The 141,894-nt window shown below is 35.0% G+C and overlaps 15 protein-coding genes across 22 annotated transcripts in view; 9 read left to right on the top strand and 6 right to left on the bottom strand.

Moving 5' to 3' along the window:
• LOC129872586 (receptor-like protein kinase) overlaps positions 1–3,627 on the top strand; it is a 4,450-nt gene extending 823 nt beyond the window's left edge. The window contains exons 1-3 of the mRNA XM_055947537.1: positions 1–90; positions 2,382–3,445; positions 3,550–3,627. The exon at positions 1–90 is cut by the window's left edge and continues 823 nt beyond it. Coding sequence (XP_055803512.1) covers positions 1–90; positions 2,382–3,445; positions 3,550–3,627 — 1,232 coding nt within the window. The remainder of the gene's footprint in view (positions 91–2,381; positions 3,446–3,549) is intronic.
• Positions 3,628–3,674: 47 nt separating this feature from the next.
• On the top strand, positions 3,675–4,927 carry LOC129874416 (probable LRR receptor-like serine/threonine-protein kinase At3g47570). The gene is made up of 2 exons (XM_055949704.1): positions 3,675–4,373; positions 4,511–4,927. Exons 1-2 carry the CDS (start codon positions 3,725–3,727, stop codon positions 4,858–4,860), a joined length of 999 nt encoding a protein of 332 aa, XP_055805679.1. The 5' UTR covers positions 3,675–3,724; the 3' UTR covers positions 4,861–4,927.
• Positions 4,928–28,301: 23,374 nt separating this feature from the next.
• Positions 28,302–29,244, top strand: LOC129872313 (probable receptor-like protein kinase At5g18500). The gene is made up of 2 exons (XM_055947253.1): positions 28,302–28,581; positions 28,724–29,244. The coding sequence occupies exons 1-2, from the start codon at positions 28,302–28,304 to the stop codon at positions 28,816–28,818; spliced, it is 375 nt and encodes a 124-aa protein (XP_055803228.1). The 3' UTR covers positions 28,819–29,244.
• A 96-nt stretch (positions 29,245–29,340) lies between these two features.
• On the bottom strand, positions 29,341–42,368 carry LOC129872312 (uncharacterized protein At4g19900). Of its 2 annotated transcripts, XM_055947251.1 has the most exons (5): positions 40,852–42,366; positions 40,231–40,380; positions 38,633–38,767; positions 37,916–38,110; positions 29,341–29,965 (listed from the first exon to the last, which is right to left on the bottom strand). In XM_055947251.1, exons 1-5 carry the CDS (start codon positions 42,228–42,230, stop codon positions 29,779–29,781), a joined length of 2,046 nt encoding a protein of 681 aa, XP_055803226.1. In that variant the 5' UTR covers positions 42,231–42,366; the 3' UTR covers positions 29,341–29,778. The 2 variants fall into 2 exon arrangements, with proteins under 2 accessions (XP_055803226.1, XP_055803227.1); XM_055947252.1 differs by lacking the exons at positions 29,341–29,965; positions 37,916–38,110; positions 38,633–38,767 and having other exon boundaries at positions 40,227–40,380; positions 40,852–42,368.
• A 562-nt stretch (positions 42,369–42,930) lies between these two features.
• LOC129871947 (uncharacterized) lies at positions 42,931–49,080 on the bottom strand. Of its 4 annotated transcripts, XM_055946771.1 has the most exons (5): positions 48,968–49,080; positions 48,786–48,880; positions 46,290–46,597; positions 46,058–46,174; positions 42,931–45,971 (listed from the first exon to the last, which is right to left on the bottom strand). In XM_055946771.1, exons 3-5 carry the CDS (start codon positions 46,575–46,577, stop codon positions 43,329–43,331), a joined length of 3,048 nt encoding a protein of 1,015 aa, XP_055802746.1. In that variant the 5' UTR covers positions 46,578–46,597; positions 48,786–48,880; positions 48,968–49,080; the 3' UTR covers positions 42,931–43,328. The 4 variants fall into 4 exon arrangements, with proteins under 4 accessions (XP_055802746.1, XP_055802744.1, XP_055802745.1 ...); XM_055946769.1 differs by having other exon boundaries at positions 48,786–49,080; XM_055946770.1 differs by having other exon boundaries at positions 46,290–46,591; positions 48,786–49,080.
• Positions 49,081–56,185: 7,105 nt separating this feature from the next.
• On the bottom strand, positions 56,186–59,335 carry LOC129874937 (uncharacterized). 2 transcript variants are annotated; one of them, XM_055950330.1, is made up of 3 exons: positions 59,251–59,335; positions 56,813–57,031; positions 56,186–56,679 (listed from the first exon to the last, which is right to left on the bottom strand). In XM_055950330.1, exons 2-3 carry the CDS (start codon positions 57,002–57,004, stop codon positions 56,545–56,547), a joined length of 327 nt encoding a protein of 108 aa, XP_055806305.1. In that variant the 5' UTR covers positions 57,005–57,031; positions 59,251–59,335; the 3' UTR covers positions 56,186–56,544. The 2 variants fall into 2 exon arrangements, with proteins under 2 accessions (XP_055806305.1, XP_055806306.1); XM_055950331.1 differs by lacking the exon at positions 59,251–59,335 and adding an exon at positions 59,019–59,162.
• A 7,464-nt stretch (positions 59,336–66,799) lies between these two features.
• On the top strand, positions 66,800–71,316 carry LOC129872809 (pentatricopeptide repeat-containing protein At2g35130). Its single transcript, XM_055947692.1, has 8 exons — positions 66,800–66,894; positions 67,821–68,005; positions 68,085–68,317; positions 68,495–68,744; positions 69,200–69,345; positions 69,481–69,686; positions 70,191–70,315; positions 70,635–71,316. Coding segments are annotated over exons 1-8 (1,731 nt in total). The 5' UTR covers positions 66,800–66,892; the 3' UTR covers positions 71,219–71,316.
• Positions 71,317–71,662: 346 nt separating this feature from the next.
• LOC129872810 (uncharacterized) lies at positions 71,663–73,070 on the bottom strand. The gene has a single exon (XM_055947693.1). It carries the CDS (start codon positions 72,963–72,965, stop codon positions 71,925–71,927), a length of 1,041 nt encoding a protein of 346 aa, XP_055803668.1. The 5' UTR covers positions 72,966–73,070; the 3' UTR covers positions 71,663–71,924.
• A 3,703-nt stretch (positions 73,071–76,773) lies between these two features.
• LOC129874742 (glycine cleavage system H protein 2, mitochondrial) lies at positions 76,774–81,038 on the top strand. The gene is made up of 3 exons (XM_055950088.1): positions 76,774–77,063; positions 79,023–79,282; positions 80,566–81,038. The coding sequence occupies exons 1-3, from the start codon at positions 76,988–76,990 to the stop codon at positions 80,692–80,694; spliced, it is 465 nt and encodes a 154-aa protein (XP_055806063.1). The 5' UTR covers positions 76,774–76,987; the 3' UTR covers positions 80,695–81,038.
• Positions 81,039–81,799: 761 nt separating this feature from the next.
• Positions 81,800–87,104, top strand: LOC129874391 (chaperonin 60 subunit alpha 2, chloroplastic-like). The gene is made up of 9 exons (XM_055949673.1): positions 81,800–81,922; positions 82,035–82,209; positions 83,269–83,390; positions 83,485–83,692; positions 83,798–83,943; positions 84,274–84,580; positions 85,125–85,375; positions 85,665–85,865; positions 86,186–87,104. Exons 1-9 carry the CDS (start codon positions 81,869–81,871, stop codon positions 86,471–86,473), a joined length of 1,752 nt encoding a protein of 583 aa, XP_055805648.1. The 5' UTR covers positions 81,800–81,868; the 3' UTR covers positions 86,474–87,104.
• A 10,253-nt stretch (positions 87,105–97,357) lies between these two features.
• Positions 97,358–116,263, top strand: LOC129872166 (protein NAP1). Of its 3 annotated transcripts, none has more exons than XM_055947050.1 (24): positions 97,358–97,372; positions 98,733–99,197; positions 99,300–99,374; positions 100,201–100,281; positions 100,506–100,586; positions 100,717–100,799; positions 103,757–103,841; positions 104,459–104,584; positions 104,731–104,838; positions 105,308–105,352; positions 105,448–105,590; positions 107,302–107,434; positions 107,889–107,999; positions 108,115–108,193; positions 108,846–109,039; positions 109,395–109,540; positions 110,156–110,237; positions 110,504–110,614; positions 111,663–111,788; positions 111,871–112,010; positions 112,098–112,194; positions 112,937–113,928; positions 114,753–114,965; positions 115,635–116,263. In XM_055947050.1, exons 2-24 carry the CDS (start codon positions 98,778–98,780, stop codon positions 116,119–116,121), a joined length of 4,158 nt encoding a protein of 1,385 aa, XP_055803025.1. In that variant the 5' UTR covers positions 97,358–97,372; positions 98,733–98,777; the 3' UTR covers positions 116,122–116,263. The 3 variants fall into 3 exon arrangements, with proteins under 3 accessions (XP_055803025.1, XP_055803023.1, XP_055803024.1); XM_055947048.1 differs by lacking the exon at positions 97,358–97,372 and adding an exon at positions 97,384–97,584; XM_055947049.1 differs by lacking the exon at positions 97,358–97,372 and adding an exon at positions 97,384–97,661.
• A 2,102-nt stretch (positions 116,264–118,365) lies between these two features.
• LOC129872952 (sulfiredoxin, chloroplastic/mitochondrial) lies at positions 118,366–122,108 on the bottom strand. The gene is made up of 5 exons (XM_055947910.1): positions 121,995–122,108; positions 120,642–120,796; positions 118,954–118,987; positions 118,741–118,834; positions 118,366–118,609 (listed from the first exon to the last, which is right to left on the bottom strand). Exons 1-5 carry the CDS (start codon positions 122,068–122,070, stop codon positions 118,594–118,596), a joined length of 375 nt encoding a protein of 124 aa, XP_055803885.1. The 5' UTR covers positions 122,071–122,108; the 3' UTR covers positions 118,366–118,593.
• Positions 122,109–122,198: 90 nt separating this feature from the next.
• Positions 122,199–125,779, top strand: LOC129872951 (14 kDa zinc-binding protein). The gene is made up of 6 exons (XM_055947909.1): positions 122,199–122,289; positions 122,386–122,481; positions 123,296–123,376; positions 124,388–124,535; positions 125,108–125,225; positions 125,431–125,779. The coding sequence occupies exons 1-6, from the start codon at positions 122,258–122,260 to the stop codon at positions 125,496–125,498; spliced, it is 543 nt and encodes a 180-aa protein (XP_055803884.1). The 5' UTR covers positions 122,199–122,257; the 3' UTR covers positions 125,499–125,779.
• A 2,207-nt stretch (positions 125,780–127,986) lies between these two features.
• Positions 127,987–133,614, top strand: LOC129873987 (probable arabinosyltransferase ARAD1). The gene is made up of 4 exons (XM_055949194.1): positions 127,987–128,669; positions 129,382–129,669; positions 130,968–131,333; positions 132,977–133,614. The coding sequence occupies exons 1-4, from the start codon at positions 128,085–128,087 to the stop codon at positions 133,163–133,165; spliced, it is 1,428 nt and encodes a 475-aa protein (XP_055805169.1). The 5' UTR covers positions 127,987–128,084; the 3' UTR covers positions 133,166–133,614.
• A 1,381-nt stretch (positions 133,615–134,995) lies between these two features.
• On the bottom strand, positions 134,996–136,633 carry LOC129873536 (uncharacterized). Its single transcript, XM_055948649.1, has one exon. It carries the CDS (start codon positions 136,591–136,593, stop codon positions 135,190–135,192), a length of 1,404 nt encoding a protein of 467 aa, XP_055804624.1. The 5' UTR covers positions 136,594–136,633; the 3' UTR covers positions 134,996–135,189.
• Between the last annotated feature and the right edge of the window lie 5,261 nt (positions 136,634–141,894).

The raw sequence follows: 141,894 nt of genomic DNA, 5'->3' as shown, positions 1-141,894 counted from the left end.
CTGAAAATGATTTCACCGGAACGGTACCAAGAGAGTTAGGCAACTTAACAGCTCTTACAGAATTATATCTTGGAGGACTGCACCTAGAAGGTAATGTGATAATTCCTTAGAAGAATTTTTTTATTTAACTTTATATCTACAATTTTGTCTAGTAAGGTCTTCGATCCGAATTCGGGTGTGATGACACTTACTTATTCTCATCGGATAAGTCAGCCTAAAATCCAATAATTATAGAAAACAATGCGGAAGCAATTCTTGAAAACGTGAGTTGCACGTTGGCCCATTAATTGTTAAATCGAAAAAGTTTTTAAGTAGGAAAAATTACTTAATTGAGTGTTTTTTAAAAATTAATTACTGATTTTAGCGATATTTTTTATTTATTACCATTTATAGCAATATTATGATAAATCTACACTTGTATTAAAAGTGAATTATTCATACAATATAAATGTATTATAAGTGTTTTAAAATATATATTATGTTTGTGTAGTAAGAAACTAACATAATATATTATAAGTCTATTAAAATATGTGATAAATGTATTATCCATCTATAAAACTTGTATTATATATGTTTTATAAATAGTTCTCTGCAATATGTATTAAAACTGTATTATAAATGTATTATAAGTGTTCAGTGAAATTATTTTTTTATTGCTATAAATGGTAAATATTTTCTTAATATTGTATATTTATGTAAGTTTTCCTTTTAAGTATTGGGACCTGGGATTGGAAAAAATGTAAAAATAAAGTGTAAAAGATTAATTTAGACAATACTATATATGCTACTATATATATTATACCGTCAGATATAATAACCTTATTTTTGTTTATAACTTGTGTTCTCTTAATCGTGCCTTTTATTTTTTCTTCTTTTTCTGTTTTTTGAACTGGATAAATGAAGTAATTCAGTACATCTCAAATGATGATAGTATGTAATATGATTTCTGCATTGCTCCAAACATGAATTTTATTAGAATAACACAATATTTAAAGATCTAAGAGCTAGATCAAATATTTTGAAGTCCTGTAACAAATAATAAAGGGAACAAAAAATGAGTTTGTCTAACAAGAATAAATTTACCCGTATGTTATAATTGGAGTTGAGCAAAATAATACCGATGAAAAAATAATAGTCTTGCATGGAAGAAGGGAGCTTATTACATGGAAGAGAAATAAAGGACAAAGTAACGAAGTAATTGATACTCTATCTGTCTACTTTATAAAGTGTAGTATAAATAAGAAGAAATTGTATAACTGATAGAGATTGAGAAGATCAAACAAAAAAAGCTAGAATGGGAAAAGATTGATGTTATGATATGATATATGAAGTCTTAGTCAACCACAATACCCAAAGACTGGTTGTCACATGTACAATCTTCTAATAGAACAAAAATGAAAATAAGTACAAGTCTCGATATCTTTGTCACTCCAATAGAACAAAGCATAATAAAAAGGGACAAGGGAGATCCCTGGCATCAAACAACTACTTCTCAAGTCTCCTCACAAGGCCTCGGATGAAAGAATGAAAACTGAGTCACTGTCCGAACTCGAAACCTACACAAGTGTAGATAGCAAAGAGCACCAACTTTACCCATCGCGAATGCAGTCACCATCTCCACGAATGCGAAGGGTTAGACAATAGGCATTAGATAACAACATCACACACATAGCACAAAATCATGGATTAGACCCTCGGGATTTGTTCAGAATCCCATGCACACAAACCATAAATGATACCATACTAATTTCGACGTTCCGGACTCATTGAAACCACAAGAATTCAGATTCGAGGTATTCTCAACCCGAAATTCAATAAGTCGCAACCAAACTAACTTTAGGCCCTCAAAATATGAAATCGAGCTCGGGACCTCTAAAAATTCAACCAAGACCACTCCTAGGCCTAAAATCATTCCACGAACATAAAGAAGTAGTCGGAATTCAATTTCGAGTATTCGAATGTTGACCAAAATCAACTCTATGATAAAAAATTCAAGAATTTCCAACTTAGGACCTCAAATCCTCCTTACAACTCCAAATATCATTCCGTCAACTCTCCTAGACCAAATTCCACATTTCGGAGATGATAAAATTGACAGAATTCCATTCTAAGACTCGAAATTCCAAATGATACCGAATACCACTATTTGACAAATGAAGCCCTTCAAAACTCAAATCTTTCCAAAAACCTTAACTTTTCAAAGAACTTCATAAAACCAACTTCGAATACTGATCAAACATGACTCGGGGCAACTATCAGGAGGAGTAAAATAGTCATTTTGCTAAATTGGCTAAAAATTACCTTCAGGATCATTACAGTCTTGTATATTAGTAATCATAATTAAGATCAAAGTACTAAATATACATATGATTTCTTGACAGGAGAGATACCAGCGGAGCTAGGTAATCTTAAGAAACTACAGTACCTGGGATTAGACATAAATGAGTTTACTGGTTCCGTCCCTGGGAGCATTTTCAACATGTCATTATTGCAGATCTTATCACTTCGAGAAAACAGGCTTTCAGGTACTCTACCTTCAGATTTGGGTCATGGACTACCCAGCCTAGAAGAACTTTATTGTGGATCCAATAATCTGAGTGGTTTTTTCTCTGCTTCTATCTCAAATTCCTCAAGACTCAGAATACTTGATCTCCCATTTAACAGTTTCACAGGCCTAATTCCTGAATCACTTGGTAACTTAGAATACCTTGAGTTTCTAGACTTGGGGGCGAATAATTTTGTTAGTGATTCAGCATTGAGCTTCTTGACATCTTTGACAAACTGTAGGAAACTAAAAGCAGTGAGTTTTGCATTGAATCCATTGGATGGTGTTCTCCCGGCATCTGTTGGAAATTTCTCTGACTCTCTACAAGCTTTTGAAGGACATAGTTGTAAATTGAAGGGTATCATTCCTGAAGAAATTGGTAATCTTACTAAAGTGACAAAGATGAATTTGTTTAACAATGAGTTGACTGGACATATTCCAAATACTGTCCAAGGCATGTTGAACCTTCAAGAACTTTACCTACCTCGCAACAAGTTAGTAGGAATCATACCAGATGCTATCTGCAATTTAAAGAATCTTGGAGCATTACACTTGTCAGAAAATCAGTTTTCTGGTTCAGTGCCACCATGCTTAGGGAACGTTACCAGTTTGAGGTATCTTTATCTAGATAACAACAGGCTTAATAGGAGCATACCTACAAGCTTGGGGAGCCTTCAAGATCTCATAGAATTCGATATTTCGTCCAATTTATTAAATGGGGAAATTCCTATGGAGATTGGAAATTTAAAGGTTGTAACTTTTGTTGATCTATCGGAAAATAACTTTAACGGTAAGATCCCTAACACACTAGGGGGTCTAGATAGATTGATTAATCTTTCTCTAGCTCATAATAGATTAGATGGGCCTATTCCAGTTTCATTTGGAAAAATGCTTGGGTTGGTACACTTGAATTTGTGCAATAACAATCTTAGTGGTGAAATTCCAAAGTCATTAGAAGCTCTTGTGTATCTCAAATACTTGAACTTCTCATTTAATGAACTTAGTGGAGAGATTCCCACTGGTGGTCCTTTTGCAAATGCCACCGAGCAATCTTTCTTGTCCAATTATGGACTCTGTGGTGATTCTAAGTATCATCTGTCACCATGCGTCATCAAATCTTCCAAGAGGTCAAAGACAAAAAAAGCAATCTTGGTTTTGTACATCCTTTTGGGAGTGGGTATGCTATTTTTTGCATTAGTCCTTGCATATGTATTTTTAAGATTGCAAAAGAAAAAGAAGAATGCAGGTCAAGCAGATGTGTATATAGTAAAAGGGCATGAAAGAATTTCCTATCATGAGCTTGAACAAGCAACGGAAGGATTCAGTGAAAGCAACTTGCTTGGTAACGGGAGTTTCAGCAAGGTCTACAAAGGGATACTTAAGGATGGTACTCTTTTGGCAGCGAAGGTATTCAATGTGAAATTGGAGGGTTCATTCAAAAGTTTTGATATGGAATGTGAGATGTTGAGAAGCCTCCGCCATCGTAATCTTACTAAAGTTATCACTAGTTGCTCCAATCTTGATTTCAAAGCCTTAGTATTGGAGTACATGCCGAATGGGACACTTGAAAAATGGCTATATAGTCATAACTTTTTCTTACACCTATTGCAGAGATTAGATATAATGATAGATGTTGCATCTGGAATAGTCTATCTCCACAATGGTTGTTCACATCCGGTTGTGCATTGTGACTTGAAGCCAAGCAACGTCTTGCTAGATCAAGAAATGGTTGGCCATGTCTGTGATTTTGGTATTGCAAAAATGTTAGGTGCAGGGGAGACTTTTGTTCAAACAAGGACAATAGCAACCATTGGATATATTGCTCCAGGTATTGTAACTTTTACATCTTCCTCATGTCCTTAGAATACCAAAACATTAATTAATTTCCCCGGATATATATGATCAGTTTTAGCATATTCCTCGATAAGTAGGAAACTTTTTTGATCATTTCAACCATGATTGCAGAGTATGGACAAGATGGAATAGTATCTACGAGCTGTGATGTTTATAGTTTTGGCATCCTGATGATGGAGACTTTTACAAGAATCAAACCAAGTGATGAAAGATTTACTGGAGACTTGAGCATACGATGTTGGGTTAGTGATTCTTTTCCAAATAAGATTCATAAGGTAGTGGATGCTAATTTGGTACAGCTAGGGGATGAACAAACTGATGCAAAGATGCAGTGTCTTTTATCTATCATGGATTTAGCTTTGAGCTGCACTGTAGTAACACCTGATGCAAGAATTGGACTGGAAGATGCTCTTTCAACACTTAAAAAGATTAGACTTCAGTTTGTCAGTAGTCGTCACTAGGTGGAATAAGACCGTCGGCTGCCCATTGCTGCTTGATTACCTATGTGGGTTGTATTATCCTTTCATTTCTGCTTACATACTTACGTTTGTTGTATTGCGGAAGCAAGTCATTTCTTATGTATGTAATTTTAATGATATAAAGAGGTCTAAAATGAGACTAGAAATATTTGGTGCTAAGTTTCCTTCTTTTTTTTTCTATTCAATATACTAGTTACTTATCTTCTCAAAAAAAAAAATGGATCTCTTAGTGGTTTCCCTGCATCATCAAATGATACCATCAACCCCGTTTTGTGCAAATGAACACTTGATTTCCTTACAAATACATGGTGTTCCCTCGGTATTAACTTAAGAACTGTTTCTATATGCTCCATATATATGTTGGTGTTGACTCACACAGTATATAAGCAATTAGAAACTAGAATGAATTTCCAAAGATTAGAAACAAAAATATGATTCATCTGAGTTTGAAAATGTTTTAGCGAGAAGAAATGGCATTACTCTGAATTGCTATGATCCTTGGTGAGCTAAGATATTTGTTTAATACTCATTTCAATCTTACAATTTTAAAAAGGTATTTCCTCCATTAATAATGCCCATAACGAATAGAGCAGAAAAGAGAAGTACTTCCTTTGTTGGGAGAAAGGAGAGAAGAGACTCTGGCAACTATCAAAATTGAAGGTTTTTTTACGGTGAAAATTGAAGGATGAAGACATGACTAGACGCGTTGTTTTGTAACTTTTTTTCTGAATAAAGCGTTGTTATATATATATATATATATATATATATATATATCATTATCAATAGTACTATTATTAATTTCAAGTTGCATACTTATTAAAGTCATATATACTTTAACTCTTTCCATAATTCTTAATTGATATATTACACGAGTTATAAAATTAGAAGTTCAAAAAAACTAATTTAATAAAAGAAAAAAAACTAATTAATTTGGCCAAATTAAACTACTAGATCAGCCCAAAATAACTTGGTCCAATTTTTTCCTAACTATCCATTTTCTTCAATTTATCTTAGAGAAAATATAAGGGTTGAAACCTCTTTATTCAATAACCGCATCCTACCATTTTCATCTCTTAAACAAATTTTCAATTTGTTTTTAACATGAGTCAAAATGGTGTAAAACAAAGTCTTCTTTCTCTCCTTTTTCTTTATGAAAAGTCAAAAAACTATTATGTTTTGTTGACAAAAATTGCTTCAAATATGAAACAAAAGGACGATTTAGTTGATCTCTCCTCCGTCACATTTTGAACTGACCCCAAACATGCATTTCAAATTTCAAACGGCTCTTTTGATAGTTTTCAAATTCGGCCCAAAGCCTCGGCTATAAATTTTCCTATATATCTTCAGTTGAAAAAAAAATTGGCTAGCGAAGAAAATCATCCAAAAGTTTTCACACTCACGAGAAGCACTACATTCTTACATTTAAATATTGCTTACAAAGAATTTTTGAATCTTCTCTCTGAAAGACAGTCAAAAATGGTGCTCAGAAAAGTCAAAAAAAAAGGGGAAGAAAAAGTAAAAGTTAGACAGCAACTACAATTGTTGCCAGCCTTACGCGTTTTGATTGAAACGCAATACGCGTAAAAAAAAATTACGCATTTTGTTTCTCCTATAAATAGATGGCCTCTTGCCCTCATTTAAATCACCCAGAAAGAGAGAGTAAGAATACAAAGAGGGTTATACACCAAGATAAATATTGTAGTCTTGAGTGTCCTCTTTAGTGAGTTGTTCCCTTTACAAGAGAGGAGTTTTAATTGTTGTTTTTTCCTTGTATTTGAGAGCATTGTACTACCATATTTGAATAGTAAAATCCTTCTACCCCGTGATTTTTACCTTCTATCTGTTAGAGGGGTTTCCACGTAAAATTTTCGTGTCCAATTTATTTTCATATTTATTATCATATCAAACTTTAGTTGTGGTGATTCCTCCGCCCAACAGTGGTATCAGAGCCCTCGGTTATTCTGTCTGTTTTATGCGAAGGTACTATTCATGAATAGTAAATTTTTGTGAATAGTAATATTCGGTGAATAGTACTATTCACGTGAATAGTAAATTTGGGTGACAGTACAGTTTGTCACGATTATTCGTAAAAATATTCAGAAACGATCTAGAAGGGTGTAAAGCAAATAACAATGTCGAGTACAATAAAGTTTGACGTTGAAAAATTCAATGGGACTAATTTCTCATTGTGGAAAATGAAAATAAAAGTGATATTGAGAAAGGACAATTGCTTAGCTGCAATTGAAAGCAGGCCCACAGATTTTACTGATGACATCAAATGGAATGACATAGACAGCAACGTAGTTGCTGATCTACACTTGACACTAGCTAATCAAGTGTTGTCTAGTGTGGCTGAAAAGCGGACGGCGAAGAAAATATAGGATACTCTTACAGGGTTGTACGAGGCCAAGTCTTTGCATAATAAAATCTGCTTAAAAAGAAGATTGTATACTCTTTGAATGGCAGAGTCTATGTCGGTTATGGAACATATCAATACTTTGAATACTTTTTTTCGCAACTTACAATAATGGGTTGCAAAATAGAGGGGACTGAACGTGCGGAACTTCTACTTCAAAGTCTGCCTGACTCGTATGATCAACTCATCATCAACCTGACGAACAATACAGACAATCTAATTTTCGATGAAATTGCAGCCGCTGTCTTAGAAGAAGAAAATCGATGCAAAAATAAAGAAGATAGACAAGCAAGTTTGCAGCAAGCTGAAGCTTTGATGATGGTGAGAGGAAGACCAACGGAACGTGACCCTAGTGGGAGTCATCATCATGGTAGATCTCAATCAAGAAGCAAGAAGAATATCAAGTGCTACAACTGTGGGAATGTTGCATGTACCTCGGATGAGGCGATATTTTATGTAGTGAAGCAATATCAAATAATGAAGGTTGAAAATGTTTCACTGATGTTTGGATCATGGACACAGGAGCAACATGACACATGACTTCCCGGAGAGAATGGTTCCATCAATATAATTCTATCTCAGGAGGGTCTATGTACATGGGAAATGAACATGCTTTGAATATTATTGGTATTGGGTCCATCAAAATAAAAATATATAATGGCATGATACGCACCATCCAGGAGGTACGACATGTAAAAGACTTGAGGAAGAATTTATTATCTTTGGGATAATTAGATGATAATGGATGTTCATATAAGACTCATGGTGGAGTCACGAAAATATCCAAAGGAGCGCTTGTAGTGATGAAAGCGGAAAAACTTGCTGCAAATCTATATGTGATTAAAGGTGAAACACACCAAGAAGGAGAAGCATCAACCGCGTCAGTAAGTTTATTTGAAGAATCAATGATGATGTGGCATCGTAAACTTGGCCATATATCGGAATGAGGTTTGAAGATTCTTGGTGAGCAAAAGCTTTTTCCAGGACTCAAAAAGGTTTCACTACCCTTTTGTGAGCATTGTGTTACCAGTAAGCAAAATAGACTGAAGTTTAGCAGTTTCTCTGCTAAAAGCAAGGAAATACTAGATCTTGTCCACTCTGATATCTGGCAAGAACCGGTAGAGTCCCTAGGAGGAGCAAAATATTTCGTGTCATTTATCGACAATTACTCTAGGAGAAGTTGGGTGTATCCAATCAAGAGGAAGGCAGATGTTTTTTCAGTTTTCAAATAGTTCAAAGCACAGATGGAACTTGAATCTGAGAAAAAGATCAAGTGTTTGAGGATAGATAATGAAAGTGAATTCACTGATGATGAATTTGATAACTTCTGTAAATAAGAAGGTATTAAATGACAGTTCACGGTGGCATATACTCCACAACAAATGGAGTAGCAGAGCAGATGAACAGAACCTTATTAGAACGAACAAGAGCTATGTTGGCAACTACAGGGTTGGAAAACCTATTTTGGGCAGAAGCAGTCAAAACCGCCTGTTATGTGATCAATCAGTCACCATCAACCGCAATTGATCTGAAAACGCCAATGGAGATGTGGACAGGAAAACCAACTGATGATTCTCGCTTACATATATTCGGAAGTCCTGCTTATGTTATGTACAACACCCAAGAAAAATTGAAGTTGGATCCAAAATCTAGGAAATGTATTTTCTTAGGGCAGCTGATGGAGTCAAGAGATATCGCTTGTAGGATCCCACAACCCGCAAGGTGGTAATCAGCAGGGATGTTGTATTTGTTGAAAACAAAATACAAGCAAAAGAAGGTAGCACTTCAAAAGAAAAATCAGAGACTACTACAGTTGAAGTTAAAGAAATAGAAGAAGTTCTAATTTTTTCTGAAGCAGCACCAGAGCACAAAGAACAAGAGCAAGCTGAGATCGAAACTCCAGAAGTTCGACGGTCAACTAGGGAGAGAATAGAACCAGTTTGGCACTCAGATTATTCTATGGAGAGTAATATTGCATACTGTCTACTAACAGAAGATGGAGAGCCTTCAACTTTTCACGAGACTATGAAAGGCCAAGAATTATTTCTGTGGGTGGCAGCAATGCAAGAAGAAATTGAAGCTCTTCATAAAAATAAAATATGGGACATTGTTCAATTACCACAGGGAAAGAAGTTTATTGGAAGCAAATGGGTCTACAAGATCAAATGCAATGGTAATGATCAAGTGGAGAAGTATCGTGCAAGATTAGTGGTGAAAGGATTCGCTCAGAAAGAAGGTATAGACTTTAATGAGATATTTTCTCTGGTGGTTTGACTCACAATAATTCGAGTGGTCCTGGCGATATGTGCTACATTTGACTTGTACTTGGAGCAGTTAGATGTCAAAACTGCATTTCTTCATGGAGAACTTGAAGAAGAAATTTACATGCTCCAACTAGAAGGTTTTGAAGAACAGGGAAAAGAGAACTTGGTTTGCAGGTTGAACAAATCTCTATATAGTCTCAAACAGGCGCCGAGGTATTGGTATACGAGATTTGATTCCATCATTATAGGCCTTAGATACAACAGACATAGTTCAGATCCTTGTGTTTATTACAAGAGATTTGGTGATGATGATTTTGTTATTTTGCTGTTATATGTTGATGACATGTTGGTAGCAGGCCTCAACAAAGACCGTCTCACAAATTTAAAGGCACAGTTAGCTAGGGAGTTTGAAATGAAGGACTTGGGACTAGCAAATAAGATTCTAGGGATGCAAATTCATCGAGATAGAAATAATAGGAAGATTTGGCTTTCTCAAAAGAACTACTTGAAGAAAATCTTGAGACACTTCAAGATGCAAGATTGTAAGTCAATTTCTACCCCACTTCCTATTAATTTCAAATTATCCTCAAGTATGAGTCCTAGCAATGAAGCAGAGAAGATGGAGATGTCTCGAGTACTGTATGCATCAGCAGTGTGAATTTTAATGTTCGCCATGGTATGTACAATACCTGACATTGCATAAGCAGTGGAAATGGTTAGTCGATACATGGCTAATCCTGGTAGAGAGCATTGGAATACTCTTAAGAGGATCCTGATGTCACGCCCCGGGAGGGTACCCTAGACGTAACCGGCACCCGAAGGCCATCTCTGACCTCCGAGCGAACCACTTGGGACAATCACTCATTCATTCAAGCACATTCTATTAGCAGAAAACTCAATTTAAGAAATACTTCTCATATCATAAAGGCCGAAGGCCAAACATTTACAATCAAGACGATAATCAAAATAGGAATCCTCAAGATGGCCGCTCGACCTCCTCACATCTTAGTCTATGAAGCCTCTATTCAAGTCTAAAAGGTGCCAATGACAAGCCCATGGCTACCGACAATCTAAATAAAGAAGAGACAATCCAAAAACTGTACAGGAAGGCCCAATATCCTCCAGGAACTAGGAGGACTCACCGACTGGCTGAAAGTGTAAGTTGATCTTCAACGGAGCGCCGGTTGATGATCTCTAGTACCTGTCTCTGCATCATGAAACGATGCAGGCCAAATGGCGTCAGTACATGGAATGTACGAGTATGTAAAATGGCCGAATACAACGAACATCAAGGAAGGATAAATCAACCAACTCGGGAGCTCGACTCAAAATCAATGACAACTCAATCAAATGTCCTAAGTCTAAACAAGAGTATGATTTAGACTGGACCAATCATATACGATTCAACTCAATCTGACTCAGAGTGCTATCAAAACTTACTTGGGAGTTTCTCTTAACCGACAACCAACACTTATGAGCCAGTGAAGGTACAACGAAACGACGTCGTTGCCACGCCCATTCATACATTGCCAGGGCATGAACGACGAACACTCATGGATCCAATCCAACCAGGTCCTATAATGTCAGGACAAAAGCTCTCGGGGAAGCATCCGACTTTAACGGTTCAATTCCCCCCTACGTTTGGCAACACAGGTATTGGGTTCGAGTATGGACTATACTCTTGCCCAATTCGGTGCTCGATACTCCTCCCAAGACTCTATGCTCATAAAACTCCATCAAATCAACTCAATTAACTCATATCAACAAGTCTCATTACAACCTTGTCAACTCATCAACTCTTTCACAATCAAGTCTAAATCTCAATGCTCAATCTCAATCATACCTTCAAGGAAGTTTTAAATGCACATAAATAACATCATCTAGATATAATCAATCATTACCTCTATCCATTTGAGAAAATCCTTGTGACTCATCACATCCTCAAGACTTCAAATCGACATTTTTATAATAAGCAACATGTTTAAGAAAATAGTATACTTGATCAAGTCTACATAATTAAGAAGACCAATGAAACATATTTAGCAACTCATTTCTTCATCATCTCATACTCACATAAGGGCTCATTTTAGGAACCTCTTAGCTCAACAACATCAATGCATATAGAATCAAATAAATAGGGGACAAAACTCATTAAACTTAGACCATATCAAGAAACTCCATTTTCATGGACATCTAATCCTCAAAACAAGAATAGGGCACATGGGTGGACTTAGCCCATGTTTTGGATAGCCTTACATACCTTAGTGAAGACTTGAAGAAAACCTTGTAGTTGGGTCTTCAATGGAGGACTCAAATCTTGAAGTTCTTGGACTCCTTTTTGGTTGAAAATGGAGAAGAAGAGAAGAGAGAAGGGAGAGGAGCTAGGGCTTTTCTTTAGAGAGAGAGTGGGGGCTGAATAAATGCCCCCAAAATACACAAGGCTTGTGTATATATAATTTGGGAAATTTCCCAAATTGCCCTTCCTCCAATTTCTGAAAATCAGGCAAAAACGCCCTTGGCGCGATAGTGGCGCGTCGCGCCCTTACAGCGCCAAGGCCAATTACGCCCAAAACCTGCACAACTTTTAGTGGCGCGTCGCGCCAGGGACCAAACTACTGAGGCATGTTTCTGGCGCGATAGTGGCGCGTCGCGCCCTTACAGCGCCAAGCCTATTATTCTAAATTCTGGGAATTTGGCCTGAAAAACCCTGCACAACTTTTAGTGGCGCGTCGCGCCAAGGACCAAACTACTGAGGCATGTTTTTGGCGCGATAGTGGCGCATCGCGCCCTTACAGCGCCAAAGCCATATCCCCAACAGTTGCAACCCAGGCCAAAAATGAAATTCCTGTCGTGCTAGTTCATCTTCGGATCGTCATATCTTTTGACTCCGAACTCCAAAATTTACGTTCTTGGTGGCGTTGGAAAGAAGACTCAACGACCTTTAATTTGATAGGTCGTGGGCCACCCAGATTGACGTCCTTCAAAAGATAGGGTCGTTAAAAGTCGACCCTTACATGAACTCGTCCTAAACTTAGCCACGACGGATCTTTTGGACTTAGCTCGGTCCTAGGGGTCCTCAATGACCCCACATCACCTCCAACGCTCTTAAATTCCTCAGGGACTCATCTTAACTCGAGCACATACTTCGAAATAAATACGATGGCCCCCACACGTGTACAAAGAAAGCCCGAATCTTAGGAAGAAATTTTGAGGGGTGTTACATTATCTCCCCCTTGGGATCATTCATCCTCGAATGACGAGCAACCAAGAATGGACTCGGGGTACAAATCACAATCAAAACTCAGTCATTCAATCAATCAAATTCTCAATCAAATATCAATCAAAACTCAAAAAGGTACAAATGAATTCGAGTCAAGGAAATGGTCATTACCTTCAATATCCTCCTCGGTAGGCTCGAATAGATGTGGATATTTAGATTTCATGGCTTCCTCCGCTTCCCATGTGGCTTCCTCAACAAATTGATTCCTCCACAGGACCTTGACTGAGGCAACTTCTTTGTTCCTCAACTTGCGAATTTGGCGATCAAGAATTTGGACTGGAACCTCTTCATAAGACAAGCTATCCTTAATTCCAACGCTGTCAATGGGGACTACCAAAGAGGGATCACCCAAGAACTTTTTCAACATCGAAACGTGGAACACCGGATGAATAGCAGCTAGATCTGAGGGTAAGTCCAACTTATAAGCAACACTCCCGATCTGCCTCAAAATTTGGTACGGACCAATATATCGAGGACTAAGTTTCCCCTTCTTTCCAAACCTCATGACACCCTTCATGGGTGACACTTTCAAATACACCCAATCATCCACCTCAAACTCTAAGTCCCTCCTCCTCACATCGGTGTAAGAGTTTTGGCGACTTTGGGCTGTCTTTAGTCTCTCTCGGATAATTCGTACCTTCTCCATGGCTTGATGAACAAGGTCAGGCCCAATCAACTCGGCTTCACCAACTTCAAACCACCCAATGGGCGATCTACACCTCCTCCCATACAAGGCTTCATAAGGAGCCATTTGAATGCTCGCATGATAGCTATTGTTATATGCAAACTCTATGAGAGGCAAGTGATCATCCCAATTCCCCTTGAAGTCAAGCACACACGCCCTCAACATATCTTCCAATGTCTGAATTGTGCGCTCTGCTTGGCCATCTGTCTGGGGATGGAAGGTTGTACTCAAGTTCACCCTCGAACCTAATCCCTTCTGAAAGGATTTCCAAAATTGGGAAGTGAATTGAGCTCCTCTGTCCGAGATGATAGACAGAGGGACCCCATGCAATCTGACGATCTCCTGTATATATAACTTTGCATAATCTTCTGCGGTGTCGGTAGTCTTAACCGCAAAGAAGTGAGCTGATTTCGTCATTCTATCCACAATCACCCAAATGGAATCATGTTGCTTTCGAGACTTCGGCAAGCCTGTAATAAAGTCCATGTTGATCATCTCCCACTTCCATTCTGGAATTTCTATGTTTTGGGCTAGACCACATGGTCTTTGATGCTCAACCTTCACTTGTTGACAATTCGGGCATTTGGAAACGAATTCCGCAATGTCTCTCTTCATCCCACTCCACCAATAGATCTCCCTCAAGTCATGGTACATTTTGGTGGAACCCGGATGAATGGAGTATCTAGAACTATGCGCTTCGGCCATAATCCTCTCTCGAACATCGTCAACATCCGGCACATACAATCTATTTTGGTACCGCAATACACCATCTCCACCTTGGGTAAAAACCATTACCTCTTGTTTGTGTACAACTCCCTTCAATTGGAGAAGGACGGGATCTTGGTCTTGCTTCTCCTTCACCTCTGCCACAAGTGAGGATGTAGACCCGTCCTGAACTGTAACTCCGCCTTCATTGTTCTCTTTCAGATGAACTCCCAGTCGGGCTAACCTGTGTACCTCCTTCGCCAATTCTCTCCCTTCTTCCTCCATGTGGGCAGTGCTACCCATAGACAACCTGCTAAGAGCATCAGCAACAACATTAGCTTTACCTGGATGGTAGAAGATGCTCATGTCATAGTCCTTGAGTAGCTCAAGCCATCTCCTTTGCCTCAGGTTGAGTTCCTTCTGGCTAAAGACGTATTGCAAGCTCTTGTGATCGGTGAATACATCGATATGCACTCCATACAGGTAGTGGCGCCAGATTTTAAGTGCATACACCACAGCTGCCAGCTCAAGGTCATGAGTTGGGTAATTCCTCTCATGAAGCTTAAGCTGTCTTAAAGCATAGGCTATCACCTTCCCCCTTTGCATCAACACACAACCCAAACCAATTCTGGAGGCATCACAATAAATCACAAAACCTTCTGTCCCATCGGGCAAGGTTAGAACAGGAGTAGTGGTTAGCTTGGTCTTCAATTTTTGGAAACTCTCCTCACAAGCATCAGACCATTGGAACTTAGCCTTCTTTTGGGTCAGCTTAGTCAATGGTGATGATATGGATGAGAATCCCTCTACAAACCTTCGATAGTACCCGGCCAAGCCCAGAAAGCTCCTTATCTCTGTTGGGGATGTGGGTCTAGGCCAATTTTTCACAGCTTCTATTTTTTGAGCATCCACCTGAATACCATCTCCAGATACAATGTGGCCTAAAAAGGCCACCGATGCAAGCCAAAATTCACATTTAGAGAACTTTGCATACAATACCTGGTCCCTCAAAGTTTGTAGAACGACCCTAAGATGATAGGCGTGCTCCTCTTCGTTCTTGGAGTAAACCAGAATATCATCTATGAATACAATCACAAACATATCAAGGTACGGTTTGAATACCCGGTTCATGAGATCCATAAAAGCGGCGGGAGCATTAGTCAGCCCAAAAGACATGACCAAGAATTCAAAGTGGCCATAACGAGTCCGGAAAGCAGTCTTCGGAACATCGCATTCTCTCACCTTCAACTGGTGGTAGCCGGATTTCAAGTCTATCTTTGAGAAACAAGTGGCACCTTGAAGTTGGTCGAATAAGTCATCTATTCTGGGGAGAGGGTATTTGTTCTTCACAGTGACTTTATTCAACTGCCTGTAGTCGATACACATTCTAAGAGACCCATCCTTCTTTCGCACAAATAGGACCGGAGCACCCCATGACGAGACACTCGGCCTAATGAATCCCTTATCTAACAAGTCCTTCAGCTGCTCCTTCAACTCCTTCAACTCAGCCGGAGCCATTATATATGGAGGAATTGAGATAGGCTGGGTATCAGGAAGAACATCAATCCTGAAGTCGATCTCTCTATCAGGAGGGACTCCAGGCAGATCTTCAGGAAAGACATCCGGAAACTCGTTGACAATCGGGACCGACTCAAGGGATGAAGACTCAATGTTGTCATCTTTCACTCGGACAAGGTGATAAATACACCCTTTTGAGATTAGCTTCCTGGCCCTAAGGTATGAAATAAACTTACCCTTAGGCACAACAGGACTACCCTTCCACTCTATGACAGCCTCATTCGGGAATTTGAACGTGATAATCTGAGTTCTACAATCAATAGAGGCATAACAGACATAAAGCCAGTCCATGCCAAGGATCACGTCGAAATCAACCATGTCTAACTCAACCAAGTCAGCCAAGGTGTCCCTGTGATGAATTGACACGGTACAATCTCTATAGACTCTCTCAGCTAGGACAGAATCACCGATAGGAGTGGCCACACTAAAAGGCTCAAGAAGACGTTCAGGAATTTTATTGAATTTGCTAGCCACATTAGGAGTCACAAAAGATAGGGTGGCACCTGGGTCCATCAATACATAACAATCAAAAGAAGAGACTCGAATCATACCCGTCACGACGTTTGGAGAGTTCTCCTGATCTTGGCGACTACCCATGGCATATAGGCAGTTTATACCTCCACTCGTCCCTGGAGTAGCGCCCCTCTGATTACCTCTAGCTGGTGGTGCGGTGGCAGAGGACTGGGCCCTGTTCCCCCATGTTGGGCATTCCCTCAGAAGATGGCCCATTTGGCCGCATTTATAGCAACCAACCCTTCCTGCTCTGCATTCTCCCAAGTGGAGCCTACCACACTTGCTGCATGGTGGCTTTCCCTTCGAACCTTGACTTACACTGGCCGGGGATTGAGAAACCTGAGGTCTGAAATTTTGGCGACTTTGTCCCTGCCGATCATACCTGTCCTGCGGCATCGGTGCGCTGGCGGTAGATGAGGCATAGGTGGAAGGTCTCTTCTGGAAGAAGGACCTGTTGCCCTTGCCTTGCCTCTGCTCATTCTCATGCCCAGATGACCTTGCCTTTTTGCTCAGGTGCTCTTCTCTGTCTTTTCTCTTTTCCTCCTCTACCTATTGAGCATACACCATTAATCTGGAAAGGTCCATATCCGAGATCAACAATGCTGCCTTGCATTCCTTCTTCACATGCCTCCCTAATCCGGAGACGAACTTTCTCATCTTCGACCTCACATCAGGAATCATTTCTGGAGCATACCTGGACAGCTGGATGAACCTTAGGCCATACTCCTTAGCCGACATACCTTCCTGTTTCAGATTAACAAATTCCTCCACCTTCGCTTCCCTCAATTCTCGGGGAAAGAAGTGGTCAAGAAAAGCTCCCTCAAATTCATCCCACCTAGCAGGTTCAGCATCTTCACCCCTACCTTGTTCCCATTGGTTATACCAAATGTTTGCCACATCTTTGAGTTGATAAGACACCAACTCGACCCCCTCAATTTCCGTAGCATGCATAGCTTTCAGAATCTTCCACATTTCATCAATAAAGTTTTGGGGATCTTCATCGACCTTAGAACCCGTGAATGCCGGCGGATTCATCCTCAGAAAGTCTCTAATTCTAGTGGCAGCAGATGGCTCCTGAGAACTAGAGCTGAGAGTCGGCGAACTCTGATTACCGCTTCGGGCAGCCATTAGTTGCGTGAGCATTGCAATTGCCCCCCGAAATTCAGCCTCTGATCTGGGTACAGGTGGGGTAGATGGCACTTGAGGTGCCTCCGCATATCTCGAGGGTCGGCCTCTAGCCCTTGCTGGGCGTGCCTCTGACTGTGGCATCCCCGCATTATCGATATTCCTCTGGCTAGCGGTACGTTTAGGAGGCATTATCTGTAACGTATGAACGCACAAATTAGAAAGGAAGTTTCATGGAGTTCAACTCCATTGCACGAATTTAGAGTATGAAAGAAGGGAAACAATTCCTAATGTCCTATAGCCTCCTGCTCATAAGTGTGGTGCACAACACACCCATAAGCAAGACTCTACTAGACACGGCTTCATAGACTCCCTAGGACACTTGAACTATGTGCTCTGATACCATGTTTGTCACACCCCGGGAGGGTACCCTAGACGTAACCGGCACCCGAAGGCCATCTCTGACCTCCGAGCGAACCACTTGGGACAATCACTCATTCATTCAAGCACATTCTATTAGCAGAAAACTCAATTTAAGAAATACTTCTCATATCATAAGGACCGAAGGCCAAACATTTACAATCAAGACGATAATCAAAATAGGAATCCTCAAGATGGCCGCTCGACCTCCTCACATCTTAGTCTATGAAGCCTCTATTCAAGTCTAAAAGGTGCCAATGACAAGCCCATGGCTACCGACAATCTAAATAAAGAAGAGACAATCCAAAAACTGTACAGGAAGGCCCAATATCCTCCAGGAACTAGGAGGACTCACCGACTGGCTGAAAGTGTAAGTTGATCTTCAACGGAGCGCCGGTTGATGATCTCTAGTACCTGTCTCTGCATCATGAAACGATGCAGGCCAAATGGCGTCAGTACATGGAATGTACGAGTATGTAAAATGGCCGAATACAACGAACATCAAGGAAGGATAAATCAACCAACTCGGGAGCTCGACTCAAAATCAATGACAACTCAATCAAATGTCCTAAGTCTAAACAAGAGTATGATTTAGACTGGACCAATCATATACGATTCAACTCAATCTGACTCAGAGTGCTATCAAAACTTACTTGGGAGTTTCTCTTAACCGATAACCAACACTTATGAGCTACGAAACGACGTCGTTGCCACGCCCGTTCAGACCTTGCCAGGGCATGAACGACGAACACTCATGGATCCAATCCAACCAGGTCCTATAATGTCAGGACAAAAGCTCTCGGGGAAGCATCCGACTTTAACGGTTCAATTCCCCCCTACGTTTGGCAACACAGGTATTGGGTTCGAGTATGGACTATACTCTTGCCCAATTCGGTGCTCGATACTCCTCCCAAGACTCTATGCTCATAAAACTCCATCAAATCAACTCAATTAACTCATATCAACAAGTCTCATTACAACCTTGTCAACTCATCAACTCTTTCACAATCAAGTCTAAATCTCAATGCTCAATCTCAATCATACCTTCAAGGAAGTTTTAAATGCACATAAATAACATCATCTAGATATAATCAATCATTACCTCTATCCATTTGAGAAAATCCTTGTGACTCATCACATCCTCAAGACTTCAAATCGATATTTTTATAATAAGCAACATGTTTAAGAAAATAGTATACTTGATCAAGTCTACATAATTAAGAAGACCAATGAAACATATTTAGCAACTCATTTCTTCATCATCTCATACTCACATAAGGGCTCATTTTAGGAACCTCTTAGCTCAACAACATCAATGCATATAGAATCAAATAAATAGGGGACAAAACTCATTAAACTTAGACCATATCAAGAAACTCCATTTTCATGGACATCTAATCCTCAAAACAAGAATAGGGCACATGGGTGGACTTAGCCCATGTTTTGGATAGCCTTACATACCTTAGTGAAGACTTGAAGAAAACCTTGTAGTTGGGTCTTCAATGGAGGACTCAAATCTTGAAGTTCTTGGACTCCTTTTTGGTTGGAAATGGAGAAGAAGAGAAGAGAGAAGGGAGAGGAGCTAGGGCTTTTCTTTAGAGAGAGAGTGGGGGCTGAATAAATGCCCCCAAAATACACAAGGCTTGTGTATATATAATTTGGGAAATTTCCCAAATTGCCCTTCCTCCAATTTCTGAAAATCAGGCAAAAACGCCCTTGGCGCGATAGTGGCGCGTCGCGCCCTTACAGCGCCAAGGCCAATTACGCCCAAAACCTGCACAACTTTTAGTGGCGCGTCGCGCCAGGGACCAAACTACTGAGGCATGTTTCTGGCGCGATAGTGGCGCGTCGCGCCCTTACAGCGCCAAGCCTATTATTCTAAATTCTGGGAATTTGGCCTAAAAAACCCTGCACAACTTTTAGTGGCGCGTCGCGCCAAGGACCAAACTACTGAGGCATGTTTCTGGCGCGATAGTGGCGCGTCGCGCCCTTACAGCGCCAAAGCCATATCCCCAACAGTTGCAACCCAGGCCAAAAATGAAATTCCTGTCGTGCTAGTTCGTCTTCGGATCGTCATATCTTTTGACTCCAAACTCCAAAATTTACGTTCTTGGTGGCGTTGGAAAGAAGACTCGACGACCTTTAATTTGATAGGTCGTGGGCCACCCAGATTGACGTCCTTCAAAAGATAGGGTCGTTAAAAGTCGACCCTTACATGAACTCGTCCTAAACTTAGCCACGACGGATCTTTTGGACTTAGCTCGGTCCTAGGGGTCCTCAATGACCCCACATCACCTCCAACGCTCTTAAATTCCTCAGGGACTCATCTTAACTCGAGCACATACTTCGAAATAAATACGATGGGCCCCACACGTGTACAAAGAAAGCCCGAATCTTAGGAAGAAATTTTGAGGGGTGTTACACCTGAGATATATCAAGGGTACCTCAGATGTTACAATGTGTTATGGAGGATCAGACTTTACTGTTAAAGGTTATGTTGATTCACATTATGCATGTGATCTTGATAAAAGCAAGTCCACCATAGGTTATGTGCTTACTCTTGCTGGAGGAGCTGTAAGCTGGGTTTCAAAACTACAATCTATCGTGCCTACATCTACAACGGAAGCATAATATGTAGCAGCTACACAAGCTAGCAAAAATGCAATATGGATGCAGATGTTACTGGAGGAGCTCGGGCACAAACACGAGAAGGTTGCTCTATTTTGTGACAGTCAGAGCGCTTTGCATCTTGCAAAGAATCCAGCATTTCATTCAAGGACAAAGCACATACGAGTTCAGTATCACTTTGTTCGTGAGAAAGTGGAAGAAGGCAATGTGGATATTCAGAAAATTCACACTAATGACAATCTAGCAGATATGTTTACAAAGCCGATCAACAGTAACAAGTTCATATGGTGTCGATCTTCTATTGGCCTAGCAGAAATGTAATATTGCAGTAATTGGGTAGAAAAAATGGTGTGAAGACTTAATTAATTCTCAATTAAATCTTCAAGTGGGAGAATGAAAGACAGTTAAAAATGTTGGCTCAGAAAAGTCAAAAAAAAAGGGGAAGAAAAAGTAAAAGTTAAGCAGCAACTTTTACAATTGTTGCCAGCCTTACGCGTTTTGATTGAAACGCAAAACGCATAAAAACCTTTTACGCATTTTGTTTCTCCTATAAATAGAAGGCCTCTTGACCTCATTTAAATCACCCAGAAAGAGAGAGTAAGAATACAAAGAGAGTTATACACCAAGATAAATATTGTAGTCTTGAGTGTCCTCTTTAGTGAGTTGTTCCCTTTACAAGAGAGGAGTATTAATTATTGTTTTCTCCTTGTATTTGAAAGCATTGTACTCCCATATTTGAATAGTAAAATTCTTCTACCCCGTGGTTTTTCCCTTCTATCTGTTAGAGGGGTTTCCACGTAAAATTCTCGTGTCCAATTTATTTTCATATTTATTGTCATATCAAACATTAGTTGTAGTGCTTCCTCCGCCCAACACTCTCTGTGGCGCATGACTCATTTTAAAGTACGAGGGCAGATTCAAAGCCGATAAGTTCACTATTCTACAAGAGGTAAAATCTGAACTTATTCATTTATTCTTAACGATTATGTTGTAGTTAGAAATCATGCTTAGGTATAGATAATGCTTATAAATGGTTGATTCATTTCAATTTGAACTGTTTATAGTATGTTCCCCTATACTTGCGTGTCATTGGCTAAGACTAGCTAAGTTAAGTACTAGAAAACACATATGTTAGGAATAGATTTGTACTTAGTTTAGTATTTAAAAATTGAAAACTTTCTCTATTAATATAAGACTTTTTCATGATTTAGATTTGACACAGAAGTCATGTCTTTAATTTCACCTAATATTCATTCATCTATATAAACTATATATGTTGTTAAAAATGCTTTACTTATATGCTATGTTTTGGAGTTGCTTTTCTCTTGAACCTATTCATGTGTTGTTCTCATTGTCTTGTTATGAATCAAGTTTTCATATAACTTCCTTTATTTTGCGCCTTTGTTAACTATTCAAGAATCAAATTTCTCCTTTTAACTCTTTTTCTCCCTTTTTTGTTTGCATGAACACCGGAGTCGAAGAGTCCCTCTATGAGACTCAACGACATCATTGTCGCATGGAGCTTGCATACCTTGTACATGGAGTCCGCACACCCTTATTTTTTTTCATCTTCACGTTGTTCATATATCGAATAACGGAGAAAATTCTTTCCTTCTATTAAGATCGAGCATGTAGCTTGTTTTATTTACTTGCGTTGGTATGACTAACGTTCTATCTCTACTTATGTGTTCCTGATGATGGAGACGTTTATAAGAAGAAGACCAAGTGATGAATTATTTGTCGGAGACTTGAGCATGTTTGTGATTCTTTTCCAAGTGGAATTCATACTGTGGTGGATGCTAATTTGGTACAGCTAGGGGATGAACAAACTGACACAAAGATGAAATTTTCCTTGATTTTACGAGATGAATTTTTTTTTTAATTTGTGTAGCGGAATGTATTCTGAGTGATAACTCTCTGATGAGTTACAACACGATATCAAAAAATTGACTTCATTTTTAATTTAATATTCTAAGAAATTCACTCCTATTTTAGTTACTTTTATACGATAATAAATAATTATATAATTTTATTGATATATTAAGTGAAATTCAGTTATCACACTTGAAATTAAAACACAACTTAAACTTAATTAAAAACAAAAATCTTCAATCTTTGTTTATAACGCATGACATAAAAAATCACATTTGCGCCGCAATTTTTTCTCGAGCACATATTTTTTCTTTGATAGATCAATGTTTCTACCATAATCTATATAAAATTTTAAATAATAAATTTAATATAGTATTCAGATTTTTTTTCAAATCTGGATAAATTTAAAAATAACATTTTAATAGAATACTCAGATTTTAGTATGATCAATTATTTGAGAAAAGAAATTACTTGACATAATTTTGAAATATGGAGAGGTGTCGATTGAAGTTTTACCATATCCAGTCAAGTCCTACTAATTTAGTGTATAATATCTAAAAAAAAATTATTTAGAATTCTTTACTAATTTGAGAAAAGAAGTTAACTACTTGCCATAATTTTGAAATACAGAAAGGTGTCAGTTGGAGTTTTGTCCTATCCAGTCAATTTGTCAAGTCCTACTAAGTGATTATTAATTATTTTTCCTATTTTAGTGTATAATATCTAAAAAAAATCGGTCATCCTATCTAGATATTACTTTTAAAATTTCATCAAAATATGAAATCTACATAAATTAAATGCTGTCTCATTATATAAGTAAGATCACAATGAAAAAATTTATATTTGTTTTACATAGAAAATTAAGAATTCAATCGTCTTTTTCTCCCTCAGAATTAGAACCGTGAGTTCTTTCTCTTTTATATGTTGTTCATCTTCTGTACTTATAAACATGGATAAAGCTCCAAACAATTATACGAATATTGATAATCAAAGTCATTATTCCTCTACTATACCATGGGCCAATAAATTTAATTTTGATGAAGAAGCAGACCTGTCAAAAATATTTGAATTTGATGAAGAAACAGCCTTGTCAAAAATATTTTTTCCACAAGAGCAACCCGTGAACACCTCCATTATTCCTAACACCTCAATAGGAAAACTTCATCAAAATTTTGATAATGTTTCAGAACTACCTAATGTTGTTCCTAAGGAGCAGCAACCCATGACCACCACCAACGACATTCCTAGTTATTCATCAACGGATAAAAATTCTTCAAGAATAACTTATCCTGTTACTCTTGATGATGATGATGACGACTATTCCTTATCTTATATGTATTCGATGGGATTGAACAATGTTTCCATGTTGCAAAAGGAAGGAGAAACAGGCAACAATAGTATTAGTGATGGGATAAATATCGAAAACCCTAAAACCTTTATCCCTACGCCTATTGTTATGGAGAAAGAAGGTGACACTAGTAATATTTCAAGAAGAAGGGATCAAGAGATCCCTAAATCAAATGGCATGCTCCTCCAACCTCTACCAAAAATCCCAATTTTGGAGAAATTAGAAAGAGAGGCGTCCTTAAAATCAAAGTTCATCATTGATCAGCCTTTGAGAACTTCAATTGAATCTTGGAAAGGGCAAGAAAACCCCAAAGCCAAGGATCTTATGATCCTCAATCAAGGAAGTGATTTCTTTATGAATCATCCATATGGAATTTCAACAAGTAGGAAGGCGGGGGAACATGAAAACCCTAAGACTAATGGCATGATTCTCCAACGACCGATGTCACATATCCTAACTTTGGAGAAACTAGAAAGTCACTTCATGAAGTCAAAGTTGATGGTTGGTCAGGAAAATGAAATATTTAAGCAGCCAATAATTGGCAGTGGTGGCTACGGAATTTTGAGTTCCTTGGATAATGAATTTCCACAAAAGACAAGGTTTATTTTTCTTTCCCCCTTTAATTTCCAATTTATTTATTTTTACTTACGAATTTTCATTTTGATTTAGCAGCACAAATGGAGGTCCTATAAGAAGGTCACCTAATAAGACAAGCTCAAGATACCAACCATTTGGAAAAGAAATTGATCCAAACAATCAAGGATCACACAGGCATGTATTCTCTCTTTTATTCTCCAAATTATCATTGATACGCTAATTTATGTTTCAATTACATTAGTTTACATATTATATAGTAAAGTGTTTTTCAACTGTTGTACATACTTTTAGTATATGAAATACTAAAAGTTCATAATATATACTAGCCAGAAAAGATATGTTTATGTTTGGTACAGAGAAAACATATTTGTTTCAATTTTTTCATATTTAGTTGGTCAAAATATTTTCTCCAGAAGAACAAGTTCTTCGAAAATGAGAAATAAGAAAAATAGTTGCATCTATGAAGGCAAAAGGTTTTTGGTAGTGATCGAGTGTGTGCCTAGTTATTCAAAATTTGTCAACGGAAAAAATAGTTGCATCTATCATAATAAAAAATCTCTTTAAATAATGAAAATGCTCAATATAACTCATCTCATCTTGTTAATATTTTTCAGGATTCGTCAAAGTAGTTCAGAATCGATCTTCAATGGAACACAAATTTCAAAAAAGGACATTGTCAAAAATATTGGAAAACTATGGAACAACCAGCTCAATGAGATAAAAAGCAAGATAGGTACTTTTTATATATATATATACTTACTTTATGGGTGTGACAGAACATATTTTTGTGGGGAAATATTTTTCACGAGTAGATCATTTTTGTTGTTAATGGTATGGCAAATATATTTTCAAAGAAAAAAAATTATCAAAAGAAGAAAAAACGACTTTTCACATGAAGATACATGAAGGAAAGTCACTTTCTTTCCAATTATCTTGTCTCTTAACTTCACATTACTTGCTCCAACAATCACTTTCATCAAAGCACTTCGATTTGCTAATAGTATTATTAATTTTCCATATTTAGTATAATATAAAAATATTTTTCACTGGCCAATTACTAAACATGAGAAAATAGTTTCTCAAAAAATACATGAAAAAAAAAACCTCTTTTAGGAAAACATGTTCCATGACTTATGTTGTTTCAAACACATTAAACATATGTTCCATTAGATGGATGTTGTTTTCTTTGTTTGTTTTATCCAAATTAGTTACTATTACACTATGCTTGAAGTATTAACATTGTTTTTCTTCAATATAGGAATTGCTAGTGATTATGCTACACCCTACGATCATAGATATAATATGTTGAACAACATTCAAGAAAAATCAGATTCCTCACAAGTAGCTGAAATTGGAAAGCAAAATGGTAACAATGAAGAAACTTTTGTTCAAAGAAGTTCAAATATGGTTTATCCCTCAAATCACAACTTCCCACGTTCTCCTGCTTATACTCATGAGATTACTAACAAGGTAAGAATGTTACTCATTTTTCTTAGAATCAAGTCACCATTAAAAGTGAGTGATTATTCTATATAATTTGAAATATTCAAAAATAAATAAATAGTAAGATTATTATTTGGCTAAAGAAGTGTTACTAACAATTTTTTATCTTTTTGGGGGGCTCAAAAGTTCAAAGGAGTTGCAAGTGGAGAAAATTTCAATCAACATACTCAAGGGAATGTCTATTCCAATCAAGCGAGAAGCTTGAACAGTAGGAAAGAAAATGAAGATGGAGCTCCAGATGAGTTAGAGTCTTCTTGGGCGTAAAGCTGGAAAAGACAAGACACATCCAACTGGCCATGGGGTCCATTCTGCTAAAGAGGGATCTTTTCGTTCTAGTTGATTTCCTTTATTAGAGTAGTTCTTTTGAGGTAGCCGTGAACCTGTCCCAGTACCTATTCAGAGTCAATTTAGAAGTTTCATAGACAGTGATAGAGACAACGACAGAGTAGAGTTGATGTTCCCATTTTGAAACTTGTTTTGAAAAACCTATTCTTATGATATTGTGCTGATTTGAACTGTTTATTTAAACTATTCTTTTATTGAGCTGTTGATTGTTAGCCCACTTGAGTCTCTTCTTGGATTTATCTAATTAAGTCTTCAATTCCGCTTTGAGATTGAATGAATGATCAGATCAAGTGGTTCGCTTGCAATGGTCTCCGAATGCCGGCTACGCCTAGGGTATCCTCTCGGGGCGTGACATAAATTAAATGTGTAGTTATAGTCCATTCACTTAACGGTGTACACAGACACTACATGTGTCAGAAAGAGGGATGAAACTTTAAAAAAGTCATTTTGTTCTTTTGAAAAGAAAGCAATGACTTGGTGAACATGAGGATGTTAGCAAGATGAACATGTGAATTGATTAGAGAACTAAGAATTGGCTCATTTGCAGAGGTTGGAACTGTTCTATTGCACAAGAAATAACTTCACTTGTTCCATTTCATAAATTGGTTTTCAGGTTCCGTGCCACCATGCTTAGGGAACGTTACCAATTTGAGATATCTTTATCTAGCTTTCAGCAAGCTGAATTCAACCTTCAACATCTAATAGAATTCAATGTTTCTACAATGCAAAGACAGTCTTGGTTTTGTTTGTCCCTTTGGGTGTGGACCTGCTAGTTCTTACGTTAGCCCTCGCATATATATGTTTAAGATTGCGAAAGATGAGGAAGAATGTAGGTCAAGCAGATTTGTCTATAGAAAAAAAAGGCATGAAAGAATATCCTATTATGAACTTGAACAAGCAACAGAAGGATTCAATGAAAGCAACTTACTTAGTAACGGGGGTTTCAGCATGGTCTACAAGGGGATACTTAAGGATGTTACGCTTTTGGTAGCAAAGGTATTTAATGCACAATTGGAGGGTTCGTTCAAAAGTTTTGATATAGAATGTGAAATGTTACGTAACCTACACCATCGATATCTTACTAAAGTAATCACTACACCAAAAATGGTCTTTAATTAACGGCAATATCTTAATTGCCACTAAAAATGTCTTTTTAGAGGCAATTAACACTCTTTGTAAATGTCGCTAAAGCCTATAGTGACATTGGATCTAATGACAATTAACTAATGTCAATAAAAGTTTTAACACTCTTTGTTAATGTGCATATTTATTGCGCTAAAAGTTAATTTTTTTTGTAGTTAGGGGTGTGTATCGATCGGTTCGATTCGGTTTTAAGTATTATCGGTTCGGTTTATCGGTTTTCGATTTTAAATATGCTAAAACGATAACCAAACCAATAAGATATTTGTTATCGATTTTCGGGTTAACCAATAAAAAAATGTTTTCAAAATAAATATACGACTAGTCCAACAATTTTCAAAAATCTTGAACATTATTGAAAAAGGAAAAAGTGTTTCTTAAGGAAGAAATTCAAATGCTCATCAGATTTAACCCCAATTTGGATGAAATAATCTCATAATTGTTTACCAACGAAGTCGATTTTTTTGAGAAAGTGGGTATGGAGAAGAAGAAGAAGAAGAGAAGTAAAAAAAAAGAGAAATCAAACTCCCAACTCACAACCCTAACCGTCGCCTAACCCTTGTCGTCGTAGTTGCAACTTAATTGCAAACTGTAGCCATCGCTCTTAGTTCTTTAGGTTTTTTGTTTTGACTTTGTGAACCTAAAGCAGCAAAGCCTAAAGGATAAATACATTGTGAACTATGAAGTAGTGTGAAGTGTGAATTGTGTAGGGCAATGATAGTATGATATAATGATTATATATTTATATTATTATTTTTTGTTTGATATTTGTGTATGAGTAAATATTAAAATAGTAAATTATAAGTCTTAGTGGGTTATTGTTACCGAATCGATAACCCAATAATTTTTTTTATAAAACTATTAAATAACCGTTAATCCAATAACTCAATAACAATAAATCAATAACACTTTTTTTGGTTCGATTTATCGTTCGGTTCGATTTTTGCACACCTAGGGTCACTAGTTGCTGCACCACTGATTTCAAAGTCTTGGTATTACAATACATGCCAAATGGGACACTTGAAAAATGGATACCCAGTCATAACTTTTTCTTAGACATGTTGCAGAGAATAGATATAATGATAGATGTTGCATCTGCAATGGACCATCTCCACAATGGATATTCAACATTTGTGGTGCACTGTGACTTAAAGCCAAGCAATGGCTTACTAGATCAAGAAATGATTGGCCATGTTAGTGATTTTGCCATTGCAAAATTGTTAGGAGCAGGGGGGGATTTTGTTGAAACAAAGACGATTGCGACCATCGGATATACTGCTCCAGGTATTAGAACTTGTTAAAGTTTCTTCATATTCTTATAATAAGCAAAACAATTATTTCCCCTGTATATAGACATGATACTCAGTTTTAGCATATTCCTCCATATATAGGAAACTTTTGTTATCATTTCTTACCATGATTGCAGAGTATGGACAAGATGGAATAGTATCCACAAGCTGCGATATTTATAGTCTTTGGCATCCTAATGATGGAGACGTTTACAAGAAGGAGACCAGGTGATGAAATATTTACTGAAGATTTTAGCATACGATGTTGGGTCAATGATTCTTTTCCAAGTGAAAATGATGCTAATTTGGTACAGCTTGGGGATGAACCTACTGATGCAAAATGCAGTGTCTGTGATCTTTGATGGAATTAGCTTTGAGTTTTCACTAGTGACACCTGATGCAAGAATTAGCATGGAAGATGCTCTTTCAACACTTGAAAAGATTAGGGTCCAATTTAGTCAGCAGTTAACACCAGGCTCGATTCCTATTTTTTTCCAAACAAAACCATGGTTTCTGGGTTCTGCCAGTGACAATGCTGGAACAAAGGGGTTCAGACTTCAGATCATCGGCTATCTGATTGCTTTACCCATGTCAAATGAGTTGATTCTTCAATTCTGCACCTGTTCATTGAACAGAGGCGCTCGTAGCTAGCAGCTTCTTTTGTCAGTCATATAGTTTTGATGATAAATCAAAGTCAAAAATAAGATGTAAAATGGGGTGAGAGAAGAGAAGAAATAATGTGAAGCTGCAAATGTAGAAATAATTTTAAAGGAACATCTTTAAAATATATCATTGTTGTGTTGCTAATGACTACAAATAGTTCTACACAACTAAGTGAATCAGACTGGTATAAATGAAGACTACAAAAATCAAAGGGAAACAAATATACAAAAAGAACTCAGCTACAAAAAGTGGGGCCTTTTAATCCTCCCTTGAGAGAATCTACAACAACTAATATACTAAACAATACAAGGTCCAGAAAGCCTTCAACCAACTCGAGATTCATGTTTTCCTACAACAAGAATTTATATATAGACAGGACATCATTACCACATGCAGGATTCCTTCATGGATGAAGCAGCACCGGAATATTAAATGTACATCTTCATAACTGGCTCTCTTTAAGAGCTGTGAGGTATCTAATGGCATGAAACTAAAAATGTTTTACAAGGTCATCTGCTTTAATGGTGTTTCACAATGTGTCAGAGCAACGTAGGCAATTGTAATTAATGATCCGGTATGCAAGGCTGCCAGCCTCTGGAACCATAGCTGAAGTTAAGCCATTCCAAAAGTGAAACGTGACTGCTTCTTTGAGGATAGTTTTAAAGAGCATATCTTGTTCAGCTTTCTCAGTTTCCATTGCCGGTGCGGAAAAGTATCTGTCAAATGAAAGAGCTGTAAGTTCATAATCCCCCCGTCTCTATAATCATCCTCAATAAGAAAAATACGCAGATGATGTATTTTTAACCAGCAGATGATGATGACTGATTACAGAAACCATGACATGTTTGGATTTTGCTAAAGCTCCCTGAATGAGATATTTAGACATATTTATACAGACCAAGGAACTTTTTTTCTTTGGGGTTTAAGAATAATATTACGGCTAAATTATACGAATTAATATTTTACTTCTTCAAACTTTAGACTCTAATTAATTGAAATTCAAATCAATGTTGCAATTACATGTTAATAAGATTTTGCACATAAGTGAAACAAAAAATTGTTGCTTAGGCTGTAAGTGGGAGCAACACTAGGTTTCTGTTGTGGGTTATAACAAGATCTCTAAGGAGGTGTCGAGTTTGGGTCCAACGATAGACAATAACCCCCCCCCCCCCCCCCCGAACTCATATCTAGGAACCTTGGAAAACCACAGTTCCTATCTTATCCACTAGTCTACTGAGGAATTCTACAAAACTAGCTACATCTTGTACATTTTGCATTTTCAACCAAAAGGATAAGTGGGATATGGTATTGTACTTCAGCTTGTGTATGCTCTCTCTTTTGTCTTCAAAACATCTGAGATTTCTTTCTTTCCAAATGACCAATCATATGCCAGCTGGAATGGTTATCCAGATTTTCTTCCAATCCGTTCCAACTCCTCAAGTTTACATTATTCAAACTATAATCCATCTTTCTTTGTAAAGATTTACGGATATTTTGTTTCATTCCAACCGTGACTACCATCTACTTCATGTTCTTGGTTGCTTATGTTTTTCTCAGTCACCTCGCTTTCCTCTTTTTATTCTCCATTGCCGTTCTGCATCTAGTTTGTTATCTTCAGCGCCTTTGAAGAAGATACATCATTTACAAAGGACTAACGGTGAAGAGTTAATTGGGGCATCTAATAGTAGTGTCAATTACTGTTATTAATTATCAACTACTTCTTCTTCTTCTTTCTTTTTCTTTTTCTTTCGTTTTGCTTGTTTTCCAACGAATACCTCCAGATCTGTTCAGATTTGGCCTAGATCTATTGATTTCTGGCGTCGTCTCGCGGTTTTCCATTTTTCCGGCGTGAACAGTGTTTCCGACGTGAACAGTATTTCCGGCATGAATCAGGTTCTTTTCAACTGGAGTTGGTACCTCCGGTTTACCCATATTTTTGTTCATACACTTATCGTTGCAATTTGCTAACTTTAGATTTTTGAATAATTTATTAATTCCTACTTATTTTCGTGGCTTTAGATAGTGATGGTAGACTAAGGTCATGTTCTCATTCAGGGACGGGGTCGGGGACAAAGGTAAGGAGGGGTAAGTGGGTTAAAGGAGCGTCTAGACTGAGAGTTGGTTCTTGGAACATTGGAACGTTAACGGGCAAATCCATAGAGCTAGTTAAGATTCTAAAGAAGAGAAAGATTAATATAGCTTGTGTCCAAGAGACCAAATGGATAGGTTCTAAAGCTAGGGAGGTAGACGGGTATAAGCTTTGGTTTTCAGGTAGATCGAAATATAGGAATGGGGTAGGCATTTTAGTAGACAATGATCTAAGGGATCAGGTAGTGGAGGTTAGGAGAGTCAACGATAGGATGATGTCGATTAAGGTGGTCGTTGAAGGGAGCATATTCAACATTATTAGTGCTTATGCGCCACAAGCGGGCTTAAGAGAGGAGGATAAGAGGCGCTTTTGGGAGGATTTGGACGAGTTAGTGGGAGGTATACCACCTATTGAGAAGCTTTTCGTGGGAGGGGATTTCAATGGGCACATCGGGTCTATTTCAGGAGGGTATGATGATGTGCATGGAGGCTTTGGCTACGGGGTCAGAAATGGAGGAGGCCTTTCACTTTTGGAATTCGCAAGAGCTTTTGGGTTGGTCATAGCCAATTCGAGTGTCCCAAAGAAGGAAGACCACTTGGTAACATTCCATAGTTCGGTGGCTAAGACTCAGATAGACTTTTTACTCCTGAGGAAGGTCGATAGAGGTCTGTGCAAAGACTGTAAGGTTATTCGGATAGACAACCTTACAACCCGACATAAGCTTTTGGTGATGGATTTAGGGATCAAGATGATGAGGAATAAGAGGGTCGGGGATGATCGATCTAGGATCAGATGGAGGAGTTTGACCACTGCAACTGCCCTGGAGATGGGAGAGAAGTTGAAGGTCATGGGGGCCTGGGATAGTAATGGGGATGCGACTAGTATGTGGAATAGGACGGCTAGTTGTATTAGGACTGTGGCAAGGGAAGTGTTGGGAGTCTCGACTGGTAGTCGTAGTCGGCATCGAGGAGACTGGTGGTGGAATGGAGAAGTGCAAGAAAAGGTGGAAGCAAAGAAGATGGCGTACGCAAAGTTGATAGAAAGCACAGATGAGGTGGAGAAGTGGACGAATAGGGAACTTTATAAGATAGCGAGAAAGGAGGCGAAGTCGGCGGTTTCGATGGCAAAAACAATAGCTTTTGAACGCCTTTATGCTGAACTAGAAGAGAAAGGTGGGGATAGAAAATTGTTCAGGCTAGCCAGGGCGCGGGAGAGAAGGGCACGCGATGTGGACCAAGTGAAGTGCATTAAGGACGAGCATGGAAAAGTATTGGTAGACGAGACCCTCATTAAACAGAGATGGCAGTCCTATTTCCATAAACTCTTGAATGAGGAAGGGGACAGAGACTTTGTGTTGGGAGATTTAGAACATACAGGGAGGCGTCGCGATTTTGGGTATTGTAGGAGTATTAAGGTCGAGGAGGTTAAGAGTGTCGTTCGTAGGTTGCGCTGGGGAAGAGCAACCGGACCTGACGAGATTCCTGGGGAATTTTGGAAGATCATGAGCTCGGTAGGTTTGGAGTGGTTGACTAGGTTATTTAATGTCATCTTTAAAACGGCAACGATGCCCGAAGAATGGAGGTCGAGCATAATGATCCCTCTATACAAAAACAAAGGGGATATCCAGAGTTGCAACAACTATAGAGGTATTAAGCTACTAAGCCATACTATGAAATTGTGGGAAAGAGTGGTAGAGATGAGGGTGAGGAGACGTGTCTATTTCAGAGAACCAGTTTGGATTTATGCCGGGACGCTCAACTACAGAAGCCATCCATCTTATGAGGAGACTGGTGGAGCAGCATAGGGAGAGGAAGAGGGACTTGCATATGGTATTCATCGACCTAGAAAAGGCTTATGATAAAGTCCCAAGGGAAATACTATGGACATGTTTGGAGGCTAAAGGTGTACCTGTGGCATACATTGGGTGATCAAGGACATGTACGAGGGAGCCAAAACCAGGGTAAGGACAGTAGGAGGGGACTCAGAGCACTTTCCAGTGGTGATGGGGTTGCACCAAGGATCAGCTCTTAGTCCTTTTTTATTTGCCTTGGTGATAGATGGATTGACGCGACAAATTCAAGATGCGGTGCCATGGTGTATGCTTTTCGCGAATGACATAGTCCTGATCGATGAGACTCGCCGCGGAGTTAACGCTAAGCTGGAGGATTGGAGACATACCTTGGAGTCTAAAGGGTTTAGGTTGAGTAGGACAAAGACAGAGTACTTAGAGTGCAAGTTCAGTGAGACACCTCAGGAGGTTGGCGTTGTAGTTATGCTTGGTGCTCAGGCCATCCAAAAGAGAAGTAGTTGCAAGTATCTTGGGTCTATCATGCAAGGCAGCGGGGAGATTGACGATGATGTCACACATCGTATTGGGGTAGGGTGGATGAAATGGAGGCTCGCTTCCGGAGTGCTATGTGACAAGAATGTGCCACCAAAACTTAAGGGCAAGTTCTACAAAATGGTGGTTAGACCGGCTATGCTGTATGGGGCGGAGTGTTGGCCAGTTAAGACTTCTCACATTCAAAAGATGAAAGTTGCTGAGATGAGAATGCTGAGATGGATGTGTGGGCACACCAGGAGCGACAGGATTAGAAATGAGGCTATTCGGGACAAGGTAGGAGTGGCCTCGATGGAAGACAAGATGCGGGAAATGCGACTGAGATGGTATGGACATGTGAAGAGGAGAGACACAGATGCCCAGTGCGGAGGTGTGAGAGGCTGGCCATGGATGGTTACAGAAGAGGTAGGGGTAGGCCGAAGAAGTATTGGGGAGAGGTGATTAGACAGGACATGGCGCAGTTACAGATTACGGAGGACATGACATTAGATAGGAGGGTGTGGAGGACCCACATTAGGGTAGAAGGCTAGTTCATAGTCTCGATATTCTTCTCTATTCATAGGCGTAGTAGTGCATTACGATCTCTTGCGCTTTGACTTCTGATTTCTGTTATTTCTGTTATTATTTATTATTTTCTATGTTTTGATTACTCTATTTTACCTGTGACGCTTTCATTATTTATTTAATCGTTATTTGTTATTTGTATTTATTTATTTGTATTTATTTGTTATCTATTCGTTATTTGTTTGTTGTTTTTCTCATAAAACTTTTAATTTCCTATTCTTATCTAACATTTTTTTTATGCATTAATGCTTTTACTGAGCTGAGGGTCTCCAGGAAACAGCCGTCCTACCTTGGTAGGAGTAAGGTCTGCGTACATTCTACCCTCCCCAGACCCCATGTTGTGGGATTTCACTGGGTTGTTGTTGTTGTAATCCATCTTTCTTTGTAATAAGCACTATTATGCATCTGTTTTCTCCTCTCCTTTCAGTACAAGACTCAAAAAACTTTTATGAGGCCACCCCACTAGGCATTAGTTAAAGCAATATATTTTAACCAAATCAACATTAAAAAGAGGACTTGTTCATATTATCTTATTTTAAGTATCAATTCAAACTACTCCTTTTATGACCGAGAAATCCTTGAGAGCCAGTGGCCCATGGTTCGAAACTTAGTGAATAATGGGCCCATCCCTCCACCCTTATCCACTTAAATACCAGGTGTTTGTCTGTGGCAGGATTTCAACTCATGTCGTGCACACATCATGTGTTGTGCTTTAACCACTAGACCAAAGTGTTGGCGGCAGAATTATTCAGGCCACTTTTTGCACCAAACAGCATGTTTGTATTATACACGTAATCAGATTAAACATGAACATTTATGTTCATAATACAGTAAAGACCAAGAGAATCTTATGAGAGGAGAATACAGTTGTGCCCAAGAGGTTGCTTTCGTGAGCAGTTTGCCGAGAAAATTAGCCGTCTGTTCTTACATTGTAAAGTGGTAGGTCAATTGTGGAATTTATTTACTAGTTTCAGAGGTATAAGCTGGACTGTTCCTGAAAGTACAGGACAAGCTCTAGAAAGCTAGAATATGGAGGGCAATGGCAGCACAGACGAGCAGATGGAGAATTGTCCCAGCAGTTATTTAGTGGACCACATGGAAAGAGAAGTATTCAAGAGGCTTTGAAAACAAGAGCAGACCCTTGCACAAGATTAAAAATGAACTGCATTATCACTTTTTGCTATTGGTGTAGTCCAGAGTATATAGATGATCCAGTGGATATTGTAGACATCCTAGGATCCTTATAAGATGAAGGTTCTAGTGATTGTTCTCTTTTCTTTTTTCTTTTTGTTTGATAGTCACTCCTGTGGATGTAGGATATGCTGTAAATTTTTGGATACCAGCTTTGAGCTGATGAATGATATACAAAATGTTACCTTTATCAAAAAAAAATGCAGTAAAGACCATGAAAAATATGCCCTTTAATGATGCCCAAAATAAAGGTCGCCTTTTTAGAGCTCAATGTTTCCAAATAAGATTGGATGGAAATTAGCTGAGCATTCTGTTTTTATCTTTAAAAGAAATTTTATTGATGGCTAGCAACAAGGGTGTGTTTAAAATATTTACAAGGACAGCATCATAATAAGCTGTGTAATGAACTCAGAAATCTATCAATCGCTCTGAAATCCATTGTATCAGCCATGTTGCACCCAAAAAGTAATGAAGAGATACATCCGCACTCAACAGTTATTACATATTCTTTTTTGGTTTCAAAAAAATTCTTGTGTTTCTCTCTCCAGATTCATCAAATTGCTAGGGCTATAGGATTCCAAATTTTTATCTTATCTTTTCCAACACCTTTTAAACTAGTAAGAGATCCCTAGTTGATTTAAGCATCATCAAGTTGAATTAGCTAACCATTCTAATACCAGCTATTCAAGTTGGAAAAACCGAGAATTGATTTTCATTGAATCTCCAGTTTAGTTTCCCAACTGGGTTTTAGAGTTTGGAGAATACAAGATCTTAAATAGATAGAATATTTTTTTTGATGAAGTAAGATGTTGTATTAGAAAGGCATCAAGAAGATGCAAATTGCATACACAAAAACATGGTTAACTCTTGAGAACAAAAACTCCTATTTAATCAGGGAGTTAACCACAAGCAAAAGTATGGTCTCTAATCCATATTGAGGGAGCTAATGAAAATCTAAGAGGGGATAAATTGCTGGGCTCTAAGAGGGATAATTCTATTTACAGGGGATAGATAGAATTGCACTCTTTAATTTCAACTTTTTAAAGGTTCTGCGAAAACCAGGAAGCTCTAACTAGACTGAGTTTTCAAAGATTTTGAATAAGTGACTTGTTCTGGGACAAAATTTGCAATATTTAATTTTCCGTTAACCATACAACTGTAGTTTTAAAATAGAGATTATGATTCTCAAGCCACATTCTGAACTAAAAGCTATGTATGTTATAACCAATTAACCATCAAAGCCTAAACCTTTTGGTTTGGGGATGAGGCAATGAATATTATTAGTGATCAATACTTTTCAATCTTAAACACAAAATGGTCAAATTAGCCATGAGTTACATTCTAAATCAGCAAAAGCTAAGGATAGTTTCCCAGTTGTCCTAAATCAAGCTCATTTCTTTTCAACACCCAACAGTGGGTTCAAGCACTAATCTGAACAAAGGGCTAAGTAGATTCTAATTCTATAATAGGTTTCCTTTTTTTTGGGTATACGAAATGTAATTAAAAACTGGGTTAAAGCTACATAATGCTGCAGTGCCTGATATTCATTCTTTTTACCACAATAACATTAACTTGATGGCCATGTTTAACTTTTTTTCATTCACCTCGGAAGCATCTAAACTGAATGTGCTCTCTAAGCAATTTATCAACATACTAATAACATGAAAATGAAAGCAATAATAAAAGATAATAACACCATGATGACTGTAATAACGAGCTAATAATCACAATAACTCCAGTTGTGACACTGCCTATTATCAAGGCAAGAAAAGGAAGGGGGAGGCAATAATGTTAGTATGAACAATAATCATCGACAACAACAATATACCCAGTGTAATCCCACAAGTGGGGTTTGGGGAGGGTGGTATGAACGTTGACCTTAACCCCTACCTTGGGATGGTAGAGAGGTCATTTGCAAAAGACCCTCAGCTCAAGTAAAGCATTTCAAGGAGGTTTGAAAAGGAAATCCAAGAGTGAACAAGCCATGATGAAAATACTTGAGAAAAGAACAGTAGCAACAACACATAATATGATAACAGAAGCAAGGAAAAAAACATGTACTAATAAAAATCAAAGAATAAGATGATAGGATTGTAATACTAAATTACTAATAAGACTGATCGAAAACTAGACAACGCTCAACTACCTACTAATCTTCTACCATAATCTTCAATCTCCGTATCCTCCTATCTAGGGTCAACACCTCGGTAAGCCACCGGTGTGTCATGTTTTATCTAATCACCCCTCAATAGTACTTCTTTGGCTTACCACTACCTCTCCTCAAACCCACCATTGTCAACCTCTCACACCTCCTCACCGAGACATTTGTGCATCTCCTATTCACATGCCCGAACCATCTCCGTCTCACCATAATCATAAGTTCAAAATAACAATGATAAATCTTTCACGAAAAATTTAAACACTCACAATTCTAAGTACCACCTTTTATACTTTTGACCTCAAGATTAAAAGGTAGTGTACCTGGTAATATTGTTGTGACCGATAGGAAAGAAAACAAAAGTGGGTTGAAAATTGATCTCCATCCATCTACCGGAGCGATTATCATTGACAGAAAAGTTACTAGCAACTCTTGTCAAAAGATCAGCTCCATTCCATCTCAATTGTGTGTCGTCATAAGATGCATAAAACTCCTTCAAACACTCCATTACAAAAGGACTGCAAAAGACATACAATAAAGTGAATCTTGGACATAAGGCAGACAGAAGAGGATGATACTGTACATTTATATACTTTTGCTAGGGAACACTTGTGTTCCTATCCTTTTCTCACAATAAACTTAAGCAAACATTTCTGACAGATTAACAGGTGCAATTCGAGGTTATTGTTCAAAATTTGAATCCTCCGGTAGCGTTTTCAGGCTGCTAACGACAACCCAAACATATTTTTTTAAAACAGTGGTACCTTTCCTCAGCTTGAGTACACCTCAACCAATCTTTAAGGGTAGTTGCATCAATCTATATTTTACTAAGAGAATATGTAATTTTATCCATATAAAGCAGCCCTTCCCTAATTCCCTCTATTTTCATTATCCCTGCTTCTTCCTCAGTGGGGCTCAATATTAGACATGGACATACAAAAATACCAGAGAAAGGGTGGTTATTGCAAGGTCCAAGCACACCAGAACTAGAACAGAGCACTTAAGAACTGTACAAGAGGCAAAGATTGTGTTGGGAGTACCTGTGCTTTCTAAAAGCCATTACAGCACCAGTCAAATTTTTTCCATGTAAATCATCCTCAAAAGCAACAGTATTATTAAGTGAAGACAATGAATTCAACACTATGATGTCCGAGTCAAGATAGATTCCACCATACCTGCAATAAAAGGCAAAAGAGAACATGAAAGTTTATTTATAACACTGAAATAACTATGAATTTCACCAACAGAAATTAAGTTGTTACATTACTGAAGTTAGAGCAATACTGCGGTAAATGGAAAGGACAAAAAGTTCATTACAAACATGAGACCACAGCTTTCATATGCCCCTTTAGTCAATCTTACAATCTTCTTCTTTTTTTTGTATGACCGTGGTGTCCAGGCCAGCTTTCGCGCACCTCAACTAATTCCACGGGATACCTGCTACCTCCCACCAGCAACAGGTACCAGCTAACTCTGTCCACCAAATCTAGGACAGATGCAAAGAAGCACCTGGGGTTTTTTGTCTCCGCTGGAATTTGAACCTGAGACCTCATGGCTCTCAACCACTTCATTGACCACTAGGCCACACCCTTAGTTGCCAATCCTTCAATATTTTTAAAAGTTCATTAATGTGATTCAGGAAAAAGATTGAGATTTAACACGTTTCAGAATAAACAGGTGACAAATTGCTGGATTTACGGCCATCTGTAATATATTCAAACACGATCATGATGCAAGTTTCATAAGGTTCTAGGCTTTTGCCAAGAGATGTTGGTGCAACCCTCACCACAATCTACTTTCTCTACGGATAACTCATGTAATTCAGCTATTGGCATATATTGCTAAAACAAAACCCTCACTAGAAGCAGCAGATTTCTGGAAGTATGTGATCTTAAAAAGAAGCTTTCCGTGTGCCATAGACGCTACAATGGGTTATCCATTAACATATACTAACAGCTAAATCTTTTGTATATCTCAGAAGAAACTTAGATCCTTCTTCAGTAGTCCTCTCACAGTCATTTTTTATACGGTGTTTTCTAACCATCATCAGTTCCATTTCTTAACTTCATGAACAACCTCTCGAGTGGCTTACTAGTCCAAGTTTAAGAATATCAGCTATACAATACCTAGTGAAATCCCACTAAATGGGGTCTGAAAGAATATCAACTATAGGAAACAAAAAAGCGAAAGAAAAAAAATTACAATCACAACGAAATAAAATTCAGCAAATTGAAGTTAATCTATTGCAGCTCATCCTTTTTGACTAATTCCCAATTACATTCATGAATTATCCATCCATGAGCTGATTGTGGTAGAGAAGGTTATTGTGCTTCCGTCAACTGATTAATCTCGAAAAGATTATTGGGATCATATTTCTATAGTAAAAAATAATTACTTATTGAAATAAATAGTCGAGATCTTAAGTACTGGCTCCTTATCTAATCTGCTTTACATCAAGTCAAATGATATACACAAGAAACACCAGATTTTTTTGAACTCTGCTATGCCAAAACTAGGTGGATGGTAATATATTTAAATTGATACTACAATGCATCATCATAGAGATAACACCTCGATTAGTTTCACAGTACATACAATTTAAATACAAGGGAAAGTGTATATTTTCCATATTGCTTACTTGTATAGAGCTGCCAGCCTGACGAGTTCACTGTAATGCAAAGGATAATGTCCTGTCTGCTTCCATTCGTACCAGAAAGAAGCAAATATATGTGTTGGTGTGCCTAGTAGGAGCTCATCAAGATTGGGCATCACAACAGCCACTTTGAAGCTGCAGAAAATAATATATCATCAAATCCATCACCAATAAACTTGCAAATGGAAGAACACAACACCAAAGACATGCATGCATGCATATATATACAAAGAAGAACTTAAGATATCCTCTTTTACAAAAAAAATTGTTGTTTAAAGTAAGAAGAACTTAAGACTTCTTGGAAGCATTTTAAGTACGATTTTCGTGAGGCAAATATGGATAACTTCAGATGAAGATATTAGTCAAACAAACAACAAGCAGAGGCAAATCCGGGATTTAATTTGTATGGGTTCAACCTTTAAGGTTCTTAGCAAATGAACTCATTGTACTTTTAGAGTTATCGGTTCATATCTACTGTTTGTTACAATTTTCGTGGATTTTTACACATAAATTTATGCTCAGCACCAGGTACCTGTACTCTACATCTGCCTCTGCCAACAAGATAACAAATCTAAACTGATGGAAGAAAGAAATTCAGTAATTTACCCATCCTTCACAAAACCACTGAAGAAATTAAGTTCAATTGTCTCAGAGAAAACCACCACACAAGCATCCCGGTGATGATTAAGTACACTCTCAAGCCCCCTCTGATACCGAGCGGTAAACATCCATGCTGGAGAATTCCAGACCATGAAAACTCTCATAGTACATTTTGCTTTCCTGAAAAATGAGTCCATAAAATTAGTGAAAGACAACCTGGGTTGCAAGCCCGGAAAGTAACCCCATCTCATTCCATCAGCAAAGACTGGCCCAGAAACTTCACCTCGTGCATCATCTTCCACAACTTTCACATTACCATTCCTTATCTCTTCCTTACTTCTAGTAGCTGAATCTTTATCACTATCATGAACAACTCTTTTTCCAATCCTAGCATTATCGTTCAATGTTCTACGCTTCACTCTCTTCCCTCCATTCACATCCTCATCATTAGTTTTCACTAATTCAGTATCGAATTTCAACTCCTTTGACTCGAAAACATCATTTTTTGCAAGCCCCGCCATCTTCTGCAAATCCAAAGCATCATCAACCAACTCAGGTTTTGTCAATTCAGACACTGAAAGTGGCTTTTTCACCAGAAATGGAACTTTCTTAAACTCATTCATCAACCCTTTTAACACAATCTTATCCCCTTTAGTCAATCCAGTAATCCCAGCTCCATCAGGATCCTGCAACATGGGATTATTATTTGGATTCAACGCCTCCAGATTTGACTTAAACATTCGATCACGCCTCAAAAAATCGCTCTTCTTTTCAAACCACTCACCCCACCCTTCCCTCAAAGGTGATCCTTTTAGTAACAAAGCATCTTCAACACTCTTAATTTCGCACAACTTCATCCTCATTTGCACATCTACTGGAAGATCATCCGATCCAAACGCGGCCTTAGATTCATCACTCTTAAACCCTAATCCTAACTTCATCCTAGATTCAAAATTGACGTAATCTTCCCATTCCTCAATTGATCGTTTGTTAAACGCTCTCCGCACAACTCCATGCCTCTGATCGTAGAAATACGTCGAGGAAACCCTAGGATACTGATTGATGATTTCTTCATCGTCCTCTTCGGATTCATTGGATAAGAGGAACTCATCATCGTTATTGTTGTTGTTGTCAGCAACGTCGAGCTCGTCGATGCGGTCATCAGAGGAGCGGTAATCAGCGTCAGCTAAATCGTCGACGAGAGGGTTGTTCAGTGAAATGGTGTCGTATTGGAGGGGATGGGGGTGGGGATTGTTAGGTTGGAGGAAGAAGTTGAGGCGACTGTAGAGGAGTGAAACGGAGAGGAGCAGAAGAATCGCGGCCGCTAAGGCGCAAATGTGAGCGCCGTAAAGCGGACGCCGCCGCGTTCGGAGGTTCCGAAGCATGTGTTACGGCGGCGGGTGCGGTGGCGACGTCAGATGTCACCGGAGGTTTGGGGGCGCGGGGAGGGAAGTGGGGGGTGACTCAGATTCTGTTATGAAAGGTTATAACTGTAAAATGAAAAATGGATTTGTCTTCTAAAATGGGACGGGTTTTACTTTTATCCTAATACTTTTTTTAGTTTCAATTTGTTTTTCTAATTGAAATTTCAAATTTTGTGATAAGCAATGTACTAAAATATCTTTAATCTTATAAATTTAAATATATCCCATGAAAAATTGATTTTAGAATATATCAACAAACCAAAAAATGTGATTTTAGTTCAGAAAAAAAAAAGTATATAATCAATAGAATAAAATAAGCAAATCGTAATCCATGTTAAATTTTGTTAGGACTAACTATTTCCCAACGAAGTTGTAATCCCACAACGGTGATCTATCCTCAGTTCAGATTCCAAGCTACAACTGATCTATATGAAGCCCAAATAGATGGTAATTGTCGATATCATACGGTAGTAAATTCATTCTCAAACCTTGTGAGAGCTCATCATGCCCGAAGTCATCACCTTAACTGCAAGGAGGGGGTATGCACAAGGCAGTGCAACAAGATAGCTGGAAGGTGCTAAATGACCTCCTTTGTACAGACATTTCTTAAGAAAAACAACTTCATATTCAAAGCTCAAATCTAAAAAATTTGATAAAAGAACGAACGAGTACTTACAACATAACTCTAAATATAGCAGTAAACTCTTTATGGACGAAAATGGCTTTAATAGAAAAGAAAAGAACAACTAAAATAAGATGTTATTATGCGGAACAAAATGATGGAAGCAAATATCAAATTTACACGAGGGGTATATTTGTTCATTTGCATAACAAAATACAACTTCCACGCCAAAACTTGAGGTGCAGATCGACATGAGATCTGAAAAGAGTCATACGCTACAAGATTTTAGCATATACAATCACGGCGCTGCCTTTGTTCAGCCTCGTCATAATCATATATCAAGCTTCCATCTATGCAAACTGCCCCTTGAGTTAGCATGTTGGAGAACTTGATGACTATGGAGGGATCATTTTGTTGTTCACAGAAATAGTAAATTATTAGAGAGCAGGCTGAAATTTGCTCGAATCTGGGCCAAGTGTCTGACAAGGAAGTTGGTGATTCAAATCACTCCTACAGTTGTTCTCATCAAATGCTGGACGAACAAGCTTTCTACGCTTGAATGGCTTATCGGCTGAATCCTTAGCCATTGCAGTTTGAGAACTGTTTCCTTGTGCATTCTGAAGGACTGTGTACTCATCATTAGCATTTGTTCTTTCTTCTTTGTTTAATTTAACATTAGTCTGTTCTGAAGCTCGATTTGTCTCCCTCCTGCGCTTGAAATCCACCATTCTGGTCTCTGCGAGAATATGGTTCATGGTTTCTTCAAGAACTTCATTTGCACTTTCTCTGAGAACTCTCGTCATTGAATCACCAGACTGCTCTGCATCATTCTTGACAACTGCAGCATGTTTTCCTGACCTATTAGTTTCACCACCTCCAACTTTTCGAATAAATGGTTTGCGATTCAATGGCTTTTTTGGTACAATGTTCTGATCCTCGTATAACAAGTCCATGATTTCATCAACTGTTGTATCCACATAATGTTCATCAAAGCTCATACTATGATCAACCTCTTGTTCTCTTAGCTTACGTACTTTAGGAGCCAAAGATAAGCGACTAAAAACACTTTTTCTGGAATTTCTGGAATCAGAATGTACAACATCCGTTAATCTATTGTTCTCGTATTCATCATTAACGATGTCTGCTCCAGGTCTGTTGGTATAGTCAAGATTTGTCAAAACATTTCCTTGGAGTAACCAACTAATGTTAGGAGAGCGAGATCTTCTTCCAACATGAGTTGCATCACTCCCTTGCCATATAACATGCCCATCACCTAGCTCCTCATCAGCACATTGATAATTACCAGAAAAGGAATTTCTAACAATTGAACCAAGGGCAGCTTGAGATGAAAATCTCCAGGTTTCACCCTCATTAATATCATTTCTAGTTAACTGTGGAACAATAGATGCCCTTGGAGTGAAAGCAGTTCTATAACCGAAAGAACCAGACCTATTTGGTTCCACTGACTCAGATATTCCAACGTTTAAAGGTGGAGCGATGAACCCATCGTGCGAAAGCAGAACCATTTTTCCACCTTCAGAAGCTGATTCCAGGCCCCTCTTTGTAAATTCGGGATGGGAATATGGAGAAGATATACCTTTAGATGATGCAAAGTTATTCTCTCTATAAACATTGGAAGAAGGTGGCCTTCGCACAAAGTTTGAACCCTGTTCAACTTCGTAAGTCTCAGTATGTCCATAACAAGAATTGGGTAGCTCATCCTTGTACGGCATGACTCTTGTAATTGTTGCATCATGGAATTTAGAGTACGAGGGACCAAGATTTTGTCCTTCTGTTGACGGAGGAAATTCTGTTTCAGCAAGAAACTTGGTGGAGTACCCTGAGGTTCTTTTCTTCATAGGAGAGTACACAGTGCAATCAGGCTCACTGAGAGGCCTCTGAAAGTTTTCTGTACCAGGGACCAACCCATCAAAATCATGCATTGGATAAGTACCAACTTCAGCCATTTGTCTACCTACATCTCCGGCATAGGCGGAGTTCCCATTTGAAGCAGCTGGGATAAGAAATCTGTCAACACATTTTTCATTTGCTCCTTTACGCCTAGAAAGGAAGCTTACATCATCATCAGTGGCCTCTTGATGATCAAATTCTCTTCTGTGACCTGTACGAAACTTAGATTCATTTCCGCTTATATCTCTTCTGAATAATCTGCCATCTTTACGAATTCCTTTTTTATTGTATGGTGAGTTCACAAAGCGTTCAGACACAATTGTAGAATTAATATCAGGGTCCAAATGGCTCTTTTTTCCTCCTACTCTATCATCCAAGGAACTTGGCCAATCATCACTTGCAGTTCCAATATTCCAAAAGGGATCACTTTTATTCTTCCTGGAAAGAGAAGGCTCGTGAGAATTATCCATGCTATGTGCTTTATCCACATGATTGTTCCTTAGAAAACCTGCATAATGAGTACCAAGTCTAGTTCTATCATTGTCTGAAGGCTTTCCATTGTGCTCATTTGATCTGCCCAGACCAAAATTACCATCCATGATATTTTCCTTTACTATCTGATTTCTTACCACTAAATTTGCATCATGAACTGTTCTTCTCAGGTCAGAATCTTCCATGTAGTTGGAGAGGGCAGGAGTATAATTCGTGTTGATTTTATGCTCCCTCTTTACCCTGCCATTCAAAGAGGACCACTCATCATCTCCAGAAAATCCCAATTCTTCAGTGAGGGAGTGGACATGAAGCTTATCTTCTGCAGCATTATCCCTCAATAATGCTTCATCATAACCTATTCTTCTCTTCTTATCATTATAGTAGAGATGTTCAGCAGAATCAACTATATCTTCATCCTTCTCTCTATGCTCAATTGAAAACACGTCATTAGCGACTCTTTTTACTCCATGGAATGACCTTGGATATCCTCTTGACAGGGAACACCTTAAATCAGCATTAGAACATTTGATATCAAAGCCACCACTTGCTGTATAGGATTTGTTATTGACCATTATATGGTCTTCGTCAATTCCATTGCTCACTCCAGTTGTGAGCTTTCTCAGGGGTAACTTGTTCTTTAACTTTCTTGAACTAAACAACCTAAGAAGCCTATGAACCTGCATATTGAGAAGGAACAGTTAGAAACAGAGATTTGCAGCTACAATATATGATCCATCCCAAATATAGAGAGTAATCATCACACCTGCTCATCAGACAAACCAAAGTGGAACTTCCTTGCTGAAAAATAGTTCTCCCTAATGGCATCACGGAACTCATCTTCAGATAGTGGACTACAATACCAAATCGGCACAAATCGGACCTGGGGAAGAGAACATGAAAGCAAAAAGAAGAAAAGGAAACCAGAAACATCCTTGAGTTATTCAACCTAATGATAGTACTTGTTGAATTATAAAAAAACATTTGACATATGATACCTGCGCAGAAAACTGCTTCCCTGAAGAACTAAATGCATGGGGTACGATGTTCATTCCTCCATCTGAGATAGCCCGATACACTCCAAAAAGTTGTCTCCTTTCATATTCAAATAGGAACAGGATCATTCCTTTTTTGACCTCCTTCACAAAATTAGTCATGGATGATGGAAGGCCAAAGACCTTATGTTTAAAGCAGCTTCTCTTTGTTGCAATGTTTGACATAAAAATTGCACCAAATTCAGGAGCCGGAACACTAATAAAAGCATTCTCTCCGTTGTCATACTCCATTGACAAACTATATCCTGTCACTTCAGTTAAAGGCACATAATAGTAAAAACAACAAACTGTGATATGTCAAACCAGCATAGAGCCCAAACATATTTTCAAATTCCCAAACAAGTGCACATGCAATCAAAGAGGCTAGATAAGGGGGAAAAAAGGCAGGAGAAGCATGTTACGATTGAATTAGTTACTATAGCATTCAAGGCTGTTATTGATCGAAATAAACCTGATAACTAATACTACCTTTCATCTAATCAAAAATTCTTTGGATAATCAGAAATAGGCAAAATGATATACATACTACAGACCAATAAATTAGAACCATCTTTATGGCGAGCCTATTGACGCTTGTGATACAGATTTTTTTACAGTGAACAACATGATGAACAGATTCATTAAATACTTGAGAGTAGTGATAATATTCTAAATTCTGCATAACAACAGAATTTCCAGACTGGTGCTTAATGTATCTATCTTAGTATCCACCCTGGTTAACAAAAAGCATTCAATAAACTGGCAACTGCACATCTGGAACCAAGTAATGTCCATTTCAGACTACTCAAAAACAAAGAAGGCATTCTCAATTTCTTTTTTAGTTTCTAAATCATGAAGCTTTCTCAAAATTTAACAAAGTAACTATTTGAAGTTTTCTGTTGTATAACTGATAGCAATTAAATATCTAAAGAATAAAGTCATGAAATCCCATTAGAGAGAAAAACAAAAGAACAAGAGGGAAACAAAAAGAGAAATATAAAGTTAAAAAGCACCATCTCTGGTCTTATACATTGAAAGAAAATCAGCACTACGGTTAAAAACAGCAGGAACTTGAAAACAGGTCCCCTTTATGTCACTGAAGGGAGGATGTACAAAACATTTGCTAGTGACCCAAATTCTATCCGTGATCAAACTAGTTGAAAAAAGTAAGATTGGCATTGCATTGTTCCTCGTATTTCATGACCCTAAACACATAATACATCCAAAAAAAGAAAAAAGTCAAATAAAAACACCCCTACTCAACCATAAGACAAAAGATCTACTACCATATAATACAAAAGCACAATATTTCACACAGACCCTCACTTTCAAGGGCAAACACTTGTAAAGATAAAGAAGAATGTATTTTTAAGAGGTAGAGAGAAAAGAAGCTACCAAACAATATTTTCAAGAGATACAATAGTTTCATCCTAGACTAATTCCACAGGATATCTGTCACCTCCAACTAGCAATAGGCACCGGGTAGCAATGTTGTGATTGGCAATGGCGAGAGGCGAGGCGACCCTTCATCGCCTATTAGCTTTATGGCGACGCGATCTTCAAAAGGCGACGCCATGGTGAAAACAGCGAGGGGCAAGAAAGGCATCACCTTTTGTATTTTCTTAAAAAAAGGCGACCAATTTAGAGTTTTAAAAGTTAAAAGGTAATTTTAGGGTTTTCTTTCCAAATTTGCACCGTTGCACTCTTAGACTTAGACTGCAACTATGAGTACGATTCCAATCAGTTGACTCGACTAGACTTCTCCGGCGACCAAACTGACTTTTCTAGCGACTCCAAAGTCCAACCAAAACGTATTTCTTCTTCCTGAGTTTCTTTTTCCTTCTTCTTCTTCAGAGTTACTTCTACCTCTGTTTTTCTTCTCACTATTTTGACTTTTTTACTGTTTTTTCTCACTCAAGTTCTAGACTTTTGGTGTCTACTATCTATTTTCAGTTTTTGAATTGAAATATTTGCTAATATGTTAGCTATTGAAATCTTGATTATTTATATATGCAATTAAATATTTTAATTTTTTGGGATTAATTGGCGCCACACTTCAAAAAGGCGAGCAACTCATCAACCCGTGTCTGCCTTATGCTGTCCAAAACAGTGTCGGGTAGTACCTCTGTCCACTCCATCCAACAAGGCTATGACAGATGTAAAAAAAAAAAAGTCACCTAGTGTTTTTTTTTTCATTCACTTTAAGTTCTATAAACTTAAATAATAACTAGAAATTTTAGGATTATACCCAAAAAGAAGTTGAGGGAGAAACCCCCAATTTCTCAACAAATATGCAAAATTCAAATTTAACAGCAAACTAATAAAATCCCCAAATGATATTCGTACAAACACATTGAATATTTTCAATAAAGTTGAACATAATACTCACTACAAATCAATAAACTGAGTAATTCTCAATCAGATACCCAAATACAAGCAATACTTAAAATCTCAATCAACCTGTATATACTGCTGGTCTTTTCCCCAACTGTTTTCCGTCCGCACAAATTGACGACTGCAACAGATACCTTCGATTCTAACACAATACTATTACACTAAACAAAACTCAACAAAATCATCAGATAACAAAAAATCCAAAAATACTTAATCAAAACAAAACTAAGATTTTCCAAACCCCTTACCGTAAAACGCCAAATCAGCAATCGGAAATCGATTTAACTTTGAAAAATTTAAGTAAGAGAATGAAGATTCTAGAGAGAGAAACGGAGAATTTACCAATGGCAGGAAAAAGTCGAGGGGCTACTGCGTTGGAGTAAAACTAGGGAAGTATATAAAGAGTCATGTATAGGACTTAGCAAATATTTCATAATTAAAAATAAAAGATATTTTCAAATTTATGATTGGTGATTTTTAAAATTTGTTTTCGATATTTTATGATAAATATTTAATTATATCATACTAATATTATAGGTGAAAGTATTTCCTTTGTTATGATTTACGCAAGAATATTTTAGGCATTACAGAGTTGTAAAAGCTTTAATGACGTTAAAATAATTAGTTTTGTATTAATACTAATTTATATATTTGTAAATTTTGTCAAATTAACCTGCACTCTATCTATGCTGATAAGATATTATTCTGCATTTTTACTCAACAAATCTTTTCTCGTTATAAAAAGAAATTATTCAAATGATAAGTATATTTTCACGTTCAATTTTAAAATCATGAATTTGAGTCACGGAAAGAGAAAGAGGGGAAATTCCTTAATCTGAATTTATCTTTTTCTTAAATATACCTTTTTAGTGCCTTCACTATGGCGCACATAAGCACAAGGAAGATTCTTTTTCTTTGTCCAAACCATAAACCCCATTTGTCATCTTTAATTATTATTTTTCTATGTATATTCCTTTTTTCCAGGAAAAATCCTTTTTTTAAATCATGATACGGTATTAAAAATTTTGATTTGATAACTTCAATTTTTAGTTTTATTAAAAAAAAAACAATATTACCCCCGTTCCTTTCTTTTTAATTTAATTGTCTTGCTTTTTTTAATTTATTTTTAAAAAATCTCCTCCATTTTTTTATACGAGTAGTATTAAATATATACGGAATTTCATGTGAATAAACAACAATCACTAAATACTTTGGGTTAAAAGGAACCTCCATTGAAGCTTGGGTTGACTTTTTGGGTTACTCTTGACACCAATCCAATTTAAAGATGGAAAAATTACTCGATTTAATGCTTTTTAAAAATTAATTACTGATTTTAGCGATATTTTTTATTTATTATTGTTTCTAGCAATATATAGCAATATTATGATAAATCTACACTTGTATTAAAAGTGAATTATGTATACAATATAAATATTTTAAAATATATATTATGTTTGTGTAGTAAGAAACTGACATAATGTATTATAAGTTTATTAAAGTATGTGATAAATGTATTATCCTTCTATAAAACTTGTATTATATATATTTTATAAATAGTTCTCTGCCATATGTATTGAAACTGTATTATAAATGTATTATAAGTGTTCAGTGAAAAAAAAATTATTGCTATAGATGGTAAATATTTTCTTAATATTGTATATTTATGTAAGTTTCCCTTTAAAGATAGGAAATTCGGTCCAATGAATTTTTAACCCCATTAACTAGGCGTTTACCATAAAAAATTCTGCCTTATTTTGGGAGTTAAATTCGGAGTCATTTTTCACTTTGAAAATAAAAACTTTTTGAAATTGATAAACGACCTTTGAAAACTAAAACTACTTTTATTAAATTTCACAATCTCATGTGTTGGATTACTCACTCTTGATACTCCCTCCATTCCATTTCATATTAAGTGAATTTGTGAGACAATGCACACATATTAAGAAAAATATTCAAAGACATAATTTGAACCATATTTTTCACTATTATTCTTTGTAAAATCATAAATATAATTTTGTATTATAAAATAAACTAACTTGACAATTTATGAAGAAAGAGAGTAAGAGAAAATAGAGAGAGTAGAAGAGGATTTCCGTATCTATGCATTCTTCTTAATGCCAAAAATGGCATTTATAGAAGAGAAAAAGGCAGCAAGTATGAGAGAAAAGAAGACCAAGTGGGCAACTTGCCCACTTTTAAGTGAGCCCCACTTGGAAAAATAACATCCAATACACAACACTCCCTCTTGGATGTCTATGTATAATGTGTCTCCTTAAAAACTCTATAAGAAATAATATACATATTTATTCATAACACCGATAAATGTTGTGCCTCGTTAAAAATCTTACTAGAAAAAATTCAATGGGAAAAAGCCTAGTGAAGTAAAAAAGTACACACATCTGGTAATACGCCTTGATTGTTGCCTCATTAAAAACCTTACCAGGAAAACCTAGTGGGACAAAACTTTGGTTAAGGAAAAAGAGTGCAGTGCGTATTTTACTCCCCTGATGAAAACTTCATTTGATATTTTGAAGACAATGCATTCTAATCTTATATCTTAGCTTCTCAAAAGTTGAAGTTGGTAAAGCCTTTGTGAATAAATCTGCAAGATTATCACCTGAACGAACTTGTTGTACATCAATATCACCATTCTTCTAGAGATCATGTGTGAAGAATAATTTTGGTGAAATATGTTTCGTTCTGTCTCCTTTTATAAAGCCACCTTTCAATTGAGTTATGCACGCGGCATTGTCTTCGAATATAATTGTGGGTACCTTGACATCATTTTCTAGGCCGCATTTTTCTTTAATAAATTGTATCATCGATCTCAACCACATACACTCTCTACTTGCTTCATGAATTGCTATTATTTCAGCATGATTTGAAGAAGTAGCAACAATAGACTACTTTGAAGATCGTCATGATATAACAGTTCCTCCGTGTGTAAATAGATAGCATGTTTGAGATTGAGCTTTATGTGGGTCTGATAAATAACCTGCATATGCATAACCAATAAGGTATGCACAACCTCTGTTAATATAAAATAAACTCATATCAATAGTACCTTTTAGGTATCACAAAATATGATTGATACCGTTCCAATGCCTTCGCCTTGGGGATGAACTATACCTTGCCAGCAAATTAACAGAAAATGTTATATCAGGTCTGGTGCGTTAGTAATGTACATAAGTGCACCAATAGCACTGAGATATGGTACTTCAGGACCAAGAAGTTCTTCATCCTCTTCTGGAGGTCGAAATGTATCTTTTTTCACTTCAAGTGATCGAACAACCATTGAAGTACTTAATGGATGTACTTTGTCCATGTAAAATCGTTTAAAGATTTTCTCCGTATAGGGAAATTGGTGGACAAAGACCCCATCTGCTAAATATTCAATTTGCAGACCCAGACAAAGTTTTGTCTTTCCAAAATCTTTCATTTAAAATTCTTTCTTTAGATACTCAATCGCCTTTTGGACCTCTTCAGCTGTTCCAATAAGATTTATGTCATCAACATAAACGGCGAATATAACAAACTCCGATTCCATTTTCTTAATAAAAACACATGGACAAATGACATCATTTATATAACATTTATTTATCAAGTACTCACTAAGGCGATTATACCACATGTGTCCTGATTATTTCAGACCATATAATGATCTTTGCAAATTCATTGAGTACATCTCTCGAGACTTATTACATGCTTCAGGGAATTTTAATCCTTCTGAAATTTTCATGTAAATTTCATTATCAAGTCAACCATAAAGGTAAGTTGTAACTACATCCATTAGATGTATTTCAAGATTGTTATGTACAACTAAACGGATGAGATATCGAAAAGCTATTCCATCCATAACAGGTGAATATGTTTCTTCATAGTTGACTTCGGGTCTTTGAGAGAATCCTTGTGCAACAAGGCGTGCCTTATATCTTACAATTTCATTTCTCTCATTTCGTTTTCGCACAAAACCCCATTTACAGCCAACTGATTTTACACCTTCAGGGGTTAGGACTACAGGTCCAGAAACCTCACGTTTAGCAAGTGAGTCTAATTCTGATTGAATTGCCTTTTGCCATTCTGTCAAATCACATCTACGTCGACATTCTTCGACGAATTTAGGCTCAAGATTTTCACTATCTTGTATGAGGTAAAGTGCAACATTATATGAAAAAACATTAACAACCGTGATTTTCAATTGATCTAAATTTATCCCATCACCAATAGAATTTATTGAAAGTTCTTCATTCATTTGAGTCTCGGGTTCACTGATTTCTTCAGAAATATTAGGATTACTCAAATATTGACCTTCTTTGGGAGGTTCTTTTGTAGTATCATTTTTGTTATTCCTCACGCTTCTCTTTCTAGAATTTTTATCCTTTGAACCCAATGGTCTACCACGCTTCAGGCGTGTTTGGGATTCAGAAGCTATGATACTAGTAGATGGTCCTTTTGGAACATCAATCCAGATAGGCAAGGCCATTTTGAGTATGAACATAAGCAACATGATATTCAATTTTTATCCCAATTGATAAGCAATAATCATCAAAAGCTTGGAATATAAATTCTCCAACATTATCAAGGCGAATAGTAATTGGATAATCTGGAAATTATCCCCTTAATCTTATTATTTGTGCTAACAACTTCGCAAACGCCAGGTTGCGAGATGATAAGAGGCGCACATGAGACTATCTAGATGATGCATTTATTAGGACCATAAAATATCTAAATAATTCACTAGGTGGATGAATAAGTCCACATATATCTCCATGTATACGCTCTAAAAAAACAGGAGATTCGATGCCAATCTTTAGGGTCGATGGTCTGACAATTAATTTGCCTTGATAACAAGCAGCACATGAAAATTCATCATTCGTAAGAATCTTCTAGTTTTTAACGGATGTCCAGTTGAATTTTCAAGAATTCATCTCATCATTATTGATCCAAGATGACATATTCAATCATGCCATAGCATAAATGTATTTAGATCAGTAAACTTCTAATTTACGATCATATGCGTTTCAATTGCACTACTTTTTGCATAATATAGGCCAGACGATAAAGTTGGTAATTTTTTCAAAATATATTTTTGCCTGAGATACTCTTGGTTATACCAAGATATTCAATATTTATTTCATTTAGTGTCTTAACATGATATCCATTTCTACGGATATCTTTAAAATTTAATGAGTTTTTTGGGGATTTAGAAGAAAATAGTGCATCTTCTCTAACAATTTTTGTCCCCTTAGGCAGAAATATAGTAGCTCTTCCGGAGCTTTCAATCATTTTTGAATTACCAGAAATTGTAGTAATATTTGTTTTTCTTCTAAGCAAGTTGGAAAAATATTTCTCGTTTTAAAAAATAGCATGAGTTGTTCCACTATCAATTACACAAATATCCTCGTGATTGATCATTGATCCAAACAAAATTTGAGACATATCCATATTTTTTCTTCAAAAAGAAATAAAGTATATATTATAATTAATACATCGCTCACAAATTTTATTTATTTATATGGACTAGAAATATCATTTAGTACACACAAATAAAAAGGAAATTATTTTACTATTATTAGGCTTATCAATATTCATATTGTCTTCTGAAAAATTAAAGAAATCAGCTACATCCAGATGCATAGCTCAATATTATCTTCAGAGATAAAGTTTGTCTCTAGATTATATTTTGCCCTCTTCAAGGATGCCTGATATAACTGAACCAGACGTTTTGATGACCGGCATATCCATGACCAGTGCCCCATACCGCCACATCTATGACATATATTTTCTGAATTTTTCTTTGGTAAAACTTCTAACTTTTCACTCTTCTTTTTGTACTGCTGATCATTTTTTGGTGTCAACCAAGTATCATGATTATAATTTCTTTTTCGACTATGACCACGATCACAACTAGGGCCATGACCTCTTTCTCATTGATTATAATTTATCTGATTCACTTTAGGGAGTGACAAAGAACCAACGGACCGACTATCATGATTTTTCATTAACAGTTCATTGTGGCATTCAGCTATAAGAAGGTGAGAAAATAATTCAAAATATTTTTTAAAATTCTTTTCGCGATATTGCTGCTGCAGGAGCATATTCGCGGGTGAAAATGTGGAGTATATTTTTTAAAGTTTATCTTGCTCAGTGATTTCTTCCCCGCTAGCTATAATTCTAAACAAGGCAGAATTATATTCAGTTATATTTTTGAAATCAATTAATCTTAGATTTAGCCAATCATGACGTGTTTGTGGAAGCATGACCAACTTCAGGTGGTCATATCTTTCTTTTAAATTTTTCAACAGTTTAAGGGGATTTTTTAATGTGAGATATTATAATTTTAACCCCTCGTAAAGATGGTGGCGGAGAAATATCATGACTTTGGCACGTTCTTGATTAGATGTCGTATTGTCATCTTTGATGGTGTCTGCCAGACCCATCGATTCTAGATATATTTCAACATCTAGTACCCATGATGAGTAACTTTTTTCAGATATGTCAAGAGCAACAAATTCAAGTTTAGAAATATTAGACATTTTAAGAAAATAAAATTCTTACCCCTTTTGTTACCTTCTTAAAAAAATAACTCAAAGTGATGGAACCTCATGCTAATGAAGTATTATGAAATGAATTAACTTGACAATTTATGAAGGAAAGAGAGTAAGAAAAAATAGAGAGAGTAGAAGGGGATTTCCGTATCTATGCATTCTTATTAATGCCAAAGATGACATTTATAGAAGAAAAAAAGGCAACAAGTATGAGAGAAAAGAAGACCAAGTGGGCAACTTGCCCACTTTTAAGTGGGCCCCACTTAGGAAAATAACATCCAATACACAACAATTTGCAAATAGTGTAATTTATCTCCTAGAAAATATAAAACTTCAACAAATACTTTGCAAATAGTGTAATTTATCTCCTAGAAAATATAAAACTTCAACAAATGAAAGGACAAATATGAAAAAAGTTTCAAACATTTATCTTAAACTTTGAACAATTAAATTATTTTGAACAATAAAAATCCCTCAAAAATTCACTTAATATGAAATGAAAAAGTATTGTATTAGTATTATCATAAATTTTATTTTATGAGCAGATCAAAGATAAACAATTAAGATGAAATCATTTGTAATTCAGCCACCAACTCCTCACCCCATTTTTCTTCTCCAAGCACCAACGCCAACCATCACTTCAGACTAAAGAGAGAGATTTTAAGACAAAATAACTAACATTGATTTCTTCCTTTTATTCAAAGATTATCGTGATATTAGTATATTTTGTAAATATGGAACAGAATGCTTATTAGTAACTGCTGTTTCAAGTCAGAAATCACATCATAAATAGCAGCAAAGAGGACAGAGAAGACGAGGAAGAAGAAGAAGATAAAAAGAGAAGGAAAAGGAAACAGAAAGCAGTAAAAATCGAGCTAATGTTCCCAGAGAAACCCGAAAAATCCAAGGTTGTTCCTAACATGACATTAAAGCAATCCTTCATTAAGCATGACCACAGAATCATTCCTGGTAACCTCATATGAACAAGCTAGAACAAGTTTTTAGTTTACGAGCTTATATCATCCTTCTTCAAGTTCCTTATTCCACAGTAACGACCTACTAATCAACTCTCTAGACTGCTCCAGAGCATCATTTATAGCCAAAACAATAATAACCACCACCTGACTACAAAGATTCAATGCAATTTCATAGCACATGCTAAAAGCAAAAGCTCCTACTACAGCTTTAAAATGTTCCAAAATATCACTTGGCGCACTACATTTTCAGACCATTAGCAGGCCAAAGTTACAAATCTGACCAGGAAAGAGTTTCGACAGTTATTGAACTGAATCAGCTGCAGGGGCTGCGTGATGGTTTACAACCAAAGGAGGACGTAGAGCTTTGTGATTAGCTAGTTTCTCCTTACGTGCATTGTACATCTCTTCCGTCTCAACGACAACCAATCTTTTCACCTAAGATCAAAATGAGAGATACAGAAAATATTAATCTTCATATGGTAACGACAAAAGTTGTATAAACCAGACTAGATGAAGGCAAGAAAACGCATTAAACTAGTCCATATTTATAGCACAACACTATTAAAACCTGCTGAATCATTCCCCTAACAGTAGGTGTGTTCCATCGCATTACAGTCCGGTTGCATTTGCCAAGACGCAATGCCTCAAGGGTACGCCTATGGAGCCTCCTAGTGCCTGGAATACCCCTTACAAGGGTTATGTAAAGATTAGGGCTCCATGCAACTGGAGCACAAGCTTTAAAAGCATTGTAAGCACTCATCTCTTCCTGCTTTACCGCTTCTGCTTCCTGAAGCAGATCAGAAAAGAAACTTTTCGTTCAAAAGAAGCACTTCAATAAAAAAGAGTAAGATTTGCCAGAATAGTTCCTAAAAGACAAGGTGACAAACATCTTAGTAGAAAGAGCAGGTTAGCAGGAAATTAGAAATGCATTAGATTTGCAAGAATGAATTCTGAAAAAGGAAAAAAAACAGGTAACATAATTTACAATCAACATATTATAGAAAAAGTGAGGCACTCAGAGCAATAAATTTCTCCGTAGTGGGAGAAAACTGCATCACAATTAAAAAAGGAAACTCATAAGTTTGAGATTGAAATATGCAATTTGCATAGTAGTTGGGTGAAATGCCCCTTCCTAGAATCCATATAGTAGCCCTAAGAGGTCACCCCATGATTGAAAACAAAATATAATGATGAGTCTCCTCTCCCTAACAACTTAAACTTTTAGATGGGTCAATTCATACAAATCAACATGTCACCAGAGGATGAGAAATGCTGGAATCGAGTTCTCACCACTACCCAAAATTATTTTACATACTTGACCCAAGAAGAAAGCCAAGTCCATACACGAGGGAACATATTGCAGACATATTCAAATAAATAAAGTACCCATTCTTTTGATAAAGAATAGTATACATTCTTTAATAGCTTACCTAAACGAGGCAATCCACGCGATTCAACACACTCGTTATGAAAAGGGTACGGGGAACTGGAACAACTCAAAACACTACTCTTACCAGAACAATGTACAAAAAATAAAGAAGAAAATTATGGAAACAAGAGAAACTCAATGTTTTTGTGTGTCCCTGATAGGAGTAGAAGGTATGCTTCCAGCAATAGATGAGAAGAAATGTGCATTCATGGTTTTAAAAATATGTTGTAGTTCTTATACATGTAGTATCGAGCCAAATCAAGACTTTCCTTTAGAACTAAACTAAAATAGTTAAATAAATTAGACAAGTCTGTAAAAAGATGTAGCAAGTCCCACGTAAGAGAAGTAAAACTGGATTCTATAAAGCACCCATGAGACCATTGAATTAGAATATTAGACTTTGAAAATCACACTTTACAATAATCACCAGTATTTGAAAATTTAAAGGCAAGATAAAAGATGTGAAAACATTACATAATGCACTATCACTGAACCTTTCGGTACTATGAACCAATGATGGGGACCATCAAGCATAAACCGTTGAGATTTTACTTGTTATATCACTATAACTGTTTTAACTTTTTTTTAAAATATTATTTAGACTATATAGCTTTTTCATTATAGTCAGTCTTGAACACAACTGAGGAAATATTCAAGAACAAGTCACTGGAAACATCATTTTCTCAACTGTATACACAAATTTCTCCTTTTAGTGTCCCTCTCAGTCATTGCTATACATACCAATCTTAGCTTTTCATGAAACATCAAATGGTGATTTCTCATATTTCCCAAAATTCTTTTACTCTGGTCTCTTTGTATTACTTTGACAAGAGTAGTTATTGGGACATTTTGGTGACGTTCAACAATGGTAAGTATCTCCGTAAATCAAAGAAAATTGCTTCCCTATAAGCAAAGAGAATAGTCAACAGTAAGAGAGTTACTCATACCATTTAACTCTACATGATCATATATGCAGGCACTCTTTTGAAGTTAGTGAATCAAAATATTAAACAGCTTGTGACTCAACAAGGCTTAGGGTCTTTCGAGAAAGTAAATGTATGAACCTTCTGATTGAAAAGAGAGCATCAAGTAGATGCAAAACACAAAGGCAATGTTACAAGGAGCTGAAATGGCAAAAAGGAGAAATTAGCCCAGCTCCTTCCTATACATTGTGTTAGTCTAAAGTAAGGGTACTGACAAAATCTCGAAAATGTCACTACTAATTACAGGGGACCTTAGAAGCATCAATGACTCTCAAGATCAAATTTGTTGGTTAGTCACTTATCACTAGATACAAGTTTCTTGCATCCACAAAACTAAAAAAAGATGTGCAATTCTCTATTACCGCATAAAAAGAAGTGATATCACTCAATTGAGTTGTCAAAACAATCCTTTCGCTATACTAAGTGCTTGTTTCAATGAGCTTCACTTTCAATCTAGGAGTCCTCTCCCTCAACCTCACTCACTTCTTATTCTTTCAAGGGCGGCTCAAACATGCACAAAAAGGAAATAAATTCGACCGATTAAGTGAAGAACCAAAAGCACTGAGCAGACAAAAAGATGAAGGAGATACATACATAAAAGAGACGACCAGATCTGATGAAGGGGATGTAAAATGTTACTGATTACTAATGGTGAGAAGCACCGCAATACTTGGAAGAAACCCTAATAAGTAGAATATAAAAAAAAATAAAAATATATATATATATATATATATATATATATATATGTATTTATTGTTATAGTTTGTTGTTAATCTCTTACTAATTATCATCCACATATTTTTGAAATTTTATTATTAATGTAATTATAATAAAAATACTGTAAACAATTAAATGTATAGTTACTTTTTATTTTTTAATTTGTCTAATTCTATTCAATTTGAATCAATCATATTTAATTATTGGCTTTGTAAGATTGCCGAGATATTTCATTAAACATTTCAAACTCAAACTAATTAGATTATCAATTAATTAAATTTAAATGTTTTAGTAAAAATCAATCCAAACCGAAAAATCAAACCAAATCGATTTTTTATTTGGTTTGGTCTAGTTTGGTTTTACATTTTTAGAAATCGATAATATTTGGTTTAATTTTGGTTTTGTTCAAAAAAATCAAAGAAATAACAGCATTGAACCAACAAATTATATAGATATTTTTTTTATAATTATATATACATAATATAATATTTTTATGAACACTATTTATGCAAAAGATACAGCATATTAATTTAAAATAGTAAGATATGATACATCATTATTTGTACAATCATATCATTAACTTATGCATTATTCAGTAAGTTAATGTTGTTTAATACATTAGATTAGCTAACAATATAAACAGAAAGTTAAAAATAATTAAAGTTCTGATATAAAATTTGTTATGTCAGAAAAAGACGGTTTTAAAAATTAATTTCAACTTTATAAAGAAAAAATCAATTTTAGAAAAGAAAAGTCGCTACTTAATTTTTTAAAGAAATTAAGAAAACTTAATTTAAAAGATCCTAACAGATTTAAATCTTAAAAATTTAGAGAAAATGCGTAAGAGGTTCTTATTTCCACTTTGAGAAGGTGTTAAGCATTCAAAGTGGTCATTAACGCGCGGTTGTCCGACGATTTGAAAAACTTTAATTTTGACTAACTTTGGGAAAATGTGTTTAACAATGATCGGGGCATTAAACAGTTTGAAAGAAACATAAACTTTAAAATATTTAGGATAATTTATAAGAGAAATAGACTTGGTATGAAAACGATTAAATAAAAGAGAGATAATTTAAATAAATCATTAAAACAAAATAAATGATCATAACAATGGTCTCTCTTCAAAGGATTTAATTAAGTTAAACTAAACAATTAATGTTAGAATTAATACATGATAATTAAATATTATCAACTAAATAAATACGAGTAAAAGCAATAGAAATTAGTGATGCCTAAAAGGAAATATTTTTATTTTAAAAAAAAATAAAATATTAAACTACTCCAGATATATACAAATGAAAATATTTAAAAGTAGACGGGATAAAAATATTTATGTATTCATATTCTTCGGATCAGCACCGGTTTATTAATCGAAAGACAAAAATATAGTGTTTTATCATATTTCTGTTCAGGTCGACTTACATCATTTTCGAAGGGCAGATCTACCCCTACCTCTTCTAGGTTTATTTATTATTATAATTCTAAAGCGATCTAAAAGAAATAATAAAAATAACGTCCTAAAAGGTGTCTAACGCCCCAACTTAATATTCAACAGACATTGGGCGTACTTTTAAGGTAGGTTTTAGACTAAAGAAAATATAATCATCCTAATTAGACACATTGTCAAATAAAACAGATAGGACGAGCAATCAGTACATAGAATCTCAAGTAAGCTTCTAGATTAATTAATTAGCATACTTGAAAATACAGATAAATAGTGAAAAGTCATAAAAATAGGTGCGTGCAAATACAAGAGTCACAATACAAAACTTGAATATCATGGGGCCGAAGATCAATTATTTAACATACAAAGGTGATTATAATTGATAGGCTAATTCTAATATTGGAAGTCATTTTAAGCAACTTTACATATTAAGTAAAATATTGATAAAATCCTATGTGTTATAAAAATAAACTAAATTTAGCAGAATAAGGCGGAGAGAGTAAGGAAAAGAAAGGAGAAAAACAGAGGAGAAATTGTATGTTTTCAATATCTGTGTTCTTCTCTTACTAAAGTTGCATAAATGAGTGCAACTTATATAGGCACACAAAACTCAAATTTTACAGGCAATTTGTACAATTGTCCAAGTGGGTAGGTGTTACTAGGATAGGAACATCCACATTCAATACCTAACATGTCCACTTGAAAATCAATATCCAATACATAATAATCCCCCTTGGATGTCTATGTATAATGTGCCTCTATAAAAACTTTATAAGAAATAATATACATATTTATTCTGAAAATTGATAAATCTTGTGCCTCGTCAAAATCTTACTAAAAAAACTCAGTGGGAAAAGCCTAAAAAAAATAAAAATACACATATCTGGTAATACGCCTTGAGTGCTGCCTCATTAAAAACCTTACCAGGAAAATCCAGTGGGACAAAATCTTGGTTAAGGGAAAAAGAGTACAGTACATATTTTACTCCCCCTAATTAAAGCTTCATTCGATATTGTGGAGACGACGCATTCTAATCTTATATCTTAGCTTCTCAAAAGTTGATGTTGGTAATGCCTTTGTGAATAAATCTGCAAGATTATCATTAGAACGAACTTGTTGTACATCAATATCACCGTTCTTTTGAAGATCATGTGTGAAAAATAATTTTGGTGAAATATGTTTCTTTCTGACTCCTTTTATGAAGCCACCTTTCAATTGAGCTATGCACGCGGCATTGTCTTCGAATATAATTGTGGGTACTTTAACATTATTTTCCAGACAACTTAATCAGTAGAGGCTTATAGATATGATATCCAAAAGACAAATTATAATACAAAATTGATCCTTGAACAAGTATTTTATAACATTTTTTGACAGTTTAACTTCACTAAGACAAAAGCAATTTGTTAAATCTATATTACGTTGGGATGAACTATACCTTGCCAACAAATTAACAAAAAATGTTATATCAGGTCTGGTTGCGTTAGTAAGGTACATAAGTGCACCAATAGCACTGAAATATGGTACTTCAAGACCAAGAAGTTCTTCATTCTTTTCTCGAGGTCAAAATGGATCTTTATTCACTTCAAATGATCGAACAACCAATGAAGTACTTAATGGATGTGCTCTGTCCATGTAAAATCATTTAAAGATTTTCTGAGTATAGACGAATTGGTGGACAAAGACCCCTTCTGCTAAATGTTCAATTTGCAGACCCAGACAAAGTTTTGTCTTTTCAAGATCTTTCATCTCAATTTTTTTTTAAAAAAATATTCAATCACCTTTTGGACCTCTTTAGGGTTTCCAATGATATTTATGTCATCAACATAAACGGCGAGTATAATAAACTTTGATTCCATTTTTTTAACAAAAACACATGAACAAATGACATCATTTATATAACTTTTATTTATCAAGTACTTACTAAAACGATTATACCACATGCGCCCTAATTATTTTAGACCATATAATGATCTTTATAATTTTATTGAGTACATCTCCTGAGACTTAGTACATGTTTCAGGCAATTTTAATCCTTCTGAAATTTTCATGTAAATTTCATTATCAAGTGAACCATAAAGGTAAGCTGTAACTACATCCATTAGGTGTATTTCAAGATTTTTATGCAGCTAAACTGATGAGATATCGAAAAGTTATTCCATCTGTAACCAGTGAATATGTTTCTTAATAGTTGACCTCGGGTCTTTGAGAGAATCCTTGTGCAACAAGGGTGCCTTGTATCTTACAATTTCATTTCTCTCATTTCGTTTTCACACAAAAACCCATTTATAGCAAACTGATTTTACACCTTCAGGGGTTCGGACTACTGGTCCAAAAACCTCACGTTTAGCAAGTGAGTCTAATTCTGATTGAATTGTCTTTTGCCATTCTGGCCAATCACATCTACGTCGACATTCTTCGACGGATTTAGGCTCAAGACTTTCACTACCTTGCATGAGGTTAAGTGCAACATTATATGCAAAAATATTATCAACTGTGATTTTTGATCGATCTAAATTTATCTCATCATCGGTAGAATTTATTGAAAGTTCTTCATTCACTTGAGTCTCGGGCTCACTGATTTTTTGAGAAATATCTTGATTACTCAAATCCTAACCTTCTTCGAGAGGTTCTTTTGTAGTATCATCTTTATTATTCCTCACGCTTTTCTTTCTAGGATTTTAATCCTTTGAACTTAATAGTCTACCACACTTCAGGCGTGTTTGGGATTCAGAAGCTATGATACTATTAGATGGTCTTTTTGGGACATCAATCCGAATAGGCAAATTCACTACAGGGATATGTGATTTAGATATCCGTTTTATATCAGTAAATACATCTGACATTTGATTTGCTATTTTCTGTAAGTGGATGATCTTTTGGACCTCCTGCTCACATGTGCGGATACGTGGAACAAAATGAGATTGTGATAAAAATTTTCACGCAATTTCTCTTTTGGGTTCCTTTTTCTCCCCCCCCCCAATTGCGAAAAAGTTGTTTTATCAAATCGACACTCTACAAATCGAACAGTAAATAAGTCTCATATTAACGGTTCAAGGTAGCGAATTATGGAGGGTGAGTCAAACTCAACATATATGTCCAACCTTCGTTGAGGGCCCATCTTTGTATGTTGTAGTGGGGCTACAGGCACATATACCACACAACCAAAAATGTATAAATGTACCATATTTGGCTTATTACCAAATATTAATTGTGAGACGTACAAGTGCTGCTGCATGTAAGATAGCATTACCCCAAACAGTAATCGACAATTTTATTTTCATAAGTAGTGGTCTTGCTATCAATTGTAGGCGTTTAATAAATGACTCTGCAAGATCATTTTGAGTATGAACAAGAGCAATTGGATTTTTAATTCTTATCTCAATTAATAAACAATAATCATCAAAAGCTTAGGATGTAAATTCTCCACCATTATCAAGGCGAATAGCCTTAATTGGATGATTTGAGAATTGCGCCCTTAATCTTATTATTTGTGTTAATAACTTCGCAAAACTCCAAGTTGCGAGATGATAACAGGTACATATGAAACCATCTTGATGATGCATCTATTAGGATCATAAAATATCTAAACAATCCACTAGGTAGATGAATAGGTCCACATATATCTCCATGTATACGCTCTAAAAAGTCAGGAGATTCGATGCCAACCTTCAGGGTCGATGGTCTGACAATTAATTTGCCTTGATAACAAGCAGCACATGAAAATTCATCATTCGTAAAAATCTTCAGGTTCTTTAACGGATGTCCAGTTGAATTTTCAAGAATTTGTCTCATCATTATTGATCTAGGATGACCTATTCGATCATGCCTTAACACAAATATATTTAGATCAGTAAACTTCTGGTTTACGATCAAATGTGCTTCAATTGCACTACTTTTTGCATAATATAGGCTAGACGACAAAGTTGGTAATTTTTACAAAATATATTTCTAACCTGAGAAACTCTTGGTTATACCAAAGTATTCAATATTCATTTTATTTAGTGTCTCAACATGACATCCATTTCTGCGGATATCTTTAAAACTTAACAAGTATTTTGGGATTTAGAAGAGAATAGTACATCTTCTATAACAATTTCTGTCTCCTTAGGCAGAAATATAGTAGCTCTTCTGGAGCGTTCAATCATTTTTGAATTACTAGAAATTGTAGTAATATTTGCTTTTCTTTTAAGCAAGTAAAAAAAATATTTCTCGTCCTTAAAAATGACATGAGTCGTTCCACTATCAATTATTCAAATATCCTCGTGATTGATCATTGATCCAAATAAAATTTGAGGCATATCCATATTTTTCCTTTTGTTACCTTTTTAAAATAGCTCAAGGTGATGGAGGCTCGTGCTGATAACGTGTTGTAAAATAGATTAACTTAGCAAATTAATAAGAATAAAGAAAGAGACAGTAAAAGAAATAGTAAGAGAACGGAAGAGAGTTGAGAGAATTGAGTGTATATTTTTGTATGGCAGAAGATGCCTTTTATAGGTAAATTTAAAAGGAAAAAAACTACGAACTATAGTGCAAAACAGGTAAATTTAGTGAAAATATTATTCATCTACAATGAAATACTATTCATTACAGTAAAAATTGATCCCATGGACATCCACTTTTCGCTTCTTTTCCAACAAGGATTGAATAATTGCTAACTTACTTGGCTGAAGTGAGAAATCTGCTCGTCTGATTTTTTTCCCTAAAATGTCTTGGTTTTAGTTGAGATTTTGCCCAATTGGGCTGCAAAATATTGATTGGTGGGTTACTTAAAAATAAAATCTTTACTTTTTGGAATTTGCCCCAATTGGCCTCACTCAAGACTCTTGTGATCTAATAATATGACTGTGCAATTCTGAATTTCAAATTTAAATGTAATAATAGAAGATTTACGCCTCATTTGGATAGTTGTTACATGTTGTATTATATTGTACTGTAAATTTATTTGATTATTATTTAAATTTTATTGTATCGTATCATTTAAAATCATTGTTATGTAACGACGAAAAGATTCATTTCGTATAACGGCCGATTTGGTGTTATTGCACCGTTATCTTAATATCTTCTTCTCATTTTATCTTACTTATTATTTAATAATTTTATTTTATCATTTACCCTACCTTTTCATAGTAGCTCTACTTCGTACACTACTTTTCGTGTAAGTTTATCATTCAAATTATAATATATGACATTATGTAACGCTAGAAAACGATACAATCTATCAATACATTGTGCTCATGTGGTACAATACAATACGACATAATACGATACATTGTGAAATAATACGCAACAACCATCCAAATAAAGTGTTACTATATTGGTTTAATACTCCAGTAGGTTTTAAAAGTTTTAATTTGTTTACTAAGTACGTAGGTTACTCTCGTAATGTTGCAGCTGATCTCCTTAATCGGTTGATTTATAAAAAGACTCTCTCACTTTGCTCTCCCATTTCACCTTCTGTTCCCCGTATTTATAATAGTTTAAAACAAAAGGAATTAAAAAGAGTTTATATGTCATATCATATACTTTTAACGTTATATATTATACATTATTTACATTATATCACACACTTTTTAACGTGAGATAAAATATTAATTTCTTGAGACCCAAATACTTAATTATAGGAGCGATAAATTTAGCCCATAAAAATATGACTCGTTCAACTCGTTTAGATTTGGATTGGTTGTTAACTGTCTATTTATTAGCTCAACCTATACTAATTTTTAAATTATGTATCTTATATATGGGTATTCCTTATATGATTGAAATTTTGTATTTTATCTTAAAATACTATTTAATAGATGTAGATTATTAATTTAAAACCAACTAACATGAAAAAAAATATTAAAATTCAGAATTCATAAATTTCAAATCCACAATTCGTGGAGTGGGAGAGAGGGGGGGGGGGGGGGGGGGAGAAGGGGGAATTTAAGATGATGTTTGACCATTGTGTGTTTTGTCTGCATGCGTTAGTACAGTAGATATTTTACTAGGTACACAATCATGTTTGTACACCAAAAAACAGAACAGAAGAAGTGAAGGACACAGAGTTGAGGTCCTGGCCTTATCTTCATGTAATTTCTCTTCTCTTCTGGTGCATTCCATTCTTGGTTTCTTGAATTTTGAACTCTAATTCATTTGCCATTCATTCATTCATAGTTTCTTGATCTCTGCCGCAGAAAAAGATAACATTTTTTTTGTGTGTTTGGGCTCTCTTAACTGGAGTGAGATTATGTAAAAATGAAACTAATAAGATGAAAGAAAGAAACTTACATTGGTTAATCAAGTCACATGTACACTGAAAGAAAAAATTGGAATTGTTTACCTGTTATGTAGTAGTACTTACCACTTCTGTCATTCACCTCATGTACTACATGTGTTTGTTAGATGAACTCTTACAGTAATTTCCATCTACTAAGTAACAATTCTCCTGCCCATGCCCAATGACCAATTCGAAAGGATAATAAGTCTTTGCTTTGTCAGAAATACACCATGATTGTGCCTTAGTACTGATTACTGAATCACAGCCCCTTTGTTGTGAGTATCTCCTTCACAGATAAGAAACTGCTTCGAGTTAGAAACCATTCTGCACCCAGGGTGTGGACTAGTGGTCAATGAAGTAGGTTGAACGTTATGAGGTCTCAGGTTCAAAACTCTGGTAGTGAGAAAACACTAGGTGATTTTCTTGGTGGACAGAGTGAGTTACCTGGTATATGTTTCTGATGGAGGTAACAAGTATCCCATGGAATTAGTCGAAGTGCAGTTGCTAGGGACACCATATTTATCAAATTTTAATGTTTTTTACAACCTTATAGGCACTTGCTCGGAAATGAGGTTATGTTTGATGTGGAGTCATTGCATTGCATCACGTAGCAACAAAATCAATCAGCTCCGCTGTCTTGTTTCTGATATCAAGAATGTGTTACCTTGTTAATGCGTCCTGTGATGCATTTCGAGTGTAGGACTAAGTAGTTTTTCGTCTTCTGAGCTGCTAATGTAGGTTGGTCTCTAAATGTCCATTGAATCATATCCTTTTTGAACCAAGAATCAGTAAAGGCGGATTCAGATGGAAAGTAAATGCCTCCAATGATGTTCGTGTAGAGAAGTGGAGGCAAGATAGCATTTTCATTGATAGACGCGGCAGATTTAGACACTTTGATCACAAAAAAGTTTCACGGAAAAGATGTAGGTTGATGTATAATGGCAGTACTTTCATATATATGTGTTTCTCCCTCCAGATGCCAAATTCATGACTATTGTGCAGGTGGTTCTTTGAGGGGCAGAGGATGGAAATATGGATCTGGTTTTGTTGATGGTATATTCCCAGTGCTAAGTCCAATTGCTCAGCAAATTCTAACTTTTATAAAGAAGGAAAGAGATCCACAGAAGATTTGGTCTTCCTTGGATACTCTACCTCCCACCAATCACACCTGGGATGATTTAATTAATGTAGCAGTTCAACTTCGAATCAACAAACAATGGGATCTGATCATACTGGTAAAGATCTTGTGTCTCTATAGCGCCATCTATTCATATTCTGGCTTCGTTCAGTTGTCTGTGTCCCCACATATTCATCTCTCATATTGTCATATGATAAGTGTGCTATTATTAACTATCCACTCATTCCAGCCTACAAGATGGAGCCTCGTTTAAATAAGTAATACTCCTTTGCAGATGTGTGAATGGATACTGTGTAGGAGTTCCTTTCAGGCAGATGTGATTTGCTACAATTTGCTTATAGAAGCTTATGGGCAGAGTTCACTTGTTAAGAAAGCAGAATCTACTTATCTGGCACTTGTTGATGCTCGATGTGTCCCGACTGAAGATACTTATGCACTTCTTCTGAAATCTTATTCCAAATGTGGGTTGATAGAGAAGGCTGAAGCTGTCTTCTCTGAGATGCGGAAGAATGGCCTTCCTCCAAGTAAGTTTTCTTGTTTTTCTGTTCTTATAGAATCAAATAGCATCATAATCACAATGCTATGCTAGTGGAAACTTATAACTACTTCCTCTTGGTCTATGTAAGCTCAAACTCAGCACCTATTGGGTCTAAACCATGTACGATGTATAAAAAGAACCAATTGCTCCGGAAGAAAATCAGTTAACATGTGTAAACTATATTCTTCTTACAAGTTTCACCAAAAAACTAAACGATATGAACACTTAAATTCCCCAATCACTTATTGGCGACTTTAGGTATTCGTTTTTGCTAGACTTGTGAGCTGCTTTTGCAGTTCTCATGGGCGAGTGAAGAAAGCTTCACAATTCTGCCCACACAAATGGAAGCAGATGACTAAATAAAAGTTATTTGGATCGGCCTTATATGCAGTCTATATACTTTTAAGACTCGGCAGAATATGATCTTTCAGCCATCTGCAGGTGCTCTTGTATATAATGCTTACATTGATGGGTTAATGAAGGGAAGGAATTCACAAAAAGCATTGGCAATCTTCGATAGGATGAAGCGTGAAAGCTGCCAACCATCTACTGATACTTATACAATGCTGATCAACTTGTACGGGAAGGTAAAACTGAAAATTTTGATTTATATACAGTTCTGGGGCTCTGGTTCATGTCTAATTGAACAATTTTCTGCTGATGTTGCTCCATCCATCTGTCCTTGTGTCTCAATTTGATTGAATAACTTATTGATTATGCAGGAAAATAAGTCCTACATGGCGCTAAAGATGTTCAATGAGATGAAAACTCAGAAATGTAAACCTAATATCTGTACCTATACAGCTCTTGTGAATGCATTTGCGAGAAGTGGCCTATGTGAAAAGGCTGAAGAAGTCTTTGAAGAGCTACAAGAAGCTGGGTTTGAGCCTGACGTTTACACCTATAATGCCTTGATGGAAGCGTACAGGTGAACACCGCTAATCTTTCAGTACTGGACTCCTTTTTGACTGCTATAATGTTGAGATAATCATATCAAGCTCATCCACCATTTCCAGTATAAGCTTTAGAATTTAACATAAGAGACGAGTTATTATCCAGTGGCCTACTTTATAGGACTCAGTCATGACTCCCTTCAAAGTGCTGTGTCTTAGGTTGATTATTTGAGAGACCAACAGGTAGAAGAAAAAGGAACAGTCCTGTTAGGATTTGCAAATTTCTAGCAAGGGACTTCATTTGGCTGAATATAAACACGAACACTTGACTTTCTGCAGAAGCATGTAGAAATGTCATTCTGCGATCTATAGCTTATCGTGAACATTCCTAATGGTACAAGTCAATAAATGTACACATTTTTCTTTGAACATGTACATTCTTCTGTAGGTATGTTCAGAGTTATGTTTCCCCTTCCACTAGTTCTTCTCTTAAAAATTACTTATCTAAAGGAACTGAATTGATCTTTTCATCTTAACAGCCGTGCAGGCTATCCTCAGGGTGCTGCAGAGATCTTTTCTCTCATGCAGCATATGGGCTGTGAACCAGACAGAGCTTCGTATAATATTATGGTGGATGCCTATGGAAGAGCTGGTCTTCATGAAGGTATCTTTTCTCTCTGTTAAAAGGACACTTTTCTCATCTGCAGAGCATAAAAATTGTAACCTTTGACCGCATATTCATATAATACCCTGAATAAGATCAAATAAGAAAGTAGAAAAGAAAAAAAAAATTCAATATGAAATTGATGAGAAGTGAAAATGAAAAGTTCAAGAAACAAAATGCTCTCAACAGTCTCAAGCTATCTGTTTCGGTAGATAACAAGTTGTGTCCATGGTCTTGTTGAATCAATATGCATCTCACGAAAGTTTCCTTTGTTTCTAACTGACTGTGTCTTTTCATTCTTCTGAAAAATATATACTAGATGCACAAACCGTGTTTGATGAGATGAAGCGGCTGGGGATAGCTCCTACGATGAAATCTTACATGTTACTAATATCAGCCTACTCTAGAAACAGTAATGTGTCAAAGTGTGAGGAAATCGTGAATCAGATGCAGAAATCAGGAGTGAAACTAGATACCTTTCTTCTTAACAGCATGCTCAACTTGTATGGTCGTCTTGGCCAGTTTGCAAAAATGGAAGAACTCTCGACTGTCATCGAAGCTGGACCATACATAGCTGATATCAGCACCTACAATATCTTGATCAATGCATATGGACGTTCAGGATTTATCGCGAAAATGGAAGAAGTTTTCCAATCGCTTCCTGCTAAGAACCTGAAGCCAGATGTGGTTACTTGGACTTCCCGACTTGGAGCATACTCCAAAAAGAAACAGTACCAAAGATGCTTAGAAATCTTCGAGGAAATGATCGATGAAGGTTGCTATCCAGATGGTGGAACAGCCAAAGTGCTCCTTTCGTCTTGTTCTAGTGAAGATCAGATTGAACAAGTTACAACAGTGATTAGATCAATGCACAAGAATGTGAAGACAGTAGAGTTAGTTTGAAATGGCTTATACAGTTTGAGATGGCATTGCGATATTTGATGTGGAGATTAGAATATGGAAATACCGGCAAAAATCAAAATAAATTTTCAACTTAAAAATTCGACTTTATTTGGCTTGATTTTGTTTATATATTTTGCAAGCCATGATGGTAGATTTGGTTCAATGTTAGGTAAAAATAGAATCAAACCGAACCCTTGAACACCCTACTTGAGATGTTATTGTTTGCTTGAAGGATTGGATCAATGCTTTTCAAAGTTAGTAAGGGGAGAGTCTCGGACTTACCCCTACCTCGAAGTGATAGAGAGGTTAGTTTCCGAAATACCCTCGCCTCAAGTAATGTGCATCAGGGGAGCTAAAAATGATACAAAAGTAACAAGGACATAGAAAACAATAGGGAAATCATAACATAGCATTCAAAAAAGAAGCAATACCAATAATAACCAATTCAAAAAAGAAGCAATACCAATAATAACCAAGGAGACACGTACAATGCACCAACCTACTACCAAGCCTATACGCATGGAAGCAAGGACAACCCTCATGTACTCCAATCACATCTCCCCAAACATGTTACAATAATCTTCTGGAAATGCATAATTAGTACACGAAATTGTTCATGCACGCCTAACAGTCGACTAATTATAAACCACTATGGGAAGATAAATATAGTACAATACATTTGTGTAACAAAACACCCCGGGGTTATTCATGCTATTGCTGATTCCTTCTCCCTCCAAGTTGCGAGGACCTCATCAGTTCTAAACCGTTGAGTGAACGTTGATTCCTCCATTGGAGTTGATGCACCATTCGCGTACTCAAGGAGACCAGTATAAGCAATCATTGCTCCATTGTCAACGCAGTACCTGTCGTCAGTTGCAAACAACTTGCCACCTCTCTCAGAACACATAATTTGCATCATCTGTTGTAACCGCTCATTGCATCCTACACCACCAACAATTAAAACATCTTTCTTATCACAATGTGCCATAGCTCGTTCTGTAATCTCTACAAGCATCGCAAACAGAGTTTCCTGCAAAGAGAAACAAAGGTCAGCCGGACTGCATTCATTATTTTTCAGCTTCTCCTCAGCAGTGGCTTCAATGAAACTCAGTATTCCACTGAACGACACATCCATTCCCTTTACAACATATGGAAGTTCAATAAACTTTTCCCCCTTCTTCGCAAGCTGTTCAATGTTGTATCCAGGGCTAGGATCATTGGACAATGTAAGAACCCTAGCAAACCTATCCAAACAATTACCCACAGCAATATCAATCGTCTCCCCAAAAATCCTATACCGTCCCTCACTATACGCAATAACCTGAGTATTTCCACCACTCACATATAACACAACCGGGTCAACCGCCCCGGTTACGATCCGACCCATTTCAATGTGTGCAACACAATGGTTCACCCCAACGATAGGTTTGTTCCAGAGCTGAGATAGAACACGTACAACCACTGCAGAAACCTGCAGTGGCGCACCCATCCCAGGGCCTTTTGTGTAGCAAAGACAGTCAATTTCATCGGGAGTTACTCCGGCGGTATCTAGGGCGGATTTTACTAAGGATAAAACGTGTAGGTGGTGGTGCTGGGCGGTTTCACGGGGGAGAAAACCTTGGCCTGGCGGCGTTATGTAGGTGTGCCGCGGATTGGAAAGAATTGTGCCGTCGAGTGCTACTACTCCGACGCCAATTTTGTTGGCGGAGCCTTCGAACCCTAGGGCTATCAATTTCTTATCCTTCATTGCCGCCGCCGCTGTCGGAAGATTGGGGTTTAGCAGTCAAATGAGCAGTGACGCCAAGGGTTTGGTCTCTCCTCTCCTAAAAGATTGAGGCTTGTTTAGGGACGAGGCCTAATACTCCTCCTATACTACACTAAACACCCTTGTACTATAGCTTAACTACGAATACACCTCTTATATTATATAATCAACAATAACATACCCGGTGAAATCTCAGGAGTGGGGTCTTGGATAGTAGAATGTATGCAGAACTTATCACTATCTCGTGGAGGTTGAGATACTATTTTCCAAAGATCTTTGACTCAAGAGCGGCAAATCCAAGTACAAAATAGAAAACATAACAACTAACAAAGGAAGCAATGTAAAGCCTACAAACGAAGAACAAGAACAACAAAAAATGTGATAATCGAAACACTAGTAAACAACAAACGATGACAGCTATCGAAAGCCTAAACCCTCGAAAAGTAAATATTACCCTCTTCTACCAACCAACCTTCTACCCTAATACGCGATCTCCAAACCCTCTTATCTTAAGGTCATGTTCTCGATAAGTTGAAGATGTGTCGTCTCCTATTTAATCATCTCTCCTCCAATATTTCTTAAGACTATCTCTTAAGGTCATGTTTTAGATAAGTTGAGGATGTGTCATGTCCTATTTCTTATGTCTATCTCTTAAGGTCATGTTATCGATAAGTTGAAGATGTGTCATATCATATCTAATCATCTCTCTTCCAATTTTTCTTAGGCATATCTTTGCTTCTCGTCAGCCCAACTATATCCAACCTCTTGCACCTTCTTATATTTTTATATTGTGAAACTCCTACACTACCCTCCTTGATACTACTACTTTCCTAAGAAAAAAAGGTCAAACTTTTTATATCAAGAAGATCCTATATAAATGAAATTTCATCTAAATTTTAGAATGAAAGAATAAATAAATAAAAAACTAAAATAAAAGATGATATTTTTTTATAAAGATTAGTGAAGCGCTAACAAAGTTGTCCGGAAAAGCATCTGACGAAGCAAGAAGTCCTTGAACTCTCCTTGAGCCTGTTGATTGGCTTGGAGTTCCATATCTCTGAAGAGTAACTGCTAGCGCGCCCGAAGAGCGCTTCCCTGACGCTGGCGGAGAGGTTGAAAGAACGGAAGATCATCCACCACGTAGAAAAAAGAATAAAAAGGGTGATAAATATTACTAATAACTAGAACTGTTAAAATAGGCTGGTCCAATCCAACCCAATTCACCCCTAAAGGGATAGCGAGTTAAATGAGTTAGGACGGGCTGACCCTTCTAAATAAAGGGCCTATAAAATAGCATCTCAATCCAACTCTAAGCAGGTTACAAATTGAAACGGGTTGATCCTTCAATCAAAAGATAGACAACATTGACCTCTTAAAAAGACCATCGAACATTGATGAACACAATACCAATACGTCAAAAATTCACATGTTCATGAATTGCACATACGTTTGTGGAATACTTACAAAACAACATAATAGGCAAGATACAACAATCAACATTCATAGGATTCATCAGAATAACATACATTATATGATCATTTTTTTCATAAACTAGACAAGAAAGAAAAAATGAAAAATTAGATACAAACACAAAAGTAAAAGAGGCAAACATTCATAGTTATAATAACTTTAATTGTCTAATTGCTGAAGACTTCGCAAAATAAAACACTACTTAATATATATAAATATCACGACCCACAGGCCGGCCGAGGCTAGCGGGCCAAATGAGTCTGGGCTAAAAAGTCTTGTTCCTAAATGGGCTGAAAAAATTTAATCCAACCCCATTTAATTCAAGGATTGAGTTGGGATGGCCTCACAGGCTAAGTCCATTTTGACAAATCTACTAATATCTTAGAGATAAGTGTCAAAAACACACCTAAACTATATATTTTTTTGAATTTCATACTTAAACTATTGGGAGTGTGAGTTTCATATCTAAATTTTCACTTATTAGTTTGAGAAACACGCATCTCTCTTTTATTCCACTATCATCATGGTGTGTATGCTACATTCTTTCTTTCATTTAAAAAAAAATTGTCACATCACACTCCACATAGACAAAATATTCAACCTTGACAAAAATTAAATAAATTATTAAAATTAGTTAAAATTTCATTTGTTCCCCCAATCCAAAAATTGGATCCATTTTTTTAATAATAATAAAAAAGTTAAAATTAAATATTAAAGTATTATTATGCTCCCACCCTCCAAAAAAATTATAAAATAAAATATAAATTATTTTTTTAACCCACTCCACCACTTTTTCTCACCATACTCCCCCCTCCACCCCACCCCACCCCAATTTTTATTTATTTTTTTATTTTTTAAATTTCTTTTATAATTTTTTTTTAAAAAAAATCTTACTTCATCTTCCCACCTATTAGATATTATTTTTATAGTTTTTTTTAAAAAAAATTTACCCCGCCCCACCTAATCCTCTGCTTTCAATTTTTTTCTCATTTTGTGTTCGTTACATACACATGATTTTAGTAAAGTATTTTTTACTTACCGTATGACTTTTCTTAAAATAAAATATTTTTTCTGTTATATTTGGTACGCAAATAGAAAAAATATTTTCCTATGAACATATCTAACACAGAACGAGAAAAATGAAAAAAAATTAAGAGCGAATGGTTAGATGGGATGGATATAATTTTATTTTTTAAAAAAATTAAAAATAATAACAGTTTTTTAAGGAAGGAGTGGGGGAGGGGTGAAGTATGAATATTTTTAAAAATATTTTATACAAGAAATTTAAAATTAAAATAAAAGGATGGGGGATTGTCGTCGGGAGGGGTGTGTGTGTGGAGGTGGTGGAGTGAGTGAAAAAAATATTTTTAACTTTTTTAATTAAAAAATAATTTTATTTTTTGGGGATAGAAATACTTTAGTTTTAACTTTTAGCTAATATTAATATTTTATTTAATTTTTTGTCAATATAGAATATTTTATCCATGTGAAATGCCATGTAGCAAGATTTTTTTAAAAAATTAGAGAGTGTATTACACACATCACTAAGGTGTGTTTCTCAAATTAATAAGTGATAATTTAGGTATGAAACTCACACTTCTAATAGTTTAGGTATGAAACTCAAAAAAGGAAATAATTTAGGTGTGTTTTGACACTTATATATTTAAAGTGCAACAAAGTTATTACAACTAATAGTTGGTATATTTTTATTAAATAATTTGTGTTCATTTTCTATAGGTTCACTTTTACTTGTCACGTTTAGATGTGATACATCCATCAAGAAAATAATAATTGACATGATTATTTTATCATATTATCTCTATTAATTGATATTTTAATATTATGTCTTGAAAAATAATTTGAAAATAAGTAATTAATGTTAACAGTAAAATATGGAGATTATTTTTGTTGTTGATATATTAAAAGGGACAAGTAAAAATAAAAATATTTATATCTATACTATATTAAAACATGAAAGCCTTAGAAATGTTGATTGAACTTTATCTATAGCTAATTTTATTTTTTTAAGTGAAGAGATAGTTAAGTAATAATTAGAGAAAAATAGTAAAAAATAATATTGTCTAAAGGATGTTATACAATAGATAAAATCGATATTTATTATTTTATTTAAATTTATATTTAATTAGTTTATTTTTAAAAATAATGGACAAATAAAAATAAACAGAGAGTATGTTATATCGGTTAAAACCTAAAATGAGAGAATAAAAAAAGTCCCAATTAATATTGGTCAAAAGAAAATGTGATAAATAAAAGGTAGGAAACAGGATATCTTCCATAAGACCCACCTCATGGAATCGTCTACCAACAAATTGTTACAAGTGACACTCACCAACTTTTGCTGAATGAGTTTGTTGACACCTCGACCCACCAGCCACCATTGTCTTCCCTATTTTTATTGCTTCCACTTTCTTCTACAACTTTACTGGTACTAGTATTTATTTTCCATTTTTCCCTAATACATAGTACAAGTGCTGGCATAACTGTACATCCAAAGCAGAAACCTAAAAAAGAGAATGGCGACAAAGTTGTGGGCTTCAAGGGCTGCTTCATATCTCAGGATCTCAACATTTCACAGAGCTTTTGCCACTGGTAATGGCGTTATATTCTTGTTTCTGAAATTACCCACTTTCCCTTTTCTTCAAATGATTTGAGTTATGTGGATCTTGTTGATGTAGTAATTTTTTTGTTCAAGAATTTGCTTGATCTGTCATTTTCTTGATTAAAGATCCGATTTTGGAAGTAGGGTGTGGAGTTTGTGTGATTTCTTAGATCAGCAGAAGGATTTGTTGGGTTCTTGATAGATTTGTATTTCATTTTTTTTGATTTTGTACTCTGTCACCTTTTTATTATTATGGGGTGTACCCAGGATTTATTGCGTTAGGGGTTTCTACTTTATTCTTGGTTATGCAATATGTCACCTTTGGTAGTCTGAAGTGTTTCAAGATTGTAGTTGGGTATTTTTTTTTTTTTGATAAATCTGTAGGGTATTGTGTGTTCGTCAATCTTTTTGCAGATGTTGATTGAGAATTGATATATATGTTGTTGTTGTTCTGTGAATATGTTCCTTAGATGCATATTGAATTTTATGATGAAGACTTGAGGGTTGATTTCTTAGATGGTCACTCAAATAATAGTTATTATCTCATAAAGTAACATTCCTTCTTGATTCCAGTCTTCCTCAACAAAGAAATTAGAGATAATAACTATTAGTTGAGTGAATGCCGAGAAATCAACTCGGAGGCTTGATAATAACTTGGGAACTTGTACTTATTTCTGATATCATCAGCGATGTAGGATTGGAAGATGGTAATGCAATCAGGACTAGTGCTCTTTTTAGTTTTAATGGCAGAGTGCAAAATTTTTGGACATTTTATAATTTGACTATCTCTGGAGAATGGTAGTAACATGTCACACTGCATCAACGAATTCAGAGTAATTATTTTCACGTCCATCTCTGTAAAATGCATCCATGTTTCTACTTGTTTTGTTTGCATTAATGTATTTCAAATAAAAGAAGTTCTAAAGCAGGGGTCTATGAAGTTTCTTAATTTGAATCATGTCCCATCATAGTTGTTATTCTGTTCCTTCAAGTGCCGACCTCTCTAGTAACTGCTTGTGAACTGCAGATTCGGTAAGGTTTTCAGGATAGCTGAATAATTTTTTGTAACTATGTGAAATTCTCCAGTCCACGTATTTTTCTCTGTCCTCTATATTTGCAGTGCAAAACTGAAGGCATCTTGTAGTACTGTATGAATTTTGTTCATAATATATGTAGAGATGCATTAGCTTAGCGGACAATCTTGATAGAGTTGGCAGGCTAAGCCTGTTGTTATAAGTTAAGTGTTGAGTTTGATTCTATTGTATGACATCTTAAAGTTAGTCTCCATATTATATTGATTTGGACATGTTTGATCCTTCCAGATATGAGTTGTAGGGAGCCTAGCTTATAATCTATACAGTATCTTTGTTTCCCTGAACCTTAAAAATAAGAAGGCGCCAACGAAAATGAATTTAATGATAGCCTATTCCGATTGCTATGCGTTGACATTGTCCAATTAAGTTGGACACAATGTTTATATGATTTTATTTTTTTTATAAGATGTGCTCGAAATATTTATTCAGTCTAAATGATTATAATGGGTTATTTCTATGTGCAACTTATGTTCATAGATGTTATCAATACCCTGAATTATGGATATGCAAATTTTAGAGTGCTTTTGCTTCCTATCGTGTAGCTATTGATCCATTTGACTTCCATGTTTTGTCTGAATCCACTGATTATAAAGAGTTTAGTTTTGACAAAACCATAGAAACACTTAACCCAAAAGTTCCCCCTTTGCATAATGTAGCAACAACCTATGGATGACTGGATGTGCAGATATATATGAATAACACCCTTTCTCCTTTCTGAGGTAAAAATGAATAAAAAACTAAAGGACATCCAAAAGTAATTAATTTATTTAAGAAGAAAAGTAACAAACAAAATTTGAAGCGTTGTTTGAATATGACCCGGTGTGACAATGGTTTTGTGTTTATTTTTTTTTGCAGTGCCCAAGAATTTGAAGTATGCAGAATCTCATGAATGGGTTAAAGTTGACGGTAATTCTGCAACAATTGGCATCACTGATCATGCTCAGGATCATTTAGGTGATGTTGTCTATGTTGAATTTCCTGAAGTTGGGGCTTCTGTGGAACAATTTGGCAGTTTTGGTGCTGTTGAAAGTGTCAAGGCCACCAGCGATATCAATTCTCCTGTTTCAGGGAAGGTGGTGGAATTTAATGAGAAACTCAACGGGGAACCTGGTTTGGTGAGTATCATAGATCTGTGATCTAATTGTATAGCTATATAAAGGGCAGCTCGGTGCACTAAAGCTCCCGCTATGCGCGGGGTCCGGGGAAGGGCCTGACCACAAGGGTCTATTGTACGCAGTCTTATCTTGCATTTCTGCCATATAGGTTAGAATAAAATGATGAAGCTAGCATTCTGGTAGATGTTATTGCAATGTCTCATTTGAATGGATCTTTAGTGTTAATTCTGGGGCACTTGCTTCAAGTCAGAGTAAGGAGAATATTTTCCATTATTCTATACCTGAGACCAAGTAGGTTTATCTTCAGTCCAGTTTGGTGAAAGTACTCCACCACTCCTCCCCGTTTTGCATATTGTAAATATATGGCACTAGGGAGTTACATCCACCTTCTCAGGCCAATCTTCTTTATAATGTGTACAACATTACCAAAGCAAATTCAGCCTCTATCCCCGGGGCAGCAACTGAAAGAAAAAATACCGGTTTATTCATCTGCACGGGAAATGAGCTAAGCCCGGAATGCCTAACTCAACCCCAAAAGTTAGATCAGGAGGGAGGATTGCCCTAGTCCATATAAATAGACCACCTATCCATTCCACATTGGTTGGGTGGGACTCTACCCTACTCAAACACGTCTATATGTTTTTGTTGTCTACATTGGTGTGATCATCTCTATCATGCATTCCTGCTCATATATATAGTGCTGGGCTAGCATGAGAAGAAGATGTACGTGCTTGTGTGTACATCAATAGTGCGTCGCAAGCTTTCTTAGCTCTATAAACTGATATTGTATGCAAATGATATCCCCTTTTCCCCTCTGATTCTTTTCCAAGAATTTCTTCAGTTGATTGTAAGCTGGGAATGTAAATGGTCCAAAATGAGTGAAATGGATAATGAGGATTCATATCCATTATACACTTGTACACATGGTCCTTTAGAAGCTGTTTTACACTTGTACTACTGCCATAAAAGTTAAAGAGCAGAGTCTGCAGAGACTACTACACTAATAGGTCTGAGCTCTATTAACTTTTAAAATCTATTATTAAGGCAACACTATAAAAAAAGTGTTTATTTAGTACCTCTTGAGAGTTTATAACTTACAAGTTTATATAATCAGACCACTGTTTCTTTGAGAATATGTGACTTACTAGCATTTGGACCTTTTGCTGAATTCAATCATCAAGCATTCTTTACTTTATTTAGTTCAGCTATATGATGATGTTTCACGTTTCATCTTTACTTCGTGTATGGTATGTGTGATCAAATGTGCAATTTGTTAAATTTAGATCAATGCCAACTGCTATGAAGATGGATGGATTATAAAAGTTGAGATGAACAATCCCGACGAGGTCAAATCATTGATGGACCCTGACCAGTATACCAAGTTTTGTGACGAGGAAGACGCGAAGCACTGATTTGCAACCTCACCGAAGTTGAGCAAGAATACCATTTCCTGCAGGAATTTTTCACAATGCATAAAGAGGCTTCATTCCTAAGCCCCGGAAGCTGGATAGTAGTAGTGCTATTTGGTCTTTGATACAACAATTGTTTACCCTGCAGTTCTTCTCTTTCTTTGCTAACTAATAATTCAGTGTTTTGAATGTTGAATTTCATCTATAGGTTAAATTCAAGTTTTTTTCCCAAACACCCTTCACAATATTTTCAAGTCAAAGTTGAATGTGGTATATGGTTTTCCTCAATGTGGCATTAATGTTGAATGGTGCTTTTAACAATGTCCATTTAGATCACCTTTAAGCAAGTCTTTTAGGGGTTGTTTTGTTGTTGGTTAGAGTTATACAAAGTTTTGTTATTCATGCAGTAGTTATTCTATTTTTTATTCTGCATAAAATATTTTTCATGACTTGTGTATTTATTAGTTACGTGAGATTATAAATTGATAACCAACTCGATAAGTCACTAGAAAAAAATGGTGAAAAATTTACAGTGAACTTGCCACCTTAGGAACATTAAAAAAATTGTAACATTGGGACGTGGGATTTCAATAAAATTCAATTTTTTTTCAAAAAATAACTGATCCAACAAAGCTAGTATTAGAAATTCAGGTAATTTTTATTTCTTATTTAATATATATCTGAGCAGTTTTGATCCTATAAATTTATCAAAATAATTAATCGAAATATTTGACAAACTCTAACGAGAAGAGAAGACTGATGAAAATTATGAGTAAAAAAGAAATTTTAAAAACGTACATTTAGAAATTTAGAAGTATAGTTTTTGTCATTTATTTGTACTTTCATGATATTTCTAGGTAATTTTTTTCTACAAACTCGTTGGATCTAACCACTAAAAAATTGTTAATTATTTAGGCATCCGCCCCAGATAAACTACCCACCTCGTAGTAAAAGAAATAAAATAAAATATTCACTTTTGAAAATATGAAGGACGCAACTGATTAAAAAGTATACTTAGAGGATCATTTTATATTTATCCAGACATAAGGTACCATTTTTGTCATTTTCTCTAACCTGGCCAGAGTAAGGTTTTAGCTCTTTCATCTCCCCTCTTCATCCCTAAAACCTCCAGAGTCTGCAAAACCTCATCCCCCACCCCACCCCCTCTCCTTACAAGATGTCCCTCTCAATCTTTTCACCTTTATACTCTTCTTTAAAGCTCTCCTTCCAGGTAACTTTCTCACAATACAGTCAATTCTTTAGCCTTTGATAAAAGTGTTAAAGTTGTTGTTTTTAGCTGATGTTTTCTAATATTTTTTTTGTTTAATTACTTTAATTTTCAGGAAGAAAAAGGAAAGGGTAATTCTTGGGGATTGAGGCAAAGTTTAGGGAAGAAGAAAGTGATGGTGTTGAGAGCTGGCCCAAAAAGAATAGCTTTTGATAGAGAATGCAGAAAAGCTTTACTTTCTGGTATCAATAAGCTGGCTGATGCTGTTTCTGTCACTTTAGGACCTAGAGGTATAATGGGTTTTCATGCTTCTTTGAAATTCTGTAAGACTTGTTTTCTTATGTCATTTATAATTGGTCTATATTTCCAGTTTAATTCATATATAGACATTAGAGGAAATGGAAAAAATGAAGGTAATGGGGAACTAAGTTGTTGGTTAATTTTGATCTGTGTACTCAGGTGGAGAGGTTAATAGCCTATTTGGCCAAACTTCTAATATCACTTATTTCTAAAAGTGTTTTTTGAAAAAAATACTTTTAGTGAGAAACTTATTGTGTTTGGCCATTAAATTTTTTTTTTAAAAAAAACACTTTTGATGGACAATTAGTGTTTGGTCAAGGCTTTCTAAAAGTGCTTCTAAGTGTATTTTTTAGCTTCTGAAAAACAGTTTCCGCCAGAAGCACTTATTTTCTCCCAAAAGTTTGGTTAAATACCTCATTTTTTAAAACTAAACACTTTTAGCCTCTCAAAAGCTTGGCCAAACAGGCTATAAGAAAGAAGTTAAAATAAAAGATCCACTAATTTGTTGTGATGGTTAACAGAAATTAAAAAATAACTTCTTCTCTTGTCTTCTAAAAAGAAGAGGAACTCCTTTTCAATGTATGAGCATACAAACATATTATTGGGAAGAAAAACTTTTCTCCAGTTCTCCTCCTAGAACACAGTTTATTGAGAGACATTTAGTTTGTGAAACAGAACCCTTGGAAGAGTAGGATATGCAACAATTTCTTGTTGGCAATTTTCTTTAGGTTAAGGTACACAATATTTGTTCAATCTTATGTCTACGGCATGATTTTTCTAATATTTATATTAGAGTGATTGTTTAGATTACCCCATGAAATTGCAGGAAAAAAACCTTTAATTTTTTCCTCAAAAAATTGTATTCTGTAAATTGATTTTTGAAAATTACTTGCTTAGCATTATGACAAAAAACATGATTAGAAGAAATAAGTTGTTTTGCACTTTTGCTTATCAATCAAATATGTATGAGGAACTTGTTTTTAGACATAGCATATATATTGTCTGCCTGCTTGTTTTGGACTGCGATGATTGTGTGACAAATTATGCAGGGCGCAACGTAGTTCTCTCTGAATCCGGGGGGCTAAAAATAATTAATGATGGTGTTACCATAGCTCAAGCCATAGAACTTCCAGATACAATTGAAAATGCTGGAGCGACACTTATCCAGGAGGTTATTATTTGAGCCTGACACTGCGCTTGATTTTGGTTGTTGAATAGTATTTGAGAAACTCTTAATCTTGGAAAATAATGTTTATCTGGTGCAGGTTGCAACTAAGACCAACAGGTTAGCTGGTGACGGTACAACTACTGCAATTGTTTTGGCTCGTGAGATGATCAAAGCTGGGTTGTTAGCTGTTGATTTTGGGGCTAACCCTGTATCTATGAAGAAAGGTATGGAGCAGACAGTAAGAGAGCTGGTCAAAACTTTGAAGAAGAAAAGCCATCCTGTTAGAGGAAATGATGATATAAAAGGTAACTTGCTTTATTCTTTATATTATTCAACCCAGAAAATTTCTCATTCACTTCAAAATATTTAAGAATTTGATCTCTCTCTCTCTCTCTTCTTACTATTTGCAGCCATAGCTTCAATATCAGCTGGAAATGATGAGTTCATTGGCTGTTTGATTGCTGAGGCAATTAAGAAGATTGGTCCTGATGGAGTGATATGTGTTGAGTCTTCCTCATCAGCTGAAACCTCAATCATGGTTGAAGAAGGAATGAAGGTAATATCTGCTCTTCAAAGTGTTACTTTTTGACTTCAATTTCACAAAATTGTAATTAATCATACTGTACTGAGAAGTAAGATATCAGGTAAAACATGATCCCTCCTGAACTTTTCCAAGACTTTCAGGTTTGAAGCAAATTTGAAAGATCAAACAAAGTGCCATAAGAACTTTAGTTGCTGGATTATAGTTCTACTAAGACATTGAATTAACCGCTAGTTATCCATTTATATTCTTAAGCTAATTTCACCACTTCATATGTAAAATTCTTTTTCTTCCATTTGTTTTCATTATTTTCTTGATTTGTATTCAGGCATTCTTTTCCTACAGATTGACAAGGGGTACATGTCACCCCATTTCATCAACAATCCCAACAAATCTATAGTAGAGTTTGAAAATGCCAAAGTTCTGGTAACCGATCAAAAGATATCTAGTGTTAAAGAAATTGTTCCTTTGCTAGAGAAGGCCACTCAGCTGAGTGTGCCACTGCTGATTTTTGCTGAGGACATTTCAAAGCAAGTGCTAGAAACACTAGTCATTAACAAGATGAAAGGAATGCTCAATGTTGCTGTTGTGCAATGTCCAGGATTTCGAGATGGAAAGAAAGCTGTATTACAAGACATTGCCATGTTGACAGGTGAACCAAATACTTTATTCTGAATTATCAAAATAGTGTAATACATGTGCCCAAACCCAAAAAAGGTGTTGAACCCTTCGGGGTGGCCCAGTGGTTTGGGCTTGGGACTTCTATGTTGGAGGTCTCAAGTTTGAAACCCTTTGCCAGCGAAAGCAAGGGGTTAGCCTTTTGGGTCGAGCTCATCGCATTGGGTTTGCCTAGTGCGGGTTACCTCTCCTGTGTTAGTTGGAGCTTATTGCATAGGAGCAGGGGGTTTACCCAGTGCGCACCCAAAGGGTTGTGGCTGTGGGTTTCCCTTGTCATAAAAAAAAAGCAGAAAGGTGTTGAAGTGGAGTGAGTGAACATTAGTTTTAACTTTTAACTCATCTTGAGGATAGCTGTAATGTACGTTGCTCTAGCAATGCTCACAAAAGAGGTTTGCCCTTAACCATTAATAGTTTTGTATGCTATATTGACTTCTCAAGACCTAGTGTTGCCCCAAGCAAAAGTTATCTGCCAAGATTTCCTTTATTATCACTTCTAACTGGCATTATAATGTAATTAGGTGCTGATTTTCTTTCTGGAGACTTAGGCCTGAATCTTGAAGGTGCAACCTCCGATCAGCTTGGTATTGCTCGAAAAATAACAATAACAAGCAACTCTACAACCATCGTGGCTCATCCCTCGACAAAAGCTGAAATACAAGCCAGAATAATGCAGATAAAGAAGGATCTTGCAGAAACAGATAATAAATATTTCTCAGAGAAGCTTTCACAAAGAATAGCAAAACTCTCTGGTGGTGTGGCCATATTGAAGGTCTGTATTAATTAAGGCGTAATGTTTTGGATCAAACATCCCTATACATCCATTAATAATATATTTGAACCTTATCCTGCTGATGTATCTGTTATATTCTAACATATATTCAAGTTCATCTCCAGATTGCTGTAATTTTAAAAGTGAATAAATTTTAAATGTTTAATTGACTTCTAAAGCAATTAAAATGGTTCAAATTGCTAGGAATGATATGTATGTATCCTTGCACTTATATATTTGTTTCTCTCTTAAAAAATATCTCCTCTGATAAGATCCTGTATGAGTTCAGGTAGGAGCACATACTGAAACAGAACTGGAAGACCGAAAGCTGAGAATTGAGGATGCAAAAAGTGCCACATTTGCTGCCATGGATGAAGGAATAGTGCCTGGTGGTGGTGCCACTTTTATTCATCTTTCTGAACAAGTACCCTTGATAAAAGAATCTTTTCAGGATCCAGATGAGCAGATCGGTGCTGACATAATAGGAATGGTATGGCATTTTGCATTCTTCAATTTGAACATATGTACTTGCGCATTTAGTCTGATTGAGGAGGGTAAGGAAGGATCAAGTATTGGTAGCTTCTCGTTTTACAAGTTGGAAAAAGAAACATATGCACTTGTTTTTTGTTGTGTACAGCTTTATTTGCTGTCCGACTACTATCTTTTGCTTCTTTCGTTCTCCTATATGTTTTCCCTTGAAAAAAGAATCTAACTTAAGTCAGTATAGACAAGTGAATTTTGAAGACTCTTTCTGGACTCATGAACAACCTTTCTAGCTTCCAGAATTCAATGGTCTACAACTCTTTTCAGGCACTTCTTGCACCAGCAAAGCTAATAGCTGCAAATGCAGGAGTGGATGGAGATACAGTTGTGGAAAAAGTTAGAGGTTCTGACTGGAAAATGGGATATAATGCCATGACTGGAAGATATGAAGACCTTCTTGCTTCTGGCATTATTGATCCTTGCCGTGTCTCAAGATGTGCCCTTCAGAATGCTGTCTCTGTTGCTGGTATAGTCCTAACTACTCAAGCAATAATGGTAGAGAAAACCAAGGAGCCCAAGCCGCTTGTTCCTCACATTCCTGGTATAAGTCCTTAAAAGGATAAAAGATAAATCCTTGGTTGAAGCACTAGACAAGGAAGTTCAAATTTATGATGTTGTCATAGTAAAAGGAAGCTCTGCTTTTCTGCTTTGACTTGGCTGAGACATTGGAAAGAGTTGAAATCTTTGGTTCCAGCTGATACTAGAGATTATGTCATTGCAGATAAAATTGCATCTGGACACAAGCATTTTCTAGCCTCGATTCTTATCGTTGATTCTTGGTAGGAAATATGGATATCCTCGAGCATACAGGTACTGTTTTGGTCTCAATAGCACACGGCCATCTTGTTTCAGTAGTACTTGTTCCTGCATGCAGAGGATCGTCATTTTCAGGTTTCTATAAGTAGTTGGGATCAGTGGAATACAATGCCAAATGCTTTGAAGCTAAGAAGAATAGTTTCTATTAGTAGTAAACAGCTGCATGTTGTTGTAGGTTTGATATGAAAGAATATGAAATCAGAATCCCATGTTATGAATAGGGCTAAATCAAAGTTTCTACTTTTTAGTTGGTACACCCCAAACCTCCCTCTTTTTATCATTTTTGTTCTGTTTCATTTTGCATGTTTTGGGATAATGTCTCTGTTTACTAAAGCTAAGATGTCCAATAATTTCTCTGTGGTGATGCAAATTGAACTCATAATCTTATCTACTCTAAGATCATTACCATCTGTATATATACTTTCTCCCCAAGAACTAACTTCATCTTCCCTAGAGTACTGTGATGGAAAACAAATACAGTCAAACCACTCTATGACGGTCATTCATTATAACGGCATTTAACAATAACAATTTGATTTTCTTCAGAATTGATTTTTCATGTTATAATTGCTTCTATATAGAGAAAGTAACTCACCGAACCAAAGTAGAGAAAGTAATTAAATGATAAATATCTTTAGGATCGATGAGAGATGTTGCTCTTTTTTGTGTGGAAAATATGGGGGGAAATTCCAAAAAAAAATGATTTTTCAATCAAGTTGACAATTTTCACTATAGCATCTTAATGTATCTCATGCATTAACAAGTAGGAGAATAATGAGGGGGCGGATGTAGCATTTCGACTATGATTTTATACACAAAACATAAATATACATGAAAATTTTTACTAAAATCTCAATAAACATTATAACTGAATCCGTAAAACTCCGTAATTTTTACATTAGATGAGTTTAATGCAAAAAATCTTAAAATTTAAATTCTAAATATCTCAAAAAATGATTCGGGGCCTTAATAGATTTAGAATGGCAGTATGCATTTAATTTAGCTCCTATTTTTTCAGAAACTAAAAAAACATTATCCTATGAGATTTTAATGTTTGTGAAACAAAAGTTAGAGCCTAACCAACAACAACATATTCACCACTCCTCAGATCGTTTTTAATTGTCATATTTGACATATTTATTAAAAAAATAATGATTGACATGACTATTTTACTACAAAATCTTTATTAATTGATGTTTAGTATTAAGTCTTGAAAATAATTTGGGGAATAAGTAATTAATATTAAGATTAAAACATGAAAAAAATTTATTTTTTCTTAATATGTTAAAAGTGATAAGTAAAAGTGAACAGAGGGGATATAATCTTACAAGTGATATGTACACAATTTATCTATATTTTGTGAAAAAGTTAAAGTCTAATCCAACTTTGCAAATGGGCAACAAATGCGAAATCAAAATTTGCACTAGAAGGGTTCAAAATATGAAGAAGTAAACATACGAAGAATAGAGATTCAACATCTACGATACACACAACAAAAACAATTTTTCTGACCCCCTTTGACCATATCTAGCTCCAACCGGGGCCCAATGCCACTACCAATCTGCTTGATAGCTCAGTTAACTTATGAACTTAAATCGCATCTCACAATGCGTTTTATGTATTGCTTGTAATTCTAAATTTTTTTACACAATCTGGCAATTTTGTAGTAATCAATACACATTTTAAAATATAAATAGTGCACTAATATTTTTTTTGATATATTAAAAATAATGAGTAAAGTAAAAAAGAAAATTGAAATAGTGGACAAGTAAAAATAAATAGAGGGTGTGTATAATATGCTATATACACAACAATTTTTTTAATCATATATATAAACAATGTAATTTTATTAACGATAATTGTTTTGAACCCATTTAACCTTACCTAGCTTCGCCCCTGGGCCCAATGCCACTACCAATACAGATGCGTTTTATGTAGGGAAACTTACATAAATATATAATATTAAGAAAATATTTACCATTTATAGCAATAAAAAAAACACTGAACACTTATAATACAGTTTTAATACATATTGCAGAGAACTATTTATAAAACATATATAATACAAGTTTTTATAGATGGATAATATATTTATCACATACTTTAATAGACTTATAATACATTATGTTAGTTTCTTACTACACAAACATAATATATATTTTAAAACACTTATAATACATTTATATTGTATGCATAATTCACTTTTAATACAAATGTAGATTTATCATAGTATTGCTATATATTGCTATAAATGGTAATAAATAAAAAATATCGCTAAAATCAGTAATTAATTTTTAAAAAACACTCAATCAAGTAATTTTTCCTTTTATGTATTGTTTGTATTTCCAAAAAAATTACACAATCTAGCAATTTTGTAGTAAACAATACACATTTTAAAATATAAATAGTGCACTAATATTTTTTTCTTGATATGTTAAAAGTGACAAGTAAAAATAAAAATCAAATTGAAATAGTGAATAAGTAAAAGTGAATAGAGGGTGTATAATCTATTATATACACAATAAATTTTTTTTAATCAAATATATAAATAATGTAATTTTTTATTGAAGATGATTATTTTGAATACCTTCAACCCTACTTAGCAAGCTCAATGGAAGCTGCAATCACATGGAAATTTCACTTGTAAATCAGCTTGGAAAAATGTGAGAAAGAAAAAAAACAAGACATTGATAGATAAGATGACATGGCATACTAACATCCCTTTCAAGGCTTCATTCTTGCTTTGGAGAGCATTGAGACACAAACTGCCAACCAATGATAAACTGATTTCTTTGGGGAGAGAAACTGCAGAGTGCTCATGCTGCTACAAGCCTGGTTTGGACAACATAGATCACATATTTGTCTCTGGAAGCTTTGCTAAACACATCTGGACATATTTCTCTAACTGGGGGGAATCAGGCAGGACCACAACTCCATTAGAGACATCTTGATGAGATGGTGGACCTACAAACCAAACAATGCTGTACATAAACTCATGTTGCAAGCCCTCCCTATATTTATTTGCTGGAATGTCTGGAAGAACAGGTGTGCAAGTAAATATGGAGGAAAGAAATCTAGTACTACTAGGGTGAAGTTCAATATAATCAAAGAAATATACATGCTTATTACCACAGTTTTTCCATATATCCAATGGCCACCAGCTTGGAAAGATCTAATTATTTGGATAGAAAACTGTAAGCATGACATAAAAGTAACCCAGGTTAAATGGCTCAAACCCCCCCTAACATAGTTAAACTTAACACTGATGGGAGTGCCATAGGCAACCCAGGAAAGATAGGAGCAGGAGGCATAGTAAGGGATCATAAGGGTAATTTGATATATGCTTTTGCCTCTCCTTTGGGAGTTGGAACAAATAATCAAGCGGAAGTGCAGACAACCAGTGTTGGCATTAATTGGTGCATTCAACATGGTTATAATAGAGTAATATTGGAAGTAGATTCGGAATTTGTGATCAAGTGGCTGAATCTGGACATCAAACCACCCTGGAACATTCAAAACTACGTTAATGAACTCCAACAACTGGTCCAACTGCTAGAATACTTCCAATGCAAACATGTTTTTCGGGAAGCAAATTTTCCAGCTGATACATTATCTAAGTACAGCCATACACTTGATAATACACAACACTTCTACAACCTTCAACAACTTCCACAAGAAACCAAGGGCTACATAAAGCTAGACAAGATAGGAATGGCAAGCTTCAGGAGAAGAAGATTAAAAAGGATAAAACAACCTTCTTGAACATGTTTATCTCTAATTTTCCCAACTTGGCTACGATTGGTGTTGCTGCAACTTTCCTTGGACCTACTTGGTACGACATGTCTAAAAAGAGCAAAGATGAAAAGAATTTCCCCAACCCATGCGAGATAGAAGGTTCGTATACTTGTTCTTGAATAGGACTAGTGTAGACTACTTTCTTGTATTCTCATGGAAGGGGAGAGTCTCCCTCATTTATGCTTTCTTAGTTGATTTGTACCGAGAGGAGTCCTCTCACAGGTTTAATGCTTTCTAGTTATAGTTAGTCTCTTTTTGTATCGGGGATGAGTTAGCCGACCTTAATAGGTTAGCCGACTTATGAACCACCATAGGATCGGAGGTAAGGTTTATGTCCCCCTCCTTGTATTTTATTTTGATTATTTATGTTAAGGCTTGGGGGTGCTGCTCAACCCCTGACTGTGCACGAGAGGTGGGAGCCTCGTGTAGGGTCTGTTCCCATAAAAAAAAAAAAAAAAAAAAAAAAACCCTACTTAGCTCCGCACCTAAGCCCAATGCCACTACCAATCCGTTTGATAGCTCATGTAACTTATGAACTTAAATCGCATTTTATATATGCGTTTTATGTATTATTTGTATTTCCAAAAAAAAATTACACAGCAATTTTGTAGTAAACAATACACATTTTAAAATATAAATAGTGCACTAATCAAGAAGGTCTTGAAAAGCTAACTTTGGAGGCATTTTGTGTATTTGTCACATTTTTTCTCACATTATACTTAAAACCATTTTTTCACTTCTTTATTTGGTTTGTTGTTTTAATTACATACTTCCTCTGTTTGATTTTATTTGGTCCTTATTTTACAAATAAATATTGTATTTTTTACTTACCCATTTAGAAAATTAAAAGAATTTTTTTTTACCTTTTTTCTATATTAGTATTAAATAGCTACATAAGATAGTAGTAATCAAATTTAGAGTTTCAAAACATCATTAATAAAGTTATTTAGTAAAATACAACTCTAGTTAAAGTTTTCTTAAGGGGTGTGCCATGGTCCAATAATATGAAACTGAGGGAGTATTTTCAACTTGCATCCGAGTCATATTTAAACGAGTTGTGCATAACTCTATCCGTCTCATATCCAGTTGTGTTTTATAAAATTTTACTTAAAAAGCTCTCAGGTGGATGCCCCGATTAAATTTTGATTCACGCAGAAAAAATACTACTTTGGAGCAGTGACGAATGTAGAATTTTCATTAAAGGGGTTCGAAAAATAAAAATGTTATGCATGAAGTTTGAATTGAAACCTCTAGGTAAATTTTGAAATCATAAACCACTTACCATTCTTCTAGTCTTGTGTTCAAGGGGGATTCAAAAATATATACATATATATAAAAATAAATAAAATAAAAATAACCTTATATAGCGTGTAATTTTTTGTTGAGGAAGTTTGGATGAAAACCCTGCAATTTCCTAGATCCGTCCTTAGAAAAATTGGAGGTTATGAAACTAAGTAGCTAGGATATGATATTAGAGTCGGATTCAAAATTTAAATTTCGTGAGTTAAATATTTAAGGATTTTATATTGTATTCATTTGTGATTTTACAATTATAGGTTTGAAATAAATATAACATATTTCGTAAAAAGAAATTGAAGTTTGTTTTTCATATTTTATGAATTCAGATAAATTCGTCTGATGCCGGTGTATGACAAGTTTTAAAGTAAGGATTTTTCTCTAATTAGCTATCAGCCAACTAAGAAGTCTATAACCTAATAATAACATCTTTATTAACTCTATTATCTTAGTTATCATTTTTCTTTGACATCATATGGCACTATTATTACGTATCATTTACTTCACACTTCAAATTATATTTTTCTGTAAAAAAATAAAATAAAATTCTCTGTTCATGTTTTTTTTAATTATTATTTTTACAAACAAAAATCATATGACTATAGTGGGAACTAAAATAAAAGGGAAAAAAAAAAGAAAAAGAAAATTTGTAATGATGCAAGCTTAATGTAAAAGCTAAGTATGTCTTCCACAAAAATGGATTTTTATGAAAACAAATCTTCTAAAATACGCAGAGATTTATTTAATTTCCTTTGAATTTATTATACCATCACCCACGTAATAATTTGCTTTATCTTCCTTTTTCTTTTTTAATTATTATAAAAAGTGAAGCATGACTTTTGTTTTTAGTTTATTAGATTTTTTAGTAAAAATAAATAAATAAACTAAAGAACCAAATTTCGTAGATTTTAATGTAACGACTCTATTAAGTTATCATGCTGACACTGCATGACTTTTTTTTTCTTTTTAGCTTTTGTGTAAAAATTAATAATGAGCTAAATGCATAGAAATGACTCAACACTTGGTATAATCCCATATTCTATGAACATAATATAAAGTTTATGCCCTTTACAACTCAATTTGGTAAATTATATATGGAAAAAGACCTAAAACGTCCTAGAATTATTAGAAATGGTACAAAGATATCCTTTATTTATTTACTGGGCCTAAAATACTCTTAACATCTACCTTTAGGTCCAAAAATAACCTTTTCTTCAATGAAAAATGATATTTTAGGCCCAATAAATGGATGATGGACATTTTTGTACCATTTCCAATAGTTCGAGGGCCTTTTAAGCCCTTTTCTATAATTAAAATTTTGTTAAATAAATTTTGGTTTATAATTAATCTTAAATAATTAAATTGTATCTAATAGATGACTGTCACGTGTTTAAAAAAATTATTTAAATTATTTAATTAAAGTTCAGTTAAGTAAATTTTAATTTATAATTAATTTTAAATAATTAAATTGTAATTAATAGATGGCCGCTACATGTTTAAAAAAATAATTTAATTAAAATTCTGTTAAAAGGGCCTAAAATGCCCTCGAACTATTGGAAATGGAACAAAAATGCTCTTCATCCATTTATTGGGCCCAAAATGCCCCTTTTCATTAAAGAAAATGTTATTTGGACCTAAATGTGGATGTTAAGGGCATTTTAGGCTCAGTAGATGGATGAAAGACATTTTTGTATCATTTTCAATAATTCTAGGATGTTTTAGGCCCTTTTTTCCGAAATATATATGATTTGATTAAAAATTTCTCACTGATAATTGGTACTCTATCCTCTAATTTATAATATTCTAATTAAAAGATAAATCTTTTTAAACAAATGATTCTTTTTTTTTTTTGTGTGTGTGTAAGTTGTGATTTCTTCCTTGATGGATAAAGTAGTGTATATTAAGGGCGTGTTTGGTATGGATGGAAACCTTTTTGAAAAATGTTTTCCATTTGTTTTTTAAATATTCGATTAGTCAAAAATTTTGAGAATTTTTTAATCTAGAAAAAAATGAATTTCTTAGTGGACGTAGGAAAAACAAGTTTCACGCTTTTCAACACACCTCATTTTTACTTCACCCTATATATTTTTTTAAATTATATACAACTATTTAAAAGATATTATATAATTATTTTTCTTATATATCGAATATAAGAAAATAAGTTAAAAAAATAACTGATTTTCTAGAAAATATTTTCGCGAACATGCACCCTAAGAAGAAATTCATGGTGACAACTGACAATTACTATATATTAGTAATATTTTATTACAGCTTCAAGAGGAACTAACTTAATCAAATCAATTCTAGGCAAAGAAGAGTGCCATTTTGTAGCTTTTAGCACATGGTTTAATCAATCTTTCTATAAAATATGTATAATTAAGAAATACAGATAGTCATTAATCATAGTACTTTGGATTTTGAAATTATAACTACCATTATGTTGTTAGATTGATTAGATAATTATGTAGGCAATATACAATGAGAGCCACCTTTAATAGTTATCACTGCTTGCTCATGTAGTTTATTAAAACTTTGGTTGGTTAACTTAAATATCACATCTCACCCCATCCTCCTAAATAAGAAGAATAAAAAAAAGAAGAGACAATTTGTGTCAGGTTGTGAATGTTACAAAGCCTAAACCAACACAAATAAATGACCATTAAATACTTGATGGAATGAATAGAATTTTTTTTAATCGTTAATCAGATATTTCAGGTTTAAATTTTAACATAATAAAAAAATATGATAAAAGACATTATTTTCTTTAATAGACCTTACATGATGAAAATTCACATTAGTTAGAACTCAAAATCCATACTATACCAATTACAATAGTGTAATTCCATGCATAAGTGCAGTCTGGAGAAAGTTAAGTGTATGCAAATTTTATTAATTTCTACTTTGAGAAGTAAAAAAGTTATTTTCAATATATTCTCGCTTCAAGGAAAAACATATCAAAAAAATCATGACAAAATATTGTAGAAAATATGACGAAGCACTCTAAAAAAAGAACAATAAGTATAAGAAAATAAAGCAATAATTGAAGTACAAGAGAGATAAAATAATAGCAAAAATCAAAAGATAAATACTGCGAGAATAATAGAGCAACTAAAGAATAAGATCAATTGAGAAACAATATTTATCTATTACTAATAATAAAATAGGTTCTTATATGAGGCGATAAAACAATGAAATATGACATTGAAGTTTTCACTACCAATTATTTTTTTTACAAAAAAAATAAAATAAAAAAATAGACATACTTGATAGTTACATATTGAAAATGAATTAATTTTTTTTTCATCCAAAACTGCCATATATTAATTAATTATGGACATACTATGTCTAAAAGATCGTTCAGCATCACTTACAATCCAACTTGGGAATAGTCTTTTCCACGAAAATTCAGACAACAAAGAAATTGAAAACTTAGCTATATTATGAAGTACGACGTTAAACTTTCTAGAAAATTCAGACAACAAAGAAATTGAAAACTTAGCTACATTACGAGCTACGACATTAAACTTTCTAGGAATATGTACAAACACTATATGCTCTAAATATGCAGACATATTCCAAATGTCTTCCCAAATTACATCAATGTCCCAAGTAGTCTTCGCATTTTTCTTCAATACATCTACCACACCTTTTGCATCAGAGAGGACATAGATCTTCCTCCATCCATATTGTGTCGCTTTTTTCACAAATTTTTTTACTGCAAACGCTTAATATAATTATTAGAAATACTCAATTAAAGTGCTTCAAAAAACATTGTTGCAATGCATTTTATCATTAAAAAAATATCAACACATTAACGATGCATGCATTACTTCAAGATACTTATTTTTTCCCCCTCCATTTTGCTAGTAATCACATGATTTTTTCTTTGTGACATCTCACAGTGCATAAGACTACTAAATATTGCCACTTCAAAAGAGTGGAATTTATGGTCGAAAAAAGAGTGAAATGTATTAACGTAAATATTCAAAACATAGTAAAAAAACATCTTATTAATGTTCTAGAAAAATCTTTAAATTTAGCTTCAAGTTATGTAAAGAAAATGATAAAGCTATACACAGAAAAAAGAAAAAATAATGATAATTATACCATCCTTTCTGTACTATAGCCCAAATATTTTTTAAATATCAGATTTCGGTCGAGTTTGGATTGAATTTTAAAAATAAAATTTTCCTTTTTTTTAAAAGTAAATAAATAAATCATGAAACATGACTTATACCAATAGTTCTAAAAACTATAAAAAAGTACTTAATCATACCGAACAAACATACTTGCTAATCACAAATTGTGAAGAACCTTCATTGATTATGTTCATTATCATTATTACAAATCGTAATTCTACATAAAAGTTTCACACGAAATTATCATTTTTTATAACTAACTAGATAATATAGTATTCTAAAAAATAACACAATATTTTAATAAAAATTGTTAATAACACAATTACTAGCTATTGCAATTCTTCAAATTACAATTAGTTACGAAGATTCATTAACATAAAAAAATAAACATAACAATTATACGTAGGAGATGAGGAACCTCGTATATCAATAATGATTTACAATTTTGAAGAAAATTTTATACATTATTCAATGTAGGAGATGAGAGAGACCTATTACATTAACAAGGTTTTACAAATTCAAAGGAAAAATTAGACAAATCAAGCAAACAAATCTTCAGTAATAGTTGTTTTTTAAAAAAATATAAAATATAAAATTTAGGGTAAGTTTTACTCTTTTTTTTTTAAAAAAACAACAGTATAACTTTGCCAAAAAACAGGTTTACAGCAATTTTTTGGAATTGAAAACTAGTTCTCAAATATTAGTTAATTTCAATAGCCAAAGAAATATTTGACAAAAAAATTCTTCAAAAAAAAAAGGCATAAAATATTAAAAATCGAATTATCAAATCAAATTAAAAATTTCAATAATTTGATATTCAATAATTCGATATTTGATACTGCATTTGGGAGTAAAATTTTAGAATTACGGTATTCAGATTTGAGTATGGTACGAGACATTAATTTATTTGTTATTCAATAATTTTTTAATACCAAATTATTTATTTAATGAAGGGCATATATCAACATGCCCTTTACTCATTATTACAAATCCAAAGAGAAAATTAAAGACTAAACATAAATAACCTAACTACATATACCTTTTAGTTGTGTCAATTTGATTTTCTTCATGTTTTCTTACTTGTTAATCTTCTATTATATCGTGCCTCCACATTAAAAAATAAAAATAATTGAAGCAACAATATTAACTTTGTAATACAATTGGTTACAACTTCAATAAGGTATAACCGAATAATTCAAATTATCAAATTAAAATATAATAATTTAATATTTTAATATTTATTTTTAACTATCAATTATCGAACCAAAATTTAAAAATTTCAAATCAAATAGCGAACGTCCACCCCTAACCAAACGGGTCGTTAATCTTTAGATAATAAGAAGGCAGAGAGAGAAAAATAATTTGAGAAAAAATAAAATTGCAAGAATATGATTAAGATCGTGCTAAGGTGGTTTCTTTGTTTTCGTCTCAAAAACAGAAAGGAAATTGACTTGAAAAGAAGAGTGTCCTTTTTTTCTTTATTTGTCTTTTATATAACCACCATAGCCAGCAACTCTAGAGTTTCTCTAGTCTCCATTACTATAATTACTACTCTCTCTCTTAAACCCCCTTTCAAAGTGCCCCTTATGTTTATGTTGAGTGTTACCCAGATCTGAATTTGTAAGTTGTTGAATCTTGTGCCCCATTTCATCTGCTTCATGGTTTCTTGTTAAATCAAAAATCCCTTTTTCATTCTGGTACATTTTTCTCTTAGTTTTTTGTATTTTTGCTGACCCTTTTATTTTATTTTTTTTGTAATTCTTGAGTTGGTGCATTTATCTTTTATGGGCAAAATTGTTATTGGGTATTCATGCTTATGATCAGAATTAAGTTGAAAATTGAAGACATTTAGCTTTAGTTGGTGCAGTTATGTAGAACTGCTTTGCTGCCATTATTCTGAGTTTGATGGTTTCTATCTAAATTCCCTTTTGACTCTGGTACTTTTTCTCTGTGTTATTTTTTCGACCCGTTCAATTATTGATGTTTAGGTTTGGCTCTTGCACTTTGTTTGTATACTTGGTCAAAGTTATCATAGGAGGTTTGGTTGTATTTGGTACATTTGAGGAGAAATGATAGCTGCATGTTTCAGCTCCAGTTGTCTCTAGTTAAATCCTTTTTGATTCTGGTACTTATATCCTTGTTTTCTTGTTGGACCAACAACATACCCACTTTAATCTCACTTTGTGGGTTTTGGGGAGGGTAGAGTGTAGCGTACCTCTACCCCAAAGGTAGAAAGGTTATTTCCGATAGACAGTCCAAAGAAGTCCAGAAAAAGAAATAACACAAGTACAAGAAATATTAGTTGTAACAAAAACAACAGATAGTAACATGATAATAACTACAACAAAATAGTATGATAGTCGACGTACAAGAAACAACAGGAGCAATACTACAACTACGAGTATGGATGGTTAACAAGACTACACACGGCTACCTACTAACCTTCTACCCTAATCCGTGTTTTCTTGTTGGACTATTTCATCTTTTTTTGAAGCTTTAGGTTTCGTTTTGTACTTAAGTTGATGTATTTTCTTGATGATACTTGCAGTTAATTTTTTCTTTGTAAAAGTAATTTGAGCATTACAGATATTTTAGCTGTATAGTTGCATTGGAGGAGAAATGCTGATGTTGGGAAGGATTTGTTTTTTTTTTTTGCTGATTCCAGTGGTTATCATGTGGGATTCTTGAACTGATTGGTAGTGGTTTAAATTAGAATCTGGAGTTTCAGGTGAGAATTTATGAAATGAAAATTTCTGTCTTTTATGCAGTAAAAAGAGCTTTACTTGGGGTGAGGGTTTTCTTTGGTGCCCACAATGACTAAACCGAGGCAGCAGTTTCAAGCAGAAGATGTGTTGTCGACATCGCCAACTGCAGTGCGCTCAAGAGAATGGGAAGGACCATCTAGGTGGACTGAGTACTTGGGTCCTGATATTTCTTCAACAATAGGTCCTAAGGCTTCTAGAAATGGTAGCTCTGACGGTAGTGCCCATAGCTCTAGCGGGTCAACTAATAAAGGCTTGAACATGCAATGGGTAAACCAACTCACTCAAGTAGCTGAAGGGCTGATGGCAAAAATGTATAGGTTTAATCAGATATTAGATTATCCTGATGTCACTGGACATGCATTCTCTGAAGCATTTTGGAAGTCTGGTGTGTTTCCAAATCATCCAAAAATCTGTATTTTACTATCAAAGAAGTTTCCGGAGCACCACAGCAAGTTACAATTAGAAAGAGTAAGAAAATATTACCCTCTTTTTATAGATTGCAGTTTGTTTTTTCCTGATGGAAAGTATATTCTTTTGTTTGTGTGATATATGCCGTGAATGTTACTGTAGATTGACAAATTTGCTTTGGATGCCATGAATGATGGTGCTGAAGTCCATCTGCAAAGCTTGGAACCATGGATTCAAGTAAGTTGGCTTGGCTCTTTTTCTTCTTCTTTCTTTCCTCTCCATATTCTAGTGCTTCATATGATGCTTTTTGAGGCAGTGTAGCTGCATTTTTTCCGATGATACTAAAACTACAAAACGTATTAAAGTATTTCTGAAGCATCAAATTTATTTGGTTAGGACTGAATCTTAAGGTATATTTTAGTTATCTGATAGGATAAGTTAAGAACGACATTCAACTATGATTAAATAACAAGGACAGTTTAATGTACATATAGTAAATGCCAGGTACTTTCTAGCGAATAGTTTTTGAGCAGCATTAAGATGTTCTATTTGTTTTCAAGAAGTATTGGTTAGACATAGTAAGGAGCCATTAGTGACCTACATTTCTCAGGGAAAAGAGTTGATTTCAACAGAATTGCTTTTCCATTAACCAGTGGATGACCGACTTACCAGCCCTTGTTCATCTTGCATAATTCATAATAAGTTTGTAACTGATACTTGCATGAAAATAATAGTGTAAAAAGGGAGTGGGAGAGGTATATTGGTGTGTCAATTTACCAGTAGTAATATATCTTGCTCTTCTACTTCTAAAATTGCTTAAGTGATGAAAGGCTTGGGATGCATCATAACTATGAAGCCAAAAGTGTTGAGAGATCAAATACAAGAAAAGATAGTGTTAAGGGTCAAATTTTATTATCAATTTTGAGATTAGGTGCACAAATGTTCTAGGTTATCACGTTTTTGGTGTTTTCTTCTACCATAGTTTTGGTACTTGTTTATTGAAAAAAGGATTATATCGTTATCAAAGTATATGCACTTAATCAAACTTACTCGTCTTGATCAGCTGCTTCTTGACCTGATGGCATTTCGAGAACACGCCTTGCGTCTAATATTGGATCTAAGCAGTACAGTGATTACCTTGTTGGTGAGTGATGATATCAGCTTTTTATCTCCAACTAAAGTTTGTTATCACAAACAATGTTGGTCTTTGATTCAGCACAAGAGAGGAATTTTATAGCTTAACTTACTCTTTTCAAATAAAAAAGGACTGTTATAGCCTAAATAATTTCTGTCTTGACTAATAGGTAATGCTGAATCTTCTTATAACGATATCGTATGTGATATATTTAAATGTTTCTTTTGCTGCAGCCTCACCAGAACTCTCTCATACTGCATGCATTTATGGACCTTTTTTGTGCTTTTGTTCGTGTAAATATATTTTCAGAAAAGGCAAGTACACAAACAATTCTCTATCTATTATTTTCTGCTCTTTATATTGTTGAGTTGACACTATTATGCCGTGTTATATATAGTGTATAATGCCTTCGTAAACTGTTCTTCTCTTTATCGTCCACCACAGATACCAAGGAAAATGATGTTGCAAACATACAATTTGCTTCATGCCATGGCAAGAAATGATAGGGACTGCGATTTCTATCACAGGTCAGACTTCTGATATACGGTTATTCTCATTTCTCTTAATTTTTTTCTTTCTCCTTTTGTGTGTGTGGGGTGGGATTGGTATCTTTAGCTTCATTTTAATAACTTCGTTATTTCTCTTTCTTTGACCCGTAAATTATTTGTGTTACATCGCGAGGAATTAGGCTCTTTAGCTTCAGTTTAAATAACTTCAAAATTTCTGTTTCTTTGACCCCTTAAAGTAATTGTGTTACATGGCGAGTAATTGGGGTCTTAAGCTTCAATTTAACCAACTTCAGATTTCTCTTTCTTTGACCCCTTAAAGTAATTTGTGTTACATGAATCTAATATATAGTTTACATTTTGATATACTGCTTATTCTTTTCAATGTCACCATTTTCCCCACATGATGTACAACGTGAAGTTGTTTGGACAAGTTGTCATGGTTAGTAGAAATGGAAGGAGCCGCTAGATGTTACACAAATGTCTTCCCTGACGAAAAGGTGGCTCTTATAACTTGGTTATCAGTATCATCTATGGGGTTCTTTTAAGTTAGGACATCAACCATGTGAAGTCAATGAGTTATACTTGATAACTGCAATGGAAAGTTTAGTCTTTATGGCGAGACTCTTTCCAACGATGACTTTCCATTTACTTTGAGCAATTGAGGGTGGATACAGCGAGCCAAATTTTGTAGATCCTCTTCTTTTATTTTTATTTTTTTTATGAAGTAAGATGTTCCATTAATATTTGGAACCTCTTCTTTTCTAACATATATTTGATCCATTTAGTAAAGCCTTGTTTTTCTGGTAAATAGCCCGTGATGGAAGGACAAAGGAGTACTCATCTTTTCCAGAAAACAGTATTTTTAATTAATTTATCATAATATCAAAAGTTTGGAATGGTGATTTAGCTGGTGGAAAGAAGAATAAGATACATCTAGCTTTATGATATATGGTAATGTCTTGGTGGGCTGTAGTTTCTCATGTTGGCGTCAGAGGGCTCCGGGAAATTATGTCGCCCCTTGAGAAAGCATGATGCCGTGATCAGATCTAGAAGTTTATCATGATGGCAGGTTTGTGTGACGCCCATGACGGAGGGCAGTCTGATGAGGTTTGATTAAGGAGAAGGATTGACAGGCTTGTAGGTTAGCAAGCTTTTGAAGAAGGGGGTGTATATGCCACCTTAGGCAAATCTCCTTAGGCAAATCTCATATTGGTAAGGGAGGGGAAAGTGAAGTCTTATATAAGAATATCACAAGTCACATGGTACACGGGTTTTGGACTTGATGTGGCGTAGTTCAAGAGACAAATCCTCGTGGTTTGTTGGGCCAAAGACAAAATGTGCTATGGGATTGGGCTGCGACAAATATGGTATCGGAGCCGAACCCCTGCAGTATGATGGTGGGGTTACCCTCAACGAGGATGCTGAGTCCCTAATGTGGTTCCATGTGACGACCAGGAAAAAGGGAGTGCTTAAGAGAGCAGGTTAAAGAGAATGACGTACAGAGTGCTAGCTTCTGAAAAAGGGGTGCATAAAACACCTTAGGCAAATCCAACATTGGAAGAGAGAGGAGAGTAGTGCTGTATGAGACAGCATAAGCTCAAATGGTGCGCATGTGTTTTGACTCGATGTGATAATTCCATGGAACAATTTTGTGAGGTTTGTTGGGACAAAGCAGACAATACATATCATATGAAACCAAAATGCACTGAAGGGTGATGTCTCCACAACAATCTTTTACTAGCTCCACGCTTACTTGTTCGGCAACTAGTTGACATATCTGCCACGCTTTTGGGAAAGACCCACTGGATATTAAAGGATGGAAGAGGTGCCCAGGTTTGAGGAGCTTGAGGCGCTTCTGCATTGGCTGTGGAGGTACAATTAAGAACACGATGCTTGTGCGCAGTAAGTCTCCATTATATCCTCATTTGGTTCATGGAAACATATCAGAAATTTATGAGTTGAGTTCCGAACATTTTATGGGATTGGGACTAGGGATTGGGAGCTAGTCGGAGTGTTGGATTCTGGTAGGATGCAAGGATTGGGCATACACCTCTGAGGGAGGAACTTTCAGTCTTTTCAGTTTGCACAAAATTCACCCACCCAGTGCCGAAATAGCAACTGGAATGTCAACTTCAGAGCTGGTGGATTGGGAACATAGATCGTCTGATCCTACTAATTAGCAAGTTGGGTGAGAAGGAATGGGTAGGAGATGGGGCAGACATAGAGATGGCACAGTGGAAGCTTTAGGAATGTATACTGTGAAATATGGCTACAGAATGCTCTCCGAGATGACAGTAAAGTTACATTGTTATTCATGGCAAATGCTACGAAAACTGAAGTCCCTTCTAGAGTTGCATATTTTGGGTGGACTGCCCTTCATGAAGCATGCCTAAATATAACTTGATGGAAGGAGTTTTCTTAGTTGTAACATATGCTATGTGTGAAAAGCAATTGGAAATTGTTAACCATTTGTTTTTGCATTGTGCTTTGACAACAGAGATGTAGTGCATGTTTTAAATCTTTTTGGGGCTCAAAAAGGTGATGCCTACAATTCTGAGAGAAACATTTTTAGTTGGAAGTGCTGAAAAGCACAAAGGAACATCTGAAAAATCTGAAATGTTATTTCACATCAACCAATCCCCTCACAAAAAAGAGAGGGAAAAAAGATCTGGATTGCCATACCTTTATGTGTTTTATGGGTTAAATGGAGAAAACCAACAAGAGATTCTTTAAAGGAAGTGAAAAGCCTCTACACGGATTGACATATGCTTGTCGACATTGTATTTATGGTGTAACTTAAATGTTGTACATGACATAGATAACCTGATAATTTTTGTCAGTTCCCTATATTCAATTATGACGAGACATTCTATATTTTTGTATATGCTAACCACTGTACTCTGAATGGAAGTGATTATATGTAAAAAAGAAATATAAGAAGTTCCGCTGATTTCCTTCTTGTTTTCCTTTTCCAGGTTAATCCAGTTTGTTGATTCCTACGATCCACCCTTGAAGGGTCTGCATGAAGACCTTAATTTTGTCAGCCCTCGTATTGGAGAGGTCTTTAATCCTGAATACCACAATCTTGTAGAAGTTAAATTGTTCATTTACAATGTCAAAGGATTTCTTGTGTCTAACTTGCGGTACTACTGCTCATTTATGGGATACAAAAGAAAAAAGAACCTTTGTAACGGCTTCTTGTAATTAACTACCATGGGATGAAATCCAGTCAAAAATTAATTAAACAAGAATAAGTGGAACACAAAATCTTCCAATTTTCAGTTACAGGAAAACTAAACCAGATCTCAGCCAATGAACTCTTACTAATTAACAGAAGACAAAATCCCAGCTTACAATTGTCTTTTTGCTCATTTCTTTGAAGCTTCTTATCCACATCAATCATCTAATTGCTAAAGATTATTCCTCACCCTTATTCATACTACATCGTTTCGTTCCCTAAATAAATAATTTAGCGCTCTACTAAATTAAGGGGAATGGTGCTGCACTTAATTATTTCTATGAATTTTTGTTGTTACAAATGATGTTTGCATTAAATTTTGGTTACATACTACAGGTTCATTAAAGTCTCCCTATTGAACTTCACTTGCCTCAAGCATGAATAGTAAGCACTAACTTTATCTGAGGTCTCGCTCTGAAGGTCTTTTTGTTCTTTTCAGGTTTTAGAGGCTGTTGGTCCCATTATATTCTTATCAACTGACACACGAAAGCTGAGGAATGAGGGTTTCTTAAGTCCTTTCCATCCCCGATACCCTGATATACTGACAAATTCAGCTCATCCAATGGTGGGTATCTTCTATCACTTTATATTCAGACACTGCAACTTGTTGTCTCATGAACATATATGACACTCAGAACATTTTTTTTTGTAGAAATGATGTGCAGATTTCACAGTTCCATTCACATTTTGTGATCCTTTTCTTATTTGCAGAGAGCCCAAGACCTAGCAAATGTTACATCATATCGGGAATGGGTGTTATTTGGTTATCTTGTCTGTCCTGATGAGCTTCTCAGGGTCACCAGCATCGATATTGCCTCGGTACCTTCCAAAGACAACTGTTTTATGTTTTGTATGTACCTGTTGAAGCTCAGACTGCTGATAATATCAAAGAACATAATAAAGAAAAGAGTGCATTTTCTAGCTAAGATATGGACAAGATGTTGCGTCTCTTGAAGGATTTAACCATATTTTTTTAAAACTGGTGATGTATTTTAAATAAAAAATGAAGAACTTAAATGGTGCATTAATCTGCTGCATTGTTGCAATATTGATTTTGGCTTTTGGGTAAATGCTGTCCCATATGTATTGGCCAATGCTTATGAGCTGGTAAATGTATTTTTGCAGTGTTATGTCTTATATCTATTACCTTACTCATGCATAAGCAACTAGCTGTCTGCTTCTGATCAGTGTGGTCTTTTCTTTGACATTTTGAAGGCGGTTGCATGTTATCCATAATTAAACCTAGCTAGTAAGTGTCTTAACCTTTATTTTGTTTTATTCCTTGCAGATTGTACTCAAGGAAAATCTAGTCCTTCCTCTGTTCAGGGATGAGGTGGGTTATTTGCAGAGTTGCTGGTTATCTATGTCAGTAGTGTAAACATGCTTTCATCTGGACTGATTTAACATAATTGCATGGTTAAACCTCAGTATATATTGCTTCATGAGGATTATCAGTTATACGTCTTACCACGGATACTGGAGTCAAAGAAGATGGCAAAATCTGGACGGACGAAACAAAAAGAAGCGGATCTAGAGTATAGTGTAGCCAAACAGGTTGAAAAAATGATAAGGTACTGAGTTGTGATTGGATACTAAAACAATAGGTTTGTCTTATGCTTTTTATTGTTAAGTGCAATTTATAATATTGCTTAAATAGTGAATATGCCTGAACTTTATAAACAAGCGACATGACTTTGATTGTCTGGATTAAGCAAAACAGTGGACTAGGTATGTGAAAAAGCAAGTGATGTTGTAGGAAAGATAAGGAAGGATAGCCTAGCGGGAAGGTCCTCTACCTCCAACCATGAGTTTGCTGGTTCGAGCTACCAAGGGAGCAAAGTAGAAAAATCCACTATTTTCAGATTCAAAAAGAATCCACTGTTGGGGCTCTTGGTAATTGAGTTTTGAGGTGGGGGTGGGTTTGAGGCTTACCATATAAGTGATCTTATAGGAAAAGAAATGCTTTAACTTTCTATGCAGTAAAAAGCGTCATTGATTGCGAGAGATCAGATCTGTGACACAACTTGAAATTGAAGAAAAGGCTTGTCAAAATTAGAAAAAAAAAAGTTAGTGACTAATGCTGCTTCTGTATATCAGCATTGATGTAAATTTCCCATGGCAGTGAAAACAGAAAGCGCATTTGGAGTTTGAAAGTTTCTCTGGTAGTCAATTGTGATATACCGATAAAAAATCCCTATAGGAAGGGACAGTTTTAAGTGATGCGCTTTCTGTTTTCACTGCCATGGGAAATTTACATCAATGCTGATATACAGAAGCAGCATTAGTCACTAGAAGGGACAGTTTTAAGTGATGTGCTATGATGCTTTAAACATGTACTTTTACTGACGTAGTCCAAGCTATTCAAGTATTCTAATTTATACTTGCATGATTACGGGGATTATAAAGTAGACATTGCTGAATCTCTGATACTGCATTTTCCTAAAACTAAGTTCAAGGGAACTTTGAAATGGTAACTAAGCTCAGTTATACACTTACAGAAGGCAATCAATATTCAGATTTTCTGGCAAGACCTTTTAGTTTCTCTTCCTGCAGAAATCACTCTGACATAAATAGTACATTCAGTCAACTTTTTGCAGTTCTCTGCAGGGGCGAACTCACGTGCAGTTCAGGGGGTCCCCCTTCGTTAAAAAATTACACTGTATATATAAGATAATTTTTTTAATTTATATGTATATATTTAACATTGAACCCCCTGAGCATAAGCCAAAGGACTAGCTCAGTGGCAAATGGGGTTCAATATTTCGCCTTAGCTTGTCTCAGCTCGTAGGTTCGAATCCGAATAAGCACATTTTTTTCTGATTAGCGTGTTTAATTTTTTTTGAACCCTCTTCATAAAATTCCTGGGTCCGCAACTGGTTCTCTGGTATATATTTACTTTGGTAATTGTAGGTGTTGGGGCCTAAAATCACACCAAGAAATAAGTTAGAATGCACACTAAAGAATCATGTTTAGTGACGACACCAAATGACAATCACCATCATCTTTTTTATTTACTTGTTTTCCTGGATGACTTTATCTTTGCACTGTCTGGTGTCCTGTTTTGCTTTCTTTATGCTTGTCTTAGATCAATGCACCCTGGTTTCATTGATAACTATTTAATCATCCAACTCTTTTGCCTTTGCTTCCCTTCTTAATTTATGGATTAACCTAAAGCTTAGGTCAATTACTGCCTTGAGAAATTAGCAGATTGTTACGATGTTTCCTTCATGTTTATTGAGGGAGAGCCATTGAATTTACTCAGTAACTTTTTAATGATTGTAGTGAAGTGCATGACCAAGCATTATTTTCCTCTGATGCCATACATCGTGAAAGAAGGATATTCTTAAAACAGGAGATCGGAAGAATGGTACTTTTTTTCTCTGACCAGCCCAGCTTGTTGGCACCTAATATTCAGGTATGTTGTGCCATAAATTACACTTCTCTTTGTGTTTCAAATTCAGTTTGCTGGCGTGCCTTCCCTTTGCCTGTCCACCCACCACCACCCCAACCCTGTTCTTTACCAGCCTTACTTTTCTTTTTTCAAGGCCAAATTTGAGATCACCTGCCACCAACCATGCTTCATCTTCTACACAATTTACTAATATGGAACCTTATTTCCTACATGGCTCATTTTGTTAGTTCATTGATTGTTTAGGTCATGCATATAGGTAACTGTATGTTTATGCTTGTATATTTGGCTTATATAGCATGCATGTCTGTAAAATGAGAATTTTGTTTATGATGAAATCACATTTCTCTATCCTATTATGTTGTGCTCGAATGACAATTGTATTAGTTGCACAATTATAGATGTGCTTATGTAGCCAAATTATGATACTCTCTAAAATCATTTCTGAATGCTTCCACAGATGGTATATTCGGCCTTGGCCTTCGCTCAAAGTGAGGTACTATGGTATTTCCAACATGTAGGAATATCTTCATCAAAGTCAAGAGCTGCTAGAATGGTTCCAGTAGAAATTGTAAGAGATCTTCATCATATCGACATTTTGTGCATAAAACTGATACGTTATTATGCAGTGAAGACTTTGACTGTTAGCTCTTGATGTGTTTGATCTTTCTTTAATGTCGATGCAGGATCCAAGTGATCCAACCATTGGCTTCTTGTTGGATGGAATGGATCGCCTTTGTTGCCTAGTGCGCAAGTATATTGCTGGTTAGGTTTATTTTTGCTTTTAATTTTATATGATCATAGGTAAATTATATTGTTTGGATTGGCTTCTATTAACTGAATATAAAGCAGCAGACTCCTCCCTGCTATAGTTTTTAAAAAGTGAGAAATGAGACGATGAACTCCATGTAACTTGTCAGCTAATGGAAGTTGACTAAAATGTGAAGGTTTTTGTATAGAACTGTGAACTATGGAACTGAGTGAAATGATGTGCATCAGATATGTTACCTTAGCTTTATCTAGGTCAGAATCCGTTAATGGAATTAGCGTGTATAGTTAAGGCATTCTGAACACGAGCTCATTCTAATTTGTGCATGTCATGCTTACTTATCTAGGTAGTGTATATACACAAATCACTACACTATTTTCGTTGCTAGAATTTCATGGTTTAATAATTGCCTCCGCTGCACTAAGCTATCTTTTCTTTCTGTAATATTACAACTTCGAAATTAAATCTCATGGAATACTTTATAGTTTATTAATGTTAGTTGTCGTTTCTAGTAATAAAGTTTTCAGTAGTACTTTCTGCATTGAAGAATCTAACAATGCTTTATCTTTTATTCATTGATTTTGCTATAACATTGTCTATTAATCTCTTTCTGGTAGCTAAGCTGCAAAACCTTTTATTGCTTCTCAGCTATTAGAGGATATGCCTTATCATATCTATCATCCTGTGCTGGTAGAATTCGATTTTTGTTGGGTACCCCTGGCATGGTGGCTCTTGACCTGGATGCTACTCTGAAAGGACTTTTCCAGAAGATAGTTCAACATCTTGAGAATATACCCAAGCCACAGGGTGAAAATATTTCTGCCATCACATGTGATTTATCGGTAAGCAGCTCATCAGATTTGAAATTTTTTCTTGCAGTCTTCTGTTTGATCATTCAACAACGGCTAGTTTATAGTTCAATTCTTCAATTTTGAAGAACTATGGGTCGCAACTTCAACAGTTTTGACTTCAGATGGGATTTATTCTGCATTATTCCCTTGTCTGAAAAAGAAATTTCCGTTTTTTTACTAAGCTCTTAGTGAGTTAAGCTAATGTATACAGTGTGAACATTCCTAAATAAAGCACGTACGAGTTAATGCATGTTTTATTTTTCATTTTTATGCAGCCATCATTTTATTTACTCTGTTTCTGTCTCTGGCTTTTCTTCTGACAGCAAAACATGTTTTTGTCTATCAGGAGTTGCGCAAAGATTGGTTATCTATATTGATGGTTGTTACTTCTGCTCGTTCTTCTATAAACATCCGACATTTGGAAAAAGCTACAGTGTCTACTGGAAAGGAAGGCCTATTATCGGAAGGAAATTCTGCATACAACTGGTCCAGGTTCTTACTTTTTACCTTGGAGAGTGTGGCTCAAATTTAGGTTAATTGCATGATATTTCTCAACTATGAAGTCATTTTTTCTTATGTTGTGACCTTAACATTATATCTTCCAAATGAACATGTGGTGTGGATGGTAAGTTTGGCCTTGATCTTGTTTACTAGTGTCTAGGAGAATGACAATATAACAAACATATTATTAGGCTACTCATTTTTTAAATTGACTTGTTCAAAAGCTAATTTCATTTGTCATCTTGTCCTTTTATTTTGATGGTGAATTTCTGGATACTGTAGTAGTTTATCATATCTAAATTCCAAAAGTACTCGGCAACAAGGAACTAATTTTCTTTCACTTTTAGAATCAACGACTTCTTTTCTGCATTTTCGTCTTTACTTGTTACCAAAACTTGGCATAAGGAACTCATTTTCTTTTACTTTCAGATTTGATGACTCTTTTTCTGCATTTTCATCTTGACTTGTGATCAAAACTTGAAAAGAAGTTCTTTCCCTTTGTAAAATCGTCTTGAATATGGATACAGACGGCACACTTTTTTAGATGACATATGTGCATTATTGTGCAATACCTGTGTTAAATGACTTTTTCCTGTGTCAGGGCAGGTGTGTTGATGAGCTTGAATACCTGTTATCTAAATATGGGAGTCTAAAAAAGCTTTACTTCTATCACCAACACCTTACAACAGTAAGTTTTGCAAAAGAGATTGAAGAACTTATGCTGTTCACTGACTTTTTTATTCCATAAATTTTGGAGTCTTGGTGAATATCTCTTGTCGGTCCATCTGCACTCTTTGACTTTGCTCCTTCTCCCTCTTTTCTTCAAGCGCTTCTGAGTCTTTGCCTTAAAACATATAATATTTCAGAGTTTACCGATCAAAAGAGAGTTACTTCCTGCGTAAGTTCTTGCCATTGGGAATTTGTGTTTTATTTTGATTTTCAACTGTATTACAGGTTTTCCGTAATACCATGTTTGGTCCAGAAGGTCGTCCACAGCATTGCTGTGCATGGCTTGGTGTCGCCAGTAGTTTTCCCGAATGCGCTTCTTCAATAGTCCCCGAAGAGGTATTATGGTAATTTGAATTTTTAAAGTGCTTGTAAATGTTTACTCAACTCACTGGGGCATGATTGGTTTAATCAGAAGAATTACATTCACATGTATTTAATACTTCTAATTTTTTTGTGGGTTAACCATGACCTTATTTTATCATAGATATCTTTCGACTTTCTGGTCTTGCTGTTTTAAATTACGTTCACTTTCTTCATACATGATTCTAATGATATCAAATTGTTGGAGGTGAGTGAAGGAGTTTAGATTCAGGCTAACCTTCTGTAACCTAACGTTTCTGCTCAACCTCTTCAACCTAATACAACAACTACGTCTCTGTCCCTCTTCAACCCAATACATTGAGCCTTAATTCTCGAACCTGCCATTAACATCTAATGGTAGATGGCATTCTTAGCATGTGTTTAAGAAGTTAATTTGATGAAGATCGAAAGAGGAGGAGGAAAAGCTAGGAGAATTTTAATAAGTGTTAAGTGGTTAGAGTGCCCATTCTCAAAGTAAGTGTTTGAGTGAACATGTCGATCCTTGAAGAGATCACTAATGCTCATGAATGTCCTGAGTTATTTACTGCCCACGACTTCTCTGGATACTCCCAGGTCTTATTTCGAGCATCATCAATGTGTTCATTTTCATGTATGGATGGTAAGGGATTATGACGTTCAGGGTTCTAAACTGGCCTATGGTCTAAGAGACTTTCAGGTGATAGCTACTCTTAGTGGCCCTCTTCTGTAACATCATTAATAGTTTTGGTTGTTCTCTCTCAACTATCATTCGTGATGGGTCTCTTTCTTCGCTTGGAAAGTGATACCGGAGCATAATTGTACTGTACCTTGCTTATATGTGGGAGTGATCTTTTGTAGTTTCAGTTGTCTTTTCTTCTGCCATAACTTTTTTCTGTTTAATAATGACTCAGGGAATACAAAAGATTGTTCTGTGCCGTCATTTTACATTATATAGTAATATACAATTCTTGACTTGTTAAATGTCTATCTGAAATGTTTTTGAGTTGAAGAGACACCAATTTGATAGCTACTTTGCTGATTGCAGGTAACTAAAATTGGTCGTGATGCGGTTCTCTATGTTGAATCCCTAATTGAATCTATCATGGGAGGTCTGGAAGGGTTGATAAATATTCTTGACTCTGAAGGGGGATTTGGCTCTTTAGAGTTGCAGGTTAGTATCCTTTATCATGTTCTCAACACATGGAAACACTGCTGATTTTATGTTTTCCAGACTAATTCAAGTGAAATATCAGCTTTTTCCAGAGCAGGCGGCACATCTCATGAATTTGACTTCCAGAATTTCTACTCCTGCGGCGAAGTCCCCAAGAGCCATGTCGGGCTATCATTTACCAGGCTATGAGAGCTACCCTGAAAATGATAATTCCATAAAAATGTGAGCCATATTAATCTTACATTAGATTACCCAATGATCTATCACATAATTTTGCTCACTTGACTTCCTTGTACTTTGTAATGACAGGTTAGAAGCTGCAATGCAGAGGTTGACCAACCTTTGCTCAGTTTTAAATGATATGGAGCCTATATGTGTTCTAAACCACGTTTTTGTTCTGAGGGAGGTAAGAAGCCACTCATCATTCCGCCTTGAAATGATTATCTGAGACACCTGGATCATTGTTCTCTCTTTACTCCCTCCGTTTCATTGGTCATGTTGTCTAAGAAAAAAAGGAAGACTTTCGGAACTTCTGGTTTTAAACATGCCACTACACTTTCTGTTGGTTATAAAATCATGTCATTAATGATAAAATGGGAAGTTTAAAGTCAATTATTTAAAATATAGGAAGCTGACATTTTTCTGGAACAAACTACAAAGGGAATAGGGCCACATGAATCAACATGTTTTATTTTGTCAATGCTGATTGCCCTGATTTTGTGGGAAATGGTGCATGTAGACTTGATCCTATTAATTGCACTCTGTATTACATATTTGGAGGGCTTCCCTTGTTGACTAGTCTTTTCCTGTTTCCTAATGTGAGTCAAATCAAATTATTTATTGTGTTGAGGCTGAGGTCTCATATTTGGCTTCTTAATATAATGTTGCTTGATTAAGAAGGATTAATTGGCCTTCCCTTCTGGCTCAGCCTTATTACTTGACCCCACGAGTTGACAACTTTACTTCTTATTAAAACGTAAATAAAATGCTAAGCAACAATTTTAAGTTTTTATGTTCTATATGTTTCTTGAAAAAGGTCAGGTAAGTTTATATATCCATGAGGAAATCATCGTGATTAATAAACTGAGCCCAAGTATACTTGATTCAGGTTATCTTTATTAACCCTCTGTAAAATATCTATAATGCAGTACATGAGAGAATGTATCCTTGGGAACTTCAGGAGGAGACTGCTTGCTGTTCTGAAAACTGATAATGATCTTCAGCGTCCTACTGTATTGGAATCATTGATACGCAGACATACAGCTATTGTCCATCTAGCAGAACAACACATTAGCATGGACCTGACTCAAGGTATCCGGGAGATATTACTTACGGAGACATTCTGTGGTCCAGTTTCATCTTTACACTTGTTTGAGAAAGCTGCAGAGCAGCATACAGGATCAGCCACTGAAACGGTATGTAACTGGTATATTGAAAACGTGGTCAAGGATGTATCGGGTGCAGGTATCCTCTTTGCGCCCCGGCACAGATGCTTCAAGAGCACGAGGCCAGTTGGCGGATATTTTGCTGAGTCAGTGACAGATCTCAGGGAACTGAAAGCATTTGTCCGTGTTTTTGGTGGTTATGGAGTTGACAGGTTAGACAGAATGATGAAAGAGCACACAGCTGCACTCTTGAACTGTATTGACACATCATTACGGGCAAACCGAGATAATCTGGAGGCTGTTGCTGGAAGCATGCATTGTGGTGACCGAATAGATAGAGACACAAATATCAAGCAAATTGTTGATTTGGACACTATGGTTGGGTTCTGTATTCAGGCTGGACAGGCTGTTGCTTTTGACCGCCTTCTTGCAGAAGCTGGTACAGCTGTGCTTGAAGAAGGTGCTCCATTGATACATTCATTACTGACTGCAGCTGCTAAGCATTTACCTGATGAAATACCTGAGAAAAAGGAGATTAGAAGGTTGAAAAGAGTAGCAAACAATTTTAATATAGCTAGTGACCATGACGCTGAGTGGGTCAGATCCATACTAGAAGAGGTTGGAGGTGCAAATGATGCTTCCTGGAGCTTGTTGCCTTATTTGTTTGCCACTCTAATGACATCAAATATATGGAATAGTAGCGGCTTTAATGTTGACACTGGGGGCTTCAGCAACAACATCTATTGCTTGGCAAGGTTCGTTCTTGCTTAAAATCTCGTTTGTGTTAAGTAATGAGAAAGTCTTTGCTCCTTGTTGGTTTTTTTAAAAGATGGGGCTGCAAAAAAAGGGGGTTAAAAATGACTCTCAATGGATTGAATAGCTTTCAACTGCTTTCAATAATTTATCAAGTATTGAGGGGCTTTAAATAGCCAACATAAAATACATAATCTATATAATTTGAAATTTAAAACAATCTGAAATATCTCAACAAACTAATCTATCTAATAAAAAATTAAAATTCAAATTATCCTAAACTTAAGCAACTTATTAGTTACTGCAGTAACTAAAGTAAATTTCAACACTCCTCTATCTTTAGACAGATTTTCTGTGATGCTGGTTTCTTTCTTTTCTCCTTTTGCTGTGCATCCTTAACCCCCCTGGTTTCAGTCTTATGATCATGTACCTTTTGCATTTGGTTGCTTGGTTTACATTATTACTGTAAGCAGGTGGAGAATAGTTATATGCAACTGACCTTTTTCTGTTTCAAAAAGTAATTTGATTTGGGTTCTCTTGGAGTCGAGAAAGAAAAACGAAGTATAACTGTCTAAAGTCTGACATATGTGGTAAAATCTAGTTTTATGCCTATATCAAAGTTAACTAACAGTTGTTTCTTGAAAATCCATTCATGGATGGCAAGGTAGATCATCATGTGACAAGTACTGGGCAATGCAAGAGCATGCTTAAAAACCATTATTCTTCTTTTTCTGATGAAGTATGCTTAAAAATATTTCACAAGTGCGTTGTCTTTCTAATTGATCATTATTGTCTTTCTGTAATGTGGTTGGTTTTCTTTTGGCAGGTGCATTTCTGCAGTAATTGCAGGAAGTGAATTTGTTAGACTTGAAAGGGAGCATCACATGAAACAATCCTTTTCAAATGGCCATGTCGGCGAGACATTGGATCCTGAAACACACAACCAAATAACAGTTGAGACAAACATAAAATCCACAATGCAGCTCTTTGTGAAGTTCTCATCTGGAATTATTCTAGACTCTTGGAGTGAGAATACCAGGTATATTCATGTTTCTAAAGTATCTACATAAAGTTGCTCGAAAAATTCTGAATATTGGAGATACTTCCTCTGTTTCAGTTTATATATTTGTGCTGTATTGGGCAATCTTTAAGATTTTCATTTTGACTAGCTTATTACATTAGCGGAATGGTTGAAAACTTAGTTTGATAAAGAATACAAAACTTTGAGTAAATGTGAAGTTGGATAAAAATGGACTGGTGCCAAACATTTGGAACGTCCCAAAATAGTTAGTCATTTAAATTGAAATCTAGAGAGTGAATTATGTTTCATGTGGTGGACACAACGAGTTTACTTACCTCATAGTTTTCTTGCTATTGCTATTAAACTACAACGGCAGTCCTTCGATTACATCTTTTTTGTTCACTCCAGTATTAGAAACACATGCTGATTTAATCATATCGATGGCCTGAACAAAAATTGAAAAATGAATCGATGGCTAATTTAGTCGTCCCACACCTCCATTGGTAATTTATTGGCCATTGGTTAAAACTAGATTTTCTGTTTTGGCTAAATTTGAGGAGCACAAAAGAGACAACCCTATATTAATTGCCAATTGATCATGTAACCTCAGACACTAAGATGGGTAGATCTCTAATCTGTTTTATAATGTTAAATAATCTGAAAAGCGTGTATACATCTTCTGCGCAGGTCTCATCTTGTGTCGAAGCTCATTTTCCTGGACCAGTTTTGTGAGATCTCCCCTTACCTACCAAGAAGCACGCTGGATGCGTATGTTCCTTACTCCATTATCCGCTCAATATACAGCCAGTACTATGGAAGTTCATCTCCTGCGCCACTGGCATTACTTAGTGATTCACCTCGTCATTCACCAGCTGTATCTCTGGCACATTCATCCCCTGCAATGAGGCAGCATCGCAGTGATTCCACTCCTCAGTCAAATTCTAATGAATCAGGTTATTTCAAGCCATCCTCAAGCCATGCCCAGGATCACCTATATGATACAGAAAGTGGAAGCATTGAAAATAAGCCTCGGAACATTAGGTGTTCTGGACCGTTGGAATACAGTGCAACTCGCAAATTAAAACACGTGGAAAGCTCAACATCAGCAAGCACAGGTCCCAGTCCATTGCCAAGGTTTGCAATGTCTAGGTCTGGTCCTATATCTTACAAGTGACAAAATACTGAACTTTTGAAATATGTAAATTTCTTTCTCTCTGTCTATTATTAGTCAGTAGTGGACTGTCTACGATGTTCATACAAATTTTGGTGTATCTAAACATAAAATTCCTCTATTTATTCCTCGACGGTTAGATCTACATGAGAGACAAATCATCAGGCTGTGAGAAGCTAATTTTGAAATTTCTCAATTGGCATTTGTTGTGTGATGAACTTGGAGAGACATCACTAAATAATGTAATCCCAGTCCTTCCCATGTAGCCCTACTCGAGTTCTATGTTTCAGTCGTTGCACGAGTCTTTGCCTTGGCACAATTACCTTCCTCGACTATTACGACATCAATACACCCAGTGAAATCTCACAAGAGAAGTCTACGTTTCTCGACTATTAAAGGGCAGTCCGGTGCACTAAAGCTCCCGCTATGCGCGGGGTCCGGGGAAGGGTCTGACCACAAGGGTATATTGTACGCAGCCTTACTTTGCATTTCTGTCAGAGGCTATTTTCAAGGATTGAACTCGTGACCTCCTGATCACATGACAACAACTTTATCAGTTACTCCAAGGCTCTCCTTCACGTTTCTCGACTATTATGCTCTATAAATGAAAATGAAGGAAAAGAAGATAGCAAGAATAAAAAGACTCCTATATCCAGCCTCTGCTTCTACATTGATCGATGCACTCAACTCCAACCAAACCAACATGGTGTGGTGATTCATAATCCTTTTGAAGAAGTGCAATATGTCAGTTGAGAAAATTAGCTAAAAGGGATGTTTGAGAGTTGAATAAAGGATAAGGGATTTGTATTTTTTTTTTTTTTTTTTTGTTAAAAATATTTAATTAGGGGTTAATTATTAAGAATTGGGATTGATTTGAAATATTTATAAATTTAGAGTAAAAAATTAAAATATCAAAACTTATAATAAAAACCCTAAATCTATTCATTTCCTTCATGTTTTGTAAATGATCTGTTCTGTCTCTTCTCTTTTCTTTTTCTTCATTCTCTTCATTTTTTTAAATTCTCCTTTTCCCTCCTCTCTTCTCTTTTCTTTTCTCCATTTTTTTTGAACGCTCTTGTTCCTTTTCCCTTTCATCTTCTTCTTCCTTAACTTCTTTGCCTTTTTTCTTCTGCGTTTTTTCCTTTCTTTCCAAACTTTTTGTGTTTTCATCTTTTTCTTCTTCGGATGTTGTCATCCTCATTTTTTTCTTTACTCCAATTTGATTGTGAAAATTATAAAAAAAAATTGATGAAAAGAGAAGAGAAGAGAGAATATGTTGTTTATATAAATAGGAGTTGTTCAAGCAACCAAGAGATGCTGTTTAAACAACCCTAAGTTGTTTAGTTCAAATAACAGAAGTTGTTTAAACAACCAAAAATTATTTAAACAACCAAAAGTTGTTTAGTTCAAATAATCAGAAGATATTTAAACAATCCTAAGTTGTTTAGTTCAAACAACAGAAGTTGTTTAAACAACCAAAAGTTGTTTAGTTCAAATAATCAGAAGATATTTAAACAATCCTAAGTTGTTTAGTTCAAACAACAGAAGTTGTTTAAACAACCAAAAGTTGTTTAGTTCAAACAACCAGAAGATATTTTAAACTACCCTAAGTTGTTTATGTGTTTTTTATGATTCTTTAGTTAAAACAATGAGAATATTTTAAATATCAGTTAGTTGTTCGAAGAAATATGAAAATATTTGCTAATTGTTTTGGAGATCGAGATATGAAAACATTTGTTAGTTGTTTAGACAAATGTTTAAACATCGGCGTTTGGAAGGCTGGAATGTGTTGAGATTGAAAAAAAAAGATATGGAAGAAGACGAAGATGAATGTGGGAAGCTGCTGCTGCTGCTGCTGCTCCCGCTGAAAAAATGAGCAAATTTTCTGAAAATTGTTTGTTGCCCTTTTGGCTAAACAACCCTCTTATATGTTGGGCCTGTTTGTAAATAGCAAAATTTTAGGGTGAATAAAAATATTCTTTTTTAAATTAGCATAACCCATTAATACCTAAATTATACTAGAGGTCCCTTTTACCCAATTTTTAAAACTTGTGTCCCATATCCTCAAATGGATAACTTAAAAGTCTCTTTTAATTAAAATTCCCATGTCAGTTGAACCCTTATTTGAAGTTTTGCATACCATGAAAGAAAATAAGGCATTCTTTTTTTTCCAAATAGTAGGCCAGAACAGAGCGGAAGAACGAGAAACCGAAAAAAAGAAAAGAATCTCAAAGAAAGCAAGACAACAATTACGCAATATTGCTTTGGGATACTGGGATTTGTATAGCAATTTATAAAGCCATTAATCATTATTTTCTTTGCATTATCAACCAAGATAATGTAAAACTCCAAAGTTTAGGTACTGAACACCACAACATTGGCAAATCTTGTATACATTTACATTAAATACAAATCATCAATATGGGAGGACGATCCATTATCATGCATCTCACATTTAGAGTGATTTAGTGGATTTTATCGAAGATGGTGCCTGCAAAGATGATATCACTAAGTGGAGAGAACTAAAAGCAATGAAAGCCGAAAGGTAAACTCAATAGAATGATACACCTATAATAGGAGATACAGAAAAAAGTTGCATGACTGGAGAGAAAGGGGAGGAACCTCAAAGTTTCTTTTGTTCCTCGACGAATTTTGCAACGAATAGTTGGGAGGCCAAGTTGCTGATGAGCTTCATAGCGATGACAACCAGAAAACCCTGGATATAACAAGAGACATTATTTAAATTCTTAGTAGTTACTAAAATCAAGTACGGGTTGAAATAGATCGCAATGAATAGACTATTAGCTTAGGCAAAAAATCAAAAAGAAGACATACCGTAATAAACCCCATCTACCTCAAGCACATCAATCTGCATGAGAGATAGAACTGTCTCTTGAGTCTAATAATCACACCAGATAAATTGACATGAACTAAGGCAAAAATTCTATCATTAATTACTTTAACCATGCATATAAGAGAAGAAATTGAAGTGTCGAAAGCAACTCTCCACATAATTAACCAAATAAAGGGCAGCATTTTAGAGATGTCAAGGCTGTCATCTCTCTCTGTTAGCAAAGGAGTGATGGAAACTTGGTTCAGGCAGGGGCATAAAGGTTATCTGGTTGTCATTTTGTGAAGTAGTTTACCAGAAAGATGGCATATAGTTGAGTTTGTAAAATTTTATAGTCGAACTGCATTATCAGGCAACAATTTTTTCCAAGTAATAGGTGAGGAAGTGTTTGATTGTGTACTTAGATTTTATAACTCCGTCTAGGAGGAAGAGGGAATTAGCAACTGACTAATATGTATTCTTACTAAAAATATTTTTCAATTTCGACATCAGATTAACATTACAGTAGAAAGAATCCAGCAACAACAATATTTATGGGCCAGTACTCTTCAAAGTCGGAGCTGTAATAAAGTTTAGAAATCAGTACATTGTACGCTGTTGCTAAAACTGGGTAGAAAAGCAAAAGAGAGCTGGAAGACAAGTGCATTGAAGACGATTTCCTTACCTCCTTGAAGACCAGCAGTCAGGAAGGCAATGGAATAATGTGATGTTTAGGAAATTTAGTCTCAAGGAAGTTTATTCTCTTTTTGTCATGTAATTTGATACTCACGAATCACGATGAGACCTTCTGGAGAACAAATGGAGAAACCAACTTCTAAGGATGCGAAAATCAGCTGTAGAACGACCATAACGGATTTCTGACGTATGTTTGATACCCCCTAGCTTGTTTGCACCTCGATCACTCAATCATCCAGCTTTATTGTCTACATGCTTATGTATGATCAAGAAACTTAATCCAGTACTTATTTGTGGTCATCTGAGAACCTTGGGAATCTGGGGCTACAAAAATATGCAATATTTTCTTTAGCTCCCACGGATTTAATTTTCGAAAAAATTCCACTTTAACTTCGTTATTCTGCCCTACAAAATAAATTTTTTCCACTTTTTGCCCTCCAAAAGAATAACCCTGTGACCAACCAACTACAGGCTATTCCTGTTCCAGGGTACAGAATCGTGGCTTTCTTTCTAACTAATCAACCTGCTTTCAGATATATCCTAGTTTATTGAGTTCCTCTATTTCAAGTTTTTGTTATCCATCAGATTTCATCAACGAAATAAAAGGCCTCAAACATTTCTTTGTTATTAAGTTCAATCTTTTTTACCAACCACCTACAGGCTATTCTTGCGTGATGTTAATTATGCCACAAGGTTCCTATTTGATTCAGTATATTAAAACTCCCTTTGTTTCAATTAATATGTCTTACTTTACTTTTTAGTTTGTTCCAATAAGAACATCATTTTCTATATTTAGTAACTTTATAATTTCAACATCCCACATGACATGTTTAAGACCACAAGACTCCGTGGCTAGTCAAACTAAGACACATAAAAATGGAACGGATGGAGTAGTTCAATAAACATGTAAGAAGAATATTAATTTGCAACTTATATATGAAGGCAAAATAGCATCAAATCATGTGAAAAGTAAATGACAGGATGATTTAGTAGTTACAGGTACTTGAAGCCCGATTTCCTTGATACTATCCATCAGTTCCTTCACTTTTTGCTGGTCATTAGATCTGGTGCGCATGAGTGGTCTTCGTATTTTATCAAGGGGAAGTTCAAGAATCACTGGCCCGGCAGATTGAGGCACACCAGGAGTAGCCCCTAAAACCATATTATGAACAATTTAAAAGCATTAACCTTTAACAAGAAAGGTAAAAGCATTGTTTAAAAAAAATATTAAAGATGTGGCAAAGGCCACCATTTATTCCAAAAAGAACAATAAAGTTCACAAAGCCCAATCCAACTAAGCCCAAACCCACCGCATTAGGAAACAAAACAAGACAAATAAAAAACGAAGGACAAAGACAAAGTACTCGAAACTGTTCTTTAGTTTACATGACTAATACAAACACAAGAACTGGTAGGTTTAGGAATAAAGACTTCGCAATGTAAAAAAACTACAAAAATCCAACTTCGGATGCTAATTAGGCGCACTGAAAAGTTAGTATTGGTTTATGAACTACATGTTCCAGTAAAAATGCTTTTAGTTTTCTTTTTTTTTTGATAACCGTGCTGTCTTGGCCAGCTTGCAGGCACCTCGACTAATTCCACCTCCCACCTAGATACTAGGTAACTCTATCCACCAAGTAATTATGCTTTTAGTTTTTGTTTCTGATTTATAGATGAGGTTGGCTGATAGAACCTAGGATTGATCTCCATCCTATATGGTTTTTCGCCCTTGATAAGAGAACTATTTTCCTCTGTATGTTGTACAATGCATGGAGATCAAAAGTTCTATACCATTATTTTCCTCATCTTTTGCTTACCCCTTGCAACAGTAACCAAGCCAAAACCCAGAAATACTTCTGCTGAGCTAATATCAACTCAAGGAGTACAACCAATTACCAATTTTAATAACTATGAATACACTAAAACTCTTCGTATTCTGCAGAACCCACAACTGATTTGCTATAATCACTGATGTAAAAGGTCTATTCAAAGATAATTTTGCAGCAGAAATCTTTGTAACACCATGAAAAAATTTCAAAAAACAAACATATACTATAGCAAGAAATGTATGGTTTTCAAAATAACTCTATTAGGAAGCAATTCATTCAATCCAGACAAACTTGGTTGAAAAGGGGTTCACAAACAAACAAAAGCACACACCTTTAGCCCAAATTGGTCACATAAAAGTTATGTATACTAAGATTACTTGATTTGAGAAGAAACCCTTAATTTCTTTTTTATTTTCTGAACTCTTCCAGAAAGAACATATAAATGTTCTCATAAAGTATCATTTTTAGCAGAAATTTTCAATTTTAGACAGGAAGATGGAACAAGGAAGGTGCGTGAATACCATTAAAGGAGGATGAGGAGACAGTGAAGCTCCTTAAACGCAGGTTATTTGGAAGTTGCAGTACAAAATTCGCCATTTTCTCTTTTGTAACTCTTGGAGATTACTGAATTTGATGATATATGAAAATAAAGGGACCTTTTGTTTGAATAAGAAAAACTGTCCGGTCCTTGTGGAATTCAGTAATTTCTTAGAGACCCTTAGCTTTTCTCTATTTTCATCCATTAGACCAATAAACTACAGCATTTTCGTTTTCCCCCACTCCCATGGCTGCTATGAGCTCTCTCACACTTTTGCGGTACAGTCCCCCGCCCCCGCCCCCACCCCTACCCCCCCACTTCCTCCTTCTTGCTTCTCTACTCATTGAAAAGATGTGATTTTTCCATATCTGCAGAGGCCCTTCCATAGTGAAAGCTTTGGGTTTCATAAAGACATCAAATTCCATACCAAGAACTCTACCCGCCTTGCGTCATCCCCTTCATTCTCACAGGTATGTAAACTTCTCAAGGAAATCCTGACTTTAGTGATTCTATATCCATATGTCCTTTCTGTTGAGGAATCTGTCATTTTTTACTTGCTTCTGCAAAGTGGGGTTCTTGCAGTCCGATTAATACTTCGCATTGATTTCTTTATTACTCCCTTATGTGATGATAATTGACTGGTAAAGAATTATGTATTTTGTTTCAATTTGACTTTAGATAGTAAAAACAACAGGTCAATTTTAAAATTTTGAGTAATATCATGAATTTTGAGTACCTGACAGGTTTTATAGAAATGTAATGGAGTCAAAACATTATAGGGTTTCCTAAAACGAAAATGGGTGTCATAAAAATTGGGCCGGAGCAATACTGATGTATTAATCCTAAGTAAGTGATTTCATACATTTCTTATGATGGTTGTTTGAGTGTGGTGGAGCTACTGAAACTCCTTGAATATGTCATCTTCGTTACGGGATGAGAGTTGTTTCTGCTAGTCTGAGTCTATGTTGTTTACATTACAAAGTGGATTTCTTTTTTTGCTTCTCTTTTATACGTTACACACGTAATATGTGATTGTAGTTGTGTCAGTTGTATCTGAATGCATATTCCCATCATAGTTGGCTTAGTTTCTTATTATAAATCTGTAACTGAGGCTAAAAACCAGACTTCAATGTGTCAGTTATGATAAGCGTTTTCTATGTTTGACAACAAATGTTAATCAGGAGCTTCCTTGTAGAAATATTTGTAACTTAGGATCCTCTTTTCTGTTCCCAGAGTTCCTCTTCAATTTTCTCATTGAGATTTGTTTTCTTTTTGTGAAGACAGGTTTTATGTAGCTGCTGCACATGATGAGGAAGCAGCTGCCAGGGCAGCTGCTGTAAATGCTGATACTGGAGCTCCAACCATGTACTATTTTCCCATGGATAGAACGTTTTGTAGTTCTATTACTTGATTAAGTTTAGATTGTCAGAGCTTCAAACTAATTAATGGTGTTTGTATCAGTTATGCGTTCTCTTTCTGATTGATAATAGATTATAAGTGTTCCTTATGCTTATGGGAAATAAAAGACCTTTAATTTATTGACTACTGGAGGTAATTATTGAAGATGAATCACACTATAGAGTAGCCTTTTTAACTAAAACATTGAAGTCACTGGCACAAAAAAATTGTAAGTCAATACCATTATTTTGAACATCTGCATCTTTTTGTTGCATTGTGTTTTTCTTTTGCAATAGTTATCCTTTTACTTGCATTTCTTAGTTCAGAAACCTCCCGGTGTATATCTCCTTAAAAACTGGAGTTTATATGGAATCAGATGCATTGGTACATAGTGTCTTTTTTTACAGCACTTGGCAATCAGCAAAAATGAGAAGGCAAATTGCTACAACGTCTGCTATTTCTTTCCCTTGATTACTTAATAGTAGATGATAACTGAAAATGCATCTGTAAGAACAGATATGTCCACTTTTGAGAATGATATGACCTAAACAGTAATATGATATCCTGAATTTTGAAATAGTTACTTCAATTCTCATTAAATATCATCATTCAATTTTTGTGCAAGATATTACCTCATCTTTGGGTTCCCACTTTCCCTCTAATACATATTATACAGCATTAACTTCGACCTTACAGAGAAAAAGGAAAGATTTGAAGTTAATTGGACATTTGAATTTTTACAAGGCAATAAGCGTTTGTTGCGGCAATAGTTTGTTTATATGTTCCTTGATTGCCTTCCCTGAGAAAGAATGATTAAACTGATCTTGGTTAATTAGTCGAGCTGCTTAAGATTTTGTTTCATAGTAGTAACTTTGACATGAACATCCACAGTTTGACTTGCGCACTTCCTGTCAGACATGGTGACTGAATGATTATCTAGGCTCACTGCATTCTGATCAATTTGTTTTGTGCATTCAGATTTGATAAAATCATTGCAAAGGAGATACCTGCTTCTGTGGTATATGAGGATCGAAAGGTTCTTGCTTTTCGCGATATCAATCCTCAAGCTCCTGTCCATGTTCTAGTTATCCCGAAGTCAAGGGATGGATTGACAGAGCTTGGAAAGGTGGGTTTTTTTCCTTTATCTATTTTCTGATATTATTATCGATGTGGTATGCATTCTATGCCAAGTTTCAAGGAATGCATATCTTGACTTTTGGTATAGCATAAATCACAAGGCATACCAAAATTCGGGGTACGAAAGTCTTTATCTAAATTGTTTGTCCAGCAGTGGAAATAGACGACCATAATATCTCCAAAAGTTGATATTTTTTAACTGGCTTTTGCCCCTATACTTTAGATCTATAGAATCTGTTGGTTAAGGCAAACACATATTTGGATGTAAAAGGAGGTCATCTTGCATTGTTTTTTGCATGATTTTACAAAGTTATGGCACTTTTATATGAAGGTGCTCGTAGCTTGAAAGTGATGATTACCGAATAAAGAATAGAAGTATTGAGGGAAAGAGTGGAATCTAGGGGCCGTGAACAACTTTATAGATTAACAACTTAGAAGTTGTCCCTCGAAAAAGTCAATTTTGCTGTGTTGTGCCTTCTATTTCTTATTTTTATGTTCATTTCCGTGCCAATTACTCTGGTAATTGATGTCTTGCAACTGGTTCCGTTCCAATCTATGAAGGCTAAACAAAGACATGAAGATATATTGGGCCACCTCCTTTATGCTGCCAAGATAGTAGCAGAGAAAGAAGGCATTGTAGATGGTTTTCGAGTTGTCATTAATAGTGGTCCCTCTGCATGTAAGTCTATCTCCCTTCTAATATTCCCCCAGTCTCCTCCAAAAATGTGAACCTAAGTGCTAACATTGGAATTTTGTATGAACAATGAATACAATACTATTTACATCTAAAGTTTTCTTTATGTATCTTTTAGGAATTTTGAAAACAGTTTGACAGTACTTAATGAAGGAACAAAAGTAATTTTTTTCCTCTCTTCCTTGCATAGGTCAATCTGTATACCATCTTCACTTGCACGTACTTGGCGGAAGACAGCTGAAATGGCCCCCGGGTTAGAATCAAGCTTGGTTAGGAGCAAGTTCTCCATTTCTCTGCATTGATGTAACGTGACATGTGAACCGATGTTCAACATCTGTGGCATGCAATAAGTACTATTGTTAGATGTGATTCAAGTATACTTGGTGAATGACTCCAGATATTTTTCTTCATTGCAGTAAACGTGTATGTTCTTGGTCAACTTTTTATCTTCATTTGCATGAATGCTGTGAAGTACTCCAACTGTGTTTCCTTCTCAAGAATGCCCTTAATTGATATTTATATATAGTTACTATGCTGAACACCTATTCTGCTAGATTTATTAGTCTAAAGCTTTTTTCTTGGAGTAGCTAGCCATTTGGTTTCTCCCAGTTGACTACAACCATCAAAATTGATGTATCAAACACTAATTCCCCCAGCAAGAAAAAGCATTAGGTGGCTTTTTCACATCTGTCTTGGTTTTGATTGATAGAGTTGCCTGACGGCTTAAATAGAGTTATTCGATACCTGTATTGAAGATTGTTGTTGTGAAAAATGCTACCAAAAGAGGAGTAAAAGAGACTCAAGAAAAATAACTACCTTTATCCCTTCCATCACTTCTCTTTTACTTTTACCATTCACTCTTCCATTCTCTCAATAATCATAATAATACCAAATTAAGTATAATTTCACAAGTGAGATCTAAGAAGGTAAGATGTACATAGACTTACCCCTACTTTTATGAAATAGGGAGGTTGTTTTCGATTGACCCTCGACAATCTTCCTCCTCTATTCAGGAGTTTTTTCCTCAGTAACCAAACCTAAAAAAATTTGAAAGATCATTTGAACGATATTTTATTTGAAATTATTTTTCTACAGTTTAACTTTTAGAAAGTGGAGTTATTTAATGCTGCCAAAAGAGGAGTAAAAGAGACTCAAGAAAAATAATTACCTTTATCCCTTCCATCACTTCTCTTTTACTTTTACCATTCACTCTTCTATTCTCTCAATAATCATAACAATACCAAATTAAGTATAATTTCATAAGTGAGATCAAAAAAGGTAAGATGTACATAGTCTTACCCCTACTTTTATGAGATAGGGAGATTGTTTCCGATTGACCCTCGACAATCTTCCTTCTCTATTCAGGAGTTTTTCCTCGGTAACCAAACCTAAAAAAAATTGAAAGATCATTTGAACAATATTTTGATTGAAATTATTTTTCTACAGTTTAACTTTTAAAAAGTGGAGTTATTTAATGAGCAATTTATTCATGTATTGTCGACTGATTGAATCTTGATAATGAAGTATGGAATCACCTAGTTGATTTTTATGTCGTACGTTAATTTTTTTTTGCGTATAAGGAAAAACCAATAAACAACTCCCTTTTTGTAGGCGGTCATTCTTAAAGCTCAAAATTTCAGAGTTTGAAATTATCTTTTTTGTAAATAAGCTTTGTTTCAAGTGAGTATTGTTACAAACAAATTGGGATGAGGAGCCTAATTCTACAAATTAGGGGTGATTTGGTGTAGTTATTGAAGTGTTTGGGATATATATGATGCATGGATTCAAGAAAAAAAATGACATCAATTTTTTTTGTATAATATATATATATATATATATATAATGAATGTTTAATATTGTATATTGAGTTTTTAGACATTAATATAAAAGATTTTTTTTTGTATAATGTTGTATACTAACTAATGTGTTATGTCACTGAATACTTAAAAATTTGACTATTTCATGGAATGTCCTATTTTGTTGTCCCATTTAACTAATAATACTCGTTATATGTTTTTTTTTTCCGCTTCTTCTTTGCTTTTGTATTCAGATACACATGATTAAAATTTTAATTATTTTAATATTTGTTTAATTTATATATGATTGAGACGAATATATACATAAAATAATTAATGAGTGACAAATGAATTTATTAGATTTATTGTTATTTTGATAAAGTGATGATTTAAGTTTGTTCTTTGATGATGTGTGAAAATTATGTTCGAAATTTGAATTTATTTGGAGTATATTTGAGTGTTGAAGCTTAAAAAAATAAAATTATTATTATTATTTTTACCAAAAATTTCAAATGCACACGCCTAAAATTTAGTCAATTTTAACATGTGCTTAAATCATTTATGATTAAAACCTAAATATATACCTGAAAAAAGTAAATAAAAGAATATTAAATACATTTGTTAGATTTGTTGTTGTTTTAACAAGTTGATCATTGAAGTTCATTTTTTATTATTATATAGTACCTATATTTTAAATTTAAGCTTATTTGAAATAGATTTAAGTATTGAATTTTGAAATATGAAAGATTTTTTCCCGACAAAATAAAATTAAGATACACAAACCTGAAATTTAAGATAAATTTTACATTTACTTCGAATTTTCAACCTTAATGTGAATTAATATCAAAAGCGAAAACTTTATTTAAAAAAACTATTTTAACAAACATTAGTAAAATGACAATTCCAAAAATAGATATTTTTTTGGCAATTATCCCAATTCTATTTGGTTTGAAGTTATGTCCAAACCCTATAAATATTAATTAATTTTTCCCAATCTTGAATCAAAATTACACATGGTTTCACCACCATAGCTTTTGGGGAACAATCCATGAATCCAAGACCCAAACTCCGATCACCGCCACCGTTCTCCGCCGTCTCTCCGGCTTCTCCACCCAAATCCCTAATCAACAAAATGCCCAGAAAATTAACCCTCAGACCAACTCTTACACTTGCCACTACTTTGTTCTCAATTTTAGCTCTATATGCTTTCTTCAACACCTTCATCTTCTCAAACCCACCAAACAATGTCGCCAGTGTTAGTTTCAGCAGGAATTACGATACCCAGAATTTGAAATCTGTGAAAGTTTACATGTATGATCTGCCTAGGAAGTTTACGTATGGGGTTATTGAGAGCTATGCGTTGGCAAGAGGTGGAGAGAAGCAGAGTGATGATTCGTTGCTCAAGTATCCTGGGAATCAGCATTCTGCTGAGTGGTATTTGTTTTCTGACCTGAATCGGCCGAGTTTAGAACGGGTCGGGTCGGCTGTTACTCGGGTTATGGACCCGGAGGAAGCTGACATTTTCTATGTGCCTTTCTTCTCGTCGTTGAGTCTTGTGGCGAATCCGATTAGATCCAATAATGCTGTTGTTGCACCTGTGGAGAGGCCTGCTTATAGCGATGAGGAAACGCAGGTAGGAAATCACTATCTGTTGGGTTATTTTTTTCATGATTCTTGTTTCTGGAATTGCATTGTGTTGTTTTTTGAGTTAAAGTTTTCATTTTTTTTGTCATAGGTTGTTTCTATTAGTCCATACTTTGTTAATTTTGTTACACTAGTTATAATTGGTGAATTGTGTTTTAAAAATGATCTATCACTTGTTATTCTAGAGGACTCCCTTTATTAGCTCAACAACTTGTTGCTTAGATTTCCAGGTTGAGCTTCTAAAAATGTCCACATTGGGTAACATTGATTAATACACCTTTGATTTGTTTGCTGCAAATGTCTTATTGAGAATTATGGTTCTCAGCCCCCAGGGGGTGGCTTAGCTTTCAAAGAGCTGTTGTGACAACCTTGCAAATAAATGATTGGATGGCAGCAGAGGCAAGACTAGGTGGATTCTTTCTATCTAAATAAACATTGGAGGGTAGAATTATTCGGTACCTGTGTTGGTTGGTAGAGTTATGTGATACATGTGCTGGCCGGTAATCGATTATTAGTTGAGGTGCACATAAGTTGGGTTGGACAGCATTGCAATCAGAAAAAGAAAAAGAAAACTAAAGAAAGAGGATGATGGTCTTCTCATGCTTGTTAGATCCAGATATGCATTTGTTTCTGTGTATACATTTGTGTTACAGAATTAAATTTGATAAAAATGGCATATGATAGCATTGTGCATGTTGCAGGAGTCTTTAATTGAATGGTTGGAGCAGCAGGAGTATTGGAAAAGGAACAATGGCTGGGATCACGTGTTTATATGCCAGGATCCTAATGCTTTATACAAAGTTGTGGATAAGGTGAAGAATGGAGTGCTGTTAGTTTCTGATTTTGGAAGGCTGGCTCGTAATCAGGCATCTCTTGTTAAGGATGTCATCTTGCCCTACTCACATCGGATTAACACATACACAGGGGATATTGGCGTTGAAAATCGGCATTCCTTGCTCTTCTTCATGGGCAATCGATACAGAAAGGAGGTAATTGATAGGAAAAGTTTCATAATTTGGTATTAGATCATCTTGTTTCTGATATAAGATTCATTAGCCCTAGTACTGTCTTATTTCTTCTGGATGTGCTGATTAGAAGAAAAGATGCATTTTTAATATATATATAAGTGTATAACTGTTATCTATCCAGTGTAAAGTCTAGAAAGCAATCACATTTGAAGGAACTAAGATATCCTGCATTTTTCTTATAAATAAGACATCCTTCATTTCCATGTCCAGAATTGTGAAACATAAAAACAAATTCAGAATTTCATTCTATCTTTTAAGAAGAAATATTTTATTGCAAGGTGGTGTTGAGAGATATACCTTTGATGAACATTTCCTTCTTTAAGCTTGTAAGGAATTGATAAAACTATGAGTGTATCTACATCATTTACTTATCTAAATGATGTAGATACACTCCTAGATGTTGCACCCAAGGGTGTAGCCTAGTGGTCGAACTAGGTGGAGAACCATGAGGTCTCAGGTTCAAATCTCAGTGGAGACATAAAACGCTAAGTGAATACATCCCATCTACCTAAGTCCTAAGCCTTGTTGGGCAGAATTACCCCTTACCTATGTTGGTGAGAGATAGCAGGTGTCGGGTGAAATTAGTCGTGACGCACTCAAGTTGGCCGGGACACCAGCATCATAAAAAAAAAAGAATTATCTTTAGTTTCTCTCTCTCCATAAAATTCACCAAGTACAAATTGGGATGAGCTTCCATATTCTCCACTTCTTTGTTTATGCTCTTCCTTGTCGAGCACCTGGGAAAATCCGTTGTAGTCATTGGAATCGTCCATTGGACTCCAAAGTTTTTCAAGTTCCTGAGCCAAAAAACAGCAACACCTCATAGATTGTAAGAATAGCTGATTGTCGTTGCTCCCGTTCCAAATAAAACTTCTGCTGTGAGTAGAGTGACATTTTTCATGTAAATTGTTCTTTGTTAAGCAAGACTCATAGGTACTAACCAAGTGAAACTTGCCAACAATCCTCATCTCATTAGCCATCTTTTGGGGTTGAGTTAGGCCCAAGGTCTATTTTCTTTACAAGATTAACTTTCTTCCCTTAAGATACCTCATTTGCAGAAAAGGGTACCACTTAATTACTTCTGTTAGGATACTATGTTTGATGGAATTGGTATCACTATTATACTTATCTGCAAAAATAGAAAAGGCAAATGGCATCACTGCTATAGTTTTATTTGCATGTTATATGTGTTTCCCTGCACTCAATGCACACCACAGTTTCAGAGTTATTTACATAAAGCTTGTTTGCTAATGTGTCAGGGAGGAAAGATTCGTGATTTGCTTTTTCAATTGCTTGAGAAAGAAGAAGACGTCATCATAAAACATGGTGCACAATCTAGGGAGAGCCGTCGTGAGGCAAGAAAAGGGATGCACACTTCAAAATTTTGTCTGCATCCAGCTGGTGATACTCCATCAGCTTGCCGCCTTTTTGATGCTATTGTGAGCTTGTGTGTCCCTGTAATCATCAGTGATTACATTGAATTGCCATTTGAGGATGTTGTAGACTACAGGAAAATTGCAGTTTTTGTAGACTCTAACACTGCTGTGAAGCCGGGGTTCTTGGTTAAAAAGCTCAGGAAAGTAAGCATGGAGAGGATTTTGGAATATCAACGGGAGCTGAAAAAGGTATTTACTAGTACATAATTCTTGTTCCTGCATCCTGTTATTACCAGAAAATAAATTTGCAAATTGGAGTTATACATACATTGCACGCTTTGTACATAAGCTAGCATGTGGATATTCTTTTGCTGTTTTGTTCCCTCTTGTTTCTCTGATGAGGAATGGTAAAATCAATATATATACTGACTCACTCTAAGAGGGGTGTGTGTGTGTGTTTTCCCTTTTGCCTTTCTCAAAGAGATACTATCTTGTTCAAAGATGTCTAATAGGAGCCTTGACAAATGTGTCAAGGTTTAAAAGGATCTGCAAGATTTTTGACAGTGACAATATAGAAACAAATGAGCAAGGATCAATGGATGTTTTCTATGTTCCATTGCTATAAAGATATTCTCTACCTGTTGGATCACTGAAATCTTTGATATTGTGATTTCTGCTTCTCAAGTTGGTCTCTTCTAATGCTCAAATCTGCAAATGGATGCAGTTTTGTTTTCAAGTTATAAAATTAGTTTGTTTTGGACATTGCCTCAAGATCAACAGACAAAGATCATGTTATTCAGGTTCAGATCTAGGTCAATGTTAGGAAATCATAAGCAATAGATACTGTACAGTACAATTTGGGTGAGCCAAATGTAGCTTTAACAGATATGATAATTTTTAGTTTGAATTATTCATTCTCTTTTACTATTTCTTCATGTAAGTGTACTACGTTTCCCTTTAACACTTTAAAAAAAGGTGCTAAGATATAAAAACATCCTTAGAGTTGAGCTGAATCTGTTCAATTTCATTTGAAGTAGAATGTGCATTACAAGAAATTATTTTTTCAGCTGCATGCTGTTCTGTTTTTTGTAGAAGAAGTTCAGTTATCTCATATCTGCTGAATCACTCACCAAAAGAATATTGTTTATTTGGAAACTTAGATGAGCTCTCTCACTTGACTTATTTAATTGCTAGCAAAGGCAGATGATCTCTTATCAAGCTAATTCTAGTGCTTTAGGTCAGCAATTTAGTCTTGAAGTGGATAAAATATTGGTGGCTATAACAGTTAGATGATGCGTGAAATAGTTCTTTGCATGTAAACTATATTATGGTCTGTTCCGAATGGATTACTGTGTTGCTTGTTCCTCCATGTTATCTTTCCTAAATTTACTTCAAGTATTTCATGCTTTAGTCATTATGAAACCCTTTGATTTTGCATTTTTTGGACCTTTATATTTCTAGAACTAAGGGGTCGTTTGGTGTGGTGGATAAGGCAAAATAGTCTTGGGATAAATTTTTAGTAACCCTCAATTGTTTGTTTGGTTACAAAGTGTGGGATAACTTATTCCAGGATTAATAATTATGACTGGGATAAGTTATCCTTCCCTTTGAGTGGTATAGTAATCCCGGGATAAAGTAGGTAAATGACAAAAATATCCCTTTAAACCCTTTTTATACATCACTTTTTCACATTCATAAAGAGTATTTTGTAAACAAATAATTTTTTCTTAAAATTTATATAATGCATATTATTTTAAATGTAACAAACCAAACACTCAATAAAAAATAATCCCATCACAATTTATCCCATCATAACTAATCACATCATAACTTGTATTCAAACCAAACGACATGATTTACATATGTACTCTTGAAATTTGTGGAATCTTCAGGTGAAGCATTACTATGAATATGAGGACCCAAATGGAACAGTAAAAGAAATTTGGCGACAGGTCTCTTTGAAGTTACCACTTGTTAGGTTAATGATCAATCGTGACAAACGTCTGGTGAAAAGAGAGCTCACTGAACCAGATTGCTCTTGTCTCTGTTCAAACCAGACAGGGATCTTGTCGACATTGTGATCCAGACTTGTGACATTTGCTCCCTCACCATCTGCTTTGAGCATTTGTGGATCATCAGAGAATGTCTTCTCACCCTTAAAGAGTCTCCAACATTGGGGAGGAAGATGGTAGATCAAAAGGCTTGTACTGTTGTAACTTATATCTGGGATGGAAATATGGTTGCCATCTGCATTCATTGATTAATATCCCTGCTAACAGGTAGAAAATCCAGTTTACGCTAAAATAAGGATCGGTTTAGTACATTTTGATATATACAGGGTTTAACTTAATTCATTTTGTTTGTGTATTTACAATGTTGTATATCATGAATATATAAAATCACAGCTATATATAGGCTTTTGCTTCAAAATGTCTTGATCTTTCATGTCTTATTATTCTGGAAGTGCTTGGATAAATAACTGTCATCAAGCACACAAATTCAGGTTGTGGAATCTACTCATTTCCATTAAGGGTAAGAAGGCTAACTAGTTAGGACTTTGAAAGCTAACTTTCATTTTATTTCCTTAATGATTAAGCATATTTAACCTTAAATTATTTGAAATGTGTCCTTTTGACCCTTTGCTCGTGAATATTCACAAATTTTTAGAATTGTTTATTAATCCATCATTTAATTACACATGTGTTATGTTAAGCTTGTAGTGTTACTTCTTACACGTGTTATGTTAATCTTGTAGTGTTACTTCATATTCTAGGGTAGTGGTTTTGAAAATTTACTTATGAGATTATACTGAATATATTGTTGTTAAACTTGTAAAAATAGTTCAAATATAATAAGCTCCTACCTAGAAGCATATTTAAAATAATTAAAAGTTAAATGCATCACAAGTATGAAAATCAAAATTTATTTGCAACTAAGGGACCAAAAGTGGTATTATCCCAAAGAAAGAAGCTATCATTGTTTTTTTGAAAGGTAATTTAGCCGAAATCTGATAAATGAATTGTTTGTGTTCAAATTTAAAACTTCTTTTTATCAATTATCATTCTTCTTATTAAAAGTTAATATGTCATATATACTAAAATAAAACTGAATTTTTACTGAATTTGATTTTATTTTTTTTCCTTTTGATTTGTCACGTGGATAAAATCAAGAATCAATATTTTCAACATAGAAGATTTTTGACGTGGTCTAATAGAAATTTTAAATTGTAGAATTTTTCAATTTTCCTCTCAATGAATTGATAGAAACGTCAACGACAGAATACGTAAGAGATACATTATTTTACGGTTTCATAATTCTAAAATATAAATAATTAAATTCAACGTTCAACAGTTTTTTTTTGTTTTTTTATAAGTCAACTTAAAAGAAAGTTTGAAAAGAAAACGTATCCGTGTTAGGAAACAAACAAAATGAAAAATCAAAATCTCATGACCAAAATAATAATAAAAAATAATCATAAAAGTCAGAGAAAACCAACGGAATTAGATCATGAATCAAACCAGACAAAGTAGACAATAATAATACATTAATCTGTTTTGTCAAGAGAAGTTAAAAGAGAAGTTAAAATTGTTTATTTTAAAGAGTTGTTTGAGGATTTTAAGAAAAAAACAAGTGATTTTGAGTAGCAATAGCTTTTTTCAAAATTTGAAAAAAAAGTAATTTCTCTTTATAATTACCTTTTTCAAAGTTCGAGTAAACATAAATTGGGAATTACTACTCTAATATTAAGAAAAGTATTTTTCCAAATGATTATCAAAAAAAAGAAACCAATACTCTTTATTTTTTTTTCCAAAAAACACTTTTCAAAATAAATTATTTTGAATAGCTTCTATTTTGGAAATTATTAGAAGGAAATTAAGAGGACCTGGTTCTCGAAAAAGAAAGATTACAAACATAAATAAATAACGGCAGGGGAAAAAACAATTATAGAATTATCTTACATAGCACAAAATTATTTTTTCAAAGTATATTATCCTAATTTATTCATAAATAAAGCAGATGAAGCGTTCTATGAAATCATGAAACGAAATAATGATATATTGATTATGACTGAATCATTATTCACTCGATCCTAGTTTATTTATTATTATTCTACCTCTAAATCGCGTAATGTGACATAACAATTCGAAACACCGACAGCCAATTGACAAGTAATGTGTCTCTTCTCATCGTTACTTCTTCCATAGTACAACCATTGATCCTTGTTGATGACTTTTGAACAATAGTTGCAATAGAGCTTTGATACCTCATTCTTATAAGGAAAAGAGTAACACAAAGTTAAATCAAGTTTTTTAAGTCTCCTTGGACAAGCAGCACATGATGGATGAAGTTGAAATTCACAAATCTTGCATTGGTACAAAACTGTGTAGTTGGTGGGACAACCATTAGATTGACGACATCCAATGCATTGAACTTCAACTCCGTCTTTTTTAGGAATGAGTGTGAGTGGATGTGGATGAAAAGGATGTTGAATTTTCTCAGGCAAAAAAGAACACCTCTCGTGAATTATAAAATCACAACTCAAACATCCTCTTTTCTTGTCTGTACTTAGATCCGTACCACAAATTCCACATTTTCGATTCTTGACACTATTGTCCATCGACCTATCCAATTGTTGCAAAACATGTCGATGAAAAAATCGCTTATATTGTGATCCTTTATGTTCATTCTGTTGATAGTTTACTATAGAAGTGTCATCACCATCAAGATTTGTCAATCCATTCTGAACACCAATGATGTAATCTTTATCATTTCCTCCTTTTCCATATAAAGAATCAGCAACACACCCAAAATGTGTCACAAAATTATGACTATAGTCATAATATACCCAAGAATTATTCGATTTGTCTATCGAGTGGTTACAAATGTCACAAAGTAGTGGTCCGGCTTCATTCCTCAAAGGATTTGAGTAAAATACAGACAATGTCATATCCTTGTGAAGAACTTTATAAGGCATAGATGCACACCCCATATGAAGAGCAAAATCACAATGATCGCAAGAATAATGAAAGTTGAACAACAAAGCAGGATTATCACCGACGTGACAGGCTTTGCAATTAAATTGAATATTAGTATCGATTGATGGAGTATTATACTTGAGAATTAGTTGATGTCCGGGGTGAGCCAAATGTTCAATGACTTGTGGGAATTCGAAACATGACTCATGTAGAAAGTACCTACAACGTTTGCACCCGTACGACATACCTGAAATTGTTGTCTTACAGAAATAGCAGTGCACACAATCCGAGGCACGTAACGAGTACGTTAACAAATTGTGTCGATGACTAAAATGTTTATATTTGTCGTTTCCAACTCTTTGTATCTCATCAATAGTAGTACTACTATAGTTCGATTGATGATTTTTGATCAATGATTGTTGAACAACGTTTACTTCAGATATGTAACGAAATCGACAAGGGAAGGGATGATCTCGATGAGAGATGAATTCGTTTTTCTCTAAAGAGTTTTTGATTTTCAAATGGGAGTCCATTTGTGTTGAGAAGAATAAAGAGTTTTTATATTTTTGTATTTTGGAGATTAATGGTTGTGGGGAAAATCCATTATTGTAAAGAGTTATTATAAAGGGGAATTAAGTCATAATAGGTTGAATTTCAACAGGGGATACTTTCCCAAAGTTGATGACTGAAAGTGGTGTTCACATTAAATGTCATGTTTACGCGTTATACTTGACTAGACAATTGTTTGAATTTTTGCCATTTCTAATTTTGTGTCTAGAAGAATAATTAGTGGTAGAAAAATTGAATCGTTAGCTAACTAAGCAATAATTAGTGTTTCTGTCTTATACTCCTTCTTTCTCTTCACTTTTACTTGTCCACTATTTTAAAAATAGTTTTTTTTTTAATTTTTACTTATCATTTCAAACATATTAAGAAAACACAATAATTTTTATTTCATGTTTTACCTTTAGCATTAATTACTTATTCCTCAAATCATTTTAACGATCTAATATTAAACATCAATTAATAGAAATAGTATGGTAAAATAGTCATACAATCATTGTTTTTTTAATAGATGTGTCAAGTCTAAATGTGACGAGTAAAAGTGACACCTCAACTAAGAAGTTTCACATTGGCAAAACACAAGATAAGTGTTGGGTATATAAATAAGTAAGCCTTACACATTAATGATGTGTTTGAAAGGTGTTTACCCTTCTTGTCCCTAGTATTTGTGGTTAATTTCTGAATATGTAAGTTATGCTCAAATAACAAAGTACATGCCAAATTTAGCATAGAAAAAAAATTCTCTTCAAAAATAATATAGTGATAGAACTTTTAAAGATAAATTAAAAAAGTATATTGCTCGAGTTAATGGTCAAAAATATACTTAAAATTATCACTTTTTGATGAATTTCATATCTCAATTATCGAGTAGTTTTCATGTTTTCAATGGTAAGTCCCTATTAATCCTATTTTCAACAACAACAAAAAAAAAGATACGCAGATTAAATGAGTGTGAAAGGTCAAAAGATTGAAGGAAAAAAAAATTAAATGTGTTAGTTGTAAAATACTTTTAGTAGTTAGTACACTATTTCCTCCATTTTACATGTCTTTTCTTTTTTTTCTGAGAAAATATTAATTAAAAATAATTTAACTAAACTATTCGTATTTATTATTTATATCTCAATTTTAATACTACTCTATTTTCACCATATTAATCTCTCATCTCTCTACATATTTATTGAGTAAGAATATATAGGAGAATTAATAGTAAATTATTTTTGTTTTCTAAAATGACAACTATTTTAAATCATCTGTATATAAGGGAAAATATGAAAAATACTAGTTAATTATCTTGATTTTTTTAAATAACAACTTTTTAAAATTATTTATTTTTGGTAAGAATGACAATTTTTTTAACAGTGAGTACACAACAACAAGTGGATCTCTTTCTAATTCAGAGGCTTACCTAACATCTGGAATAAGGTAAAAATACAATACATTTTAACTTCGATGATTCCATATATAGTAGTCAAATAATATGAACTTAGCTATTCAAGCAAAATGTCTTACCGAATATAAATATAAATAAAAAAATTAAATGATAAAAACAAGAGATAAGCGTCAAAAACATATATAAACTATAATTTTTTAAAGGTTTCATACTTAAACTATTGAAAGCGTGAGTTTCATACCTAAATTATCACTTATTAGTTTGAGAAATACACCTTAGTGGTGTGTGTAATACATTCTCTCTACTCTCTCTATTTTTTTTAAAAACCTTGTCAAAAGACATTTCTTAAACTAATAAGTGATAGTTTATATATGAGACTCACACTCTCAATAGTTTAGATATGAAACTCAAAATAGAGAGATAATTCAGATGTGTTTTGACACTTATTTCTAAAAACAATGTATAATATAAACTTAATTAGCCCATTCAAGATAGTTAAATGTCTTTTCTATCGAGTCATTGAAGCAACAAGTTGTGGTATGTGAACAGTTTTCCATCATGATATGTGTTATTGTTATTTGACATAATCTTTTTTTAATATATAGAAATAAAACAAATATTTTTTATTTTTTTTAAACCCTGTGCTATTATCAATTTTAAAATTGGTGGCTAATCTATGAATTGTATTATGGTTGTGTGTGAAATTCTTTTATTTTTTATTTTTTTTAAAAAAATCTAACTCATTGGTATTAATGGTGGTTGTTGGGGATTGAAAAACATGATAGATAATGATTGGTGAGTATTAAGGCGAGTGATAGCTATAGCTTTTGCAGTAAGTACTCAATAATTTTAGCGTAAATTTATATTTATATTAAAAATTTTATTTAGTATATATAAATAATTTATGAAAAAACAACTAAACAAAAATAATTGTAGTCTAGAACTCATATATAATAAAATCTCACTAAATTAATGTAGGTGAGACCATAAAATATTATTATTTTATAGAAATATTATTTAATTAATAAATTAATATTTAGTAATTTAAAAAATGTTTTGAGATTCAATAAAGGTTAATTTTGATATACAAGACATAGAAACGAAATTGAAATCTATAACAAAAACGCTATTTTTTTTAATGAATCCACTTGTGAAAACGTTATTTATGTACTTGAGGTCATGGTTAATGATTTCGATTATCGCAATAAAATGGATGTCAATAACCTGTTGGATTACTCAAGTGAAAATAATACATGTTCAAATGTTCAAAACTTAGAAAAAATTGTGGATACCATCAGAAAAACAATGTTGATGATAAAGTTAAAGATGATACAATATATTTGGAACCAGTTACGCGTAAGGAGACACTTATCATATCTAGAATTCTTCACAATTTTATGGTATAGTTTGAAAAGTTAACAACAAAACTTTTGGATGCAATAAAAAAAGTTGTACTTCAACTAGATATAAATTTTAACAAAAAATAAAACACAATAGAATCAAATTTCACTAAATTATCTTAAATATATTTGTACTTTTAAAGAAGTATTAATTATTATTTTATAGAAATATTATTTAATTAATAAATTAATATTTAGTAATTTAAAAAATGTTTTGAGATTCAATAAAGGTTAATTTTGATATACAAGACATAGAAACGAAATTGAAATCTATAACAAAAACGCTATTTTTTTTAATGAATCCACTTGTGAAAACGTTATTTATGTACTTGAGGTCATGGTTAATGATTTCGATTATCGCAATAAAATGGATGTCAATAACCTGTTGGATTACTCAAGTGAAAATAATACATGTTCAAATGTTCAAAACTTAGAAAAAATTGTGGATACCATCAGAAAAACAATGTTGATGATAAAGTTAAAGATGATACAATATATTTGGAACCAGTTACGCGTAAGGAGACACTTATCATATCTAGAATTCTTCACAATTTTATGGTATAGTTTGAAAAGTTAACAACAAAACTTTTGGATGCAATAAAAAAAGTTGTACTTCAACTAGATATAAATTTTAACAAAAAATAAAACACAATAGAATCAAATTTCACTAAATTATCTTAAATATATTTGTACTTTTAAAGAAGTATTAATTTATAATATTAATGGGAATATATATTTATATACGGGTCTTCTGAAAATATATTATCTTATTATCTCATCGAAATTGATGATTTTTTTCATTGACCCAAGTCGAAATCAAAGAAAAATATTATTATTAAAAAATTATTAATTTATCTAGTATTATTATTATTAAAAATATTTGTGAAAATTCGCAACTGTTCCAATGGAGTCTTCATCGTTTTCGACGAGCTTCACGAAACTCCGATATCCATTTTCAGGTTTTTTAGATTTACTGCTCTAATTAGTATAGATTAATAATTCAATAACAATCATATAGTTCAATTTAATGATTCTGTTTACTAATCAATTTCCGCTTTGGTGAATGAGTGTTGTTGTAATTAGTGTATATTTAACATTTGAATTTTCGATTATGGAAATGTATGCAATCGCAGTGAACTAGACATACAAGTAATTGAAAGAACAAAATTATTTTGGTGCCAATTTTGTTTTGATCTTCCAACAGTAAATAGCTTGGAGGATCAGATCTAGGAATATTTTTTCTCGGATACAGTTTGTTTGTCCCTATCCTTAAGGTTTAGCTGGTTTCTTTCTTTTTTCCTTTCTTGGGTGTTGAATTTGCATGAGAATAAAGATTGGATCTTTACAAGATTTTGAAGGATTTCTACATCTGGGGTGTATTGATTTTGGACACCAGAAAAAAAAAATCCATTACAAGTTACAACCATTTTTTGCTTCATTTTCTTCTTCTTTCCGGTCCTGATTTGACCGGAAATAACTTTACTGGCGAAATTCCGGCGAGTTTTGGGGGTTTCCGGCGAGCAGTTTTTTTTTTATCTTTGATATTAGCAGGAATAGGAGTATTTGTTTCCTCCGCAGTTTCTAGCTTGTTGGGTTTGGGGTTGTTTTGAATGCATTCCATCTGTTCGATAAATTGTCTAAGAGGGAAAGGAGCTTGTTGGTAAGCCGACGTGAACGGTAACCCCGACGTGAACAGTACTTCCGAAGTGAATAGTGTTTTTTGACGGCAATCAGGTTCATTTCAATTGGAGTTGGTACCTCCAGTTTCCGGTTCCCATATCTTCCCATATCTAATCTTTGTTTCTTACACTTGTAATTATATTTTGCTGACTTTAGACCTTAGAATAATTTAGTAGTTCTTACACGTTTTCGTGGCTTTGAGTAATGATGGTAGACTAGGGTCATGTTCTCGCTCAGGGACGGGGACGAGGACGAGGGTAAGGAGGGGTAAATGGGTTAAAGGAGCGTCTAGATTGAGAGTAGGTTCTTGTAACATTGGAATGTTAACGGGAAAATTCATAGAACTAGTTAAGATTCTTAAGAAGAGGAAGATTAATATAGCCTGTGTCGAAGAGACCAAATGGATAGGTTCTAAAGCTAAGGAGGTAGACGGGTATAAGCTTTGGTTCTCTAGTAGATCGAAGTATAGGAATGGGGTAGGCATTTTAGTGGATAGCGATTTAAAGGATCAGGTGGTGGAGGTTAGGAGAGTCAATGATAGGATGATGTTGATTAAGGTGGTCATTGAAGGGATCATTGAACATTATTAGTGCTTATGCGCCGCAAGCGGGCTTAGACGAGGAGGTTAAAAGACGCTTTTGGGAGGATTTGGTCGAATTAGTGGGAGGCATACCGCTTATTGAGAAGCTCATCGTGGGAGGGGATTTCAATGGGCACATCGGGTCTATTTTGGGAGGGTATGACAATGTGCATGGAGGCTTTGGCTTCAGGGACAGAAATGGAGGTGGAGTCTGACTTTT

This window comes from Solanum dulcamara, chromosome 11 (assembly GCF_947179165.1).
Source record: "Solanum dulcamara chromosome 11, daSolDulc1.2, whole genome shotgun sequence".
Taxonomy (NCBI): domain Eukaryota; kingdom Viridiplantae; phylum Streptophyta; class Magnoliopsida; order Solanales; family Solanaceae; genus Solanum; species Solanum dulcamara.
This window is presented reverse-complemented; position numbering and strand designations above follow the sequence as displayed.

Excerpts from the sequence above, each read along its gene's own strand:
- LOC129874416 (XM_055949704.1), top strand. The coding sequence starts at position 3,725 with ATGCTATTTTTTGCATTAGTCCTTGCATATGTATTTTTAAGATTGCAA. Across the intron at positions 4,374-4,510 it reads CATTGGATATATTGCTCCAG|AGTATGGACAAGATGGAATA; the intron begins GTATTGTAACTT and ends CCATGATTGCAG.
- LOC129872313 (XM_055947253.1), top strand. The coding sequence starts at position 28,302 with ATGCCAAATGGGACACTTGAAAAATGGATACCCAGTCATAACTTTTTC. Across the intron at positions 28,582-28,723 it reads CATCGGATATACTGCTCCAG|AGTATGGACAAGATGGAATA; the intron begins GTATTAGAACTT and ends CCATGATTGCAG.
- LOC129872312 (XM_055947251.1), bottom strand. The coding sequence starts at position 42,230 with ATGCTTCGGAACCTCCGAACGCGGCGGCGTCCGCTTTACGGCGCTCAC. Across the intron at positions 40,381-40,851 it reads AGTGGTTTTGTGAAGGATGG|CTTCAAAGTGGCTGTTGTGA; the intron begins GTAAATTACTGA and ends TATTTTCTGCAG. Across the intron at positions 38,111-38,632 it reads ATGGCTTTTAGAAAGCACAG|TCCTTTTGTAATGGAGTGTT; the intron begins GTACTCCCAACA and ends TGTCTTTTGCAG.
- LOC129871947 (XM_055946769.1), bottom strand. The coding sequence starts at position 46,577 with ATGGAGTATGACAACGGAGAGAATGCTTTTATTAGTGTTCCGGCTCCT. Across the intron at positions 46,175-46,289 it reads GGAAGCAGTTTTCTGCGCAG|GTCCGATTTGTGCCGATTTG; the intron begins GTATCATATGTC and ends TCTCTTCCCCAG. Across the intron at positions 45,972-46,057 it reads TTGGTTTGTCTGATGAGCAG|GTTCATAGGCTTCTTAGGTT; the intron begins GTGTGATGATTA and ends CTCAATATGCAG.
- LOC129874937 (XM_055950330.1), bottom strand. The coding sequence starts at position 57,004 with ATGAGTGCTTACAATGCTTTTAAAGCTTGTGCTCCAGTTGCATGGAGC. Across the intron at positions 56,680-56,812 it reads TTAGGGGAATGATTCAGCAG|GTGAAAAGATTGGTTGTCGT; the intron begins GTTTTAATAGTG and ends TTTTGATCTTAG.
- LOC129872809 (XM_055947692.1), top strand. Across the intron at positions 69,346-69,480 it reads TGATCAACTTGTACGGGAAG|GAAAATAAGTCCTACATGGC; the intron begins GTAAAACTGAAA and ends TTGATTATGCAG. Across the intron at positions 70,316-70,634 it reads AAGAGCTGGTCTTCATGAAG|ATGCACAAACCGTGTTTGAT; the intron begins GTATCTTTTCTC and ends AATATATACTAG.
- LOC129872810 (XM_055947693.1), bottom strand. The coding sequence starts at position 72,965 with ATGAAGGATAAGAAATTGATAGCCCTAGGGTTCGAAGGCTCCGCCAAC.
- LOC129874742 (XM_055950088.1), top strand. The coding sequence starts at position 76,988 with ATGGCGACAAAGTTGTGGGCTTCAAGGGCTGCTTCATATCTCAGGATC. Across the intron at positions 77,064-79,022 it reads TCACAGAGCTTTTGCCACTG|TGCCCAAGAATTTGAAGTAT; the intron begins GTAATGGCGTTA and ends TTTTTTTTGCAG. Across the intron at positions 79,283-80,565 it reads TCAACGGGGAACCTGGTTTG|ATCAATGCCAACTGCTATGA; the intron begins GTGAGTATCATA and ends TGTTAAATTTAG.
- LOC129874391 (XM_055949673.1), top strand. The coding sequence starts at position 81,869 with ATGTCCCTCTCAATCTTTTCACCTTTATACTCTTCTTTAAAGCTCTCC. Across the intron at positions 81,923-82,034 it reads CTTTAAAGCTCTCCTTCCAG|GAAGAAAAAGGAAAGGGTAA; the intron begins GTAACTTTCTCA and ends TTTAATTTTCAG. Across the intron at positions 85,376-85,664 it reads GTGGTGTGGCCATATTGAAG|GTAGGAGCACATACTGAAAC; the intron begins GTCTGTATTAAT and ends GTATGAGTTCAG.
- LOC129872166 (XM_055947050.1), top strand. The coding sequence starts at position 98,778 with ATGACTAAACCGAGGCAGCAGTTTCAAGCAGAAGATGTGTTGTCGACA. Across the intron at positions 100,282-100,505 it reads GTACAGTGATTACCTTGTTG|CCTCACCAGAACTCTCTCAT; the intron begins GTGAGTGATGAT and ends CTTTTGCTGCAG. Across the intron at positions 108,000-108,114 it reads GAATGGTTCCAGTAGAAATT|GATCCAAGTGATCCAACCAT; the intron begins GTAAGAGATCTT and ends ATGTCGATGCAG.
- LOC129872952 (XM_055947910.1), bottom strand. The coding sequence starts at position 122,070 with ATGGCGAATTTTGTACTGCAACTTCCAAATAACCTGCGTTTAAGGAGC. Across the intron at positions 118,988-120,641 it reads AAATCGGGCTTCAAGTACCT|ATTGATGTGCTTGAGGTAGA; the intron begins GTAACTACTAAA and ends TCTCTCATGCAG. Across the intron at positions 118,835-118,953 it reads GGTAGATGGGGTTTATTACG|GGTTTTCTGGTTGTCATCGC; the intron begins GTATGTCTTCTT and ends TGTTATATCCAG.
- LOC129872951 (XM_055947909.1), top strand. The coding sequence starts at position 122,258 with ATGGCTGCTATGAGCTCTCTCACACTTTTGCG. Across the intron at positions 122,290-122,385 it reads AGCTCTCTCACACTTTTGCG|AGGCCCTTCCATAGTGAAAG; the intron begins GTACAGTCCCCC and ends CCATATCTGCAG. Across the intron at positions 123,377-124,387 it reads GATACTGGAGCTCCAACCAT|ATTTGATAAAATCATTGCAA; the intron begins GTACTATTTTCC and ends TTGTGCATTCAG.
- LOC129873987 (XM_055949194.1), top strand. The coding sequence starts at position 128,085 with ATGAATCCAAGACCCAAACTCCGATCACCGCCACCGTTCTCCGCCGTC. Across the intron at positions 128,670-129,381 it reads ATAGCGATGAGGAAACGCAG|GAGTCTTTAATTGAATGGTT; the intron begins GTAGGAAATCAC and ends TGCATGTTGCAG. Across the intron at positions 129,670-130,967 it reads GCAATCGATACAGAAAGGAG|GGAGGAAAGATTCGTGATTT; the intron begins GTAATTGATAGG and ends CTAATGTGTCAG.
- LOC129873536 (XM_055948649.1), bottom strand. The coding sequence starts at position 136,593 with ATGGACTCCCATTTGAAAATCAAAAACTCTTTAGAGAAAAACGAATTC.